The 144,179-nt window shown below is 38.3% G+C and overlaps 2 protein-coding genes and 2 pseudogenes across 2 annotated transcripts; 1 reads left to right on the top strand and 3 right to left on the bottom strand.

Annotated features, from left to right (window-relative positions):
• Positions 1–1,818: 1,818 nt before the first annotated feature.
• LOC128869832 (kelch domain-containing protein 10 homolog) lies at positions 1,819–3,097 on the bottom strand (annotated as a pseudogene).
• Positions 3,098–44,488: 41,391 nt separating this feature from the next.
• On the bottom strand, positions 44,489–48,275 carry LOC128869831 (uncharacterized). The gene is made up of 2 exons (XM_054112432.1): positions 44,718–48,275; positions 44,489–44,662 (listed from the first exon to the last, which is right to left on the bottom strand). Exons 1-2 carry the CDS (start codon positions 48,273–48,275, stop codon positions 44,489–44,491), a joined length of 3,732 nt encoding a protein of 1,243 aa, XP_053968407.1.
• Positions 48,276–67,088: 18,813 nt separating this feature from the next.
• LOC128869263 (tigger transposable element-derived protein 2-like) lies at positions 67,089–68,046 on the bottom strand (annotated as a pseudogene).
• Positions 68,047–82,966: 14,920 nt separating this feature from the next.
• LOC128869262 (tau-tubulin kinase homolog Asator-like) lies at positions 82,967–142,700 on the top strand. Its single transcript, XM_054111800.1, has 7 exons — positions 82,967–83,351; positions 83,958–84,161; positions 84,218–84,286; positions 84,404–84,868; positions 87,438–87,729; positions 89,428–89,939; positions 142,647–142,700. Exons 1-7 carry the CDS (start codon positions 83,010–83,012, stop codon positions 142,662–142,664), a joined length of 1,902 nt encoding a protein of 633 aa, XP_053967775.1. The 5' UTR covers positions 82,967–83,009; the 3' UTR covers positions 142,665–142,700.
• The last annotated feature ends 1,479 nt before the right edge of the window (positions 142,701–144,179 follow it).

The following is a 144,179-nucleotide window of genomic DNA, read 5'->3' as shown; positions in this document are numbered from 1 at the left end:
GTTTGTCTGTAAAGTCGGTTTACTGAAGATAGTTTAACGTGACAACGTCATAAGAAAATACTGATGGAATGTTTGCATTTTTAAAAGGAAATTTTAATTTTATTTGTTTGATAGATATTTTGTTTGGATATAGAGAAGGAGGTAAATGGAATCGCAATGGAATTGATCAAGTTACATTTACACAAACGTGAAAAGTGAATGATTTATCAAACTCATGAAAGATATGTTCAATTTCGATTGTACATCAGACGTTTATAAGTCTACAAAACTAAGAGGCAACATCATCGATTTGACTTTTTCAAGACACATTACACTCGAAACACTCCCTTTCACTTCCTACTTTTCTTATCATATTATATCATTATATCGCAGAGAATAGATTCGTACATTTGATATGTCCATATGATTTGTATTCATCTTTACATATAGATTTGTTGTTTTTGTTTGAAAACTGTGCGAAATTGAATATATGCATGTTTATATGTATTGGCATAGGACATATGTACATATATTAGATTATGAAAATTGCACCAAAGTATATGTATGTATGCATGTTTATATACATATAGTAGTATGTTGTATACTACATACTTATAAGGTATGTGGTAAATATTACCATACATTTTTTCTTTCATGTATAATAATAAATTAATGATAAAAACAACTAGTCGTCACTAATTATAAATTCGGTATATACATATGTATCATTATTTATATTTTTATATTTATTTGTACATAAGCATAATAATAACATGTATAAACATCATTATTATATTTATTTTTATATAAACATAACAACAATATATATATATATGCTCGGCCACATGTTGCACAAGTGGTCAAAACATACTTAGAAACGCTCAAATGGGATGTCCTACCCCACCCGCCGTATAGTCCAGACCTTGCGCCATCCGATTACTATCTCTTCCGATCGATGCAACATGGCCTGGCTGACCAGCACTTCCGTAATTACGATGAAGTCAAAAAATGGATCGATTCGTGGATTGCGGCAAAACCGACCGAATTTTTCACAAAGGGAATCCGTGAATTGCCAGAAAGATGGGAAAAAGTAGTAGTAAGCGATGGACAATATTTTGAATATTAAATTTGTAACCATTTTACGTCAATAAAGTTTCAAATTTCGAAAAAAAACCGCACGAACTTATTCATAGTCCTATTATATATACATTTATAAACACATCATTGTTATCTATATAAACATAATAACGCATACACGCACACAAACCAAAATATAATAAAACACAACACAATATAACATAACATAACATAACATAATAGAACATAACATAACGTAACATAACATAACATGCAGTTCAAGCACGGTAACGCCGCATGAGCAAGATAACGACTCATGAGCAAGATAACAACTCATGAGCAAGATAACGACTCATGAGCAAGATAACGACGCATGAGCAAGATATCGACGCATGAGCAAGATAACGACGCATGAGTAATATTACGTTTCCACCAAAAGCAAACACCGTGTTTGCAGAGTAATGGGGACAAGTTTTTCAAAGATAATTTCCGAATGGAAAGATCCTGCTTTGAAAAATTGTGCAGCAAACTTGAAAAAATAGCCAAAAGAAAAACGAACTATCGAAACCCGATTTCACTAAAAAAGCGCGTGGCAATTGCTCTGTATGCAGAAAAAAACTGCAGGCATTCGAGGTCAATCTCTATTTAGCACATTACTGCCGCCTTGATTTAAAAACTTGGTATCTTTTCTTTATTGAAAATAATTTGTTTATATCGTTAATCCATTGACAGTGTATGAACCATATTGTAAAAGAAATCGCCACAACTGCTCGTACACATATGTAGCGTATAAAAATAATTACTCTTATTTTCATATTAATTAGCTTTTTTCATTTTTACTCATTATTAATGTCTTATTTTATTATGTTTATTCTTTTGGTTCCATTTCTTCCATATGAAACTATGTCATTCCTAAATGGTTAGCAAACAATAATTATGCTTTTATGTCTAGAATGAAACATAAAAATTGTCGCTTCTTATTGCTCGTTACATGACATACCATACCATATATCTCTTCATTTATTGTATAATCATTTGGCTTTTGAAGAATGCCACAATCTCTGTGCAAAGCGCAATGGTATGCCCATTTTAAGAAGCTGTGAGTGGCCATTCAATTTGAGATTTGGTCTGTAATGTAACACTGCCTCCCAGCAAATTTCACTTAATAATGGTATGGTCATCCACATTTTATGAAGGTCATTGCACCGTCGTATACGTTTTTCATCATATTCAATACCACCGAATATGTACATACAACCATTTTGACTGTGCGCTGCGGCATGGAAGTACAAAGCTTTTGGTAGAGAGGCTGTTTTTATAAGTGTCCATTGCTTAGTAGTAAAATTTAATCTCCATATATCTGAAAAATATACTTGATCGGCCTGCAAATGGAAAAGGGATATCCAACTTCAAATATAATTTAATAATACTAAATTTAATTATTACGCACCTGCAAGCCTCCCGTAATGAATGCTTCGACCTCACCATTCGATTTCGTGTGCTGTACGCAGGAAAAGCACTTTCGTGGGTTTGGATATCCGGAATTTTGTCGCTCGATTGTTAGATTTGTTTGTGATGTTCGATCGGGTAATGTGACGAAATATTCCCATCGGTTTGTAATTAAATTAAATGCAGGGATGCGTTGTAAATCATACACTAAATTCGATGTACCACCACCCAGCACATATATGTATTGCCCATCGCAGACAACTTCGTGACGATAACGACCCTCTGGATCTTCGCGTATATCTGGACGACAGATATATACGCATTCCCACACTCGTGTGCGCAAATTTAAGCGATGCACATCACAAGAGTAATCATAGCCAGTTGTTCCCCCAACCGTATATAAATAATGTTCGTGTAAAACTATTCCCGGCGGAATTGGCGCATCACCAGTAGCCTCTATTCGCTTAACACTCGGTTTTTTACCTGTTGTTTGATATATATAACAGTCGTTTGAGCAAGATTCACCAAATGGATAGCCGGTGCGGTGCGTCAATCAAATGTCATATTGACAAATTGCAATCATTGTTGCCATGTTTCGATAAGAATGCAATAATAAATGAGGAAAATGAGCAACATTGCCACCACTTAATAATTAAATTAGATGCAAACCCAACAAAACACGCTTTGAAAAGTGGGTTTAGGTATGGAGTTGTGTTTTAATTTTGTATGGGATTTGACAGGTGTTTTGTTTGGTGTTTGCGCTAAGAACACGATAGCGGCAGAGAACCCAAACTCCGGCTGCGGTGGAAACGTAATATAAGATAACGACGCATTTTTTGGTGCGTGCAGCCGGCTACATCGAATTATAAGACGTTACCACGTCAAAAAGATGGTACTATCTCAAAAGCAGATAGCCCTGGGCTAGTTCTAAATCTGCTCGGCTATAGTATATGCTTATACATGCCCACATATGCATTCATGTTTATGTATTTAATTCACGCACACGCACACGCAATTTTCTCGTCAGAACTTAAAAGAGTGAGAGTACAACGATGGAGAATATACATTCGTGGGGTTACCCCAATACACTCTTGTACTTAGATATGTCTACATGCAACGTTCCCAGTAGTTAAAAGCTTAACCAACTTGTAGCATAGTTAGTAACTTCAACAATATCGCATTTCACATTTCGCCACTAAATTTAAAGTTTTACATTAATATTTTAAATACTTACGAATGCACATGTCGTAGTTTTGGAGGAAACCCAACTAGTGGAGGTTTAGCCTCTGTAGGTATAAATTTTCTACTGGCCGTTTTCGAGTTTTGAATACGGGCATGTTTATGTAGACTTATGACATCTTCTTGTATAAACTAGGTGAACGACCGTCGATGTGACCTTCAAAATAATCTGGGCCAAATGGAATTTTGTGTATTTCATGATTGGTTCTTTAGCGCTTTTTTAATGTTGTTTTTCTTACTCCCCATTATATGTAGGCATACAAATGGATGTGGATGATACTTTATTATTTTCTCTCTCTTTGGATCCTACTCTGTAATTATTTGTAGATTCTTCTCCATTGAATATATGTATAAACGGAAGTATTGTACATACGTACATACATACATATAAGATCATCACATGAACAATTTTTCAGTTGCTGATAGGAAGTAGAAAATATAATAGTTTTATTTGTCAATTTAGCAATTTAACTTACTTTGGCTCACAGACAAAATGAAGCAATTAAATTTTTTAACCCGACGAAGAGAAAAAAGGGAAATAAGACGCGTTTTTGGCAAAACTGATGACAGTTTTTAATATCACATATTTGTATCTATAATATAAAGGAAAAAGTGATTTTGAATATTCACGATATATTGTATAAAAACATAAAAAAATTTATAATTGTCGCGAACACTTCTGTTAGGTATTGGGCCGAGCTCTTCCTTCTCCTTATGGGGGCGTGCGTCTTGATGTTGTTCCACAAATGGAGGGACCCATAGTTTTAAGTCGACTCCGAACGAGTTGAAGACTTGCTTGTCTTTGGAAAACTTATAAAAATTTATTTTTATGAACTAAATTTTAGGGTAGTTCTTAACACTATGTTAATACTGGACTGACTGCCAACATATTTGACAGTCGTATTTATACTTATACCTCATCTCACTGTTTCAGGTACACGACTTGTATATTAGTTTCTTTGTTTGATGTTTAGGAAAAACATGTTCATCTCTTGTTTTTCCTACAATATGTTTACCTTTCGGTATTCTTAAAATACATATGTTTGGATTTGTTCAGCCCTGCATGATTAGACTTAGAATTTACTTAACTATTTTTATTTATTATTTGTGAATGAAATCATTCCTTAACTAACGGTCAATTTTTTTTTATGAGGAGATTTTTCATTGCCATTGCCAGCCGAGGGGCGACCGCTATTACACACAATTTTTTCTATCATTTTACTGTTTCATGCACGAAGACTCGAAACTATGCACTCCCGAATGATAGTCACGCACCAACCCATTCGGCTACGGCGGCCGCCTGGCAAAAAAACAAAAAACATAACACAAACTAACAAGGCGAACGCCAAAAACCAGCCAAAATAGCACTGTCCTAAAAACATTACATATTTATAACTACTTTAGTAACGAGGGCAGTGCACCAACTTAAATCCAATAAATTTCCTTCTCCTACAGCTCTGGCTAGATATCTGCCTGCTGGAGGTCTTATAATGATATCAAAACGGCGCTTTAGTGCTACTTGAGGAATGCCAGACCGGCATTCCACCTACCTACCTACCTACATACCTCCACAAACTTCTTAGTATGATACATATATTCAGAAGAAATTTCTTGTCATTCCTCTTTTAACGGCTTTTTAAGGTCAGCTTGATTTCTAATTTAATGTTTTCGAGTCTGTTTACCTGGAATCGATCACAGGTCCTGAATAAAATTCAAATCTTGCGATTGCACTGGTGTTTGGACGATAGGCGGGCAATTCCAAATAACCCAATTTTGTACAATCGCCAGTTTTTGCTTCAAGTCGTTATCCTGATAGAACCGAAGGTGTTAACTAAAGAAAAGAAGTGAGATGATTCCATCTAATCCTCCATAGAGCTGACGCAAAAATGGTTCGAAGTCCAACAGCGTGTGTATCTTGCGAGAAATGTTCTGTAAGGACACCAACAAAATTTGAGAAAGAAGGTTTTGTTGGCTTTAGAAGACCTTTCGAGCGCTTTCCATCCATACGTGGCCGGAAGAATTTCGCGACCTTACAAGTTTGACGTGAAACATACCTTTCCAGTAGCCGGAATTTCGCTGAAAAACTACCACACAGATCCCCTTCCTCCAGTTTCCTGCAATCTCACTATGACCAGGTACACAGATCAGCTTAATATCAAAAAATTTGGATGCGATCAAAAGTGAAGTCAGACATTTCCCGACTAATTTCGAGTCCCAGAACTTGAGCCTGATGGAAAGCTCCTCTCGGAATACTTCTCTGCCAACCCATTCATATAATTTCGAGCCATCCGTGAACTGGTACACCAGGCTTTATCTAAAGTGCTGCACTCCCTGCATTCTTCCCTTTGTGGAAAGTTAGTAGAGAATGTTCTGCTTGGACTTAGAGACACTTTATATTGAGTTGTCGCGACGGGCATGAATCCCAAGCTGATCTTTGATCTCTCACCACCAGACAAAGACCCCACATAACAGAATTGAATTTATCATATTATTATAAACCCAAATAGCACGAGTTCCATCTTGAGAGGTTTTGCCGATAGAACGTAATCTACGGTCCAACTAACAAATGCGTTAAGATAACCATCGTAGAGAATATCGACAAATTTCCCTCTTATAATATATGTCATGTAATCCTCATAAGAAATCACCCTGTAGCGTCTTCTCACCATTTCCTCCAGCAAGTTAGAAAAACAACTTCCTCAGCAGTTTTTGTGGGAATTCGTGTTCGTACCTCTGATGATGCAAGTTTTCCTGCGTCTCACCTCAGTAGGGTCTTCCTTAGCAGCGTCAGAGGTGGATCTACCTTACCCTCTTGTGTCATGTTGGTCGATATCAGCCATAGCTTTTTGGCTGGTCCTTGCAGTTATAATGCGTGCATTACTGTAATTAAGCGAAAAACATTCATTAAGTTTCTTCCGGATGAACATACAAGATTTTTGTTTACCTGTCACGATATGTGTCATGAGTTGGTGAGCCAAGATTGACGTCCTCGCTCTCTAAGACGGGAAGCCTCTTTTTCCTCCAGTCGAAAAGAAGCCCGATGCCATAAGGCGGACTCCGGTAATAAAGGGGCGTCCTCAGCACTGCCAACATCCGCCGTGGCGGATTCCACACCCATGTCCACAAGAGCTTCTTCAACTATGGGCTTACATAGTTGCACCTGCGGATGGCAGAGACTTCCTCTTGGCATCGGTTTGACATCTACCGTCTCGAAACCATAGGTGATGACTCCCTCGTTTAAACTTAGATAGATCTTAACTTTTAAGTTCACTGAATAAATCTTTAATTAATCGGAATTGAGGTAAGTTAATGAGATTTACTGTGTTTCGACACAAAATTGATGTTTTTGTTTAACAACGAAATTACCTCATCTGGAAATCGGAAAAATTGCACTTTATCGTCGGAGAACCAATGCATTCTAAGAGAGTAACAATTTTGTGCGGATTTTGGAGTGTGACATTAATAGCCTGTTATTTATTGGTCAGAAAGGAGACATAAGCTTGGATGATCTTTGGCGCAGGACGGCGCGCCATGTCACACAGCCCCGACCACAATCGATCTTTAGCGCGCCACTATCATTTTTTTTGCAGAGTGTCGTTAAAGACTGCCGTTATGCGAATAATCTATTAACAATTCAGGCCCTTAAAGCGAATACCGAGCAAAAGATTTGTGAGATAAAACCAGAATCCTTCACGAAGGTCTCAGAAAAGTGTATTAACGGGAGAAGCTACTGCGAAACCAACCAAGCTAGCCACACGAATAAAATCGTGTCCTATAAATTAGGGGTATGATAGCTCTTTCGAATAAAACAATAATACACCGAAAATAAAATTTTAGGCCGACAATGAAACATGGCGAGGGATGGAGGCGTGATGATCTGGGCCTGTAAGTCGACTGTTAGTGCCGGTAGGTTGCTGTCTGTTAAAACAACAATACATATATATTAGGTATATAATATATGTATCAGGCCAGTTCATAAGTTCGTGCGTTTTTTAAAGGTGGTTTTAAAATTAATAAAAAAGATGTTTCAAGTATTTATTAATCAATAATATATTTTTTTTCATTATTTACAATGCCTGATAGCTGATGGGAATAATAATCAGCAGTTATCGTCTGGTTTGGTTCCAGAAGTTCATAATAAACAATACCGGCCATATCCCACCAAATAGACAGGAGAATCTTCTTGGGGCGAAGGCCATCTCTAGGGGTCGGTTCTGGTGTTTCATCTTTATCTAACCATTGGCGTTTGTGAACAGGATTATTGTAAAGGACCCATTTTCCATCACCAGTAACGATACATTTCAAAAAACTTTCATTTTCAAGCCGTTGCAGCAGCAGAGAACACACATTCACTCTCTGCTGAAGGTTGGCGACGAAAAGTTTATGCGGAACCCATTTTCCCAGCTTTGAAACCTTTCCCAACTGAACCAGGTGCCTGTGAACTGTTCCATGCGATGAATTTAATCTCTGAGCTATCATATCGACTGTCAAATTTGGCTCAGCTTCCACGAGTTCGAGCAAGGCTTTGGAGTTAAAGACTTCAGGACGACCAGCTTGCGCGGCATCCTCCACGTAGCAATTACCACTTCGGAATTTTGAAAACCACTTTTGCGCAGTCCTTACACTCACGGTATCTTCTCCGTGAACAGTGTTTGTTTCAGCAGCAGTTGTTGCATAAAAAAATACAAAATATGCCCCTTATACGCGTTCGAAGATTCCATTTTATTTTTTAACAACACGTGCTTCTCTCCACGATTAAAATCACTTGTTGAATGCATAATATATCAAAGAAAATATAAATAGTTCCGTTATATTCCGCGAATAATTTTTTGTTTGCAAAAATCGTACAAAAGTGAAATTATGGGTAAAATACGCACGAACTTATAGACTGACTTGATACATATTTCAATTTAGGCTTAAGAAAGGAGACATCTTAACAAAACTCGGTGCATATGTTATTCTTTTAAAAGCTGCTCACGGTATTAAATATGGGCGAAATCGGGTACCAACGCTGCCTTCTTCTCGTATAGGAGTATTTAAAATAAAAAAACATTCTAATAAAATTTAATTTGGGCTGACTGTAAATTTTAGAATCAAGCAAGCTCATAGACATACTTATAGTACCGCCAAGTGGACGGACGGAAATTTAGTCTTAATATATAAAAAGTAGGCGTGGTTTTTATCCGATCCTAATAACAATTATGTTGTATCTAAATGATGTGATAATAGTTTATTTTGACAGTTGCCATCGTGATCTCGAAGTGAGGGTCGTGAATAGTTGTGTTATTCTCTCTTTCATTGGCCTTTTGACATAGTAGCTAGCTTAACGTGTTTCTTTAATCACACCATTTACACATTTTTTCGGATCGATTAAAACACAATTGATAAGGGTTACACCACCAACTATTACATGTTATTAGATCCGAAGTATCCATACTATGTTTATTTGTATTGTTTTTTCTAAACAAACCAGAGTTTCCACACCTTAATCTATTGGAAAAACATTATAAAATTATATTACAATATTATTATTTATACAGTTAGTAACAGAAGTAAGTATACACCGGACACGTTCGCAGTTTATGGTGCAGGGCTAACTTATGTTATAATAATTTTTGTACTTAGCATGTAGCATCATTTGGGAAATAAAGACGACGGCTACGCTTCTCTAATCTCGTGTGTGCTCAATTTATTCAGCTGAGAAACATAATTTATTTACATAATTGGCGCGTACGGCCTTTTTGGGTGTTTGGCCAAGCACCCCCTCTCGACTCCAAACGGCATATATTTTTATATGAGGATCTTTTTCATGGCAGAAATACACTCGGAGGATTGCCAGTGCCTGCCGAGGGGCGACCGCTAGTAGAAAAAACTGTTTCTGTCATTTTGCTGTTTCATGCACGGTAGTCACGCGTACTTATTATTCTTGTTTCTACGTCTACGTTTTAAGTAAGCTTGGTCAGGGCTGGGGCGAAGGGAAATCTACACGGCACTTGCCCAGCGCCGATTTAATTTTGTGTATACAAACAAAGACTCTACAAAAATAACATCCATCGCCTGTACAACTTATTGCGATAATTTGCCTCTTTTCTTTTTACTCTACTCCGCATCCATATAGCCAGTTGCCAAAAATTGAGTGATTCTGACTGTATGCTTGACTTGCCCAATGCCTCATTACTTTGTGATATAAGGCTTTTATTAAGATCGATTTCCGGGCAAGTTTGTAATCTTACCGCAGAGGTAACATGTTCACACTTCTGCTCATTTACTCTTACATACATACATGCCAATTTGAAAGCCAATCTTCAACAAGGTGCACGTGTTGCTCTAACATTCTTAGAGCTTTTATAGGGCACTTATCACGACTTACTATAGTATCATTTGCAAACGCGTGCAAGGTGATCACACAAAATCTTATTGGTGCTTGTCTTACTAATGTCCAAAGATGCCTCAATCTCACGGCATTTTACATAACGATCTTTCTCAATCTTTTCGCGCGCAGTAACGATATTTTCAGGCACAACAATTGATTTTGATGAAGGTCAAATCGGTGAGCGAACAGTAACCACAAGAAACTTCATTGCACCAGTTTTTTAATATGCAAAAGGAAAAAGGCATGACAGCCGGCGACGTACGAGACCTTCAATGCCTGAGCGCCGGCAACGTAGCGGCCACTTAACGCGCCGACGCCGGCCGTATTCGCGAATTTCCGATTAATGAAAAGCCCAAACAAATATTTAAAACATTATATATTTTCGTAAATTAATACATTTTACTTGGATATTCGTCATAAACAAATTAATGGTAATTATAAATTTAAACAAATTCAAAATTTTTAGATTATAACTATAAAAAAAACAGTTTGTTTTTTTCCTAGTAGATTATTACATAATATAATATATAACGTAACCTGAAAACAAAAATTTTAATATTTAACGCAAGTGTGATATATCTAAAAACACTATCCAAGGTGTAAAGGTACTAAGCATTCAGCACACATAAAGCTACTCTCGCTTCTTTTTTTACCAGCAGCACAAACTCTACATGGGCATCGTACGTATCGGTTTTTTGTTCCTGATCCCAAAATTTTGGTAACTTTATGTCTCTTTATATCACCCGAAAGTCTCTGGGTGCAATAAAATTTTGATGTGTGAGGTGTAGGAACATGCACAGAAGCACTTGAAGTATTAGAATGCGAAGTACTAGGAGTATCCATTAAATATGGAGCATTTGCGAATTCCTTCAGGAACGTCCAACAGTATATAAAAACTATTTATATTTTCTAACGTTACCGTTTAATTCAATATATAATCTAAATGCATTAAATATTGCGCTGTTTAAAAGAAACAACACTGTCTTCTTTATCCTCTTCACAGTTTTTCTCATGATGGAATAATATGATAAATATTGATCTGCCAAATCTGCACCCATCATATATTTATTATACTCTATGCCGGAATGCGGTTTCATGATTTCTTGTTTTGTCTTCCAGTGTGTTTTATTTGTTGTTCTCATTTCTGCCGAATGTATCGTGGAAATCATGTATACAACATTCTTATTGGGCTTGTATCACCTGTATCAAAACTTCACCCTTTCTTTTCCATCAATATTCTGCAGTTCTCCATTGGAAAGGCCGTAAAGACTCGGGAACACCCCTATTTTGTCTAATTGTACCACAAAGTCATAAGCAATTCTGCGACTTTAATGCTATTATAATAGTTGTCCTTGTATACGTAGTGTCCCAAACTTATATTTTTATCTAGTAATAACATAACGGCGGCCGCCGTAGTCGAATGGGTTGGTGCGTGACTGCCATTCGGAATTCACAGAGAGAACGTAGGTTCGAGTCTCGGTGAAACACCAAAATAAAAAGAAAAACATTTTTCTAATAGCGGTCGCCCCTCGGCAGGCAATGGCAAACCTCCGAGTGTATTTCTGCCATGAAAGGACTCCTCATAAAAATATCTGCCGTTCGGAGTCGGCTTAAAACTGTAGGTCCCTCCATTTGTGGAACAACATCAAGACGCATACCACAAATAAGAGGAGGAGTTCGGCCAAACACCCAAAAAGGGTGTACGCGCCAATTATATATATAGGTATATATATACCTTCTGCTCAAATATGAACGAGACTTTATCAATAAAACGGTCCGCGGATGACATATGGCAAAAGTAAATTTTTTGTTGGATGGTAGGACTGTTATCAGCTTACATGGCAAATTTCAGCGTGATATGTCACATAGTTTGTTTTCTGTGCTACTGTAAACAAGTCACGCTCCAGTGTGTTTTTCGAATTTAACGATGGAAATTCAAGTTGAACAAAGAATTTGTTTGAAATTTTGTTATTCCAACAAAATTTCGGCTTCAGACGCCTTAAAAATGTTGCAGACAACCTATAGGGACTCTGCTCTATCGTGTGCACCAAGCAACATCAGTAAACGACGAAAACATCGGAAAAGTAAAGGAAATTGTGCTTGAAAATCGCACAAATCGCAAAATCGGTTAACGCTGAATATTATTTAGACGTTTTAAAGCGTTTGCGCGAGAACATTCGTCTTAAAAGGAAGGAATTGTGGGACAACAAGTCATGGTTCTTGCATCACGATAATGCACCAGCTCACACATCACGTCTTGTTCGCGATTATTTGAACTAAAATAATGTTAAAATCGTTCCGCAAGCACCGAATTCGCCTGATATGGCTCCATGTGACTTTTTCCTGTTTCCCAAGCTCAAGTTGCCGCTCCGTGGAAAACATTTTGACACAGTTGAAGTCATAAAAGAGAATTCGAAAAACTCACTCGAGCTTGACTTGTTTACAGTAGCACAGAAAACAAACTATGTGACATATCACGCTGAAATTGGCCATGTAAGATTATAACAGTCCTACCAAAAAACAAAAAAATTATTTTTGCCATATGTCATCCGCGGACCGTTTTATTGATAACGTCTCGTTCATATTTGAGCAGAAGGTATATATATATAATGACATAATTGTCTGGTCCAATTTTTTACCTTCCGCAGAGTATGGGTATATTCAGAAACGCATTATAAATGCGCAGTAATTGCAGCGCTGGCAGCACTGCCAATGTGACAAGTGTTGCAATTGATAGATTGGCAGTATTAAAATTTTTAATGTGCGACGTTTGATACAAAAATGGCGTTTTGGAACGCGATGCATTTGCAGTACTGCCATATTTGCATTTCTGAACGCATTGCCAACACTGCAAAAGTACGTTGCGCATTATAATGCGTTATTGAATATACCCTATATCTCCATGTTGCAAGCATATCCGGTTCTCGCATAGCGTACGGCATAGTATACCGTACTTTATTATCTTTGCCAGATCGTATGTTTTTATAGATAATTTTCCACGCCACAGAATAATGGATTCATCAAGTGAAAGTTCTTTCTTAGGCGTATTCCACTCGTCTCACTCACATTGTCCTTATTTTGCTGGTAATAGATATTGGATTCATTGATCATTAATTCAAACAAATCATTGTCAATAAATAACTCGACGCCTTCTTTGATGCTTTTCTCATCACTCCAAAAAATCTTTGGGCTAGGCTCACCAGTAAAATCTGGTATGTTGGGAATTTCATCAACATCTGACCATAATTCTCTGTAATAATACGATTTTGGGGGTATTTCACAATCATTGGAATCATCGACATTATCGGGATGGCTTGACTCCTGTAGTGGAACAGCTTGATCGTTTTCTATGACCCACATCTATCGCTATCCTCTATGAATAATCCGATAGAGAGTCAGCAATATGCTCAGCAATAACTTCACTCATATCATATTATATGAGTAAAATGTCACAAAAGAAAAACAAAACTTTTTATACTGTTCAACAAGAAACAGAAGCGTACGAAAGATATACTGATTGCAGAATACACTGCTCGGAAGTGATGATCGATGTGTAAGATACTCATACCAGCAAAAAGAAATCCACATATCGAGCAAAAACCTGCTTTACTCCGCGGCGCTCTAGCGTAAGACTCGGAAATCCGCGTTTTCGCGGCACCGGCTGTCAATGTGTTAAAAATCATCTACCGTTCGAAAACATAAAACTGTTGGTCCCTCCATTTGAAAACATCAAGGCGCACAAATTTTAGGAAGACCTCGGCCAAACAACCCATGTGTGACTTTTCACTTGCTTGTAACTCTTCATTCTTTTACTTTGTATGTTAAAGCTAATACAACGAAATCATTATCGGTCTCGTTCTTTTTGGATCGAGCTGTACTAGCGAACACATTTGTTTTCATTTTACAAGGCATACGCAATTTGGTAAATATTCGATAAATTTTTCGAATTACAAAATTAATCAAATGTCTTTAAACGATACCTCATACTTAAATTGCTGTTACTACGCCTATTATAGATGCGGTACCCAGTACTGCATAATACCAGTACACACGCACAAGTTCAAAGAGTATCTCACTGAAAGCCAGCAACGCCAGTTGCACCGCGTGCTTCGTGAAATGCCATTAGACGATAGCAGTCCAAGTGATATTTTCAATGAGATGAAGCGTGCAACCGGCTTTGAGTGAGAGCATTTTGCACAATTTGTGGCTCAACCGCTTGCCTGCATACGCGTAGGCAGCCATTATAGTAACTAATATACCGAGTACCGAAAAATAAAAGATTGCCTATTCCATTCTTGAGTCAATTTAACTACGAGAACGACGAGTTAACGAAGCGTGCCACATACAAAACCACCCAGATCCAGATCTTAGGACCGATACATCTGCACTTACACAGCGTCTCGGTCTCGTTAAAGCTTTAGATAACGGAAAAACCCGTCCCAGTGTCCGTTCTAAAACTCCAACGTGCCACCAAAAATCAGACGGCGATTCTGATGACGTGTGTTGGTATCACACAGAAGAACACGGTTGTTTGTTCACTCCTTGTGAGCTTACTCCTCGGGGTTGAATGACTAAGCTGGGCTATAAGCTACCGTGAGGGTCGGCAGGTTGCGGATAGCCGGAAGGCCTGTGGTAGCAGATTAGTTGCGAAATAAGTTTAAACGAGTAAGCAATCCCCAATAATGAGCGGCCAGGAGCGGAGAATGCGGTCAAATGGCAGCCCAACCGATGACACTTCCGGTGACAGATGCGCAAAGTCAATGCCTTTGAGAAATAGTTGTCTCCCTCATCATACAAGGCCATTGGGAGCAAAACAAAAATCCAGGCGCGGCGGTTTTCATAATGGATGGCTTCCTGGTCAGCGTCTGTTCACCATGTTAAGTGCGGTTGCTAACCGACCGGTATATGCCGTGGCGCACTGGGAGTCTCTCATCACTTTAAGAACCATCTCTGTTGTTGAAGTAAAGGGAATGATGTGAGCGTGCTCTGCCGAGGTGTGAGCCACGGCGTGTATCCGTGACCACCCCTTCGAGCCCTAGTCAGAGAGTGTGTATTGGACGCAAAGGTAGTAGTATGCGTTGCCCCGGGTGATCTCCGGTCCGTCCGTGTTTTCCGGGACCGGTAAAGCGAAGAACAGGCCTCAGGGAACTGGCGTAGGAGCACTGTCCCCAAGGGTATACCCGTTCCTGTTTATTTCGGCCCGTTCCCCTACACACAATGCGCTGGTAAACAAAAAAGAATGGAAAACAAAATTAGAAACATAACAAATAACAGCAGCGACATTTATGGAGCCATTATGGGCAGCGGGACTGAAAACCTGGAAGAGGCTATCTGAAAGGTACCAGGCGCAAATGGATCGAGTAATCTACTAGTGGACCTAACTGAGGAGAACAAGACCCCCAAAGGCCGTATAATCACGGGGGCCGGTCCTCTTAAGCACGCACCAAAGCTGAGACGGAGTCCTACCAAGACGCTCAGTGTAGAAAGGCACGAGAGAGCAAAATCGTCGCCATCTGCGTTGCAAAAAAGCAATGAGATAGCAGCACAATGGGGTAGTGATACCTTAACGCTTCTTGGTGAGACGATTGTGAAGTTGACAGAAGCAATGCGTCTACCGCAACGTTCGATCAGCAACCACATATGGGAACTCCTCGAAACGATCACTAAGCTACACTCGAGAGCTCAGGAAGAAGCGAAAAGCAAGGAAGCCAAGCGAAACGTTCTTGGAAGTGTAATGGCTGAAGGAACACCGAGAAGAGACCACACGACGACAACAGCCGAGCAGAAAAACGCCACCCAAAAAAAGCAAAACCACACACGAGGAAGAGCACAAAGTGTCAGCAAGTGTAGGCAAGAAAGGCAAAGGAGAGAGTAATGCCAAGAGGAAAAACGGGGATAGGGAAAATGGCTGGATGAGTGTCAAGTTCAACCCAGTTAAGAAGAAAGTGGCTGATAAGCCACCCCCGAGGCGTGATGCGATTGTCATTGCACGTGCTGGAAACATGACATACAGTGACATTCTCAGGGAGGTTAGAAAAGATTATGGCCTGCAAGAACTTGGCGAAAACGTTACGCGCATAAGAAAGACGACCAAAGGCGAAATTCTGCTTCAGTTGAAAACCGAGCAGATGGCACATATAGGAGTATACCAGAAGAAGATTGGCAAAGTGCTAGGTGACCAGGCGCAAATCAAGGTCCTAACCCACGAAATGTTGGTGGAGATCCGTGATCTAGATGAAATTACAACCGAAGAGGACAAAGGTGAGGCAATACGAACGCAATTTAACGAGCTTAACCTATTTAGTGAAAGCGCAATAAAAGGCGCGTAAACAGCGGTGATAAGCTTACCAGGACGCAAGGTGACTGCTTGATAAGCAAAATCTCTAAATCGGCTGGGTGGTATGCCGAATAAGAGAAAACTCTGACTTGAGAAGATGCTACAGATGCCTGGAGTATGGACACCTGGCGGGAGCGTGTAAAAATCAAGACGACAGAAGCCAGAACTGTGTCAAATGTGGAGCGAAGTGTCACCAAGCAAAAGTATACGAGAAAAAGCCCTTCTGCGGAGCTTGTACAAGAAATGGAAGAGAAGATATAAGCCACCAGATTAGAAGCAGAAAAATTCCCCTGTATCAGGCGGCGTATTTAAAACGAAAAAGTGAGAATTGAGCAGATCAATCTAAACCATTGCGAGGCTGCACAAGAGCTGCTAAAACAAACGGTATACGAAAATATGGTGGAATGTTGTGGTAGTCAGCGACCAGCATGAAAACCTAAGCATCGGAACGTGGGTCTCGGACAAGAAAAGTAAAGCTGCTACATGGGCCTGCGGAGGAAATACCCTGCAGGACAAACCGGACACCGGCAGTGATTACTATACCCGAGCGAAAATATGTGGCATCGATAGGTGCTACGCGCCACCGAAGTTGACGCAAGCATAGTTCGAAAACCTGCTGGATGAACTTGTGCAAAACACGTGTGTTACCACACCAAACATGATTGCGGGTGATTTCAATGCGTGGGCCTTGGAACGGAGTAGAAGATACACCAATAAAAGGGGAGATGCCTTGATTAAGGCATTCTCACTGCTTGATGCAGTTCTGCTAAACACTGGGGGAAAAACACCTTCGAAGTGAATGGTCGTGCATCAATAATCGACATCACTTACGCAAGCAGGGCTCTAGTACGATCAGCAAGCTGGCAAGTGTGTGATTTTTACACAGGCAGTGACCACCTTGCCATTAAGGTGGACTTCTCGCATGGAAAGGAAGCTATACAGAAAAAACAGAATAAGGGCTGGACGGTGGAGACGCTTGACGAAGAAATGTTCCAAATCATGCTAAAAGAGGACCCGACTAGCACCAATGACGTGGAACTACAGGCAGAGCTGCTAGTAAAACATGTTAGTAGAGCCTGCGATGCTCCTATGTGCAGGAAAAGACAGAGCGCGCCCAGAAAGCCTGTATACTGGTGGAACGAGAAGATCTGCACCATAAGAAGCGAATGCAAAAAAGCAAGGAGCCTTTTCCAAAGGAGTTATGGGCTGGGAGAACACTACAGGCTCCGAGAGAATTATAAAAAGAAGCGGAAAGAATTAAAGAAAGCCATTAAAAGCAGCAAGACCGCCAGCTTTAAATAACTGTGCCAGAGTGTGGAAGAAAATCCTTGGGGTGATGGCTACAGACTCGTTATGGCCAAGGTCAAAGGAGGTAAAGGACAAGCACCAACTTGTCCCATTCTTTTAGAAAAGATTGTACAGACACTCTTTCCAAAGCAAGACATGTAACCAAGCCCGACCCAGTTCCACACAGCAGAAAGTCGTGTAACAATCAGTGAGGCAGAGGTGATTTTGGGAACGGAAAGTTTCGGCTATGCTAAGGCACTAGGACCTGACGGCAAAGCGCTGAAGACTGAAGATCGCTATCAGGCGCAACGCAAAGCCTTTGGCAGAACACTTCACCAAGTGTATAAATGAAGGCATGTTTCTGTCGGAAAGAGTACTTCTGTACAATACAGATGAAGGTCCTAAGAGATATGCAGTGGCGGGCGGAGTACCGCAGGGATCTGTACTGGGCCCGATCCTATGGAATATGCTATATGATGGGGTACTGCAACTCCCAATGCCGAGGGAAGTGCAAATAATAGGATACGCAGACGACATTGCGTTGACCATAGTCGCAAAAACAATCTCTCAGATTCAGAGCATCTACAGCGAGGCAACAACAAAGGTCAAAAAATGGCTAACGGCGGTTAAACTCCAGCTAGCAAGGCTAAAAACAGAAGCAGTCCTCATTACGAGTAGAAAAAAGTTAGAAACGACCACACTAAACATGGATGGGTTTAGCGTCACAACACAAGCAGCACTAAGATATTTGGGTATAATGATCGATGCTCAACTTAGCTTCAAGGAGCACCCTGAAAAAGCATGCGAAAAAGCAGCCATGGTGACGGCGGCACTGTCAAGAGTTATGGCCACCTTTGGTGGTCCCACTCAGAGTATAAGAGCGCTCCTGGCTAAAGTTACCCAGTCTACACTCACGTATGCAGCACCCATATGGGATAAAGGCCTGATACAAAAACATACGCGAAGAGGGCGGAATAGTTTTTAGACTCAGTGCCTTTAGAGTTACCTGAGCTTTCAGGACAGTGTCGTTTGAAGCAGTATGTGTCATATCGGGTATCATGCCATCATATAATGGCCTCTGAACTGGGTAGAGTCTACGACAAAGCCAAAAGCCTAAACAGGCGACAAACGGCGAAAGAGCGTAAGGAAGAAAGACGGGGGAGCATAATTGAGTGGCAAAATCGCTGGGACCTAGCGACAAAAGGGAAATGGACGCATAAACTTATCAGAAGCGTGCAGGCTTGGGTTGAGAGGGGGCATGGTGACACAGATTACTACCTGACACAGTTTCTGACGTGACGTGGATGCTATAGAGGGTATCTTCAAAGACTCGGCCACGAGGACGCAGCAGACTGCTCGTTCTGCGACAACGGTAGTGAGAACGCGGAACATATCTTCTTCTCCTGCCCGTGATACGCATTTGAAAGAATGTCCATTGAGGAAATGATAAAAGAAAGAGTAACCCCAGGCAACGTTGAAATTAACATGCTGCAATCGAAGTTGGTGTGGACCAAGATGAGAGAATGGTCCGCAAATGAGTAACAGGAACTGCGGAAAAAGGAATGGGAACGCAGCAATCAAAGAAGACAAAGTAGTAATAAAGGCTAGACGGAGACAGAAACATAAATGAAGAGCCATACTGGCTAGCTCGGCCCTGCGATGCAATGCTTAAACGGCGGTTAAGTACGTAGGTGTAGTGTTTCGCAAGTCCAGTTTAGTAGTAATACTGACTGTGCGTGGTCCGGAATGAGGTGCACCTTTAGCGATCAGTATGAATCGTGCATGCCATCTATATTGACGGTATCTATGTAAGGTTCCACCTTCGGATAAAAAAAACCATGTAAATTCACTCGCTCACCACCTCCAAATGTTTCACAATAGGGTTGCTCCGACATTGGCTTTTCAGAGTTTGGCAAACGGACTGAAATTCCCTGAAACTTTCGTCTACCTATATTTGATACGTCCACAAAAAACTATTTTTTAATCGACTGAGGTGTAGACGTGTCTACGATACCAAAATGTTCGAAAATTGCTAGAGCAACTCCATGGGATATGGAACTGTTTGCCGCGAACGGTACATCCCTAGATCTGCGAAGAGAGTTTGTGTGGAATTTTGGTGCGGTCTTAATGGAGGATGTTTGCTAAACCGAAATATCTGTTAACCGATGCAAACCTAAACTTTTCAATTTTATTTAAAGAGTTTTCCATATCACTCGACCTCTGCCTGTCGAAACCATTGCAAAGGCTACAGTCGCTCACTGCATTATCACCACGGGTCAACCAGTTTTTTCCCGACCCGGACGTTTCTCTCCAGAGCGACCTGAATTTAAGCTCTTGATGAAACTGGGAATATGTAGACCGTCCAGCAGTAATTGGACAAGCCAACATCCGCAAGACTGACGGGTCCTGGATGCCAAGTCGTGTTTATCACGCCCTAAGTTTAGTTACAGGTACCCTTAGTGCATGACTTTAAACACGATTTGCAGATCGGGACTCATCTAGACGACGTTTGTAAGACAGTCATTACAACACCATTCGGCTTCTCCGAACACACATGACTTTTGGATTGCGCAGCACTACGCAAACTTGACTTCTTAGCGTAAATAACGATGGACAATTGAAATGTTTCTGTTTAAAGAATTATTACAGCAGACCTTCTATCTAACACAGAGTCCATAACAGCGGACCCGGTGAATTACGGTGATCTAGCCGAGGACCAAACCAACGATGAGGAACTTCAATCTTACTTAAATGGTAAAGTAAATCATTTACTTAAATTAATATCCTTTTTTTACCTTCCGGCTCGAAGAGAGTTTATTGTGACAGATCAACTGCCTATTTGTAACAAAAAGATTTAGACAGACAGTACTGCGAGTAACACACAACATCTCACACCAAAGCATGCGAATTACGTCAAAGTTGATGATCAAGTGTTTCGTTGGGCATGGTGTACAACGGGATAGTAGTCAGTTTGCCGACATAGCGTATTCTCGTTCAAACGTCGGGAATCCCTGAATCAACGTTTTTCGCATTTACATATAGACATCGTTGGGCCGTTACCGATATCTGACGGTAAGCGCTACTGTTTCATCGGAATTGATCGGCTCACTTGATGGGGAGATGCGATAATAATACCAGACAACACAGATCCTACAGTAGCAAAAGCCTTGATAACTCGCTTTGGCGTTCCAATTGACATAACTGGACGACAATTCGAAAGTTTTTTATTTCAACAACTTTTACAATGTCTTGCCTTACAGCATCTGCACATAACTGCTTACCACCCGCAAACCCACTCTAAAATCGGCAAATATGTCACAACCTTGAACAATGGACACGTTTTTTATCTCTTATTTAATTAGGATTTCGGTTTTCATTCAAGATTGATATTGGCGCATGAAATAGAAATGGCAACACATAAAAGCAACAATGACACAAAACGCGCAAAAACTACACCGGCACTAAATGCGAAAACCTCCGTTCGAGGTCCTTCAACAACTAAAGCCCTGCAATTAAGTGTCTCAATCCCCGCTGCCAATGTAAAACTCCGACTCAAACAACCCCTGCTATTCTCACCCACACAACCAACGTTACGAGACTTGCCTTTAATAGCACAACTGCAACAATTTTTATTTCTGCTCCGTTAAAATCAACAAGTATATTAGCTAGCCTGCAAACATCAACCAACAAACAGCAGCAACAAACACTAAACGAGAACAACACAAAAAAGCGCACTCGCAACTCTCCCAGTAAATCAGAAGAAGGCGCCAAAGCAAACAAAAAGCATAAAACACAAACAACGAAGCAGACGTCACTTAAATTGTACTGGTTAAGCGATGCAAACAGATATACACCACTCGCTGATATCGAACTTAGCGAACAAGCTGTATCAGTTTGCGACAATGGGACAAATCAAAAGACAGCACAATCAAAAATAAACGAAAAGAATATATCGAAACCACGACCAATATATGTTCAAAACGTCAAAAATGTAAATAACCTGATTGTTACACTTCCAAACAACAAATATGTGCTTAAAGTTTTAAGCAAGAACGAAATAAAAATACAAGCAAAAGAATCGGCTAACTACTCCTCAATCGTAAAGTTACTAAAGGACAAAAGTACGCTATACTTATACCTTCAAACCACAGAAACAAAGAGGTTTCAAAGCCCTTTTACGAAACATGCATCATTCAACAAACGCCGACGAAATCATACAAGAACTTAATTAACTCGACCATGAAGTGACACATATACACAACATATTACAACCAGGTACCAAAAAACCACTACCATTGTTTTCAATAGAGCTAAAACTAAACCAAAATAATAAAGATATATATTCCGTAACATCTTTGCTTCATTGTAAAGTAAATTTTGAACCACCACATAAAATAAAGGATGATACCACAATGCACAAATTGCCAAAAATATGGCCATATAAAAAATTTTGGAACTAAGATGCCAGTCTGTGTTAAATGCGCTGCCGAACACAAAGCAAGTGACTGCAAACTATGTATGGATAATAACAACACTAAATGTGCCCTATGTGGACGAAATCACACCGCAAACTACAAAGGATATATGGTTTACAAAACGCTAAGAATTCAACGCTTTCCAGCGCTACGACCAAAAACGTTAACCACAAACAATATAGAGGACAACATGCAACCATCCACATAATCCACAAAATACAAGCCATCGCAACCATCTGCCGTGACACCTAACTTAACATTCGCCCAAGCAGCAGATTTAACCCTGCAGTAGTCGCGCCCCTGAAACTGACGTAATTGGTCGCGCGGTCTACATATGTAATCCATTTTAAAATTAAAAAAACAGAAAATAAATATTTAATTCTTCCATTTCTTTTGTTTCAAATATTCTTGTTATTGTTTAATTTATTAATATTAATCAAAAATAACATAAATAAACTTTCTGTTCTTACACAAAATAAATAAAAACCAAAACTTCATTTTTTAACGAAAAATTAAGATACTTCACAAAAGTATTAAATATATATAAAATAACCACAAGATAATTGAGATGTTTTAATTGTTTTCGAAACATGACAAACATACAGTCTTGGAATGATCAGGACAAATGCGTTTATTGCAAGCGTTACGCACTTTACGGGTGCTTTTATTACGGGCCCTTCCACAATCGTAGCAACGACCGACGTAGTTATTGTGCGTTGGTCCTTGATGAGTTACAACTTGTGGAAGATCCAGGAAGTCTTTTATTTTAAATGTCAGTGTTCTAGGTAGCGTGGTAAGTGTTAATCTTTGGTGAGCCAGTGGTTTCATCCAAGGCAAGGCTAAGTCTATGAGAAAATCACGCCTTTTGACTGATTCATAGTTACTGTTTGCAGTGTAAATGCATAATGGGTTGAGAGCACTGAGGTTTACAAGATTATAGAACTTAGTCAGCGGCCACCTTCTCCAATTCCTAGATACGTCATAAAGGGAACACATCTTGTCAACCAGATCAACGCCGGCTTGCGTTGATCTCCGGTGTCAGAATCAATCGCTGTATCGTTGTGCATTGTAGACATGGCTATTACCACTTTGTTGGCTTTTGGTACATAAGAAGTCAGAATATGTGGAGAGTGGAATCAAAATTTTGAGGAGCATATTGGATGTCCTCTAGCTATTCTAAATTCCCGGGGAACTTCTCTTTTATCTTTTCGAACGGTAGCAACCATTGTAATTCCATTATCAAATAATTGCTTTGCAATTTTCAGAGAGGAAAACCAATTGTCCATTGTAAGATTGGTATGTCTATTCAAAATTGGTTGCACCATTCTCATCACGATATCAAATCTCTCATTGCTTAAGCGAAATGGACCTTCGGGTTGTTGGCCGGCGTAAATTTCTAAGTTATAGGTGTATGGGTAATGAACATCTACAAGATCAAAAACTTTCAGTCCATACTTAGCAGGTTTATTTGGAATATACTGCCGAAAAGAACAACGCCCTCTGAAGGACAAGAGTTGTTCGTCCAAAGTCATTTCAGCAGAGTAGCATACATATGTAAATATTATCAGAAAAGTTCCACAAAATTGTAAAATCAAAAAGTATGCCAAAAGTCCTCTTTTCTTTACAAAGTATAACTAGCTATTAGCATAAAACCTAATTTAAAATACTTACGTAATCGGTCGCGCGGCATACATACGTAGACCATGAATTTCACGAACCTCTAGCGACACAACTGCACGCGACAATTAACTGCGGAACGATGAGAGTGACTCTCTATTTGTTAGTTACAAGTAGCAAAAATCTCCGATGAAATTGATGCACGATTTTCAAGAAATTTAAAATGCAGGGTTAAACTCCACACCAGACACTACCTGAACTCACAACAACAAATAACGAAATCCACGGAATTAAAGATATGATGAAACAACTAATAGCACAAATGTCGAACATGATGTCCATAATCACACTCTTTGTTACAAAAATAAATGAACAGACAAAATAAATTAAAAACCGCACTATGGAATGCAAACGGCATATGGTATAGAGCATATTCAAGAACTCAAATCCTTCCTACTTGACTACGAAATAGATATCCTACTAGTGGCCGAAACTCACTTGACAAGTAAAATCTACGTTAAAATTCCTGACTATAATTTATTTCACACCAATCATCCAGGCAATAAAGCACATGGTGAAACTGCCGTAATTATACGACGCCTACAAAAGAGACAACATTCAAGCTACGACGATTCAAATTGAAGATCAATCTGGCTTCTTGAAAATATCCAGCACCTACTGGTCGCCGAAGTACAACAACACGTCTACCCAATATCCTGACTACCTGAGAACTCTTATAAGCTGTTTATTGCCGGAGGCGAGCATGTAGATCAAGGCTGACAAATAAAAAAGGCAACGAATTACTCGACGCGATTAACGCACTGGTGAGCCCACCTACTGACATGAAAAAGAAGTCAGACCTGATTGACTTCTATATCTATAAAAACGTAAACCGATACTACGTGACAATAGAATCAAACTATGATCTATCATCCGACATCCCGCCAATATTTCTTACATTTCTCACCACACCTGACATCGAAATAAACAACGGAAAACCATATAATAAAAACACCGACTGGAATGCTTTCCGCGAAATAATACGGCATGCTCTTAACCACAATGTTTCACTTAAATCTGAAAAGCAGATTGATAGTGCCATTGCGCACTTTGCGGTCTCAATTATGGATGTGGTATCTAAGTCGACGACATTAATCAAGACTAAAAATAAGAAAATAACAACCCAAACTCCATAAAACAGGCAATAAAATCGAAGAGAAGACTAAAAAAAGAGTGGCAAACAACAAGACATCCCGCAGATAAAGCACAACTTAACAAGATGACAAAGGGCATTAAAGAAATGCTTAAGGACTTCGAGGACAAAAACATGCAGAACTTTTTGTCCAACCTATAACCTGTCTGCTACATCTGATACAGCCAACAAACTAATCAAAAGAGTAAAATCAAGGCCATACACAACAAAAAATCTGCTAGATATGACAAAATCAATTTACAAATATTAAAAGAGCTGCATGACGATGGAATAATATACTTAAGAAACACCTTTAACTCATCCATTCGACTAAAATATTTTCTCCTTCCATGGAAAGTTTCAGAAATAATAGCATTGCCGAAACCAAATAAAAACGCCAGTTAACCACCATCATATAGACCTATAAGCCTCTAACCAATTCTTTTAAAACTATTTGAAAACTTGATCCATGATCGTCTTCACCCCATCATACAAGCGAAGAACACAATTCTCTCCGACCATTCAACAAGTGCACCAAGGAACTAACAAAATCATAAATGGAATTGACTAGAAAAACTACTGTTTCGCAACTTATCTCAACGTTGCAAAGGCGTATGGCGCCCATGACTACTATATAAGTTAAAACAAATATTCCCACGTGACTCCTATCTATTGTATTACTGCGAAGTTACCCAAGCGACCGGTACTTCTATGTTAAACATTAGGACGAATGCTCGAAGGTACTAAAAATGGATGTCGGATTACCACCAGGCAACGTATTGAGACCATTGTTGTATATAATTACATATGACATTCCCTATCCAAATGACGACAGTATGATTGCTACTTTCGCCGACGACACAGTATTAAATACGTCTGATAGGAATATAAATGTCGCTTCATCGAAGTTACAAAATCTAACTGACGCAATGTTGACTTGGTTCGCAAAATGGGAAATCCAAGTAAATGCAGACAAAAGGGTCCAAGTATATATACCAATCTCAAACATGACCATCGTACGCTAACATCTAATAACAGTCATCACTCAAAATGCAAAAGCTAAATGCCTAGGTATGATTATTGGCGCAAAACTGACCTGGAAGGAAGTGAAAAACAGATTCAGACAACTGTATTGGCTACTCAACAAGGACTCAAAACTGTCAGTATACAACAAACTACTAATAAATAAGACCATGATAATACTCATCTGGAGATTAGGGTGGGCCGAAAAATTTTTGTTTTTAGGATCGAATTCTAATAGTGCGGAAAAGTTGCACTGTTAGACTAATAAAGTGTGTGCCAAATTTCAGCCCAATCGAACGATATCTTCTGTCGCCAGCAGAGGCCTCGAATATTGAAATTTCAGTTGACATTCCGGAGTACATTTCATACCAAATATAAGGAGTATAAACTAATTAGACATAAATTTATCCAAGATTAAGCACCTGTACACTATAAAATAATAACAAATAGTTTTCTCATCTCATCTCATCGCGGCGTCGTTGTCTTTCTATAAGTTTTTTTGCTTCAGGTATGTCCACTATTCCGATACGGCTTATACGAGCACCTCTTTGGTTTGACAGAAAATCTTGCTCTTTTTGACACTTACAAACTGAAATATCAAAAAGTCGGGAAGCATTCGCTGCTAAGTCATCAGCACGTTTTTTCAAAGCAGGAGTTCTCTGTGCAGAATACAAACGCTTTTTAATTTCCCTGCACTTTTTATGATACTCATTTATCATGTATATTACGCGTGAATGTGAAACTGTGAGAATATAAGCCTTGTTATAAATACAAATGATTTTCTTCGCAACTTGTCTGGCTATGATCGAAAAGGCCGGTTCTCTGTTTCCTCCTGACTCTACTCCCAGTTCCCGTCTTTGAAAAAAAACAACATCTCATTACATTTTCATAACTTGGTAGTTGATGAATGGGGAATTAAACGTTTGTCTTAGGGAAAATTTGATTAATGCCATTGTCGTCATATAAACTTTTAATAAAAGATTATAATTAAATGCTTTTATACGAAACAATATCTTTCGAATAAGGAGGAAGAAAAAATAGACAAAGTAATTGCTGTAACTTCAATTCAACTCGCAGTACAAGGACGAGCTACTGGGAGCTCCATAAACGTATTGCTTGATCAAACAAACAGAGTGGAGTGTAGTGAAATAAATTGTTTCGGTGGGCCTTCTCATATAAAATTTGTATTTAATATATACCGGTATGATAACAAATAGTATTTTCAAAAAAGCTAAAATTGTTCAGAATTAAAAATGAAATTTAAAAATTTGAGGCCCTTGCTGGCTTGTAAGTAAAGAATTCAGGAACTTTGAGATCGAGCTGGGCGGCAATCATTTTATATGCTTTTGGAGAAAAAGCCTGAATTTTCACATGTTCATTATTTACAAGTTTTCGGTCGAAGTTTTATTAACAATTAAATAAGGGGAGAGATATTTGTAACCCTATCAACTAATATTGGCGGCTTAGGAATTTTTGGGATAGTTTTTTTGCTTTCCAAGGCAGATGTGCGTTTTGTACTTCCTAGACAGTATTATTCAATTTTGGCTTGCTTTTGAGAATTTTTCCGCTTGTCTGAGCTTTCTCTTGACCTCTTCTTCGACTCGACCGTTTTCTATTCCTTACCTTTGGGTTTAGTTGAAGGAGTTCGGGGGAAAATATTACCATTTTGTTGAATATATATGTTTCAGCTGTTGTTGCAACTGCTCGATTTGATGCTGTATATTTTGTTGCTGGGCATCTTTCTGCTGATTCCCAAGGCTATCCAAATTGTTGGGTGAATTTGCATTAGGTGAGATGCATTGAGAACTCCAGGGAGAAGTTAAGGATTTTTGTTGTAATTGCAGTAGTTGTTATTGCTGCTGTTCTTGTTTTTGTAACTGTTGTGGTGGTTGGTTGTGCTGCTGCAAATCTCGCTGTTGTTGCTATAGTTGTTGTTGTTGCGGCTGATGTTGTTGTAACTGTGGTTGACCACCCCTGGTAGGTGGGGAGTGGTCAATACCAGTGGCTAGGGACACGATATCGAATGTAAAGTATCGATCATGTACTCATGCGTAGTATCAGAAGAAAAGCATCGTACTAAGTATCGATGTTGCAAGGTATCGAGTATTTATTTATTTGCGCCAAATCTATTTTTTTACATTATTTTTAAATATCCCACTCCTCCTCCGTACAATCGCCTAGGAACAGCAGCTTGTCAAGCCTTTTCGGTGAAAGTCGGTTGCGAGTTTTTGTCACAGTACTCCCAGCTTTAGAGAACAAACGTTCAGAGGGCACAGATGTCGCAGGAATTCCCAAATACTTCTTTGCCATGTTGTATAGTTTTGGATATACCACTTTCATGTCATCCCATTGTTTTAAAGGGTCGATAGAGAGCGGCGAAACCTGGGCAGAAAGGTACCGACTTAATTCGTCATTATTTGTAACGTTCATTGCAGAACATGATTTTTTATGCCGCTTCTCTGTGTGCGCCAACTTCTTATAGTGACTCCAAAAATCGTATGCTGATTCTATGGAAGAATCACTTTCATTTTCACTCGAGTGAACACTTGCACCGGATGTTATATATTGTCTTAGTAACTTAATTGATTTCGCACAAGCTAATTTGTCTTTAAAAGGGATATTTCTGAATCTCGGATCCAGTAAACAAGAAATTGAAATTAAGTAGTTTTCTTCAATGCATCCGAATCGGCGTTCTATTTGTTTAATCATTTCTTTTTTTACCGCACGTAGTACTGTCATATCATCGTAGTCCTCACCTACAGGCACATATACATCATTAATCTGCGCCTTTAGGCAATTCACAATCGGTATAATTTTGCTTATAGTCACATATCGTTCACCCCACAGCTCTTTGGTAACATATTCTAGTGGTTTCAAAATACTCATCAATGTTTTAATATTTTGAATTTCTAAAGCTGAGAGTGTGGGCGGTGCTTTAACATTCAACATTAAGACTTGATATACTATAGGCGTTAGCTTAATAAATCTCTGGAGCATATAATAAACGGAACTCCACCGTGTCTTTACTGCTCTTGAAGTATTTTACAATGTCACGCACTTTGCTTATTAATAAATTTAAGTCATTAACTGACATTGCAGATTCAGCGACGAGATTTAGTGTATGGGCAAAGCAAGGCAAGTGATGGTTTTTCCCAAGAAAAATTGTTATAGCTGCTGTTATGTTCGCGCCGTTGTCTGTCACTATTGCAGATATTTTTTCTGTATTGATATGCATGCTTGTACAAATTTCATTCAATTTTGCAGCTATGTATTCACCAGTATGCCTTTCATCTAGAGCAACGGTGGCTATGCAACGAGACATAAGACTATCATTATGCAAAAAATGAGCAGTAACTCCTAAATAACTGGTAACAGTCATCATCTCGGTCCAAACATCACATGTTAGTGCCACGTGAGCTACATTTTCAAATGTGCTTTGAATTTTAGAATGCATTATAGTATAAAAATCATCCAATTGAGCTTTTAGCGTATCAACGCTTGGAATTTTAAATGATGATTGCTCTTCATCAATTTGTTAAATTCAAGCCCTTTTTACGATATCAAATGGTCTTTTGTCGGCACAAATAAAGTAAAGCAACAACTTGCAGAGTTTTGAATGATCTTTTCCGCCATCCGAATACGAAAATTTGCGTTCCATTGATTGTGTAATGGACAGTTGCCTCTTTTTTTTAGGTAACTCACATATATTTTCCGGATAGATGTCATTTTCGGCATCAAGTGGTGTATGAGCTTATAAATTTTTCCAAAGCAGATTTTTTGATAAAATTGTTGATGGTTGCGGCTCAGTTTCATGTCTTGATGGACTCAGCAGATCAAGATCTCTTGTAAAAGTGGTTTGTTGTTTTCCAGTTACTGTTGCACTAAAAAAATATAAAACATAACATAATTTGTTTTGTGCACATATGTACCATGAGGCAACAATATACATGCATCGCATCGGGGTGGCTCTTTATATGCTTATGCATGTTTGAGGTGTTTCCTGATGATTTGATAGTTTTGAAGCAAGTCTTGCACCTCACCTCAAAATATCCCCAAACATTGCTTCGGCTTGGCATTATTCTTCTAACGACACAAATTTCAATAAAGTGCACATAATAATAGCTTTAATACTTACTTTAACTTTAAATCAAGTTTACTTAAATGATAATTCACTTTTTTCCTGTCGTTTATGAAGTGGCGTCGCAAATTGAGTGGCGTGGTTCACGTAGTCCCGCGTAATTTTTTTACTCGATACCGCTCCAGAGATACTTGTTAACTACAAATATCGAAACAAAAGTATCAAGTATAAAATATCGGTATCAATAACGAATATACTCGATACCAATAAGTATCGATAAACTTTTCGTGTCCCTGCCAGTGGCGTAGCGAGGGCGAGGCGAGTGAGGCGGCCGCCTCAGGCGCCAGACCAAAAGGGCGCCGAAATCGTACGGATATAATATAGTAATATATATAGTAATAATGGCGTCATATTTTGAAAGTTATTTTAAACGTCATATTATTCTGCGCAAAAAATAACCTACCACTGCGAGGTTCAAGTATCTCATCACCAACTAAGCAATGCAGTGAAGCAGGAATATTTCTTAACCTTATCGAGCTTATTAGTCAATATGACAACATCATAAAACAACATATAATATATTCGATCACAAAAAAGGAGCTGTCCATTATCTTTCACCAACTATGCAAAATGAGTTCATTAACTTACTAGGGCATTCGAAAAGAAATTTTTTCAAGAATCAAAAAGTCTAAATACTATGCTTTCATGTTTGATTGTACACCTGACGTATCTCTCATGAACAGATGGCTCAAATTATACGTTATGTGAATATTGAAAACGGGAAAGTGAGTATTGAAGAGAGCTTTATAGATTTTATAAGTACTGAGGAAAAAACTGGAGCAGGTATAGCTGATGAAATACTTGCGAAGTTAAAAGTAGAATCAAAAAATAATAATAAATAAAATAATAAAAAGGAATCGATATTAAAAATGCGAGAGGGCAATCTTACGACAATGGCGCCAATATGGCTGGGGAATACAATGGTGTTCAGGCTCGGATTTTAACAGGAATGAGCAAGCCTTTTTTATTCCATGCGCAGCGCATTGCTTAAACCTTGCTGGGTACCATGCTGCTTCTACCAATTCTGTAATGTCAAAATATTTCGGTACAGTACAGAAAATTTATAACTTTTTCGTACACTCTACTAAAAGATGGTCACTATTGATGAAGACTCTTAAAGTTTCACTTAAGGCACATTCAGATACGAGGTGGGCTTCTAAAGCCAAAGCTGTAAATGCCTTGAACTCACAAATTAAAGGTGTTCAAAAAGTATTAAATGAGATCAGTTCTTCATCACTTAACTCTGAGACAAAAACAAATGCAAAGACTTTGCTCGCTTGTATTGATTACGAGTTTTTATGTTTTTGGAGGTTTGGGATCAGATATTAAGTAAAATCAATCGAGTTAATCAAGCGCTGCAATCGAAAACTTTGTCATTAGAGAAAGCGACTAAACTCATTGATGGGCTGATCAATTCGATCAATGAACTTCGGGACTCTGATTTGGAAGATGCTTTCGATTGTGCCAGAGAGACGGCTGTAAAAATGGGTATCCCTGGGAACGTGAAAGAATCAAGAACAAGAAAGAAAAGACGATTAGAACTCGACGAGGCCGAGGATGATGGTCCAAATTTAACAAAGATTCAAAGACTTCGAACACCGATTTTCGAATCTATTGATGTCCTTCTCTCACAACTCACTTGGCCATACAAAGAATTTAGGCGCATTTCTGACGATTTCGGATTTCTCTCTGGTGATCGTCTTAGTACCATGGAACCTGAAGATCTGAAAAAAATGCTGCAGATTTAGCTCTCAAATATTATATAAAGACGATCTCAATACTCTTGAACTCTGCAGTGAAATAGTCGATTTTAAACAAACTACATTGAAAATTGTAGAAGATCTAGAAAATGCATCCCTGCTGGATGTACTTCAAATGATTTATGATTTCGAACTTCAAGAATCATATCCTACTATAGCTTTAGCTATTCGTATTTTTTTAACTCTACCAGTTTCAATTGCTTCATGTGAGCGAAGTTTTAGCAAACTGAAACTCATCAAAAACTACCTTCGCTCGACGATGAGTCAAGAACGATTATCTAATATGGCGATACTTTCCATCGAAAAAGGACTTACAAGCATGTTAAATTTTGATGACGTTATTGACGAATTTGCCGCTATCAAAGCAAGAAAAATAACTTTTTGAGATAATAATCTACGCAAAATATCATTTCATTTTATGTATCTATGTATTGAGTATTGAGGATTTCATGTATTTTGTAATTTTCCGAGAGTAGTGTGTGAATAATGTCCTTTTGTGGGAATATAAATACACATGAAATCTTTACTATGTGCTTAAATTCAACATCTTGCTACTGTTCATGATAAAAAACAAGTTATCGATATTATTCTATTTTTCAAAAAATAATGTAATAAAATACCATGAAAAATTCGAGTTTTATGAAGTGCAGAGATTTTTTATTCACCTTATACTATGTCATGTATTGAGCCCTCTTAGGGGTTTACGCTACTTGAGATATACAAAAGGCGCTAAATTGTCACCTTGCCTCAGGCGCTGAAAAAGCTCGCTACGCCTCTGGTCAATACCCATATTATATTTATTTGAAGAAGTTAGTTTCTACTATAATATTTTACTTTGATATTTTTATCCGGCCACTCTAATAAGCTCCTGCAAAAGCTAACAAAACACTTGCATATCTTTAGGCCGAGCTTATTAAGCTGGCTGAATTTTAGAAAGTAACTGCGTTTGGTGACTCAGCTGCTTTCTTCTTTGTTGATTTTATTATTTTGTTGTTGTTCTATCTGCTAATCTTTGAGCGCCAAATGATTCAAACAGCAAAAAAATGCTTGTTTATTCGCTATTCCGCTTCCACACACCACCGAATGTGATTTTTTTCAAAAACTTTGTGAAATTTTCACTTAAAAATATTTAATTATTTGCTTAAATGTTCACTTCCTCGAGGTTTTTTTATAATAAGTTACAATAATTTTAACGCGTTGTTCTATCTACTTGACAAAGGTCGAAGATGATATAAAAAGTTTAAACGAATAAGCAACCCCCGAAAATTGAGCGATCAGGAGCAGAGGATGCGGTATAAAAGCCAGCATAAATCTGATGAAGTTCTTGTTACAGTGGCGAGAAGACACCGCCATAGGTGTCCCCCTAATCATGTGTAGGCATGATGAGTAATAAAAAAACCAGGCGCGACGGCTCCATAATGGACGGATTCGTGGTCAGCGTCTGTTCACCATGTTAGGTGCGGCTGTCAAACCATCAACAACAACATTAAGACTGAGCCCAGTAAGGTCTTAATTATGGCATACTGGATAATGAGTGGACATAACACCTCGAGCTGACGACTGCGCTATTCTGTTTCCTTAGTATCCGGAGTGGTATCCAGCACAAGCGGCATTCAGGCTAATGGTGCAGATGCCCCGCCCCGTAAAAATGATGGCAAATCTCTAGGAACGCTCCATATTTCGTCGCCAGTAAGTGTCGGCGTAGGTCTAGATGTTAACACTGATTCGGCTCTGAACTTAAGCTCCCATAAGGATCCTTTGTCAACCCTAGCATAGCCTCCCAGCTTGCAAAGATAACCATGGGATCGTCATTGGTGACTACGCATGGAATATGGATAACGACTTAGAAGGTGGGGCACATACAACATGAATATATATATATAATTGGCGCGTACATCCTTTTGGGTGTTTGGCCGAGCTCCTCCTCCTATTTGTGGTGTGCGTCTTGATGTTGTTCCACAAATAAAGGGACCTGCAGCTTTAAGCCGACTCCGAACGGCAGATATTTTTATGAGGAGCTTTTTCATGGCAGAAATACACTCGAAGGTTCGCCATTGTCTGCCGAGGGGCGCCCGCTATTAGAAAAATGTTTTTCTTAATTTTGGTGTTTCACCGAGATTCGAACCAACGTTCTCGCTGTGAATTCCGAAGGGTAATCCCGCACCAACCCATTCGGCTACGGCGGCCGCCGTGAATACGAGTAACAAAAGCAACTCAAAACAAAAAACTACGGAAGAGGCTGAAGTAACAGCAAAAACGGCATCACAAGTGCACGAGTTAATATTCCCAACAGCTATTGCAGATGGTAATAATGGCTGCGGGGAACTCCTTAAAAAACCCTTTCCAAAGCAGCTCAAGGTTGGCACACTGGCTGAAGAAATCTACCAAACAATCGGCGATAAAGTTAACGCTTGCCGTATATGATGGAGCCTCTGAAGCGAAATATCAATTAACCAATGAGAGATTTAATCGCTAACATAACGGACCTCCATAAAAAGCCAGGTAGATCTGTCCTTACCCCGAGGAACCAGGCCCCAAGAGCGACGAATGAAGCAATTTCTGCTATTCGAGACAAAAGTACCCAAACATCACCTCAGAGCAAGCGTGCACCGCATTGCACGCCAAAGAGGGCATTTGATAACGCTGCAGCAAGCTCAGCCAAAAGAAGTAAAACGAACCGCGTTGAAGTCTTGAGGAATACACCGGTTAAAACGAACGAACGTTAACAAGCAGAAACAGAAAAGTGGGACGTGGTTAAAGCTAAGAAGAACCAAAAGAGTTCTACGCAGAATACTCTCAAGCGAGACGGTAAGAAAGTAGAAAATAACGACGTTAAAAGCAATCGAAGTCGGAGAAGACCAGTACGTAAAGACGCTATCGTAGTCAAAAGCGCTGGTAGCATCTCATATGCCGAAATTTTGAAGCGCGTTAAGACAGAGCCAAGTCTTAAGGAGCTTAGTATTAACATACAAGGAGTCAAAATAACTGCCAAAGAAGAGTTACTGCTTCTGCTGGAAAAATCATCCGACCCAAATACCTCGAATTTCATGAAGCTGTTAAGGCGGTCCTAGGAGAAACTGTAGATGTCAGAGCACTTACGGAGCTGAGGCAGGTGAAAGTTCATGACCTCGATGAAATCACGACAAAGGAAGGAGTCCACGAGGGGGTAGCAAGATTCAAAGATTACGGAGGAACGCAAACGGCGACGCTAAAAGTAATACCGGGAATCGCTACCAAGCTGGCGGAAGTTAATAAAATCCCCATAGGTCTCGTAATTTGTCGCATACGGGAGAAGATCGAGCCAAGAAGATGCTTTAAATGCATGAAATATGGGCATCTGGCGGTAAGCTGTAAAAGCTCAGCTGACCTTAGTAACACCTGCTTCAAATGTGGTAATAAGGATCACCAGACCAAAAACTGCACACAAACAGCAAGCTGTATAATGTGCAAGAAGAAAAAGGAAAGCGATACGGCGCATGCGATGACCAGCAGCAAGTGCCCTCAATATCTGAGAGCTCTTAAAGAAATTCGGCAGCAATGAAGATCTTGTAACTAAATTTTAACCACTGTGAAAGCGCCCAGGACCTACTCGACCAGACTATACGGGAACAGAAAATAGATGTTGCTTTACTTAGTGAGCCCTATAAACACAAAAAAGGTAATGGCTGGGCTTCTGACACAACGGCAAGTCAACGATTTGGAACTGTGAAGCAAATAGATCCCAACTGATGGGCGTGAGTGCAGCCCGCGGATTTTTATGTGATCGCGTTGAAGGCACATTCATTTACAGCTGCTATCTACCACCCAGCTTAACTGTGCTGGAAGCAACAGGCATTCTGGAGAACCTCGCCCAGGACGTAAAGGAGCATAGACCTGTCATCGTAGCCGGTGATTTCAACGCTTGGGCTGTTAACTGGGGATGCCCACGGACAAACCCTAGAGGTCAAGCCCTTCTAGAAGCCATGCTAGATATAGACTTAATGAATACAGGAAATCAACAGACGTATCAAAAGGCGGGAACGGGATCTATAATCGACCTTACCTTCGTAAGTTCTAGTCTTGTTAGCGACACGAAATGGTTCGCCAGCCAGCATTACACTCGGAGCGATCACCTCGCAATAATTTGTGAAATAAGGAAGCACGGCGAAGAAAGGTTCCCAAATAACTACGACACGCGGTACAAAGTTAAAACAATGGAGGCTGAAATTATTGAAATCATGCTGACAGATGTAACTCTCGTAAGCGATGCATCTGAGAAAACAACACAAACCATGAGACACCTAACAGAAGCTTGCGACGCAGCCATGTCCAAAACGAGCCCCAACAAGCGCAACAGCGAACCTTTCTACTGGTGGGCAGCAGACATTGCAGAACTCCGTAGTGAATGTATAAGAGCAAAGCGAATCTACCAACGATCTAGGGGTACGGACAGTTTCCAAGAAAACCAGCTCCAATATAAGCAAAGAAGGAAGGCCCTCAAAAAGGCAATTAGAAACAGTTAACGCCGGTGTTTCTTCCAGCTAGGCGACGATACCGATAATGAACCTTGGGGCCTCGGTTACAGGCTTGTTATGAAAAAACTCAAAGTCTTTAAGCCACTCCCAACAACATATCCAGCTACACTGAGTAATGTAGTAGAAACTCTGTTCCCCGTGCAAGACACTATACGAGACCACGAATTGGTAGGATTCTGTGAAGGCGACCAAAATTTGCAGCTAACAAACAAAGAAGAACTCCTGTTGATTATAAAACGGATCAAAAATAATAAAGGTTCAGGACCGGATGGAATCCCCAACGAGGCCTTAAAAGTTGCTATTCAAAGACTTACCAACATTTTTGTAGATCTCTACAATATATGTCTAAAGGAAGGTATATTTCCAACCCAGTGGAAGTTGCAGAAACTGGTTTTAATACCAAAAGGATCCAAGCCTGTGGAAGATTCTACAGGCTACCGCCCCCTGTGCATGCTGGACATTGCAGGAAAAATCCTGAAGCGACTGATTGCAGTGCGTCTGGAGGCTGCTATAGAGGATGTAAACAGTCTATCACCCCGACAATTTGGATTCCGCAAAGCCCGTTCAACAACAGATTCTGTGTTTGCATTCAAGACCATTGCGCAGAAGGCAATTGAAGGTACTCGATGGCTATACGGTAGCAAGGAGTATTGCCTAATTGCGACATTGGACGTCAAGAACGCCTTCAATACGGCGAATTGGAGCAAAAAAACAAAGGTTCATTCACAGGATTGTTGCCAGTTACCTTTCCGATAGAACCCTGCGCTATAAAACCGATGCTGGGGTAAAAGAGTACAAAATAACCGGTGGAGTTCCACCCTGGCTCGGTCCTGGGACCCTTACTTTGGAACGTCATGTACGATGGAATCTTGCGCCTCAGTCTGCCTCTAGGGTTGCAAATCATAGGATTTGCTGACGACATAGCTGTTGTGGTCGTGGCTAAAACACTTCTAGGAGCCGAAGAAACATGCAACCAGGCTGTCGGCATAGTTGTCGTTGTGCAACAGTGGCCTAACTCTTGCGGACCATAAAACTGAAGTAGTATTAATTAGCAGCAGGAAGATTGGGCAGTCAGCTACTATAATGGTGGGAGACCATGGTATGGAATCAAAGCCATTCATTAAGTACCTGGGCGCATTAATTGACCACAGACTCAATTTCAAAGAGCACTTGGTGTGCGCGAGCCGCAGGGCAGCAGAAGCAGTAATTGCGCTAACATGACTAATGATGAATATTAGAGGCCCTAGGCAAAACAGCATTCGACTTTTTAATACTGTGGTCTCATCGATTTTGCTGTACGCAGCTCCAGCATGGGCGGAAACCACAAACTACAGCTCATATGTTAAGTGTAGGAAATCGGTGTACCGATTGAGTGCCCTCAGAGTGTGTCCGAAGACGGCATTATGGTTGTAGCAGGACTACTCCCAATCATCATAATAGCAACAGAGTATGCTGAAATCTACAAAAAAAAATGATACTTCAGAACGGGTGACAATACGCAAGATAGCAAGAGAGCGTAGCCTGCGTTCATGTCAGGAAAAATGGAGCTCGTCCCCCAACGGACGCTGGACGTACCGTTTGACTCCCATAATTTCCAAATGGGTTAAGCGTGAACATGGACAGTTAGATTACTATCTGACCCAAATACTGACGGGACATGGATGCTTTAAATCCTTCTTATATAGGGTTAAGCACGAAGACGACCCGTACTGTTCTCATTGTGCACCAACTGCAGAAGACGCAGAACATGTTTTGTTATTCTGTCCGCGATTTGCGTTAGAAAGCGAAGAACTATGCACTAGGGTGGGGAAGCCAATTACGGCTGATAACCTAGTCGATATTATGATGGAGTCCGAAGAATATTGGTCCGCTGTATGTAATATGGCAAAAATAATAATCTCCAAACTGCGTCGCGCTGAGCAACAGCGCAGATCTTCATGAAGAGGCAATAGGCCGCTCCCCCCTCCGTGAAGTACTACTTAACGGTTGTCCCGCGGGAGGGAAACGGAGCTGAGGTGGGTTTTTAGTAGGTGAGCCGAAAGGCAAGTCTCACACTTTTTGGCTTTCAATGCTTTGTGCCACCTCCATAAAAAAAAGCAACCCGCACGCTCATACATATATATGGGCACGAGCAAAGCAGTCTTTTCTGATCCACAGTCATCATAGGCGCAAAAGCAGCGTTGGCCATTATACCGCAAATATTCTAAAAAACAACAAAAACTATTTCGCAGGGCACTCACTTCATGCCTCAACATGCGTATCTCATCCAAATCTAAAATTTTAAGCCTAGCGACAACGAAAATCAAATACATTCATAAAATCAGTCGCAGCGACAATAATTATTTTAGTCTAAAATATTACATAGAATAGCAAAAACAAATCCATTCATAAGTTCGAGCTCATATTTGTAGGAGCAAAGAATTTGCTTTCATTGTTAAAACGAAGGCACTGCATCTCCCTCCACGCATCTGAAACGCCCATATGCCAATTTTTCACGACGAAGACAAAAATTCGACTGAATTCATCGTAAAATGGGCATCGAGAAATAATTTTAGATACTCCTCGTCGTTCACCGCTCGACATTCTAATTCATCTCTTAATTAGCCTAAGGGCGTAGAACTCGGCAAGACAATTAGTCTGAAACTCGCAAATTCATTGCAGTTCTCCACGTTTTCACAGAAGCTTCTCCAGGAGTCCCTCTTAACTTTACAAATTTCAGGCTTATAGATTCGTAGCCCTGTTTCATACATGATTCGTAGCCCTATTTCCATCATGAGGGAGAGTTAATTTGTCTAGCCCTATTAAATAGGGGATGCCCTAACTGAAAATGAAAGATATATAATAACACATCTCTTGCGTTTATAAAATATCAAAACTTCCCCAGATGGTGGGAGATCGCATCCATCTCCATTATAACGCCGGCTTTCCAGAGTCTCGCTTCAGCCAGGGTTTCCCTTAGCGGCGTAGGAGAAGCCTCCTCTTTTAGCTTTCTGGTAGGGTCTACCAGGTTCTCAGTCAAAATGTCTTCCTTGCTGAAATAAGGCAAAATAAACCCATTAAGCTCCTTCCTGATGGGCATATACAATCTCGGATTACCTGTCCCGATTTGCGTCATGAATTTAAGGGTTTTTGTCCTGAGCCGAGAATTACCGCTACTGCTTGGCCACGACTCCTAGGTCAGGACTATATCAGCTCCACCGTGCTCAAGGGGGAGTAGTAAATTGTGCCTTTCTTTTCTTCTTCTTCTTCTTCCTCTTCTTCTTAATTTGAGCGATAACCGCTTACGCGATTTGGCCGAGTTTAACAAAGTCAACCCCAGTTCTTCTTCACCTGATCTTTCCAACACAGAGGAGGCCTTCACCTTCCTCTCTACCCTCAGCTGGTACCGCATCGAAAACTTTCAGAGCGGGAGCGTTTGTATCCATTAAAACGACATAACCGAGCCAACGTGACCGCTGTATCTTTATTCGCTGCGCTATATCTACTCGTATGTCATCGTAAAGCTCATACAGCTCATCGTTCCATCTTCTGCGATATTCGCCGTTGCCAACGTGCAAAGGTCCAAAAATCTTGCGCAGTGAAAGCTCAAACACTCCAAGCGTCGCTTAATCGGATGTTGTCATCGTCCACGTACGTGCGCCATACATTAGGACGGGAATGACGAGATTCGTAGAGTGTTAGTTTTGTTCGTTGAGAGAGGACTTTACTACTCATTTGCCTACTTAGTCCAAAGTAGCAGTTGTTGGCAAGAGAGACTCTACGTTGGATTTCTTGGCTGACATTGTTATCGATGTTAATGCTGGTTTCTAAATATAAGAAGTCTTTTACAACCTCGAAATTAAAACTGTCAATAGTGAGTTGGGTGCCGATACGCGAGTGCGCCCACTTTTTGTTTGAAGACCGGAGGAACTTCGTTTTGTCCTCGTACACCCCTAGACGGACCCGCTTTGCCTCTTAATTCAGTTTGGAGAAGGCAGAACTAACAGCGCGGTTGTTAAGGCCGATGATGTCAATATCATCGGCATACGCCAACAATTGTACGCTCTTATAAAAAAAAATTGTGCCGAGCGATTAAGTTCTGCGCATAGCCGTATTATTTTTGCGGGGATACCAAATTCAGACATCGCGGCATACAGGTAACTCCTTTTCGTACTGTCGAATGCAGCTTTAAAATCGACGAAAAGATGGTGTGTGTCGATTCTCCTTTCATGGGTCTTTTCCAAGATTTGGCGTATTGTGAATATTTGGTCGATGGTAGACTTTCCAGGTCAAAAGTCACACTGGTAAGGTCCAATCAGCTGGTTGATGGTGGGCTTCAGCCTTTCACACAGTACGCTCGCTAGATCCTTATAGGCGATATTTAGAAGACTAGTCCCCCTGTAATTCGCACAGATTGCAGGATTACCCTTCTTATGGATTGGGCAGAGCACATTTCAATTCCAATCGGCAGGCATGTTTTCATCCGACCATGTTTCGGTCCATTACCAGCACCTCGCCGGCATGTTTGAATAGCTCAGCCAGCAGTCCGTCGGCGCCCTCGGCTTTGTTGTTATTTAGCCGCATTATAGCCATTCTCGCCTCGACAAGGTCGGGTAGCGGAGTGACAGTCAACGATTGGGGTATCGAGATCTTCACTTTTTCTCTGTAACATCCGCAGCTATCACTATTTAACAGGTTCGAGAAATGTTCCCTCCATAATTTAAGATTGCTCTGGATGTCAGTCACTAGATCGCCGTCTTTGTTCTTACAGGAAAACGCCCCGGTCTTGAAACCTTCTGTAAGCCTTCTGTTTTTTAGGGCTCGCTGGAATCCAAACTTATCTTCGGTACGTGTTGCTCCATTGCTCGTGCATGCCGGTTTGTTGGGCAGTACGCTCTGAGAACAGGAGTGAGAGTCGAGTGGCGCATCTTTTGGCTGTCTGTTGTGATTGCAGCTTTTCGATGTTGAACATTCTTTGCGTAGGTAGATGCACGTTTTTTGCTGCACAGAGACGTGTGAGCAGTTTGGCTGCAACAAGGTAATGAATCGAGTCGATGTTGGGTGCTCGGATCGTACATAGTACATCTAATACACTAGAAGCTGATGTTTCGTTGTCCAGGCTGAATTTTCCGACTGTGGGACCAAAAATTCCCTCGTTGCCCACCCTGGCGTTGAAGTCGCCAAGCATTATTTTTATGTCGGGAACGTTCCTGGCGCCCATAAAAGAAATCTTTGGATGCATCGTCCTTCTCTTCCGTCGGGGCGTGAGCGCAAATGAGCGAGATGTTAAAAAATCGTGCTTTTATGCGTATTATTGCGAGGCGCTCGTCCACCGGAGTGAACGACAGTAGATGGCGACGAAGTCTCTCTCCCACGACAAATCCGACACCGTCCATCGCATCTCTTGAATAGCAGTGATGTCAGCCTTTACTCTGATGAGGACATCAACCAGCCGGACAGAGGCACCTTCCCCATTAAGGGACCGGACATTCCAGGTGCATGCCCTGAAATCGTGGTCTTTATTTCGTTTGCAGGGGTCGTCATCAGTATAGGAAGTTCTCATTCGAGGCTTTTTTAATATTTTCATTTGGGAGGACTTTTAAGTGCGGGTCCCAAACCTAGCGCACAACCAGCTATCCTGGAATGCTTCGCCCTCTCACGTTAGCTCGCTCTCGAACGGGTGTTCGGAAGCTACCCAGAGGATACTTGGGCTAATCCCGGAAGTTGTAAGCTGCTTCAACCATATGCAGAAGAATCATCCTGTCTACTCCCAAGTGAATGGCGATCATTTAAAAATTTTCGGATTGTTTTTAATCGTCAAACACTTCTGTTTAAAAAGCGGACGTGATTTAATTTTTAAAGTAATTGTGTTTCATGTATAACATACTCGTTGGATGATGACTGGCCAACCCAGTTAACTTAAATTTTCTCCGCAAATTGAAACACGAAATTAGATCGAAAAAACAATTCTTTATTTTATAAAAACGTACAATATTTATACCCGAGGCAAAAAAAGGGCGATGAAGATTTATGCTTAATTAATTACCGATACCGGGGGAGCTGTGATGGCAAACGAAAACGAAACTGTATCAAAAGGTGCGTAGGCTGATCCTTTTATAATGGTTTTGGGCACCGCTATCCCTTTATCGATGCTAGGTGAAGGGGAGATCATGCGAAGACGATGCGACGTGGGCTTTATGTATTTTTTCGGCATACATATGTATCGATGTGCATGTATGTTGTTGGCAATGCAGATGTACTAAATTCTGCACAAAGAAATGATGAGTTAGTGATAACAACAAAGTGTAAAGCAGCGAAGAGCGAAATGAACGATGAAATGATGAGTAAGTGATAACAACAATGTGTAAAGCAGCGAAGAGCGAAGTGAACGATGAAATGAAATGTGAGCGATAGAGAAGTGAAAGGAATAGGGTGAGCCCAAATTGTGGGTGATGCGAAAATAAAGTTAGGGTGAGCCCAAATTGTGGGTGATGCGAAAATAAACCTTAAACCCTTAACATCCTCCCCCGGTTGGAGTTAGCTACTCCAAAATAATCAGCAAATTATACTGGTAATTTGCAAATCTTTGATATTGCTCGTGTTTGTAGACCATTTCTGGTTTTTACTACCACTACACGAACACGACCATCGTCGCCAAGCTTGACTTCAGTGATGCGACCTGTTGTCCACTTAAGTGGAGGTGTATTTTCCTCCTTTATTAAGACCATGCCATTCGTTTGTAAATTTTGAGATTCCGTTTTCCATTTTGTTCGCTGTTGTAAATTTTTAAGATACTCGCAGTGCCATCTTTCCCAAAAATTTTGGTGTATTTGCTGGACTATTTGGTAGCGCTTCAGTAAGTTATCATTACGGCCCAAAAAGTTCGAGTCTGGAATTGTTGTCAGAGGCCGTCCTATTAAAAAATGAGCCGGTGTTAATGGGCGCATGTCATTAGCATCTGTCGACATCGGCTGTTGATTATTGCCTCGGATTGACAACAAACAGTTTGAAGCTCATCCAACGTTAGGGTGGTGGTTCCGATAGCACGACGAAGAAAGTACTTTGCTAATTTAACTGCACTCTCCCAGAGTCCACCAAAGTGTGGAGACCTGGGAGGTATGAACTGCCACTCGATTCCATTCTCCAGGCATGTACGTTGAACCTCTTCTATATGTTCCTTGGTAACGAAAGCGGACAAAAGCTGGCGTAGTTCTCGATTGGCACCCACAAAATTGGTGGCATTGTCGGACACTATTTTGCGACTTTTCCCCCGTCGAGCAATAAATCTCTTTAAGGTACCTATAAATGCTTGTGTGGACAAATTGGGTACAACTTCTAAGTGTACTGCCTTAGTTACAAAACAAATAAATACTGCAATATAAGACTTAATTGGTGAACGGCCGCGAATCCGTTGAGTTATAAGGACAGGTCCACAATAATCCACTCCTGTCACTTCGAACGGGTAAGTTTGCTGGACTCGATCGGCTGGAAGATGCCCCATAATTTGCTCAGCAATAATTGGGTTACTGCGGTAGCATAATACGCAATCGTGAATTACCCTTCTTATAACATGGCGTGCGTTTGTTATCCAGAACTTGTCTCTCAAAATGTTTTGAAGCGTTTGGACTCCGGCGTGCAAGTGATGATGATGAAAATGTCGAATTAATGTATTTACAAATGCGTGTGATGATGGAAGTAGAATTGGATGTTTACTGTTAAAAGGCAATAATGAATTTTTAAGTCGCCCTCCAACTCTGAGTAAGTTCTTATGCAAGAATGGCGACAATGAAATTAGCTTTGAGTTGCGATGTTGTTCTCCAATCTCAATGGCGTGGATGTCTTCTGAAAATGAAATATATTGAATGTGTCTGCATATCAATTCTAATGCTTCATCCATTTCAGGTGCCGATATGTTGATGCAATCATTAACTGATGACTGCTTTCGACATCCACGAATAAATCGACTTACATAAGCAAAAATTCTCAGCAATTTCATGTAGCTATTAACATACTTGTGTTTACTAATGAAGTCAGAAGTTGGAATAGCAATTAATGCAGTTCTTTGAAGCCGCTGTTCTGGTAATTCGTTTTGTGATACATGCACTGCTGAAGGCCAATAATCACAGCTCTGTTGGATAAATTCTGGTCCGTGCCACCAAAGTGTATTTCGTAAAAGTTCGCTGGCACATGCTCCACGTGATACAATATCAGCGGGATTCTGGTCTGTTGGTACGTGATTCCAGGAAAAGGTTTTCGTTAATTGCTGTATTTTTGCTACCCTGTTGGCCACGAAAACGTTCCATCTCGACTGTTCACCTGCTATCCAAGCAAGCGCAATTGTGCTATCTGACCAGCAGTATACATTTGCGCTAGGAAGATTGAGTATGTTGTTAACTGCTGACATCAGTTCTGCGGCCATTAGGGCTGCACAAAGTTCTAGCCTAGGTAATGTAATCTCTTTCGTTGGTGCCACTCGAGATTTAGCACAGAGTAGTGACGAATGCTCACCATATGCATCACTCCATGCTGCATACACACATGCTCCATATGCCTTAGTGCTTGCATCTGCAAATGCGTGAAGTTTAGTATCGATATCAATATTAGCATACCTGGGTATTTTTAATGTTTGTAAAAGCGGTAATTGTTTATTGAATAGCTCCCAATGAACCTTGATCCCGGGTGGGACCTCATCATCCCATGGCGACTTCAGCTTCCACAGTTGTTGCATCAAAATTTTGCATGTTACTATCAAAGGATTGAGGAGACCTATCGGATCAAAAAAACTTGCCAATTTTGATAGAATTGAACGCTTTGTAGTTTTAACGCTATTATCCGCTACCAAATGAAATAGAAAGCAATCCTCAACAGGTGACCATTTTAACCCTAACGTTTTTACAAACTCAGTGTCGTGGAAACGAATTGTCTCTTCTTTGTCTTCTGGTAAAATATCGGCAACAATTTCGGATGCGTTCGATGCAAATTTTCGTAAAGGAAACCCCGCGCAATTCAGTAAGTTTATGGTTTGATTTTTGATTTCGATGACCTCGCCGATACTAGCTGCGCCACTTATTAAATTGTCTACATAGAAGTCGCTTAGTGTTACCTTTGATCCGATTGGGTAAGTTTTCGCTTCATCAATTGCCAGCTGTTGTAGACATTTTACAGCAAGGTACGGTGCGCAACTAGTACCATAAGTAACTGTTTGTAGCTGATATGTGGTAAGTGGTTGTTCAGAGGTTGGGCGCCAGAAAATGCATTGCCATTGGGTATCTCGTTCGTCGACCCAGATTTGCCTATACATTTTGGCAATGTCAGCCATAATGACATATTTGTGTCTTCTGAATCGGGTCAAAATTGTGAATATCGTATCTTGTAGCTGGGGACCAACTCTCAACATATCGTTTAGGCAATATCCATTTGAGGTTTTGCAGGAGGCGTCAAAGACTACCCGCAGCTTAGTAGTCGAGCTATCAAGTTTTGTGACCCCGTGGTGGGGAATATAGTTTAGGCGATTTCTTGGTGAATATTCTAAATTAACTGGAATCATATGCTTCATATTGATATATTCTTCCATGAATTCATTGTAATCTCTGCGAAGATTTGAGTTTTGATTCAGTTTGGATTCTAACGAAAACATTCTTTTGCCTGCGGTTTCTTCTGAAGCACCCAGGTGATGAGGTTCTTCACGAAATGGAAGGCGAACAATGAACTTATTGGTAACGGGACACCTGTGAGTAGTAGAGCTGAAATAGGATTCACATTCGAGCTCATCCGATGATAGAGTCGACGATGACGATGCTGAAATGTCTTCGATTGCCCAAAACCTTTCCAGGAGCTTATCTAAAATGGACTCTGATGTGACTGATGTGAATGCTTTGTATGGAGGTGATGGATCAGCTGCTGATGTTACGTGCGCAGGAATGGCACCTGCAACCACCCAACCAAATTTGGTATTTTGTATTACTGGACCGTTGAGACGTATTTGGCCCTTACTAAGTATCTCAAAAAATAATCCTGCTCCAATGAGTATGTCAATCTGTCCTGGTATGTTGAATGTCGGATCAGCGATGGAAATGGTATCTGGAATCGAAATGGTTGACTGATCGATGCGACGACTAGGTTGACATGACGTAATGGATGGTATGATTAGTGCATCAATGGTAGCACTATAATCTTCGGTTAGAGATTTAATCGCTATGCAACATAAATGTTGCGCCTTTGCTCTCCTTTGACCTATTCCACTGACGTCGATATCTACGCCCTTTCGAGTTACTCTTAAATGTTGTGCCAATTTCTCCGTGATGAAATGCAGTTGAGATCCGGAATCTAGCAGAGCGCGAGCTCGGATGCTCACTCCCCGAGAATTAAAAACATGAATAATTGCTGTTCCAAGAATAACTTCTGATTGATCGAGACTCACCTTAAGAGCAAATGATGAGAGCAAACCTGCTCTTGGTGATATGTTGGTAATGGCTGAATCATTTCGATGTAATAGTGTATGATGTTTTACATTGCAGTGTTTACAGAGATGGACTGAAGGACAATCATTCGACTTATGACCTGATCCAAGGCAATTCAAGCACAAGTTCAGTCTTTTCACACAGTTATATCTTGCAAGTGGATCCATGGCACGGAACGTGTCGCATTTGAAGGCATTATGATGGGGAACCGCATTGCAAAATTCACACTTTGCTTGTTTGGTAGTCACCATAGCCCATTTTTCGTCACGTTTGTTGTGCCTATGTGTTGTTAGCTGAGTTCTTGGTATGAGTGTTTTAGGCTGCCCGGCTTCCAAAATATCTGCAATTTGACAACGACGTTCTAAGAATTTTGCTAAGTCCTCCCAAGTGGGCAGATGAAAACTCATGGCAGTTGATCGCTGATCAAACAAGTGGGTAACCTCTTCCTCCCACTTGGCTTTCGTGTCTGTATTGAGCTTTGAGGATACCAGATGCAAGAGTATGCCATCTGATACTTGCTGATTTGAAGCTAGTGATTGCACAGCTCGTAAGTTGGTATTGACGACGTCTATGAACGCCCTCATCGATGATGCATTCGGCCTTGTTTCTCCCTGTACTTCGAAAATATGTTGAATATGAGCTTGGAAAATTAGCCGCTTGTTTCCATATCTAGACCGTACCAGATCCAACGCCTTGATATAATTTTCATCGGTCACCTCAAACGATTGTATGAGGCTAGCTGCTGAGTCGACGAGACATGATCGGAGGTACTGAAACTTCTCGATGTTTGCTAATTGGTTGTTGTTGTGAACGAGCGCTAAAAACATGTTGTAAAAATCCATCCAATTTCGATGATGACCATTGAATTTCGTGAGTTGAAGTTTCGGAAGGTTGACCCGATGTGACGGAGATGCAATCGCTGTGCTGTTGAATATAGTTTCTCGGCGTGCGGGGTTAAGCACATTTATGCGCTGCACTATTATTGCCTTCGCTGCACAAAAGGATTCATCGAATGTATCCCGATGTGGTTGATTGAGTTCTTCATCGTTCATTAGCTCCAATTCTGATTGTAGATGGTGAAATGATTCGTACTGACGTTCCAGTACCGATAATTTTGCCTCGAGCTCGTGCACGGAAATACTGCTAAGATGCGGAAGTATGCGTTCGATGTTGATTCTATCCAGAATTTGTTGACGCTGTTTGACCTTGATGCGGTACTCATTTTGCGTTTTCAAATGAGCAGACGCATCATTAGCCTGAGACCACACGGATTGGGAAGTTCGTGGTGTTCCCGCCTCATGATGCACCGAATCGCTTTCTCTAAAGGGGGTTGTTGATGGTGGTGACGTATCCGCAGGTATATTGTGAGGCTCCATTTCCAATACTTGTATGTGATGATTAAAACTTAAGTCAATTGGTTGACAACGATGGCGATGGCCAGCTCCTCAAATCCGGCTCGAAGGACCAAGCTATGGATGATGACTGGCCAACCCAGTTAACTTAAATTCTCTCCGCAAATTGAAACACGAAATTAGATCGAAAAAACAATTCTTTATTTTATAAAAACGTATAATATTTAGACCCGAGGCAAAAAAGGGCGATGAAGATTTATGCTTAATTAATTACCGATACCGGGGGAGCTGTGATGGCAAACGAAAACGAAACTGTATCAAAAGGTGCGTAGGCTGATCCTTTTATAATGGTTTTGGGCACCGCTATCCCTTTATCGATGCTAGGTGAAGGGGAGATCATGCGAAGACGATGCGACGTGGGCTTTATGTATTTTTTCGGCATACATATGTATCGATGTGCATGTATGTTGTTGGCAATGCAGATGTACTAAATTCTGCACAAAGAAATGATGAGTTAGTGATAACAACAAAGTGTAAAGCAGCGAAGAGCGAAATGAACGATGAAATGATGAGTAAGTGATAACAACAATGTGTAAAGCAGCGAAGAGCGAAGTGAACGATGAAATGAAATGTGAGCGATAGAGAAGTGAAAGGAATAGGGTGAGCCCAAATTGTGGGTGATGCGAAAATAAACCTTAAACCCTTAACACTCGTAGATATCACGCTCTTCTCCTATTTTAAAAATTACCTTTATATTTTGGGTTTGTGCGGTTGTACACCAATGTCGCCCTACAAAGAGTAATACGCGTATCAAGTTGCATTGAAGTACTTTAATTTTTGCTCGAGATGTTTTGCGCACAGACGGACGAACCGACGTGGTTATATCGACTCGTCTCATCATTTTGGGTCTTATGGGCATTTTGGGTCTTTTATGCTGCTACATATAACCGTTAAGTGAACAGAATTATAATACCCTTGCGCACATGTGCTAAAATAATAATAGTAATAGAAATAAAAATAAAAATCAATTAAAAAAAGATTAGTATACTCCTTTCGATAAATGTATTAAAAAGTAGAAGATATTTTTTCCTAGATTAGTCTTGATTAGTTTTCATATTAAAATTTTAACAATAATCATTTATGAGATTTAAAGGGATTAATGTGGCGCGCTTGTAATAAACTTAGTTCAAAACTGATCTTAGGTCTAAAAAGATGATATAAAGTTTCAGTTCTATTGTATCCTACTTTTTTCATTTTAAGTATAATGAATTGTTTACAATGACTATGGTTAAAACTTTAGGACAAAATCTTTTCAAGACTAATGCTATGAGTCTAAGAAAAAAAATCTTCTGCGTTTTAATCTATTTATAGAAATATGGTATATTAGATTATTTTAATTTGCTTTGAAGAATAGAATATTGTGATTCTGTATTTTATGAAACTGAGTTTTTATTTATGGTCTCTTTCAATTCACATAAATATAATATATGTACATATACTTATATACATATATTGAGTACAGCGTCATCCAAAGGTTTATGATTAATGAAGAAATTGCACACAATAGCCGCCCTGTGCTCTGCCACTGACAAAACTCATCCCATATTATAAAATTTATCATCAATTTTTTTATTAAGTTAAAAAAAATGATTGAAATCTTTATTTTGACCGTTACGCGCATTGGTCGTCCGAACTCTGAAATTTAACGAAAAACTTGGTTCTGAACAGCTATTGGATGAGAAATGTTTTCTCCGTTGTACTTGTAGTTATTTCGCAAAGTTTATTTTTTATTTTGCCTGATAACAGTTTTTGTTCACCGTTTATTAATTCCATTACCAATTTGATTTAGCTCCCAAGGTTAATTTTTTCTGTTGCTTGATATCTGTTATACCATATAAGAATATTTTTGCGTTATTAATAAGGTGTGTCTAAATAATACCATATCTTTTGATGCAGGGAAACAAACACCTTTATATGTGTTTTATTTTTGCAATAAATTATAAATAATTTAGTTTCAAATGCTGATAAAGACCACAAATCTTACGTTCCCACGACAGTCGGTTCTACGTTATCGGAACGACCCGGATTTATATCCGGCCATGGACGGTCACTCTGGCAGCATTCCCCGTACATGTATATGGAATGTTTATGCTACTACAACCATAGCAACAACCACAAATCTTAAGAAACTTTGCTCCTAAAATAGTAAAGATAAAGTTTAAAATTTGATAATGTTCTTAAGTGTGGTGACGGACTGTCGATAAATGTCAAAATGGTTAGCGCTTTAGTTTTTTCAACAAACATTGTAACAGGGAAACAAACAATATTCTTTTAAATTTCTCACGCGTTTTAAGTAAAAAAACAACACTGTTTAATGCTATCTAATAGATAATTTTTCAAACAAACCTACTCTCGTGCAGTTGGGCAAGGCAAACATATAATTGCTCCCATTCCCAGGGCATCCGAGCTGGAACCAAACTTTTAAATCTCTTTCGTAAGAAATTAACCACAGAATGTAACCTTAAAATCATAGTAGCCGTTAAAAAATCCCCTGTATAATTCCCGAAGGTATTTTTTGTGAATGTCATTGCAGGGTCCGGCACTCGAAGTGTAACCAACTTCAGACCACTCTATTAGTTTGCTAAATGATAGTCAAGAGTATTGTTTACAAGCCCGCGGAAGCATTTTGCCAAGAGTAAACGCGAAAAAAGAATACTAGTAATGGAATTCAAATGTAATAGTGTGATTGCATTATATTTGGCTGGAAAATCACAATCAGCGATGGTTCGTGAGGTCGTACACCTTAAAGTAAGGAAGGTTTTTTTTTTATCGCACCATTACTCGTTACAATGATACTGGTAGCATCGCGAAACGTCATGGACTGCAGCATCACGTGAAATGGTTCAAAAAGTGAAGAAGCGACTTGAGCGAAATTCCCGAGGAAAGGCCAAACAAATGGCGAACGAACTGAAAATATCTGACCGTAGCATCCGCCGCATATTGAAAAATGATCTCAAAGCAAACCTTACCAGATCCAAGAGGCGCATGATCTCACTCCAAAGTAGCAACAAATCAGACTTGAGCTAGCGAAAGGGTTGATTCGCTTGGCCGCAAGCGGTCAAATTCCGAACATTGTGTTTTCTGACGAGAAATTTTTTCAAATTGAGCAATTCGTAAAGTCCCAAAACGATAGAGTCTATTTGACCGACCGTTCATACGAGAATTTGAGTCATCGATTGGCCACCAGGAGGCAGCACCCGCCACAGGTAATGTTTTGGGCCGCCGAACAGCAGATGGGCGCTCTCCAATCGTTTTCACCGAACCTTCCGTCAAGGTAAATGCGAAATATTATCGGGAAAGTAGTCTGGAGGTTGCTTTGAAGCTGTGGGATTTGTCTACCCCACCCCCATTTCAATGGCAGACTATGGACGGACAGACAGGACTCGGCACCTTGTTACAAAGCCCGAGTGAACCATGATTGGCTAAAAACAACGTTCCGAACTTCTTAACGTCTACACAATGGCTCTCAAACTCACCAGACGCGAATCCAATGGAATATTCGCTTTTGGCCATTTTGGAGAGCAAGGTCCAAACTAAACTGGGCACATAAACTTTAAGTTAGGTGTTAGTGAGCATAATTACGATAAACTGCTTAAGCCTGAAATTTGGCCTGTTAATGTATCTATTCGTCCGTTTAATATTTTAAGCAAGCAAGTAAATCAACCGCCGCAGAATTAGCTGCCTGTGCCAGGCTTAATAATCGAATTAAAATATATTATGAAAATGCGTCCGGACTAAGAAGTAACATAAGTCAGAAGAAGTGCGATGGCTTAGTTCTTGTTGTGAGTATGATGTTGTGGTTATAACTGAGACTTGGCTCAACTCAAACTTTTTTGATGCTGAATTTTTCGATCCAAAGCTTTACGTTCTTTTTCGTAAAGACAGAGATGCTGTTAAAACAGGATGTAGGGCTATGTTCAGAAACGCATTATAATGCGCAGTACTTGCAGCGCTGGCAGCACTGTCAATGTGACAATTCATGCAACTGATAGATTTGTTGAAAAATTGCAAATAGATTTGTTGCATTTATGAACGCGCTGTGCAGTAAAATGGAATTGTTACTAAGTCTGGTCATGGACGAGGTATGTGAGGAAAAAACCGATAGTCTTTTATTAAATTTAAGAAAAAAAAAAACCGTGTAAAGCTTAAAAGAAGGACAGATCTTGTCAAAAGTTTAATATTAGTCGGACTCTGAGCAGTAATTTTATCTCCGATGTACTAAAGTAATCACTAAAACCAAGAAAAGTGTAATAAAATAAAGTTTAAATATCGTTTTTTTCATCAATTTTTGTATTAAAAGCTAAAATAAATAATTAAATACCCACTTTTCATCAGACATTGTACTAGCGTATTTATTGGCAGCGTGAAAATTTTTGCTGCAAATAATGCACGACTTTTGATATCCGATGTACTAAAGTAATCACTAAAACCAAGAAAAGTATAATAAAATAAAGTTTAAATATCGTATTTTTCATCAATTTTTGTATTAAAAGCTAAAATAAATAGTTAAATACACACTTTTCATCAGACATTGTACTAGCGTATTTATTGGCAGTGTGAAAATTTTTGCTGCAAATAATGCACGACTTTTGATACAAAAATGACGTTTAAGAACGCGTTGCATTTGCAGTACTGCTATATTTGCATTTTTGAACGCACTGCTCACTCTGAAATGGTATGTTGCGCATTATAATGCATTGTTGAACATACCCTAGCAGAGGAGGCGGAGTCATGATTGCAGTTCGCAATAATCGTCACGCATCGCTCATTCAATTACTTGAGACTGATACTGTATTAGACCAGCTATGCGTGCGAATACGTGGGGCGCTTAGTTTTCTTTATATTTGTGTGTCATATATTCCACCCTTAAGTAATGAGTGCTTGTATAAGTCGCATGTGAACAACGTGTTAGCCAATTTATCATCCTTCCTTTAATTTTGCTGGGTGTGATTTCCAAACTCTTGATAATGCCTTATGTGAAATTGCTTAGGAAGTATCTCTAGGCAATATTCAAGTTGCTGATTGCTTTAAGATATTTAAAACTTTAATCCTAGATATATGTTCTCAACATGTTCCAATTTTTAAGCGTGTAAATTATAAGTTTCCGTGGTGCACGAAAGAACTTAAACACCATAAAAATTTGAGAAATAAGTTTTTTAAGGAATAAATTTCGTACTTTAATTAAATCTTTGTATAAGGAATACATTCACAAATTTGAGCTTAATATAAAAAGTAATCCGAAAAATTGTTGGCGATATATTAAATCGATTAAAAAGGCCTGTTATATTCCTAATTCTGTTTTTTATAGGGACGTAACTGCCTCCTCTGTCAGTGAGATGCCGATTTCTTTTCATCAATCTTTGTGTCTGAAGAAGATATTCAGGAAGTACATTTGGCAGCCATTCGCCATAATTTCTTGGGGAAAGTGTCTTCTTCAGTTGACGTCGGTATACTTGTTGTATCAGATGATGATGTCATCGAGGGATTGTTAAAGATTAAAAACTCTGCTAATTCAGATGTAGATGGGCTTTTTGGTAACTTTGCTTAAAAAATGTCGCTCTTTGGTGCAACCTCTTAAGCTAATTTTTAACAAATCTTTGGCTGAAGGAATATTTATTAATGATTGGGAGCTGACTTCAGTCACTCCTGTTTTCAAGAGCTTTAATAAAAGCGATATTGCAAATTATAGACCAATTTCCAAATTATCTGCTGTATCTAAACTTTTTGAATGCATTGTTAAAGACAAGTTATATTTTAGCGTTAAACATCTAATTAGTCCTCGGCAGCATGGTTTTGTTGCTGCAAGATCTACGTTATCTAACTTATCCGTGTTTACTGATGATTGCCACACAGGCTTCCAGAATGGTTTCCAAACTGACGCGATATAAACGGATTTCTCTAAAGCATTTGATAAAATCTCCCATACGATTTTAGTAACTAAATTGGCTTGTCTCGGTTTTCATTCTACGTTCCTTGATTGGATTCGATCCTATTTAATAAAGAGATGCTGTACTGTAGTTATCGATGGAGTTTCTTCGAAACAGTACACTGCCACCTCTGGTGTACCTCAGGGTAGTATTTTAGGACCTTTGTTATTTGTTTTGTTTATTAATGATATTTGTTCGTGCTTTTCCTTCGCTAATTTTCTTCTCTATGCTGATATCCTAAAAGTGTACGCTGAAATAGGAAATTCTAGTGATTCAGCCGCCCTACAGTCCGAGTTGAATAATCTATTTTCCTGGTGCCTTATGAATGGTCTATTTCTTAATATTGAAAAATGTCATAAAATCTCATTTTCTAAGCTTTTTAATGTTCCTTGCAGGAACGCAAAACTTTTCATAAGGAATCAGCTGGCTGCTGTTTGCAGATACAAGTGTTCACAAACCCTATCTGTTTTCGTTAAATGATATTGGCGCCAAATTCTAAACTTTAAGCTGAAAACTGCACATAGTTAACGAATAGAGAGATTAAAGACGAGGTTAAGCTATTTGCTTTAAGCTCTCTATGCTTACAGAACTTTCAATACGAAAGCTTTCCTTGCACTGAAAAAGCTTGGGACGAGAAGAGCTTTTATTGTCTTCAGAAAGCTCGTATCCTAGTAAAAAAAAAAAATTATACTCAGCAATACAAAATTGCGGTGTAATGTAAGAGCGAAGATGGCGAATACTGTGGATGGTGGGAAAGATCCACCTGATATATATTTAAAGTGTCACCCCGAACAAAAAGTCTCAATTGTGACATGTATTTTATGTGATAATGTGTTTCACAAAAGTGACTTCAAAAGAATTTAAAAAACATCTAAATTTATAACAAGTGCCTTAGTAATATGTCACGAACATGATGATATCGACCTAACCTCAATTGATGAAAAGCAAGAAATAGATAATGCCGAACTACAGAATAGTGATTTGATAGTTATAATCGCAATATTAAGAGAAAAATTAATGTCATACAAGAAAAATTATAACAAAATAAAATTACTACACGAAGGAGAAAAGAAAAAAAATAATGACTCGGTAAATGTACAAGAAAATGAAAGCCAAAAAAATCTCTGAAAACAGAAAATAAGTTGCTTAGAGAATTAAACGAAGAAATCAAAGGTAAAAATCAATTAACCCTCTACTGCATGGAAATGTTTAAAATAATGAAAATAAATAAAACACCGTAAATTTATGTTGATTGAGGGTAATTTATTGCGTATTTTACAAAAATTAAAAAATTCACTTGGCGGTTTGGAAGAAAAAAAATGAAGCCATATATGGCCTTATATGCGTTTAGGGTTATTTTTGGGAAAAAAATTTATTGGGTGTGGAAACTTGTAAAACAGTTCCTTTTGTTGTTGTAGCACAAGAACACGTTGCACTTTTCGCAAAAGGTGTATGAGCGAAAAGAGCAATCATTTTGACAAAGTTGTCGGTTTTTCTTCCATTTCGGGAAATGGCCTATTCCGTCCGTCCGCACAGAACTCAGGGGAAATCCTGTCGCTTTCTTCTTTCACTGCTGGTAGGTATATTTTCTCTACTTGCCGATGGAGAGTTTGAGGGTGTGGATATAGGTCGTCCTCGTTTTTTCAATTTACCAACGTTGCAAAGATGTTCAGCTATTGCAAGCTTGAAGTCAAACAATGGCATATATTCTTTTGACTTTCGACGCTACAAAATCCAAGCATTGACAACGCACATATCAATCATATGAAAAAAAATCTTTTTATACCACTTTTTTGTCCTCAGTTGTATTCTATAAAGGCCTAGTAAAGAATCCAGTAAATCAACGCCGCCCATATAATAATTATATACATCAACTGCCCTAGGAGAATTGATTTCAATATACTTCTTCTCTCTTTTACAGTACCGTTTTTTCGTTGACATAGGGTGACATCCGACATAGGTTGAAAGAATATTTACCACTTTGTTGTCAAACCAAGTGACGGGACCAAGTTCAACTCCATCAATATCTGCTACTTTTTCAACCATACTTCCACGGCCTAACTTTTTCATTTCTTTTTCGGTTGGCATCTTACAGTTTATTACACGATTTAACCTTACTGTGCCTAAAGGTAATATACCATTTTTCATTAGATACACCTGAAGCTTCGGACTGTTAAACCAATTATCAAAAAATAGTTGATAGTTTTTTCCTTTTGGTATTGTACCTGCTAGTCTCGTTACAACATTTCCACTTTCTCCTATATTTGGTGCTCCTTCCGGGAATGTATCGCTTTGAGCTCCGGCAAATATATCAAAATCGTAACTGAAACCTGAAACTCCCCCCCATTGGATGTGGATTGCTGGATTGTACTGTTTGAGGTGATGGCGGCACTTTGTGGGAATTATTTGTTCATCAACCACTAAATGTTCTTCTGTGGGTACAAGCAACAATCGAGCACAAATTTTATCTAACAATGGTCGAATCTTAAAAAGCTTATCAAACCCGAGTTCACCTGGTGATCTTATATTTTCATTATTATTGAAGTGTAAAAATCGTTTGATGTTTTCCCATCTGATACATGTCATTGCATTGCAATGTCATTGCAATAATGTCCGGATGATGGTAGTTTTATCAAAGACATGTATATTGCTATGCCTGAAATAATTTTTAGAAGTAATTTTTTTAACTTTTTTACTTGAACTCACCTATAAACTGATCAATCTCGTTCCGAGTAATATTGGCAGGTTTATTTATATCCATTTGTAATGCAATTAAATTCGGTTGCTCTACAATAAAGTTCATCAAATCGTCATTGAAAATAAAATTAAACATATCTGCTGGTGTTTCCAGTTCCTCAATAAATTCAGGAAGGTTTGAATCTCCTTGAAATGGAAAATTTTCACTGGAATAAGGAGGCAAATAAATTTCTTTTCCAATTGGAGGTCTAGGCTTTTTAGCAAATTTTGCATTTGATGTAGAAGGCTTGTTATAGTCATCTGAGTCATCGGTATCATCAGACTCTGGTACATAAATAGGTATACTCCTGTTCTGGCGCTTTACTTATAAAGTCTTCTTCGTCGGTATCAGATATGTAGTCATCATCACTTTGATCACCTCTATTAACTTCATAAACATACTTTAAGTTACCATAAAATGATCGTACATTCATTTCTAGGAAATTCCATTGCGATTTATCAAAAAACAAAACAGAAATATGTATACACATATGTTAGTTCATTATTTACCTTAGTGCATGAAACGCCATATATGGCTTCGTCAGTTTTTACAAAAAATCAAACACAAGATACTTACTTTTCATATAAATTATATTTTTATTCAAAAAATAACTTCACTTTCTATACAAATATATATTTTTTGCTGTAGTCTTGCTTTTATTTTTTATGCAATAGTGCACATAAATCACTTCAAAATTTGCTTTTGTTCTCACACTTGAAGCACTCAAAAAAAGATAACGGAAAAAGTAGCTAAAACACTTGTTGACAATATTTAGTTTTGCGTATGAGAAGAAAACAAAGCATAGAATGTGATAATTATTATTCTCTTTTGATTAAGTCCCGTTTTTATAAAAATACAACACAATCAAAGGTAAAAGCCATATTTGGCGTTATATGCGGTAGAGGGTTAATGCAAGCGGTATGTGATCGAAAGCTTAATGCTGCAAATACATGATATTCTACTATTACGCAAACACCTAAAAATAAAGAAAAAGATCAAAGCGTAATCGTAAAACAAATAAACTCAGATTTAGAAACAACTATTAATAATATTAAATACAATCTACAACATAAAACCAGCATACCAGTAAAAAAAATAATAAGAAAAAATGATAAAATTATAATTAAATCAGATATTTCAAATGCAGCCAAACTGCAAGAAGCTCTTCAAATAAATTCAAATGACAAATATACAATCAGTTTGGAAGAAAAGAAAAATCCAAGGTTGAAAATTGTTGGAATCGAAGACATGTGGGATGATGAAAACTGCTTTATTAACGATATAAAAAAAAGAAATAATTTAATGGAAGGCAGTACTGTAAATATAATACACACTTACACAACTAAAAAGAAAAATACAATACTACAACAGCAATAATACAAGTTGAGCCTCATACATACGAAAACGTAATTTTTTTTTTTTTTTTTGAAACGTTATAAATATTTAACTACATTTCATTCTATTACGCAACTATCAAGTAATATTATTTTATTAAATTCAACAGTATTTACAGGAAATACGTACATATATAACTGGAAGACAGCTGACAGAAATTTACATATATTTGTCAGTCATCAAAATTTCTGGAACAAGAAAACGTAATGAAAAATAAACAAATTTATGTGGGACATGAAAGGTGTCATGTTTACGACGACTAGAATATAAACAGATGTAAGAAATGCGCCGGCTATAATCACAGTGAAAAAAAATGCAAGAATACTGAAAAATGCTATTTATGTGCTGGCAATCATCTTGCTAGTAACTGCAATAACAAGGATGAAAAAAAATGCGTCAATTGCGTCTATGCAAATGAAAAATTTAATCTAAAAGTGAAATGAAATGAGAAACATAGTGCTGATGATCCTGCATGCGAATCACACATAAGATTAAGGAAAAAAGTTATTGACAAAACTAATTATCCTTGTAACCCTTTAAATAAATAAAAATGTACTGCAATGAGTTTGAAATTAACAATTTCGAAAAGCTGTTAGAATGTACTAAAAATGAAGATTTTCTACTGTTGCATTTAAACATACAAAGCCTAAATAGTAAATATGAGAAATTATGTGTTTTCCTTGAACAATTGACATTTAAACCACACGTTATCATATGTAGTGAAACGTGGAGATTAGAGGCGCCTGATCTATATAAAATTGATGGATATAAATAAAATGTATTATAGTAGCGGTGAAACCAGTCCAGCAGATGGGGTTGTTATATACATTCAAGAAAATATAGAAGAATCTACTGTAATAGTTAATATAGGTAAAATAAGTGCATTGTATACGGAAATTACATGTGAAAATAATATAAAAATCGCATTTACTTCTATATATAGATCTCCGAGCACTGATAAAAAAGAGTTTATAAATGATTTAGATAACTATCTTTTAAAAAATAAAAAATTAAAAAATCATTTTATTATTGGGGACATAAATATTGATATTAGCCAAAAAAATTTATTACTAAGCAATAAAGACAATTTAGAACCCCTCGATTTATATATAAATTCTATGTACGCTAATGAATTTAAGCCATATATTAACGGTATAACAAGAGCAAACAAGAACGGGGGCACTTGCATAGATCATATTTTCGGCAAAATCAGTAAAAAAGTAAATGATATCTCAACCATCATATATAAAAACAATATTTCAGATCATTATTGCACTTTTCTTACTATTGGTTTAAAAATAAAAAATATTTCTGTTAATAAAGTAATCACAAACGTTTTAAATTATGAAAACCTTTATAAAATAGCTAAAAAAATTGATTGGAATCTATTTGATTATATGAATGATGCAAATGAAATGACACACAACCAGAGCACAGAGCAACCAATGTTAAAAAAAAAAAAAATAATACTAATAATAATATTAAAAGAAGTAAATGGATAGCGCAAGGTCTAGTTATTTCATGCAATACAAAAGAAATGCTCTACAATCTTTGGAGAAAAAACCCTAATGATGAAAAAAGTCATACATTATACGTAAAATATAATAAATTATTAAATAAACTACTAAAAATTGCAAAATATAATTATGAAAGAAATTGCTTAAACAATCTAAAATCTAATAAGCAATTTTGGAATTATATAAATAATAAAATAAACTCTAATAAAAAGAAAAATAAAAAAAGCTCAATTGATTACTGCAATTTTATGTGTTGAAAAGACAGAAGAAAAAGCTGCAAGGAACCTTCAAACTGCAATCGACTCTATGGTATCATGGACGAGAAAATGGGGAATCAAACTCAATAACAGTAAATCCATTCACGTGAATTTTACAAATAAAATTACAAAATACCAACCAATAATGATTTCTAATGAAAAAGTCCCATTCGCTAATACTGCAAAATACCTAGGTATTACCCTAGATGCGAAGTTGCGATGGAAAGAGCATATAAAAATAAAACGAAATGAGCTTAACATCAGGCTAAACAAAATGAACTGGCTAATTGGATGGAAATCGCATTTATCCATATATAACAAATTATTGCTCTATAAACAAACATTAAAACCATTATGGGCCTATGGTGCACAGCTTTGGGGTTGCGCCAGTGAAGAAAATATCAATGTAATACAACGCTTTCAAAACAAAGTGCTGAGAATCATCGTTAAAGCACCCTGGTACGTCAGAAATGCTGATATTCATCGGGACCTTAAAGTTAACACTGTAACTGAAGAAATTAAGAAAATAGCAGAAGCGCACCAAATTCGACTTCAAGGGCATGTAAACGAAGAAGCTAGGAGCATCCTTAGTAACCCGTGCCCAGTTCGAAGATTAAAGAGGAAAAAACCACATGAACTTGCTGGCTATTAACAGAAAATAAGAAATATTGTTTGTAATTTCTTTTTATCAATTGTAATTTATTTTCGAATCAAACTGCTCGTTAGTTTCTGAACTAGTTGTAGTGTAATTAAACATTGTAATTTACTTTTTATGTTTGAAATAAAAAAAAAAAAAAAAAAAAAATTGATTACTTACTCATAAGAAATGAAAAAGTAATATAACAGAAAAAAAAGATATAGCTGATAAGTTTAATACTTACTTCAATAGTGTAGGCACAGAAATGGCAAATAAAATCAAATATACAGGTGAAAAATGTGGAAAAAAGGGTCTTGATTAAAAATTCAATATTTTTATTTCCTACTCATCCAGATGAAATAAAAAAAATAATAAAATTATTAAAAAATGATACAGCAGCCGGAATAGATGAAATTCCAACAAGCGTATTAAAAAAACTAAGCAATTTCATTATAAAACCTCTAGCTAACATTATCAATATATGCTTGGAAACAGGAGTTTGTCCTGATCATTGTAAAAAAGCAATTATAATACCAGTTCAAAAAGCTAAAGAAAAGTATTTTGAATTTAACTATAGGCCAATATCATTAATTTCTAATGTATCAAAAATATTTGAAAAAGTAGTGCATAAAAGATTACTTTCCTTTCTTAACAAATATAACGTGTTAATAGGACTATGAATAAGTTCGTGCGGTTTTTTTTTCGAAATTTGAAACTTTATTGACGTAAAATGGTTACAAATTTAATATTCAAAATATTGTCCATCGCTTACTACTACTTTTTCCCATCTTTCTGGCAATTCACGGATTCCCTTTGTGAAAAATTCGGTCGGTTTTGCCGCAATCCACGAATCGATCCATTTTTTGACTTCATCGTAATTACGGAAGTGCTGGTCAGCCAGGCCATGTTGCATCGATCGGAAGAGATAGTAATCGGATGGCGCAAGGTCTGGACTATACGGCGGGTGGGGTAGGACATCCCATTTGAGCGTTTCTAAGTATGTTTTGACCACTTGTGCAACATGTGGCCGAGCATTGTCATGTTGCAAAATAACTTTGTCGTGTCTATCGGCGTATTGCGGCCGTTTTTCTCGCAGTGCTCGGCTCAAACGCATCAATTGTCGTCGGTAGACATCCCCCGTAATCGTTTCATTCGGTTTCAGTAGCTCATAATACACAACACCCAGCTGGTCCCACCAGATACACAGCATAACCTTCAGGCCATGAATATTCTGCGCCGACGTCGATGTTGAAGCATGGCCAGGGTATCCATACGTTGCCCGACGTTTTGGATTGTCGTAATGGACCCACTTTTCATCGCCAGTCACAATTCGATGCAAAAAACCCTTTCTTTTGTGCCGTTGAAGCAGTTGTTCGCATGCCATAAAACGGCGTTCAACGTCTCTTGGCTTCAATTCATACGGCACCCAATGGCCTACCTTTCGGATCATTCCCATGGCTTTTAAACGTTTGGAAATGGTTGATTGATCAACTCCCAAAGTTTTTGCAACCTCTTCTTGCGTTTGAGCCGGATCTTGATCGAGCAATTCCTCCAATTCGGTATCCATGAACTTTGGCGGCGCACCCTCGCGTTCTTCGTCTTCCAAGCCAAAATCACCACTTTTAAAGCGTGCAAACCACTTCTGGCACGTTCGCTCAGATAGAGCATGCTCACCATAAACTTCCACCAAGATACGATGACTTTCGGCTGCTTTTTTCTTCATATTAAAATAATGAAGAAGAATTCCCCGCAAAAACACATTATTATGCACGAAATTCGACATTTTCAAGTGTGGTAAAAATATTGTTGTTTACGCTTCAAATAAAAAACTTATACTGACGTTTGTGCCTTACGACAGTAGCTCTCCAATGAATGTTTGGAAATGTGGATCGATGGAATAATAATCAAGTTACGCCATCTGTTGTAAAACCGCACGAACTTATAAATAGACCTATTAAATAAAAATCAATATGGCTTTCGCCAAGGAAAATCAACAAAAGATGCATTAGCTCATTTTGCTGAATATATATATACAAATCTTGATAATAGTAAACCAATTATTGCAATATTTTTAGATTTAGCAAAGGCTTTTGACACGGTTGACCACAAAATTCTAATACAAAAATTAAGCGATATTGGTATCCGTGGAATCGCCTCGAATCTTATAAAGAATTATCTTACTGGGAGAACACAATGTGTAAAGGTAGATGGTATTGTTAGTAGTGAAACGATTGTGGATATTGGAGTCCCTCAGGGGACAGTATTAGGACCTTTATTATTTTTGATATACATAAATGAAATACATAGTGCTGTACAATTTAGCCAAAAAAACCCTCACAATATAATATCGTATGCTGACGATGCAACCATTCTTATAAGTGGCGATACTTGGGAGGATGCTGAATTAAATGCAAATTTAATTGCAAATAAAATATTTACATGGATGTGTCAAAACAAATTATCTGTGAATATTAATAAAACGGTATTTCTAACTTATGGAGTTTATAAAGATTCTGTACCTGGAAATATTAATATATTTATGCATAATCATGATTCTAACAGTAAATGTAACTGTATTCCAATAACACGGGTTGAAAGCACTAAATATCTTGGCATTTTAATCGATTATAAGTTAAAATGGGATTTTCAAATTAATTATTTAATAAAGCGAAATAGATATTTAATCTTTGTTTTTGCCAAATTAAAATATATATTAAACAAAGAACAATTATTAACTATTTATTATGCCCTATTTGAGTCAGTCACCTCTTACGGTATCGTAGCTTGGGGAGGTGCGTACAAATCTGAACTAAATAGGATTGAATTAGTACAAAATAAAATATTAAAAATAATATTTAGGAGTAAACAAAACTCAATAACAGATAATTCCTTAAAGATTAACAACATTCTTTCGATAAAAAAGTTGTTCTACTTTACAGCTTTAATACAAAATTACAATAACTTAAAGAATTCTTTTCTATCAAGGATAATAAATACTAGAAATAGACAAATTGAGCACATAAAATGTAAATTACGTATTGGTTCAAAATGTTACATAAACCATAGCATTAAAATATTTAATCAGCTTCCAAAGAGGTTAAAAGCCTATCATGTAATTAACGACAAAAATAAAAAAGATATAAAAATCTGGTTAACAAAAACTAATTTACACCTATGATATTTGTTAATATCGCGCTATTTCATTGTAAAATAAAAAAAAATAAAAATAAAAAAAGAAAATTATTTTATGTTCTTCATAGAACCGCTAGATATAAGTAAGTTTGTTGTTAGTTAGTTAGTAAGTCAAATGTATGTTACGTATGTTACATACAAAACTTATTTTGTTAAATGTTATATTTAGTTTGTAAGATTGTCATTATAAATGCTACTAGCCTACGAACAGACTTTTAATAGTCTCTGTAGGACTTACAGTTTATTGTAAATTATAATGTATTGTTATACTAGTAATAAATAAATTCAAATTCAAATTCAAATTCTCGCCGTTGCAAAATTTTTCATGTTGGCTTTAGTAGGACATTATAACAGGTGGCGCTAAAGTAATCCTCCTATCAGAAAATGCTATAAATTTTGCGATTGGCCCCTAATGTCAGTTCTGTTTTGACACTGGTGTAGTAAACACATGCGAAATACACGTTAATAAACAATGCTACGCTACACTGCTCCAGAACGCGGAATATTGCTGACTATTTATTTGACCAATAATCGGTCGGTGACTTTTGCACAACGTGAATTTCGTCGCAGATTTCCTCGCCGTCCAACGCCTACTGGTGAAACACTGCGACGTTTAGCCGCTCGCCTCGAAGAGACTGGCACAACACGAGATGCTGCCAGGCGTGGCAGACCCCGGAGTAGCCGTTCTGCAGAGAATATTGCTGCTGTAGCCGAGGATGCCATGGAAGTGCCGTCGACATCGACCAGACGACGTGCCACGCAAATGGGTATCAGTCGACGGTCTTTACAACGAATTTTGGTACAAGATTTGAAGATGTTTCCGTACAAAGTCCAGACGGTCCATGAGCTGTTAGCTGCTGACCGCCAATCGCGTCTAACATACGCTCAAGCCATCCTTAATCACCACCAAGAGGAAGATGATTTTTCATCAAAAATAATCATAAGTGATGAGGCCCATTTCCATCTTAGCGGGTACGTAAATAAGCAAAACTTACGCTTCTGGGGCACTGAAAATCCGCGTGTAACCCACGAAGAGCTATTACACCCGCTCAAAGTCACTGTATGGTGTGCTGCTTTCGCTGGAGGAGTCATCGGACCTTTTTTCTTCGAAGACGTCGCGGGCCAAACGGTTACTGTGAATGGTGAGCGCTACAGAGTAATGATCAACGAGTTCTTTTTGCCGCAACTTGATGAATTGGGATTGGAAAACATGTGGTTCCAACAGAACGGTGCAATGGCATACACTGTACGTGCCACAACCGATATGCTGAAGGATGTATTTCCCGGGTGCCTAATCTCCCGTTTTGGGGATTTGCACTGAGCAGCAAGATCGCCTGATTTGACCGCTCCAGACTTCTTTTTGTGGGGCTTTTTGAAGTCGCGGGTTTATGTCAACAAACCTCAGACTCTTGCAGCTCTTAAAGACAATATCCGTCAAGAATGTGAGGACCTATCGCCGGAAGTTTTGGCGAAAGTGATGGAAAATGCCATAAAAAGGCTCAAATGGCAATCAACTGTGGCGGCGGCCATTTACATGACATCATATTCTCGACTTGATGTAAAACAAATTAAAAGACCAAATAAAAATAATAATAAAAATTACAGCCAAAAAACATCGCAAGGTTACTTTTGCGCCTCCTTGTATAGTGCCAATGCGCCTCTCGTTAGAACGCTGTCTGACATTAACTATCTCGCCTCCGTTTTGGATTTAGACTTTTTGTAAGAAATCTAATTAATTACCTTATGTATTTGTATTTAGTTTCCTAAGCTTAAATTTTGTTAATTACTTCTATATAAATACTCTTAGTTCTATGTAGTCTGTAAGAAACTTTGTATTTCCTGACTTACTAAAATGAATAAATAAATACACATTTATATTCTCATGAAAAAAGATTCACCAGTCGCAAGGCGTTTAAAAGATCCATTGTCCGTGAGTGGCCCAGAATACCTGCAAGTCACATTCGGACAGCTTGGGACTCATTTCTGGAGCGTCTCAAGGCCACAGTCAAGGCAAAAGGTGGGCATATCGAGCAAAAGTAAATTTTTTCTTAATTTTATATTATTTTCACACATTTTTTACTTTGAATAATTTTCCAAATTCAATTTATGGCCGGACCCTGTACATCTGCACTGTTCGTTCGATTTTCAAAAATATACATCTTGCGTCTGAAGCCCATATTGTTATTTATATTTCAGTTACTTTATCCCCTTAATTGAGGTCATATTTGGTATTTTAAGCAGACGGAATCCTCCCGCGTGTTGCTTAGAAATAATACCAACTTTGCAGTAACTCCTTTAACCTATTAAATATTTCAATTTAATTTTGAATCAGGTGGTAGCCCTCTTATAAAAAACGCCTTATTGCAAATATACATGCTTATAGGTCCGACAGCAAAATAGATTATTTGTATTTGAGTTGAAGGCGCCATATACGCGCTGAACGCTTTGGCGGAATGCACAAAAACTAGCAAATTTGTACTTTTGTCGTACGGCAAGTGCGGCGATAAATACAACTGGAAGGAAGAACAGTTTTGTGTCCCGCAAATGTTTATCAATGGTGTTCTTTATTTTAGCAAATGAAATGCAGAAAGTAAATGGAATTTAAATTAATTGAGTAAATTCAAATACTCTCTTTTCGCTTAACCACGTTGTCCTGGAAAATGAATGTGCCGTCTACAACTACCATAAATACTATTTAAACCCTCTTCTGCATCAATAAGCAATAATTTTGCAATATATTTCACAACCAACAAAAACCTGTTTACACACAACGAAATACAATATTTGCTTTCACGACAAGAATATCTGTTTTTTATTTGCGGCAATACTTTTATTGCGAGGAACGCAACGGGCCCATTATAACAGCCGTATTAGTATTTTAATTTGAGACATCATTATACCACCCTAATCCTACACCAATTACAAACTTCATCGCGTTTCAAGTGATTTAACTATAGCTGTATTGATTTAATTTTAACTATAACTGAAACTGAAATCGTCTATGTACATCTATATATATATACAATATATAATATATAAAAATTAAATGATGTTCGTTTGTACGCATTTTTTTGGGCCGATACGAGGCCAATTTTATTCGTTCTTTTTTCATATTACAGTGCGCTCGGGAAAACGTCAACTAATTAAAACCACGAGTGTTGACGTTTAACAAATTGTTGACGTTTATGAATGTAGAAACTTTTAATAAAAAAACATATTGATAGTGTGCTTTAAACGTTTTTATTGACTATAAACTTAAACTAAACATAAACAAATACAAAAAAAGAACAAAAAAGGCTTTCAGCCTAACTAAAACTAAAGGAACGCATTTCAAAAGAGATCACATTTCACATACATACTTATGCATCTAAAAAAAATCGGTTATTTTTTTCTGTTGTTTTTTCCTTTCTAATACTTGAAGGAGAGCTTTCTCTCGTAAACGTCTTAATACATTTAGGTCATTTTGCTCAACATTCTCGCACTGAGCCCAATCCAAAGCCCGGTTAAATATTTCGACAGCTTCGTTTGGTTTTATTGTCTGTACATTTGTACTCGTATCTAAATCGTTGTCATCATCATCGGTCACTTCTAACTCCTCAGCTTCACACGAATTAGAAACATTACCCAGTAGAAAATCTTCATTCCACTTTTGAATGGATGATACTGTATAGTCAACCTTAAAAAATGTATAAAGTTACTGGTCGTGTCGTTAAAATAATTTTATAAAGCGACAAACCTGAGGGTTTATTTCATAAAGCAGATCAACTGCGAGCTCCATTTGTTGTTGCAGTTCCGAGTTTAGGAATATCTTCCTCCGGATCTGTCTCATTTTCCGTGAAACGCAAAACATTTTGCCAGCATTTTGGCATTGTATCTTTGCTAACTTTATTCCATGCGGCTTCTAAAAGCATAACACAATCCCTTAATGTAACAGCTTTCATAGAATCTACTAGATCTGATTTTTTTGCTGTTACCATGGCTAAAAGACTGTTTCTATAATACAGCTTCGTTATTTTAATTGCGTTTTGATCCATTGGTTGGATAAGTGGGGTTACATTCGGAGGAAAGAACATTGCAACTATGTTTCCATCTTCTGTTTTAAACTCTAATTCATGAGATGGAGCATTGTCTATCAGAAGGAGCGCTTTAACTGGCAAGTCCTTTTTTAAAAGAAAATCTGTTACCTAAAATTAGAAAATCTTAGCTATTAAAAGCGATATTTTTTCTGTAGCAGAACAAATATTAACCTGTGGCACAAAGGATTTGTGGAACCAATCGTAGAAAATAGCTGATGTCATCCATGAGGACTTGGAACTCTTGTACTCAGTTGGGCAGTTAAAGTTTTTTAAAATGCGTGGATTTTTTTGCCTTCCCAATCACCAACAAATCAAGCTTATGATTTCCGGAAGCATTAGCACAACATAAAAAAGTAACGCGTTGTTTTTCTGTCTTTACGCCCGGAGCAGTTTTTTCGGCACTTGATACGTAAGACTTTTCTGGCAAAATTTTCCAAAATAAGCCAGACTTATCAGCATTGTACAATTGATCATGGCAAAGACCCATTTCTTCAATTTTTTGTTTAAGTTTGATTTTAAATGGTTCGACCAGCAAAGGCTGTGAAGATAGCTTTTCTCCAGTTATTTTAAGCAGGCGAACTCTATATCTTTTTTTAAAACCTTGCAACCATCCATCACTTGCGTTAAAAGAACATTCCTTTTCTTTTATTTTTAGATGAATCTCTTTAGACTTTTGTTTGAGCGCTAATGCATTAACCGGATAATGCTTTTCTCTCTGCTTTACAAACCATTGATACAGGCGCTTTTCCATTTTCGGCAACTCTAATGCTCTTAATGTCTTTCTTTTTCCCGGGCCGGAAACCGTATTATTGACGCAGTCCAAAACTTTATTTTTTTTCATTTTTATCTTGCTAATTGTTGATTTTGAGATACCATATTGTTTCGCTAAAGCTACCGCACTTGCACCCTTTTCTAATAAATCCAAAATATTTGCCTTTTCTTGTAATTTAAGCACTTTCGGTTGTTTTGAACATATTTTGGTAATGTGGCACTTACGAGAACAAAAAACCAACTGAATATAAAAAAGACAACACATTGAGATGGAATTTTTTTTCTATTCTACATACATAAATATGTATGTACTTAAATATAAGGGGAATACCCGAATTCTGAACTAATTTCATGAGATAAATGTGTGTGTGTGATCAAAACTGTGTATTTTAACTGTTGCTTAATTCAAAATTTTGATTTATTTAAAGTTGACGTTTTAGAGCTTTGTGGTTTGGTTGACGTTTTAGAGTAGACAATGTAAAAAATTAAGGGTTGACGTTTTGGGATGTTGACGTAAACTAGTGTTGACGTTTTCCCGAGTGCACTGTATAGGGATCCACTAGGGGAAGGTTTTTAGCAAAAAAAATTTTTTTTAATATTTTCTTCATATAAAAAAAAGAAAAAATCAAAATATTGTACAAATTGTGTTTTTAGTGAAAATTCATTTTCTGTGTACAACTTTTTTTGAATAAATATACGAATTTTTCGTTATTGTGAAACGATTTGTGTCGTGTTGCTAAGTTGCAAATTTTTTTCGACGAAGAGTAAACATAAACACAGAGGTTTGTACGCTCTTTATGAAGAGAAATGCTTCAGTACACATACACGAACGCCGAACTACTGATTTGTGTTTTGTGTGCAGTTCATTTGTGAGAGCAACAAGTGTGTTGACCAAGGATAATAGATTTACCAAGGTTTTCCAGACAAGAAACAGTTATTCTGCTTTCAGAGAATTTGACAGAAGTTGTTTTTGGGTTTACGTCAAACGAGGCAAGGATGATAGATTTATCAAGGTTTGCCAGACAAGAAAACAGTTATTCGCCTCTCAGAGATTGGACAGAAGTTGTTTTTGGGTTTACGTCAAACGAGATATACATTTTGTAGGAACAAAGGAAATGTTCAAACGGTTTGTTTACGAATACCGCACACCAGACCACACCACTTTATACCTTTCCCCATGTGATGTGGCAGAAAAAATTTGCTTATTCAGTTTTCTTTGGGTATTCACATCGATAAGATTACAATAGAATACATTGTTCCCGGATTGATACGAATTGAAATAAATAAGATTACATTTTCGGAATGGCAGATTTAAATAAAGTTGTGGATTTATTTACCGAAGAGGATGAACACATGAATACACAAAATTCAGATAACTCCAACGATATGAGCGTGTTTGAAGACATGGGAATTCAGATTGATGAGGACAATGTGATTGCTGTTTCAGACGAAAATTCAATGAACAACGAGTCAAAGACGGAAATTGTTCATCACGAAACGAAAACACAACCGAAGTTCTCAATCGAGAACTGGAGCGTGAATACTATTATGATTGTAATGAACTTAACACATTTGTAACATCAAATTTAACGAAATTGAATGACCAACAGCAACATGTTTATGATACAATCATGAATAATGTTAGCCATGGAACTGGTGGATTGTTTTTCTTGGATGCTCCTGGGGGAACAAGAAAGATCTATTTGATTACATTGATATTAGAAAGCATTCGATCAGATAATAACGTTGCTTTGGCACTCGCTTCTTCCGGAATTGCGGCTACATTACTGGAAGGCGGTCGCACAGCACATTCTGAATTAAAGTTGCCTTTGAATATGCAGGTAAATGAAACACCAACATGTAATATTTCGATAACATCTGGAATGGCAAAAGTTCTTAAAGTATGTAAGCTCATCGTATGGGACGAGTGTACTATGGCACACAAGAAACCATTGGAAGCACTTGATAGAACTTTGAAAGATATACGAGGAAGCCAAACAGTCTTTGGAGGTGCCATGATTTTATTGGCTGGAGACTTCAGGCAAACATTACATGTGATCCCAAAATCTACGGCTGCAGATGAAATCAATGCATGCTTAAAATCATCGTATTTATGGAGACATGTAAACACGCTTACACTTGCTACAAACGTACGTGTTCAACTACAGAACGATCCGTCAGCAGCTGAATTTTCACACCAATTACTGAAAATCGGAAATGGCCAAATGTCTGTCGACCCAACAGGAATGATTACATTGCCTTACAATTTCTGCACTTTTGCACAGTCTAAAGAGGCATTGATACAGAGTGTATTTCCAAACATAGTTCAACATTACAAAAACCATGATTGGCTCAGCGAAAGAGCAATTTTAGCTGGGAAAAATAAGGACGTCAATGATATAAATAAAGCTATTTTGGATCAAATACCTGGTAACATAGTTGCATATAAGTAAGTCAATGGACACTATTACTGATCAAGATGATGTCGTAAATTATCCAACTGAATTCTTAAACTCACTCGATTTGCCAGGTCTACCACCTCATAATTTACGATTAAAAATTGGAGCACTGATTATTATGCTGCGCAACATTAATGTGCCACGACTTTGCAACGGTACCAGACTCGCTGTGAAGAAGCTAATGGGTAACGTTATCGAAGCAACAATTTTGAAAGGGAAGTACAAAGAAGAAGACGTTTTGATACCCAGAATTCCACTGATTTCCACGGATTTACCATTCGATTTCAAACGTTTACAGTTCCCTATTCGCCCTGCCTTCGCTATGACAATTAATAGGGCGCAAGGACAGTCTCTACAAATGTGCGTTATTAATTTAGAATACCCAATTTTTTCTCATGGACAATTGTATGTAGCTTGCTCACGAGTAGGCAAACCATCGTCATTATTCATTTACGCGAAAGATGAAAAAACCAAAAACGTTGTCTACCGCCTAGCGAAGCGGGCGAGGGTACGCTAGTCTTTTATAAAACTCGATAAACGAATTGTAGCCGCGGTTTGAGCTATATTTATGTTTTAACTATATATCTAGCGCATGTGTCAGTTGCTTAAAAATCGGCTTCAAAGTGTTTCCTGAAGTCCCAGATAAACCAGAAAGCGACAGGCGTGCGACGCTAAATGATCGACATTTTTTTGTATTGACTGTACAATAAGTTTTGAGCTCCGATAAGAAAAACACAATTTTAGGGCTTGAAATACCGGTAATGAAAGAGAGTTTTTTTTCAAACTGGGTATTTTTCCACGAAATTTTTCTTCAAGGGTTTCAATAATATTCAAAACTCATTGTTTTATCAGTTTGCAAGTATACCACAAACAAAATTCCTTTCGCATCCCAAAAAACTAATGTTAAACCTCCTTGGACTTATCTCTCATGGTCTCTCTCAAGTTTCATCCATTGTGAGGAATCGATACACAAAATCATTTTTATCCTTTCGAAAACACTCTAGATGTTCCTGAGAAAGTCACATTCGAATGTGTTTTTTTGTTCATTGTTAGCGAATGCGGCACCCATTGCACACACAGGTTTGTGAAACCCAATACTTCAGTCATAATATTGCCTGCACTACCCAATGAGAAACCTAGGGCTTCTACTAAATCTCTTTCAGTTACTCAACGATTTTCCAATGCGATATCCTGTATTTTTTCTACGATTTATGGTATTGTTGCTGTGTTTGGACGTCCTTGACGTGGATCATCTTCAGGGTTTGTACGACCACGTTTAAATTCAGCAACCCATAATTCTACTTAACGAATTGATGGCGAAGAGTCCTTATATATTTCCATCATTCGGTCAAAAATTGCCTTTGCTTTTAAACCAAAAATAAAAATTCGATCACTGCTTGATACTTAATTTTTTTCATTGTAGAAAATACTGTGACACGTCGATGCTAAATGGCTTGTAAACAAATAATGAATTGACAGATTGATTACGTTCTTATGAAGAGTGTACCAACATAACAAAAAAAAAATTTAGGCTAGTAGCAATGTCCTCTCCTATCGAACCACAAAACATATTGAAAAAAGAGGTTGTATGTAAAGTCGGTTTACTGACGATAGTTCCACGTGACAACGTCATAAGAAAATATTGGTGGAATGGTTGCATTTTTCAAAAGAAAATTTTAATTTTATTTGTTTGATAGATATTTTGTATGGATATATAGAAGGAGGTAAATAGAATCGTAATGGAATTGAACAATTACGAAACATTGATCAAATTCATGAAAGATATGTTCGATTTATATTGTGCATCAGACGTTAAGGGGTTATACGCAGTTATGACTTTCAAAAAAATCGATTTTTTTTATTGCATTTTTGTAATGTACATATATTCAAAAGTATACGCACGAAATTTGAAGTAGATCTAAGCAATACTTTCGGAGTTATACCTAAATATGTAGAGATGCCTCGGCACGTTTTAAGGTAGGTATTGAAACTTTAAACGTGTTTTTTTCAAAACGGCATTTTTCAAGTCGGTGTACACGATATCTCGAAAACGGCTTGTTTGATCGGTCAACCGTTTTAACTCAATCTTTAAAGATACATTTTCTAGTAATATAATTAATCGTTCCTTTTGTAAATCTGATACTTATTTTCCATTTTATAATCAATTTACGGCCAAATTTTGTGAAAATTCACTATTTTGATTAGCCGAACGATTAATTACTAGATAATCTAACATATTAACAAAATTTGTTTGGTTTTTTGATTTCAGATAATCCAATCCTGAGTTACGATGTACACCGTAAATCGTCTTTTTTTAAAGGAGGTTCCAGAAATCGCTTGCAGCGCGCTCTATAATCAACATTTTCATAAATAAAAATATTTGTTACGTTCTTGAAGGATGCTTTTATAACCGCCAAAAATTTTCAAATTAAAATATTCTGAAGTTTCTTCAGGATAAATCCTTGACAACCCGTCTTTTATTTGCTTCATAACTGCGTATAACCCCTTAATAAGTCAACAACACCAAGAGGCAACATCATCGATTTGCTTTTTTCAAGACACATTACACTCGAAACACCCCCTTTCGTTTCCTACTTTTCCTATCATCTTCCTATTCTCAACAAAGAAATGATTCATTACCATGCACACAGGAAGAAGGCATATGCAAATACAAATATGTGAATTTATATATGTACATATGCGCATATACATACATATATATGCTCACTCAAGTAGGAGAGAGCCAGATGTCGAACGTTGCCGAATGCGGGGGCCGATTGTGCTCTTTGTCGTTCATTCCGCGCTTTCGCTTGCAGTTCAAGCAAGGTAACGGCGATTGAGCAAGGTAACGGCGATTGAGCAAGATAACGACGATTGAGCAAGATAACGACACATTTTTTCGTGCGTGCAGCCGGCTAAATCGAATTATAAGACGTTATCACGCCAAAACCATAGCGTACTAGCGTTGAACGTAAACGGACGTGTTTTTCCGACCTCCCGCGTTAACTAAGTTTATTGGTAATATACCTAATCGTTCGTGCGACAGTGACTCGATTTAACCTATTGTTTTACTTGGACACTTTTTTATCCACAATGCCCCATGCATATGCGGTCAAAAGGTTGATCGTGGGCAGCCAAACAAAATAATTCAGTGTGTTAAGTGCAGTGAATTTTACCATCTTACTTGTGAAAATTTATTGCCTGCTGACATTGAGTACCTGCTGAAAATAAATAAGCAGTATTGTTGTAAACAATGCACAAAAGCGCGCCGTAATTCAATCCTACTGTCGCCTCGCTCAGTTTCTCCGCCAATAGATGCAGACAACAACAAAGAAAATATTTCTGGGACCACCAATATTTCATCGCTTCCAGCTACTTCGGTACCCGTAAGACCGAATCCATCAGCGGAGTGTAGCAAGCAAGAAATCAACCTGCAAGCTGTGGCGAAATTGATAGCTGTAATTAGCTCCTTGCAAACCGACAAGAGAAATCTAGTTAAAAAGGTACAAGAACTACAATTTGAGGTAAAAGCCGTTCGTCACAAACTTTGCGATCTCGATGTCGCTGCTACTATTCCCGCTTTGGCTAATGATACAAAAGCCCTTCAGAACAATTTACATGTACTACACAACAATAATTCTGCAAAAACAAAAAACAAGGATCGAGTACTTGTTTCTAAATCAACACCACCATCTTTCTCTTCTGCTCCATCTACCTCTAATCCTGCCGCTGCTGCAGCCGCTGCCGACTCTCCAGTCAATACCGTACGAAATGCTAAGGTTTGCAATAAGCTCTTTCTCGCTGCTCCGCCTAATGCCAAACAATCTAAAACAGTAGAAACACAAAAACATGCTACGCACTCTCCAGCGCTGCTTACGTCGCACAGTGGTTTCTGGGCGGAAAAAATTCCAAATGATGAAAATTAACAAAAATATTTTAAAAAATTTTTTCTGAATAGCTAATTTAATGAGGTTTCTGAAAAAAAGAAATTCATTTATTTATATGATATGTGCTGCGCAGGAAAAATCGCCAAAGTTGTACTATTGCTGGCAGCAGGTTTTTCTGAATATTTTTCATAAAAGGTTGATTAATAAGTTCCTTAGCTGGATGAACAATATTTAAAATCTTTTATGATTTTTATATTAGGTATGGATAGTACCTTAGATAGAATATATAATATCGTTCCTCCAGTTATCATGGTCTTAGTAGAACATAAATCAGTTAATCGAAAGAAAATATGTAAAAGAGTATGCGATTAGGAGGTCTATAAAAAAAGCTCCACTCTTCTCCAAGCTGAGTACTATATTTTAGTATTAAGTACATTCTGCGCAATCAGATAGATGTAAAATCAGCTGCCACCAGCTGCCACCTTGGCCGTTTGAGGTCTTTAAATGTTCGTATTAGCTCAAAATCTTGATGAAATCAATTGTGTTATGTACTGTGTAAAAGCACTTGTTGATGAAATATAAAAACTGGTCGAAGTAGCATTTGGAATAATAAAAAAATGTTTTTGAAAATAAAGTCAAGGAGTTGAAATAAATGTCATTAAAAAGTGTAGCCACCGGCGAATCGCAGCGTTATCTTGGAGAGTTCGACAAATATAATTTAGCTGCCTTTATTCGAAATTAGCAAGAAAACATTCTTCTAATTGCATTTTGCTTAATTTCATATTTCATTTAAATAATTTGTTTTACAAGTATATTGTGTACTGGTTAATGAATAAATATTTTCTATCTTATCAAAGTTTCAACCCTGACATTAATTTTTTGCTTTTTAGACAACATTTTGTAATGGGTTCAGTCTCTGATTAATGCAGTTGGATTTACTTTGATGCCATCTTTTTTTGTGTAAGTTCATTGACATACTGCACTTACTAGGAAAATACTCGCTCCTTCTTACAAACCAAACATTCCGTAGATTCTATACGAGTATACTTATTTAAATAATTAGAATTTATTGAATTACTTTATTGAAATGGAAAATTTTTCGATTTCCTATAAAATTTTGTATAAAAAGATCATTGATAATAATCGCGATCTTGATAAATTACAGTTATTCTTTAAAAATACTTACCCTAACGTCAGCGATTCTCAAATTCAAAAAGTTTTATTTCAAATAAAACAGCGATGTATGTACAATATGGGTATCAAATGAAAGCTGTTGATAAGTGCTTTGATACGGGGTAATTTTCATACCTATTGATGACTAGGGTCTCGAAATATATGCCAAAACGTGGACCCGTCGTGTCTTTAAACCGAATTAAACCAAACTTACACACATTGTTAAGGAGGTATTGAAGATGGTTTCCGTATAGTTTGGATACCTATTGGTAGATACGGTCTCGAGATATAGGTCAAAACGTGGACCCGGGTAACCTGGGGATGTGTATGTACAATATGGGTATCAAATGGAAGCTGTTGGTGAATGCTTTAGTTCAGAGTATTTCCATCCGCTCCGTGACTAGGGTATCGAGATAGAGACCAAAACGTAGACCCTAGAATATGTTTGTACAATATGGATATCAAATGAAAGGTGTGGTTAAGTGCTTTAATACGGGTTAATTTTCATACCTATTGATGACTAGGGTCTCGAAATATATGCCAAAACGTGGACCCGCCGTGTCTTTAAACCGAATTAAACCGAACTTACACACATTGTTAAGTAGGTATTGAAGATGGTTTCCGTATAGTTTGAATACCTATTGGTAGATAGGGTCTCGAGATATAGGTCAAAACGTGGACCCGGGTAACCTTCGGACGTGTATGTACAATATGGGTAGCAAATGGAAGCTGTTGATGATTTCTATAGTATAGAGTATTTTTAATACCGTTCCGTGACTAGGGTCTCGGGATATAGGCCAAAACGTGGACCCGGGTAACCCTAGGATATGTTTGTACAATATGGATATCAAATGGAAGCTGTTGGTGAATGCTTTAGTACAGAGTATTTTTCATGTCGCTCCGTGACTGGGGTCTCGAGATATAGCTCAAAACGTGGACCCGGGTAATCTTTGGTTGTGTATGTACAATATGGGTATCAAATGAAAGCTGTTGATAAGTACTTTAATACGGGGTCATTTTCATACCTATTGATCACTAAGGTCTCGAAATATATGCCAAAACGTGGACCCGACGTGTCTTTGCACCGAATTAAACCAAACTTACACACATTGTTAAATAAGTATTGAAAATGGGTTTCGTAAAGTTTGGTTGTAATTCGGAACACCGGCAACGCGTACAGCGTTCTTTGAACCAGCCATAATGTCGTTTACTTTTTTAACGCTTGAGGCGGAACTAAACTGTCAAATTGACAGTGTGAGTTACAATGTGTCAATATTTCTTTCAGATTTGGACGCCATAAGGAGAAGACGTAAGTGCAAAGTGTAAACATTTTTTGTGAATTTTTTTGGAGTGGATTTTGGAACAGTGAGTAATTTCTTACGAAATTTGAGAGTTTAATGTGAAATCCGAATGTTCAAATGAAATTATGTTTTGTGGATTTATTTTTTCGGTTCATTTGCGATAAGCTACGATACACCATGAGTGAAAAAAAGGTAAAAAAAAATGAAAAAACAAAAGAAATTGTTAAAGGATGCAAGAGAAGAGCACGAAAAAAGCGTAACTTTGATGAAAAAATCAATAGTCTTATCATGCAAATTGTCACCAATTTTCAGAAGCAAAGAGATGATTTAAGAAAATCACAACAAAATAAAATAATCCTGACCATGTGGACTTGGGCTTTTAAACACATATGCATCGAAAATATAATCCACAAAATTGAAAAAAAACATGTTTTAAAATCTCAAAATACCATAATTACAATCATGTTTATTACAGTACAAATGCCAAGACAATCACGTAATCATATTGGTCGTTCGACAAATAATAATAGGCGCATGAGAAATGCCCGGAATAACGCGACATCAGAAGAACGTCAAGAACAAAATGAAGTAGTCAAACGATTGATGAATAATGCTATCCAAGCAACTATTTTAATTGGCAAATTCAAGAATGAAGACGTTCTAATACCCAGAATTCCTATGATTCCACCTGAATTGCCATTTGAATTCAAGCGTTTGCAACTGCCCATTCGTTTAGCATTTGCAATAACTATCAATAAATCACAAGGGTGAACTTTAGAAATATGCGGGATGAGTTTACAAGAACCAGTATTCACTCATGGTCAACTATACGTTGGCTGTTCACGTGTTGGGAAGCCAACAACATTATATATTTACTCAAAAGCAAATAGAAAAACAAAAAATATTGTTTATGCCAAAGCGCTTGAATAAAGAATAAAGAAATAAACAATATGAAAACCATATCTTTTCTGTTCTAAACCATATCTATTTTATTTTAGTGTGCCCAGCGAAGCGGGCCGGGTTTGCTAGTTATCTTTATAAAAAAATCTTTTTAAAATAAAACACAAAAACAAAAAAATATTAGTAGTGCTAATTAACGCCATATTTACTAAAACCATTTGAAATTAAACTTAATTTTTGAAATTATGATTTTCTTTAAACTTTTCTACTGCGACTAGATTTAGTACATAAGTTAAAACATAAAAAACAATAATGCAATTGAGTTTTATTTATTTTTAGCAATTAAACGACCTTTGGGTCACTTCAACCCTGACAAATAAGCAGTTAGAAGGGTTAACAATTTATTTTTACGAGTTTGAAATCCGTTTTTATTCTTATTCATAATAGAAAAAGGACAAGTTTTTGTAAAATATTATTTTGAATTTCGTAGTTTTTCAAAACTATTTAGAATTTCCAAAATTTTTTCTAGTTTTAGCTTAGACATTTTATGAATTTTCAGTGTACCAATTTTCAGCTCATTCGGACTATCCGTTTGCAAGATATTGAATTGTTTCCGCTTTTCGTCGATTTAGAACCACTGTGCGTCGTTGCTATCACAAAGCAATCAAGCAGTGCCGTCGGATAACCCTTCTCTTGCTGATTCGCAGCAGCAGTCGGTTAATGATGAAATGTTTACAACTATTGGTGCTAAGAACAAAAATCCAAAACGTAAACCGAAAAACACTGTTGTTGGCTGCAATGCAAACCGTGAACTGGATGTAATTGTAGCTATGAAGTGGGTACATTTGTCATATTTCAACCCCACAGTGACCGCTGAAAGCATAATCGAATATGTACACAACCACGCAGCGATCGATAAGAGCGACCTTTCTTGTTATATGCTAGTAAAGAAAGACGTCGAACTTAAAGGACTAAAGAGAGTATCATTTAAGCTTGGTGTCTGAAAAAAATTATAACAAGATTTTCGACGCTTCTCTTTGGCAAGAGAATATAAAAGTGCGTCCGTTTAAAAATTTTCAAAGAGAGGAGACGAAACCGCCGCACACCAAGCGTGTACCGACGTTAATAAGTTATCAAATACGGCAGACTTTCTAATATACTGTATTATCAGAATGCTGGCGGCATAAGAACTAAAATGCTACCATTGTTTTTTTTTCTCCTCTTCATCTGTCTATGATATCATAGTTTTAACAGAGACTTGGCTTTCTGAATGCCATTATACAGCAGAAATATTTGACTGTCAACTGCATAATGTATTTCGTAAAGACAGATGCTCCCGCACTACTGGTCTCTCTAAAGGTGGTGGCGTACTTGTTGCTGTAAGTTCGAGGCTACCCAGTACACAAATCACTTTGTCACCAAGTATGAGTTCCGACAACGGATATTTTGATGTTGATCAAATAATAATTAAAATTAATTTAGGAAAATCGAATGAATTATACATTAGTGTAAGTTATATACCGCCTTCAAGCCCAATTGAATTATATAAAAAGCATGTAATTAATTGTTGTACAATACTGGATAGTCTAACTGGCGGTCAACACATAATTATTTTGGGTGACTTCAAGTTACCCAATGTTAATTGGTGTTTCGACGATGATGCTAAGAAATTAGTACCATATGAAGTATCAAGCGAGAGTGAATGTGAGGTGCTTGACACTTTTGCCGAATATAACCTCTGCCAGATTAACAGAGTACACAATGATATGAATCGCTTACTTGATTTAGTATTCATAAGCAATGATCTAAAGTCCGATGTCGAGTACCTCTCTTCACCCCCTCTTCCTAACTCCATACACCATAAAGCGTTATGTGTACGTTTTAAACATATAAGCTATATCAAATCAGTTATTAATAATTGCATAAATTATAACTTCTATAAAGCCAATTTCAACCAGATATCGCGGTCATTGGATTTGGTAGATTGGGAAACTGTCTTAAACAAACCCGTGCTATCACAGATGTATGATGATTTCGTAGGAAGACTAGAAAGGGCAATTCATATGTTTGTTCCAATAGTGTCTGCAAAAAATGAGTCCAAACCGGCCTGGTACAATTCTAGGCTCATTAATCTTAACAATAAAAAAACCAAAGCATACAAATTATACCGCAAATCTAAAAGTAACGCAAAACTTTATGAAGCGAACAATCGTTTGCAAAAAGAATTCGATGTTTTGAACAAATTTTTATATCAGAACTAAATCTCTAAAGTAGAGAGTGGTATCAAAGAAAATTGTAAATCTTTTTGGCAGTTCATTAACGGTAAAAAGAAAACCACTGGAATTCCAGAAAAAATGCATTATTTGGGGAAACGTTGTCGGACATTCAAAAAATTGGTAATCTTTTTGCAGATTTTTTTCGATCTGTTTATGTTCGTCAATCCGACACCGGAATAGAAGATACCTCTTTTAACAGCTTACGAACAAATAAAGGTTTCCAGCTCTCATCTAATGATGTACTCAGGAGCCTATCGGCCTTGGAAAATGACCCATCTCCTGGAGAAGATGGCTTCCCTCCTATATTACTAAAAAACTGTGCAATTATCTTCAATAAATCACTAGCTTCTGGTGAGTTTTTACATAATTGGAAAAAATCATTTATCATACCTAAACTCTTTGAAAAGCTAGTTTATGATTTGATTTTCTTCCAAATTTCAAATCTCATATCGCCTAATCAGCACGGCTTTGTTAAAAGTAGATCTACTGTTACGAATTTAGGGTTATTTACAAATTATGTCTTAAACCAATTTGAAACAGGCCAACAATGCGATGTCATATTCACCGATTTTTCGAAAGCGTTTGATCGAGCCAGCGTTTTGATCGAGCCAGTATCCTACTTAAAAAGCTGGGTTCATTTGGTCTTCATCCTAGCTTACTCAAGTTGCTTGCATCTTATCTAACAGATAGAACTCAATTCGTTCGTATAAATAACATAAAATCTGATGCCATCAAAGTTACCTCAGGCGTACCTCAAGGTAGCCATCTTGGGCCACTATTGTTCTTAATGTTTGTTAATGACATTCCAGACGTTTTCGAGACATCACGTTGTCTGATGTATGCAGATGACCTGAAAATTTACAGTCAGGTAGAGAACGTAACTGACTGCATAAGACTTCAGGAAGACTTAGCCAGATTGGAAGCTTGGTGTGATGATAACTCCTTACCTCTTAATGCTGGTAAATGCCAGCACATGTCATTCAGTAGACGAAAAGTTACGATTGATTTCTATTACAAGTTGGGCACTACCACCCTCACAAAAATTTACGAAAAGAAAGACTTGGGGGTCATATTTACATCGAAAATGTCGTTTTCCAAACATATAGACTTTATGATTGCCAAGTCTAGATCTATGCTTGGATTTGTAATAAGGAATTCAAGGGAGTTCCAGGATATCTCTACGCTGAAAAATTTGTATTTTTCTCTTGTGAGATCAAACTTCGAATATTGCAGCATCATTTGGGATCCATTCTATATGGGTTCATCTTTAAGAATTGAGAAGGTTCAAAAACGTTTCACTCGATTTGCTATTCATTCACTTCGTTGGCCTTGCAGTTTGCCTGCATATAAAAGTAGATGTCTTTTGTTAGCATTGCCAACTTTAGAAATGCGGAGAAAAACTTCATCGGTAATGTTTATAAGAGACATAGTTACGAATCATATCAAATGTCACTTCTTGCTGGAGCTAATACTCTTTAATTGTCCCACTCGTAACCTAAGACTCAACAATATGTTATATTTACCTTATCACAAGACCAATTTTAGTCGAAATGAACCGCTTGCACGTTGTATAAGACAGTCTAACCAATTATGCAAACATTTGGATATATTCTCTAACTCACGAGAGACTTTCAAATCAAGACTTAATGTGGAGATACACTTTTTGAATTGTGACTAATGTATCTCACAGTATTGTTTACCATATATTATATTTAAGCTTTAATATAATATTAGTAATCTATTTAAGTTATACTTCAATTGATGAAATAAATAAATAAATAAATAAATAAAACCTAGTATTTCTGCCATGCAAAAGCTCCTTATAAAAAAACTTCTGTCGTGCGGAGGCGGCATAAAACTATAAGTCCCTCCATTTATGGAAAAACATAAAGACGCACATCACAAATTCTTCTGCTCCCAACAATGGTGTAAGCGCCAAATATATACATATACAGGCATATATGTATGTGTAATAAATGGTTAGCTAAAATAATAGCTTTGATGTGAATATCTGCATATGAAAATTTTCGTCTTGAATCGTAATACTTGATATATGTAGGCGTTTAAATAGAAATACGTATATTTTTTATTATTGATTTTAAATTTACCCAAATCTTTATTTCCAATTTTCACCAACTTTTTCAGAGCAACTTTTCAATTGGACGCTTGCCATATAATTGTCGTAGGGTTTATATGTTAGATTTTGGTCTTGCACGGCAGTATACCACAGGAACAGGTGAGGTACGTTGCCCCCGTGCCGCAGCTGGATTCCGAGGTACTGTTCGATACGCATCGATAAACGCTCATCGCAATCGTGAAATGGGCCGCCATGATGACTTGTGGTCTCTATTTTATATGTTGGTCGAATTCGTGAATGGTCAGTTGCCGTGGCGCAAAATTAAAGATAAAGAGCAAGTAGGATTAACAAAAGAAAAATACGATCACAGAATTTTACTCAAGCACCTGCCATCTGATTTAAAGCAATTTTTGGAACATATACAATCGCTTACTTATGCCGATCGGCCAGACTATGCTGTAAGTATATCTTTACATTAAATTTATAAACGTTTCCTTAAAATTTCTGGTACGTTCGTATCATTATTACATGAGGAATTAGACTATTTTACCCTTAAAAATATGAGGTTAAGTGTTGTCGGGTTTAAGAATAGTTGAGAAACCAAAAGGAACTCGTCTTTGGGACTTATCTTCTTAATGGTTAGTTAGTTGGTTAGTTTCGTAGATGTAACATTTCTACCATTTTTAGTTATTTCCTGATTAAGCCTGTTTTAAATAGGAACCTATCTTATGTCTAAAGTAGAATATTAGTGGGATATCTACAGTTTTATTTGAGTTGTGGATGGGCTGACTGAAGAATAGTTGCAGGGGTTTCCAATAGGGACATAAAATAACTTTTACAGAAACCAATTTAAAAAACTCAATTAGATATAGTATGAGCAGGCCTTTGCGTAAAGTTATTTCCGAAATATCGGCTGTGGGTTTATCGACGTTGCACACGGACATTGAATAGTGAATAAGTCATCTTAAATTTATCCAATAATGTCCAATGCATTGATTGTTTGATTTGGCGATTATTATGACCAACTGAAAATTTCAAATAATTTTTGTAATTTTCGTATATAGATGTTGATCGGATTATTTGAGCGCTGTATGAAACGGCGAGGTGTCAAGGAGTCTGATCCATATGATTGGGAAAAAATCGATGCAGTTAATGCAACTACGAGTCAAAATACCAATACTGTGCAAATGCAGGTTAAAAACGAGTTCATACACGGGAATATCACACAGATGACAATTGCTGCATCCAACGCTAGTGGGACTGAATATGTAAGTTTGTTTTTATTTAATAAGACCATTACACAAATTTTCACTCATGATTTCAGATACGGCGCCGTAACGACATTGATACAGCACTAATGGTCTCAACAGAACCGGTAAATATTAAGGAAAAGGTATGAGAATTAATCTTTGGAATATATATTTTTAAATGATTTGACTTCTTAGAATAGAAATGAAAACCGTTCAAAATTGCCTTTGAAGCACAGTGTGTTATTTTTATTTAATGTTAGGTCGATAAAAACTGCAACGCAACTCCTCCTCATGTAGATGGTCTTTTGCACAATATGAGCTCATGCAATCAAAACAGCGCTCATAAGGCAAACCCTGTAAACCCAACAGCAATTACAGCTTCCGGTAATGCTCGCGCTGTCAAAATAATCGAACAGCCGCCAGATCTGAAAAACCAAACAAAGTTGCCGTCTCAGCACCTAGTTATTTCCCAATCACCTTCAATCCCCTCGACTGCACAAAGTGTTGCTTTTGCCACAGGTGCAATGAAAACATCATCAGCCGTAACACCCTCTAATCGCGGCGATGTCTCGGTAGTGAGCTCTACACCACAGATGCAGACACTTAAACAGCATCAACACCAAAAGCAGTACAATCAGCATATTCAAGGCAATTTGCACGCTCAACATGTACCTAAAGCTTCATTCACATCAGCGGAAAATCAAAATTATTCTTCGCCTATTCACGTATGTACAAAATCATTCATTCCTAATACTTAGTACACTTGCAACAGAGTATGAAATTCAAAGGTAAAATAGAGTAGAGTAGAGTAAAATACCCAACTACACAATTCTATGGTAGTACAAAACAATGCGAAATTGTATGTAAACTGGTAAAAATCAGCAACGAAATTAACATAGCCAAATACTACAGTTTCTTGTACTGCGTTAACACTGAAAAATATACAAACTCTTCTTTCACGTTTTTGTCGTATATAATTTTACAAAACCTTAGTTCTATCGGTTATGTTTTTAATTAGTATCGACGATGCCATCTAATGGTTCGGTCTGGCATCGCAGCATGTTTCAGCTGTAGTTTGTGTGGGTATGTGAAGAGGTTGTTATTGCCTTGCGGTGTTTTTTCAAACGAATGAACATGACTGTCAGTCGATGTTGATTCTAGATCAGTGCTGTCCATCCCATAGATCAATTTATCACACGTATTCTTACTCTCCATCGTTCAGTCGTTACCAAACCAGTAACGAATAAACACCAAGTTTGTCCGCGACGCTTAGTGTATGCAATACAATGCCCTGTGACTTGCAATGCCTTTTATGTAACAAGTCGTTCAAAGGAGGCTATAGATGTAATATCAAAAGGCATTTTGATTCCTCCCACAAAAATATACAAATTTTAGAAAAAAAGCTAGTCAGGGATTATATGACGAAAAAAAGTTTGACTTTTTGGAAAAATTCAAAGGGTGGTTGGCTAAAGTAGAAAACGAGGAAGTTGTTAAGCAATCAAATATAAAAATGAAAGCTGAGCTATCTTCCATGATCAGCTTATATATTGCTAAACAAGGCCGGCCTTTTATAGATGGTGTTTTTGTTAAAAACATTTGTTTAAAAATTTTTCAAAACATGAATCTTGATACAGAGCTAGTTAAAAATATACCCATATCCCGCCAAACAGTAGCCCGACGGATTGATGAACTGGGAATACACATTCAATCTGCAGTGAAGGAAAAAATTAATGATTGCCAATTTTTTTCTCTGTGCTTGGACGAAACCACCGATATTAATGATTTATGTCTACTGGCAATATGTGTTCGGACAGTTAACGTAAATTATGAAATAACTGAAACAATGTTTTCTCTTGAAACATTCTGTGGGAATGTTACAGGAAAGATCTTGTTCGACGTAGTAAACGAAAAAGTTTTTTCAGTTTTCGATGCAAACAAATTTGTAGGAGTATGCACGGATGGGGCAAACGTCTCCTTGGCTGATGTCTCCTTTTTTTTTAGCAAACTCCATTTAAAGCTTTAAGGAAAAGAAACAGGAATAAACGATGCTGTGAAAAATGTGCATCAATTCCAAACAGAACTATTTTTGCTTTTAAGGGAACTTGGCGATTATGCCCATTTTCCGAAAACTTCGCTTATTATTACGAAACATGAGGGTGTTAAGCCGAGTGATCATATTGCGATTCTCGAACAATTGTTTAACAATTTTGAAGAGAGATTTCAGGATTTTGTTTGTTTTCAACCATTTCTTGACATCTTTGAAAACCCCTTCAAATGCGATATAAGTAAGTATGAATTTGCAATTCAGTCCGAGCTAATCATCTTGCAAAGCGAAAACGTTCCACCACACGGAGATAATATTGAATTCTGGAAAAATTTAGAAGAATCATTATATCCAATACAACATATTTTTGTGAGAAAAATTTTTCGGACTTAAAGTTCATTTGCTCCAAGCAGCGTCACAGTTTAACATCAAGTTATTTATCGAATGTACTTTTATTAAGAAGCTGCCACGAAAGTATTCATATTAAAGATTTTATTATAATATAGATTTACAAACCCAAATATATATAAGAGGTTACATAACGTTCCAAATTTTCTACTCCAATCCAATATTTATTTATTTTGGTTTAAATTTCCTACTGGGCTGCTCCCATTCTCTCGTTCTCACTTATACACTCACATTTTTCGTTCTGGACAGCACTGTTCTAGATAGAAAATAATTTAATCAACTAAAATATCCAGTTAATAATGGCTCTCGTCATATACGAGTGGGCTTGCTTGAGTCCGAAGTCCATTACTAATGTGAATCATCAAATTATATAAACAGTTTTTTCTAAGAGCGATAGCCCCCGATAATAGCAAAATGGCATTCGTGACAAAGCATCCGTACAGTCGTGTGGATTCGTTCTGAAGAAGCAAAATGGACTAATTCAGATTGCTGTCACACTTGTGATTGATTCCACTCTCTGTCTCTGGCAGTTAATTCAACACCAACCAAGCGATTGCCCTTTATGAAGTGAACAGTCAGTGTTAATTCATATGTCATATTGGTTTGTCTTATAAATAACACGCCCAGTTTATCTTCGATACTTTTACAGCCGTATGGTTCAGCGGGATATAGCATTTGACGAGTACTGTGATTGCTTTTGTGCAGTTGATCAGTTGCAAGAAACTGCCGAAAAGAATACTCATGTCATTGTAAATCGTTCTAGCTATAATTTTGTGTACATATTATATATTTATTGGTGTGGAAATAACTAATTAACGATATTAATTTAATTTCGCTCAAAGGCTGAAATTGTTGGTTGTGAAGAAGAGGTTGGAGCGAATTCAACGTCGTTAAAAGCGTGTTTGTACAAAGATGATGTACATCTGGTTCTTTCTACAACTGTAGCAGATGAGCAGCATAATTATCAGATGACTACTGACATTGAAGCCGGTTTAAAATGTGGTGTTAAAGATTCATCAAGAGGATGTAGCTCACCAAAAAAACTTCAAACTGCGTCAAGTCTAGAAGGGGCCAAAAGCGAAGAAATATCTAACTTAAATAAGAATATGAATGCAACTGAACCACTCATCAAAGGTATGCGTTATATGCTCGTTTTAGTTTTTTTTTCTTTTTGATTGCATTGATATATAAAATATTTTGCGGAAGAAAACATATTCTCACCAATGTTAGAACTAGCCGAGCATGATACCTTGTTTGTATAATTATTCGCTTTTAAGTAAAATGATAGAATACAAGATTGCACCATTCCAATGCCGGGGCGTCAGTACAGAAATAAAATAAAACCCAAATAAGAATAACAACAAAAACAAGTGCAAAGCAAGGAAAAATACATTTCGTGGCTTTGTTATCATTCGTGTTTTCAGAATTTGAAACGCGACACTTCATTTTTATTATTTTATTTAATGTAGAAATCGCCATGTTCACTAATTGATTCACAAACAAGTAACTTACCACACAAATGTTTGTTTATTCTCTGCGCTGATGACACTTCTTCTTTCAAATTCGCCAAGAACAAAGAAGCAGTTTGCGGATGGCTTCATCTTTGTACTCTCTACGGAGGTTAGTGTCAAGATATTGCTTTCAATTTCTTGAAAGGAATTTGGATTGTTTTGTTAATAAAGGGTTTTCAAATAACAGGTGTTAGGTATTAAACAGGAGAGATGATTAACGATTTTTTATGGCCGAATTGGTTGGTATTGATCTGGACAACGTTTATTTTCAACAAGACGGCGCTACGTGCCACACAAGCAACGAAACCATTGATCTTTAACGGAAAAGTTTCAGGACCATGTAATCTCTCGAAGAGGTGATCACAAGTGGCCACCGAGATCTTGTGATTTAACACCTTGTGACTTTTTTTTGAGGCCAAGTGAAAGAGAAGGTCTACGAAAAAAACCCAGTGTCAATTGAAGACCTCAAAGATGGAATTCGTGAGGTGATCCAGGACGTAGGGCAGCCACTGTGCAATTCGGTTATGGAAAATTTCATGAAAAGGATATTGTCCTGTAAGCGTGGTCATGGTGGGCATACCTTCCTCTTTATAATGAAATAAACATTCGATCATTTACATTAAAAAATAGCATTTTTCTTTGAATATCAAAATAACACCTCTTATTTAAAAACCCTTGAGTTATTACAAGTTTACTGCTGATTTATAGTATGTAAATTTAATATTAATACACATATTTTAGTTTTTCCTTAATAGATTGGATAAATATTCCATCGCATCTCACGGCATAAAATTCTAAAAACTAAACATTTTAACATTGCGGGTTAAGCGAACTCGGCTTACACAAAGGTTAAGTTAGCTGTTTCGGCATGCTAGAGTAAAACAGTGTGAAACTTAGTAAAATGTACACACTGATTTAGGAAGGGGAAGTGAATGTGGGAAGCCGCAGAACCTCATGCCGAGCTAAATTATTATAGTTATAAATATGTGTCGAATTTAAGTTTGACAAGTTTTGGCCAGTTTTTACTTCTGAGCAGCAATGTTTTTGTGAGAAGCATATGCAGATATACTTGAAGGTTTGCCTATAACTTGAGTAGCTTGGTATGACGAATTCCAGAAATGAAAATGTATTTATAACATGCAAAATCTTAATACAACTGATAATTGTAACTGTTTCTTGTCTTCAAATGTAAATATTTCATATCTCCGCAATTATTTTTATATCAATACGGCCAACGGAAAAATTCCAATAGAGGTCATTCTATATTGAATTTTGTCGTTTTATGTTTTGCCTTTTCTATATATCTTATTTTATTTTAAAGTACCCCCTATAGCAACAGCAAGTGTGTACGATCTTGTCATTGGTAGCGGAGGTCTTATATTAACAGAAATGGGTTCTCCACAGGACCATGATGCAACACCTTTTTCTTTCCACGCAACTACAGGTGCGTCCAAAGGCGGTGTCGCGGACATGCAACAGCATATTCTTGGCAGTCCGCGTATGCTTCATTTGGGATCAACTGGCGCATTACCACAACAGCAAACTATAAGTGTCCCACCTTCAAATCGGCGATCAGTAACCTCAACGAATTTGCGACCTTCTTTTGGCTCAGGTGGATCAACTCATCGATTCAGTAGTGGTGGAACGACACGAGGTAATAATGGATTTGGCGACCATTCTATGACTCAATTCGCATTGATAGACGACGAGAATGTCTCGGCGTTGCAACAAGTTACTAAAGGCGGAGGAGCACTCACATTGGCATCTCAGTGGAAAAGTCAGTTTGATGATTCCGAGGAAACCACAGATAATGAATGGAAACAAGAACCACAGGTAATACTTATCAATAGATCTTTATAATAACTTAAGATTCTTTTGATACTCTGGAATAAAATTTTAAGGTTTTAATCAGAGGTGTGCGTGTTTGGTTTATCAATGAAAAAATATATTTGCACACTTATATTGGCTAGAGTCCAGCACGAGTAAGCAGTAATTTAACATGTTATTAAACTCTGTGAAGAAAATAATGTGGTACGTGTTTGGCAAACTGGATAATCATTAACTTAGGAAACGAAAATTTTTATTCTGATTTAGTTTTGTCTTTTGATATTCAAAATCAATAATATAAAAACGGAAACTAAACCAAGATATGGTCTATATTCAGTAACGAAATTTGTTCGTCCAGTAATGAATTGTATGGAATTTGTTGCAAACTGGACTATGTATAAAAAAAAAAAAACAGTAGCCAAAACTGGCTAAGTAGTTGATTACGGGTGCATGTTTGTGAAAGAACTCTAAATGAAAGCTCAGCAATACCTTTAATTCATACGATGTAGTGAAGTCAAAAAGAGCTTTTTCATGGCAGAAATACACTCGGAGGTTTGCCATTGCCAAGAAATCGGAGCATTCACCCCGTACTTGGTTCTCGAGAAGCCAATTTTAAAGGTTTAAAAAGACACTTCGACAGTATTCTTATTAGGAATATAAAATTGAATTTTACTTAAAAGGGAAGAACAATCAATAAATCCAATAATGATACGAATAATAAATAAGTACGACAAAATAGATCGTCTGCTGTCAAGTGTTTTTAAGTCAATCAATAAACATCGAGAGCGGTACGATGGTTAAGGTTAAAAAAAGTTTAAGGATCGGATCGCAGAAAGCTGTCTGAACTCTCTCTTAAAACTGTAGGTTAGAGAGACCTATTTCGGTCACCAAATAACAGCGGCATACTCTAATCTCGGTCATAATATTGTACAATGTTTTTAGAGTGTGTGGGGTAGTAAACTCAGAAAAATTTCGGTGTACGAATGCTAGCATCGAATATGACCGTTATTGTTATTGTAGCAGCAAAAACATTTCCCATACATGTACTGGGAGTACTGCTGGAGTGACAGTCGTTCCGGTAACGTAGAACCGACTGTCGGAGGAACGAACCGTCTTAAGGCGTGGTTAACGTGGCTAATTAGGTTCAACTAAGAATCGAAAATAACGTCTAAGCCTTTAATTTCTTCAACGGATTGCAGAGGTGACCCAGCAATACTAGAGGAAGAATGCAAGGTTAGGTAAGGTTAACCCGGCTGTCATTAAGCCATGCATAGACCTTTTGGCCCCTAGCGATACCAGATGGAGACTGACCTTTATTCAGATGTAAAGTAGATGTCAAGCAAACCTAAGCAGCGCAGGAGGATTTTTTGAGAGTGTCCTCTATATCTCTCTGTGCTTCCTGCATTTGTCGTTGCTAGCAACCCCTAACTTGTACGCATGTACAGCCAATCGATTATGACCTGTCAGCATACCTATGATAGTTCTGCAGTCTATTCGTGAAAGTACGAATGGAGTCAGTTTTTTGTCATTAGTTCTACACATATTTTTTGCAGTTTTGCATGTGGAAAGATTAGTCCACCTAACATCCGCTTGCTTTTGCCTGCAGTCGTCCATTTCGATATATATTATCATATATTTAGTGGTTTTGTATGTCGTTCTCTTATTCAAAAGGTACAGCACTTACGATGCCTTTTGTGACCTCGTACCCAATAGATGTGCAGTCTTCTGTGTGCGACTAGCCTTTCTATGGGTTTTCTGCTCGGTGGAACATTTTTGGACTTAATACAATATAAGTTTATTGCTTTTATCGCTCTTTGACTATGACTATTAAGTAAATTCTAATTATTGAGTTATTTTGAGTTTTTGTGTAAGCTGGCTCCTCGGCTTTTCAAACAACAAAAACTTTCGCTGCCTAATCCCTAGTTTTCAATAGTAAGTACCCACTTCCACTCCGTTTAGAATTTCTGTGTAAATATGAAAAGTCCTACGGCCAGGCTTCATGCCTTTGTGCCATCCTTCCCCTTCAATTGTAGTATGAAACCTTCTCTCCCAATTAAAGTGCGGAGTCATGTAGTTTGTGAAATCTGTACTCCTATTTCCTATTGAGCTATGTCCGAAGGTTCTGTAAGTAAATATTCCAGCAGTCCCTAACCCTACCGCGGATTTTGCTCCAACATTTTCCGTCATAAGGTCAATAGGTGGTGTGCTAAGTATCATTTCTAGTACCACCGTAGGAGTGGTTTTCATTGCTTCTGTTATGCAGGGAGTCTCTGAATCCTTTCCAATGGCATTAAATATGTCAATTTTCTTGTTGCAGTCCACCATACCAGGGCTCCATACAGCACGATCTGGCTATTGTCGTGTAGCACCAATGCATCAGTGAGGGCGATAGACACCTTTTTCGCCATTTCTTCAACATTGTGCTTCCACATCAACTTACTGTCCAGTATTACTCCAAGGTACTTCGCATAAACTTTGAGATGTATTTCGTTGTTGCCTATCGGAATGTTCCACGACGGAATCTTATACTTCCTAGAGAAAAGTATCATGTCCGTCTTTCCGCGTTTATCCCTTTTTTATACATTATAACAGAAGTGGTTACTAAGGAAAATAACTGACGTTTTAATTCGCAGTAAGTAACAAGGGATGTTAAATTCTGAGAAAGCACCCATTATTTGTGCCCAGTTCGCTGAGTTAAACGCATTTTTTTTATCTAGTGTTAAGATTGCGCAGCAAACACGTCAGATCTCATTTTGGCTGCTGTTTTGAGGGCAATGTTTGGTATCCCATCCAATCCCGAGGCTTTATTGTCCTGAATGCGTCTCACTGTGCTTACTACGTCTTCCGTGATTGAGAGTATTCTCACACACCAGTTCCTCTTGAGCAGGGAATGGTGTATTGAGTACAGCTTTCATGAGCATAGGTCATGTTATTTGTAGTGCCCAGGGTCCTTTGACCGTCTTCATCACTGTCCTGTATGGTTTAATCAGGGGTCCTCCTCCGCGCTATCGCGTAGGTTTTTGAAGCATTTTCGTTTGCTTTCCTTTACCGCTGTTCTCTATACCTTTCCCCGCAATTTCAGACATTTGACTCTAGCTGCCGCTTTGTCTTTATTCCACCAATATGCAGGCTCCTTCTTGGTTCTGCAGTATCTTCTGGGCATTAATGCATCATTCGCCATTATCAACTCAGCGATCATTTAGACTGCCATAAGTTTAGCTGTAGTTTGAGCAATCTTTGCTTCGTCCCATACCATACTAAAACGGATTCATCAAACTTCTGTTTCCTCCATCCCCGTTGTTGGGCCTTCTGAAACGTCTCTGATCGGGGCCAATTCTGGTCGTCAATGCTTAGGAGGATGGCGTGATGGCCACTATACCTATATACATCGCTTAGAGACCACTTTGTCGTGCGATTTCCCTATAGGCAAAGCTAACAACAATGATTCATCTGCCTTTGTCCTTTTCGTATGTACATACCTCTGCCGCCATCAGGCGCTCAAACTCGGTTACGCTCAGGCTAGGAGGAGCATAGCAGCTGGATATTATCCAAGTGAATCCTTGTTAAGCTCGGGCCACCTTTTTCTGAGTCATGTTTTCACTTCATTTTATTAGCGCAGATCGCAGCCATGTGACCAGCTTCCCCACACTTTCTACAAAGTGCATCATGTGGCCATATGACCGTATCCTCAGAGATTTCACGCTGACGACAGGAAACACACCCGATCTTAGTTCTCTGCACACCCAGTGCCTTTTTAGCATCCTCCGCTGACGAATGCTGTGTGGGGGCATTGTAGGCCGCCCTCATACTGCGAATCGCAGATTGCTCCGGCCTGCTTAAACCACACTGTGTATGCAGCGCGTTGCCTATCTCAGCTTTGGTGGTTACCTCGTCAAGATCTTTGCATTGAACGGTTACCATATGCGTTTTTGCTACCACAGTCGCTGTTTCTCTCAGCACTCCTGCCACTGCTGTCTAAAATACACAAGTGCTGTTCCCCGTTTGCCTTTTCAACTCAAGTAGTAGCTCGCCCGTGCCTGTTCTGCGGATCTTTTTTACCGGCTTCCTCAACAACTTCAGCGCTTCCCTGGACTTAATGGATCGCAAGATTTCTGCGTACGATTTGCCCTTTTCGTTTCCGGTAATGACAATCGCGTCTGCCTTGGGACGTATGGTCGTCTTTCGCTTGCCTTTTTTGCTCTCGACAAGTATCCACTCCGCTCGTCTGTTAGGGTTCTTTTGGGGAAGGACACCTTTTCTTGGGTTCTGGTAGACTTAGGGCCGAATATTGCCTCTTCTTGTCAATACGCGCCCTTGGTCTTTCCGCCGACTGGGGAGTGGTCCCTTTGCTGCCTACCGTGTTCTTGGCCTGCCTTGTCCGGGGAGGTGTGCCCTTTGGTAATTTCACTGCCTCATTACTGATGGTCTGGGTAGCCTTGTGTTCGCTTACAACCGACCCGCTGCCATTTTGCTCCAGTATTATAATCGCCTTCGTATTTTTAATTGCGTGATCTGTCCTTCCAGAACTCCAAGAGTGTGTCAATCTCGACACCCAGGGAGCTTGCTAGCGCTGCTGCTTTATTCGCTCCGTGCTGGGTTGCTGTGGTGCTAGTGGCATAGATGGCTTTTGGCGTTTTGTCGGGTGATCGAGGGAGCGCGTTCCCTGCGAATTGATTGTAGATAACCCTCTCAGGTTATTTTTCTTGTTGTCGCTCCTGTTAATGTTGGTGTTGTTGTTGTCGTCATCATATTTGTATTCTTTTGGTCCCCCTTCCGGACCGCTATCTTCCTCCGTAATGTGCAGTCACCTAATAAGCACCGTGGTTATCTGTACAAAGCAGGGAGGATACGCAAGGGTTGATGCGGCACCTTGTAGTGGCGATTGATGTCGAACGTATCCTGAGGCTTTGCCAAAGGATTTGAAGCATTAGCCGATTTTTAATCTCGGCGAGATATCACTCTCGCTTACTGAAGTAGCCGAATACTTCAGTTGTCAGCCTGTGATCATGATCTTTGCCGTCATCGTAGTATGTTAACATGGAAACAGCCGCCCTTACATGGGGAGCAGACGCTGACCAGAAAGCCGTCCACTATGAATACGTTGCGCCTGGATTTTTGTCTGTTTCACCAAGCCCATGCATGTGCGCTCATTCTGGACCAACAACCGCTTACTATAAGACAGTCGCTGATGGAAACTAGGTGCTTACATTCGTTTATCTCTAGACCTGCGCGAGATGTCCACTGCTAGATCGTTTGGTAAGACTTGTATCGTTCCATTCTGCTCTTATCTTCCTGCAGGCTAGTAACTGATTTATCCATATACAAATAGCGGGTTGAACATTAAGTGACTCTATATTGTCTAAAATAGCATCTTTCGTCACATTGTTAAAAGCTTCCGAAATATCTAGAAAATACCCCTAGAGTATACTCTGTATATTCTAATACCTGTTTTATATTCTGTACGAGCGAGTGAAGTGCAGTCTCAGTAGATCTGTCTTTTGTGTAAGCGTGTTGGGCCTTGGATAATTTGCTCGGCGCAATTGTGTCTCTAGTGTAAGCGTGTACAATTTTCTCTAAGGTTTTCAGGGGAAATGAAGTTAAACTAATGGGTAGTATTATTCCGAGTATAGAGGGGTATTTTCTCGTGCATTCGGAATAAACACAACCCTCTCTTCTCACCTCAAAACAGCAACATAGTTAAACTCCAAACATCCTATGAATATCGTTCTTAACCATAGTACCACAAGATGGCTTACCTTTTGGAGTATTGCTGGGAAAATTCCATCTAGCCCTGAAGATTTAAATGGGTCAAAACATTGTGTTGCCCATTCTATTTTGTTGGTCGTAATTAAATTTGCAGGGATGTCATACATAATACCTCTTATTGGTTCGAGATCTATAGTGTCAGTACACCCTGTGTACTGATTAGGTCTTTTAGAGGATTCCTACCACTGTCAGACCACTCCTCGATGCTATCCGTGGTTCCTGGACTAGAGCCACATCGTAGCCGACTCCCTCTATGTTGATAAGGAGCTCGGCCGAAGCGTTTTTCCTTCTGTAGAGGTTTATTTCAAGGACCTTCAACATTTAGTTCCGGTACCTTCGCGGGGTCGGATACTTTCTCCAGCTCAACCGAGATCCTTTTCCAACGCATCCTCCGGCTTTACCACGCGCGGGATAAGCACCTTTGCTTTTGGTACTGAAGGAATGCAGCTGCGGTCAGCAATGTTAAGCGATGCCCCCTCCTGCAGGCCATGAAGCATTTTTACTATTTCCTTGATTCATATGAGCGCTAAACCACCCTACTCCATCAAATGCTGACATGGGTGCATTAGGCTCTGCGCCCATTTTTGCGAACAGGGTTTCCAGTAGCTTCATCTCCACCACCTTCCATCGTTCCTGCGACATACGCACGAGCATGTTACTGCAGTCAATGAGTGCCACTATCAAGTATTTGTTGGCATTTTCACTGGCTGCTGCCGCTGCTTTTGACCTTGTCTGTTTTTCTCTATCGAGATTTTTCGGCTTTGCCATCTCGTCTTTATACTTCAGCTTTATCGAAGATACTGAGGCTTCGCTTTATGCAGAGCGCTGTCTTTTCATTGCTAGTTCTTCCTCGATCCGGTTCGCATACTTCGGATCGGAGGCAGCAAATTGTGGTTTTGTTGCGTAGAATGCCCGGCCATTTTTGATTTCCTCTAGCACAAGCCAACCGTTTCTCCTCCTGCTTCGTCAGGTTGGAATTGCTGCCAAATCGGTCCCAAACTTTAACTGCAGCTTTATATCCCGTTTTGACCTTAAATTTCTCCTTATCTGGCTTGATCATCGGCCTGCTCTTGCGAGACAGCTTCTTTGGACCCTGCCGTAGAGCGTAGAAGAGCTTGTTCTTCAGCAGTGTTAACGCTCCCAACGCTTTCGTAGTCCGAGTCGTCTTGGATGACACCTCCACGATGAAGAGCGGTTTTTGTATGTTTGGCAGTAGCACTGCGACCACTGTAATCTGCTCCCGTTACTGTAGAAGTTTGGCCGCTGGCGACAGGGTTTTAGCCTCACCTCCCACCGACGTTTGGGCTGAAATCCCAGCCTGAGTGGTTTCCTTCTGGACGAAATATGCCAAGTATTGGTTGATTTAGCAAATTGTACATTCAAAGATGAGAAACCGTTGACCTTTTTTGACTTTAAAGGTCCGAAAAAATACTAAAAAATGTTATTCCCAAATTATCTTCGTTCACACGATAACGATATCACTTCAACGTCATTTAAATTTTATTGTATCAAAATCGGTTTTGTAAAACCGGCTATATCTGTGTCGCCAGCTCGAAAAACGTGTACCGTATAACGTCACTAACAAACTAAAATTGCGCGTTCTTTCTTGAACGATTGAGACCTCACAAATACACCTTCAAATCACCAGTATATTACTGGAGCGAACACAAAAATAATATCAGCAGCGACACCTCTTTTACGAGGGCGGAAATTTATTCCCAAACCCAATATTTTATAACTAATAAAAATGACTCTTTCAGTAAAATTAGTTTTTCTGTGGCAGCCACGCGCCGGTTAATAGCTAGTTTTAAATAGAAACAAACAAATGTCAATGCTTCATTTGAGACGAATAGCAATCGTGGCGTTAGTGAATTACGAACTTGCGCTTTCGAATATAGTTAAAGTTTGTTTAGGTCTGATGGAAACGAATTAATATTTTATTCTTATAATTAATTGTGCGGAATAATAGAAAAATAAATTTATGGTTGCAAGGTTTTATGTGCCGTTCGCTATTTGTGCGCAAAATCTATTAACCGTAAGTATGATAGTTTATCAAAGAAAATACCCAAAACGAAGGAGAATGGACTGGCTTTTATTGAGAGAGCAATCAAAGGAAAGTGGTTCAGTTTACACCACCGAATCATTCATTAGAATAATTTGATCTGAAACGAAAACCTGCAATACGGTGCTCTCTAATTGGTATTTTATTAATTATTTCTTATAGTAAATAATACAAGTTGGCTCTATCAGTGGCCGGTTGTCACGCAAAAAATCTTATGAAATTTTGAAAAAAATAAAAATAAGAAAAGGAAACTCACACCTAGCTGAACGCACAGAAATTTAAAAAAAATGTTGCATACTTTTATGCTGAAAATTATTTGGTTAGGGTTGCCAAAGGATAGTTTACAGCTCAAAAAAAAAATGCCGATTGGCCCCTCCCTCCTGATTGGGCCGGTGTAAACCAAAAACAACAATAATTTCAGAACCTATTACAACAACAAAAAATAAGCACCCCCCTAAAAATACTCATTTGCAACAAATATTACAACAACAACAAATTTCACAATAGAAGCAACAATGGGCGAGCTCAACACCTCTCCCAAAAACATGGATCATCCCAAATTCTGAAATAGCCCAAAATAATGTAAAACCAAGCGTATAGGAGCAAATTCAGCAGCTACAGCAAGAACTGTATTTGCTTTATAAGCAACAGGACCTCTCCCCTCAACCATCGACCAGCAAGAATCCACCGGGTAACGATTGGAAAATCGTCGAACTAAAAAAAGACTTCGCGAAAGCCCTTTAGCTTAAAGCCTCCCATAAAAGCAAGCCAATACTGGCTCGGTAACGCTGAACCCTCCGAAAACAGATTTTCTCCTTTGGAAGTTCCTGAAGAAGAGCTTAACTTCCCGAAAACACCCCCAAGCCCCTATCAATATTTATTGACAAAGTTAACAATATTTCACCGCTGATGAAGCTCTTAGCAGAAACTGCTCTTGGCTCCTACGATCTAAAATTTATTAACAGCCCCCATCAATATTTATTGACAAAGTTAACAATATTTCACCGTTGATGAAGCTGTTAGCAAAAACTGCTCCTGGCTCCTACCATCTAAAATTTATAAACAGTGAGCAAATAAAACTACAAGCTTCTACTGCCGAATCCTATAAGAACATGGTAGGCTTGCTTCTGATGATGCTCTGCCACTGCGCCATGTGCACTCGCTTGTGTCCCTGACCTTCAGTATGTGGGTTCGAAAACGCAGCATCAGAACCAAGTATCGCCTCACAAGATAAACTAAATAAATTGCACACGTAGAAAATTAAAAACTGCCCAACATACATAATTTCCACCTACAGTCCTAAAAAGCCTAGGAATCCTTAAGCCTGGCAGCGCATGCGTATGTCGGGTGGCTGCTCTATACCTACCCTACCTTGACTTTGTAGATGTAAATAAAGCCCCATTAGATCGTCTACATTTCTTCCAAAAGCAGACCAAATCTAGTGAATCATTTTCATTACAATATTTATTAACACTAACAGAGCATAACAATTCACGTATTCAAAACTAGAATATAAGTATATTTAAAACAATGGTGTACTAACATTATTTTGTGGGTGCGTATTAACTAACTAAAACTGGCCTACCTCAACATTTTCTATAATCTATATATCTATATATATAAAAATGAAATGATGTTCGTTTGTACGCATTTTTTTGGGCCGATACGAGGCCAATTTTATTCGTTCTTTTTTCATATTATAGGGATCCACTAGGGGAAGGTTTTTAGCAAAAAAAAATTTCTTTTAAATATTTTCTTCATATAAAAAAAAGAAAAAATCAAAATATTGTACAAAACAAAACTTGCTCGATTCTTAGATTATAGTAAGTTTCGAATCGACATTCATTTTATGTGTACAAAAATATATTAGAAAAAAAATATTATAGTTTTTCAAAACATTTCATTTTCAACTATTAACAAAGAAGACATTTCATTTAGGTTGAATTGAATTCACGTTGAACAAAAATTTATTAGTGTGTGCATCGACAACAATACATACATATTTGCTGTGAATTATCTTCGCTGTTGCTTTGTGAGATTACATTAATGGACTATTCAATATTTTCGTATTATAGTATTTATTGATGCTTTTTAGTGTTGCTTATTGCGAACAGGTGAACATTTTGAAAGTGTGGTTTTCGACGATTTTTAAAAATGCCGAAACGATCTGATCTTGGCCGTAAATCGCGCAATACACGTAATCATGCTGCAAGGAGAAATGAAGAGACTGCAGAGCAACGAAGTCAGCATAATGAGCAAAGTAGACAACGTATGGACAGATCACGTTCAGCTCATTCGAATGAAAAACGGGAAACACGTAATAATAATGATCGTGAAAGAATGAGAAGAAATCGTGCAGTGCAAGGTCAACAAAATACGAACATGAATCAGCGTATTAGGAGACAGAGGTCAATTGTACAAAATCTCAACAGAGCAGCGTTTGCATATAATCATTTGTATGACTATAGTTTGCACAATTCTGTTGTAATTGGAACCATGACTAATGTTTGCAAACATTGTAAGGCACTGAAATTTCAAAATGAAACCGATGGTCTTTGTTGTTCCGGTGGAAAAATTAAACTACCGGAATTAAAACTTCCCCCTGAACCATTACGTTCATTTGTATCGGGAACAACGCCATTATCAAGGCATTTTTTGGACAAAATTCAAACGTATAATTCCTGTTTTCAAATGACATCGTTTGGTGCTCCGAAAATAATCACAGATAATTTCATGCCAACATTCAAGGTAATTTGTCTTTATAATACGGAAGTTTGTGAAATTTACAATTTTGCAAATTCTTCCACACAGATTCAAGGACAAATTTTCCATCAAGTCGGATCTTTATTACCATTCGCGGATGCCAATTATGAGTTTTTACAAATTTATTTTATTGGTAATACCGAAGATGAAATTGATCGACGCTGTACAATTGCCACTAATGCTCGACGAGCAATAGTTGGAGAACTGACAGAATTTTTCCATGCACATAATTTATTGGTTCGATTGTTCAAAACAGCGATGGATCGAATGCCATCAGACAACCATAAAATTGTGATTCGTCTAGACAAAGTACCTGTAGGCGAGCACTCTAGACGATTCAATGCTCCCACTATCGACGATGTTGCAATTGTAATTGTTGGCCAAGATTTTCAAAAGCGTGATATTGTGCTTCATCGTAGAACAAACGAGCTAACACGTGTGTCTGAAACGCATCGCTGCTACGATGCTTTACAATATCCAATATTATTTTGGGAAGGCGAAGATGGCTATCATTTCAATATAAAAATGATAAACCCAGCTACAGGTAACTGAAAAAAAAATTCACATATGATAATAATAATCTCACAAAGGTGATTTGTTTTTAATTCAGGCGCAGAAACGAATAAAAAAGTTAGCGCTATGAATTATTATTCATATCGATTAATGATTCGTGAAAATGAAGAATCTCACATTCTGAAATGCAGAAGATTGTTCCACCAATTTGTCGTGGATATGTATGCAAAAATTGAGACCGAGCGCTTAAACTATATCAAATTCAACCAGACTAAGTTACGGTCCGAGGAATACATTCACTTACGGGATGCAGTGAATAACGATGGAAATGTGAATGACATCGGTAGAATGATCATATTACCAGCAACATATACTGGTAGCCCGCGACACATGCATGAATATGCGCAGGATGCCATGGCGTATGTTCGCGCTTATGGACGGCCGGATCTGTTTATTACTTTTACATGCAATCCGCAATGGAGTGAAATCAAAGACCATTTATTTCCTGGCCAATCCCCAATTGATCGACACGACCTAACTGCACGTATTTTCAAACAAAAACTAAAATCACTTATGGACTTTATTGTCAAACATAGAGTGTTTGGAGAGGTGCGTTGTTATATGTATTCCGTTGAATGGCAAAAGCGGGGATTACCGCACGCACACATTTTGATTTGGTTGGTTGATAAAATTACACCGGATCAAATTGATAGTGTGATATCAGCTGAAATACCGGATCAAATGATTGATCCAGATTTGTTCGAAGTCGTCACAAAAAATATGATACAATCTGCGTGCATGATTGATGGAAAATGTTCGAAGCGATACCCACGAGCATTAATTTCGGATACGGTCACAGGTGACGATGGATATCCGGCATATCGTCGTCGATCAACTGATGCCAATGGTAAATCAACGATAATTAAGATGAGAAATCAAAATGTTGAAGTTGACAATCGTTGGATTGTTCCATATTGTCCATTGTTGTCCAAAACATTCAAAGCGCATATTAACGTGGAATACTGTAATTCCGTTAAATCAATTAAATACATTTGCAAATATGTAAATAAAGGAAGCGATATGGCTGTATTCGGTGCAGTCCAAAATGACAACGACGAGATTAAAAAATATCAAATGGGGCGTTATATAAGCAGTAACGAAGCGATATGGCGAATTTTTTCATTCCCAATCCACGAAAGACATCCAACAGTCGTTCATTTAGCGGTTCACCTTGAAAATGGCCAACGCGTTTATTTTACTCCTGAAAATGCAGCGCTTAGAGCAACAAGTGCACCGATTACAACTTTGACTGCCTTTTTTCATTTATGTCAATCGGACAATTTTGCAAGAACATTGCTATATGCAGAAGTGCCACAATATTTCACATGGGATAAATCCAGGATAACATTTCAAAGGCGAAAACAAGGTAAACCAGTTCAAGGTCATCCTAATGTGTTCTCAACAGATGCATTAGGACGCATTTATACAGTTCATCCAAATAATGCTGAGTGTTTTTACTTGCGATTGTTGTTAGTTAATGTTCGTGGCCCAACATCATTCCAAGCTTTAAGAACAATTAATGGTGAATTGTGCGCTACATATCGTGAAGCATGTCAACAATTAAATTTGTTGGAGGATGATAAGCATTGGGAAGATACGCTTGCCGTTTCAGCTGTAATAGCCAGTCCACATCAAATACGAACATTATTTTCGATAATAATTGCAATGTGCTCCCCATCTAATCCATTGGAATTATGGAATAATTTCAAAGATTATATGGCAGACGATATTTTAAACCAAATGCGTCGAGCTACTGCAAATTATGAGTTGGAATTCACTTTGGAAATTTACAATGAAGCATTGATAAGGATTAACGACATTTGTTTGTCGATGTCAAACAAATCGTTAGTACAATTGGGCATGCCAGCAGCAAATCGTCCAGTGCATGATATGTTCAATCAAGAACTGGAGTGAATACCATTATGATTGTAATGAACTAAACACATTTGTAACATCATATTTAACGAAATTGAATGACCAACAGCAACATGTTTATGATACAATCATGAATAATGTTAGCCATGGAACTGGTGGATTGTTTTTCTTGAATGCTCCTGGGGGAACAGGAAAGACCTTTTTGATTTCATTACTATTAGCAACAATTCGATCAGATAATAACGTTGCATTCGCACTCGCTTCTTCCGGAATTGCGGCTACATTACTGGAAGGCGGTCGCACAGCACATTCTGCATTAAGGTTGCCTTTGAATATGCAGGTAAATGAAACACCAACATGTAATATTTCGATAACATCTGGAATGGCAAAAGTTCTTAAAGTATGTAAGCTCATCGTATGGGACGAGTGTACTATGGCACACAAGAAACCATTGGAAGCACTTGATAGAACTTTGAAAGATATACGAGGAAGCCAAACAGTCTTTGGAGGTGCCATGATTTTATTGGCTGGAGACTTCAGGCAAACATTACATGTGATCCCAAAATCTACGGCTGCAGATGAAATCAATGCATGCTTAAAATCATCGTATTTATGGAGACATGTAAACACGCTTACACTTGCTACAAACGTACGTGTTCAACTACAGAACGATCCGTCAGCAGCTGAATTTTCACACCAATTACTGAAAATCGGAAATGGCCAAATGTCTGTCGATCCAACAGGAATGATAACATTGCCTAACAATTTTTGCACTTTTGCACAGTCGAAAGAGGCATTGACACAGAGTGTATTTCCAAACATAGTTCAACATTACAAAAACCATGATTGGCTCAGCGAAAGAGCAATTTTAGCTGGGAAAAATAAGGACGTCAATGATATAAATTCAGCTATTTTAGATCAAATACCTGGTGACATAGTTGCGTATAAGTCAATGGACACTATTACTGATCAAGATGATGTCGTAAATTATCCAACTGAATTCTTAAACTCACTCGATTTGCCAGGTCTACCACCTCATAATTTACGATTAAAAATTGGAGCACCGATTATTATGCTGCGCAACATTAATGTGCCACGACTTTGCAACGGTACCAGACTCGCTGTGAAGAAGCTAATGGGTAACGTTATCGAAGCAACAATTTTGAAAGGGAAGTACCAAGGAGAAGACGTTTTGATACCCAGAATTCCACTGATTCCGACGGATTTACCATTCGATTTCAAACGATTGCAGTTCCCTATTCGCCTTGCCTTCGCTATGACAATTAATAAAGCGCAAGGACAGTCTCTACAAATGTGCGGTATTAATTTAGAATACTCAATTTTTTCTCATGAAAAAAAAATTTGTTATAAAAAAAATCTTTTTTTTTCTTTTAACTCGATTCCGATTTCATTTAAGAAAAAAAAATTATAATTATAAAATATTTATAAAGATGTGAAGAAAAACACGAAAATAAAGAATTATGTTGAGGGAGGTTAATGCTAGCATACATATGCATAAAAAAATTAACAAACAAAAATTATTTAACTATTTGATAATTTTACACAAAACCCATAAAAATTCATTAACTATTCACTAACTGCAGTATTAGGTTAGGTTAGGTTGAAGCGGTTGTCCTGTGGGACACACTCAGGCTCATAGCCCATTGTGATGCCGCGTGGGGAGCTTGTCCCTATCTCTCCTAAAACCAGTTTGTCTTTTTCAAAAATTTTAAAATATCTCTGATTTCTATAGTACTGAGGTCTTCTAGCTCATTAAAAAATTGTCTACCCAGAATAGTAAACCTGCGTCTGGATAGAGCAGGGCAGTGGCACAGTAGGTGCGAGATTGTCTCTTCCTCGTCCTCATCTAGACAACTTCTATAGAAGTCATGTGTTTGCACACCCATCCTTTGGGCGTGTCTGCCTATTAGGCAGTGCCCCGTTATGACTGAGATCAATGTTTATCATGTGCTCGTCAGACAATTTAGTGCCGAGTCTTGCTAGTTCATCGGCTCTACAGTTACCCTCAATGTCACGATGGCCAGGAACCCATGTCACCTTTAGGTGAAATGACTCAGCCATCTCGTTAAGAGATGTGCGACATTTCATGGCTACCTTGGAGGTTGTTGACTGTTTTGTGAGGGATTTTATCGCCGCTTGGCTATCAGTGAAAATGTAGATATCATTTCCCGATATCGCATCACACTGTATCAGTGTCGCGGCTTTTATTATTGCCATCAGTTCAGCCTGAAAGACACTACAGTAGTCGGGGAGCCGAAAACTGAAGGAGATCCCCAGATGTTCAGAATATACACCTCCGCCCACCCTGCCCTCGAGCTTTGAGCCATCTGTGTAAACATGTAAACGATGTAATGGCAAGTATAGGCGGGAGTGCATAGTCCTCCAGCCTGGGAATCCCCAAAGTGCCAGCCAGGATTTTACCGTGGCCATAATCCGTGTTTGACCACTTGTTTAGAGTGCTCAGCCTTATTGCCGCACTGCGTGCGTTATATATTGCCTGCAGATCTACCGGAAGGAAGTTTAGTGTCGCATATAATGCTTTCGATGGTGTGGTTGACATGGCACCGGTTATCAGAACAGATGCTAATCTTTGCACCTTGTCAAGCTTCTTGATGTTCACACCCTTCTGAAGGGCATCCCACCATATTACTATACCGTAGTAGAGAATTGGCCTAACCACTGCTGTGTAGAGCCAATGTATCATTCTGGGTTCCAATCCCCATTTCTTCCCAATAAGCCTTCCGCAGGAGTACATTGCGGTCATAGCTTTTCGTGCTCTATCTGCGACTGTAAGCCCCCAATTTAGCTTCCTATCTAGTATAAGTCCTAGATATTTTGTCCTTTCTATTACTCTAAGTGGTTTCCCTCCTAGGAATATTTGTTGAAGAGTAGGTGTTTTGTGTTTCCCACTAAAAAGTATCAGATCCGTTTTTTCCGGATTTACCTCTAGTCCTCGACTTTTACACCAAAGTGATAGTCTGTTGAGAGATCTTTGTTGGAGGTCACATAATGTTGGAAGGTGTTTCCCCGAGATTGCTATTACAATATCATCGGCATATGATATTATTTTACCTCTAATTTTTTCCAGTTCTTGTAGAAGATTGTTGACAGTTAGGTTCCACAGAAGTGGAGAAATTACCCCACCTTGGGGTATACCCCTGATCGGAAATTTTTTAACAAATGTGTCACCCAAATTTGCGTTTATCGTTCGCCCAGTTAGCATTCGTTCTATAAATGAGACTATTGCATTGCTTACTCCCATTTCCGTTAGCGAAGTGGTAATTGTTTCCGGATATATGTTATTGAAAGCACCCTCGATGTCTGAATTCTTTGTAGTTAAGTGATTTCTCGACTGTGTGAACTAGCTCATGGAGCGCTGTTTCCACTGATTTGCCTTTGCTGTATGCATGTTGGGAAGGTGATAGTTTGTCGCTAATCCTTCCTTTGATATGCACATCTAACAACCGCTCTAAAGATTTTAACAAAAAGGATGATAGGCTAATTGGCCTGAAGTCCTTCGGTTTCGTATGTGTGGTTTTCCCTCCTTTAGGAATGAATACCACTTTTACTTCTGCCCATTTCTTGGGGATATAGTTAAGACGTCTCGCTGCCTCAAAAATTAAGGCGAGTATAGGTGCAATCATATCTTTTGTGTGTTGCAAATCAGCGGGAATGATTCCATCAGGTCCCGGTGATTTGTAAGGTTTGAAGCTGCCAATGGCAAATTTTATGTTGTCCTCCGTTATGAAATCTGTTGGGGGATTCTCGTAGTGAACTATAGGGTGGGTTCTACTGTCTTCGTTGCAGAGACAACCTGGAAAGTGCGTCTGCATTAGTAATTCTAGTGTTTCTTCACTGCTGGTTGTCCAGTTGCCATTCTCTTTTATGAGGTAGCTAGGGTTACTGGGACTTGTTGATACTACTTTCCGGAGTCTACTGGTCTCCGAAACGCTTTCTATCTTTTGACAGAAGTCTCTCCAAGACGTCGTTTTTGCTGCCCTTATGGCATACTTAAATCTACGCTGGCATTCTTTGTATCTGTCCCACGAGTTCGTTCTCCTCGCTTCGTTATACATAGTTCTGCATTCCCTTCTGAGGTTTGCTATATCAGTGGACCACCATGGAGGTTTCGGTTTTCCTCTTCTTGTTCTCTGAGGACATGCTGCTTTCGCAGCTTGTTGAAATGCTGAAGTCAGCTCATCAACCACTGAGTCGAGCTGTGGCTCGGAGTTAATTGTGTATGTCGCTGCAGGGAGATTGGTGGATAACGTGGTTTCAAACATCCCCCAGTTTGTGCGTCTCCGGTTTATAACCGGCTTCAACTGTTTAGTTGGCAATGAAATGGTGTACGTTAAGTACCTATGATCTGAGAAGGAGTTGTCTGTAGACACTCTCCAATCCTTTAAAATTTGGGACCCTCGTTCATTGACACACGTGATGTCTAGAACTTCACTTCACGTAGTTGTTACAAAAGTAGGGGTATCACCTATGTTACCAATATAAAGATTGTTACACATAATGAATTCAAAGATGTACTCACCACGTGCGTTTGTGTCTGAACTGCCCCAGACATGATGATGTGCATTAGCATCTGCTCCCAATATGAATGGGGTGCCACATCTCGATGCTTAGTGAACTGCGTCTCTTTTGAGTTGTGATGGAGGTGGTTGCTCCGCGTCGTGTGCCATATAAGATGAGGCAAGCCATATCGTCCTTCCGCAGGACTCCACTGCCGTGATTACGTTATCCGCATCGCTAAATTGTATTAGTCAATATACATTAATACATTTCTTTGCTAGTATGCACGACCTGGGTTTACCTTTGTCAGTGACATAAACCAATTTGTACTCTCTGCTGCTCAAACCGCAAACCCGATCTTTTACGACCCATGGTTCTTGGATGAGCACGATATCCTCTTCTCTTTCTGCGAGACGGAGGATGAGTGCGGCTGAGGCCGCCTTACTGTGGTGAAGATTGATTTGTACAATCTTTACCATCGCTATTGTAGGTGATTGAAGGGCAGCCAACCACGGTTTGGTCTGCGTTCTCTTCATCGGATATAGGGGGGAGAGACTCCTCATCCTCCATAGCAGAGAGATCGGAGTATTCCCCCTCCATGTCCTCTAAGGTAACCCTTTCGAAGAGTTCGCCTACCATGCCGGAGTTGGAAGCCATCTCATCGTTGTCTGTGACAACCTCGTTCGCTTCCGCAGATGAAGTTATATTTTCTGCGGAGGTGCTCTTGCTAGCTACGTCCTGTCTGTAGACATGGAGAGTCAGCGTTTGGAAGCCGTAATTGATCTTCCATTTCCTGTTGGCAAGCGGGTCCAAAGATTCCTCATTGAGGATTATAACGGCCAGTCTCCTCTTGCCGTCCACTTCGCCAATCTTTGCTACCTTCCAGTCGCTGGTAGGTAGTTCGGGGTTGCCTAGCTTTATTAGATCCAGGACTTCCTCTGGATCAGAATGGAAGTCTGGTATCCAGGCTCTAGATCTTGGCCGGTTGGGAATGTCTTCTCGGCGGACCACATCAAGGCGGGCCCCCGGCCAAGGTTTCCCTATGCGATTAATCGCTAGGGTGTATAGGGCCACGGAACGTTGTTCAGCGCACCTTATTAATTTGACGCGGGATTGAAACCATCCCGCATCCGAGCAGCTGGGTGGAGGTCCTGGATTTTCTTTCAGGATGTCCCTATACACCTTCCAGAGGCTCCTATTGATTAAGTCCCAGTTTGCTTGAGAGATCGCACCATCATGGGAACTGCGATCAATCACTGCCCGTACATGGCTTCCTTTCGCTACTTCCGCGAAAGACCTCTTCGGCGTGACTTTAGTCATTTGAGTGGCGGACACCTTGGTTCGTTTGGCTTCAGCCGATGTCCCTTCACTCGATCTCTTCCGCTTGCCTTGTGCGGAGTCCATTTTGGCCTTCTCCCGGTGTTCGGTAATGAAGGCTTCAGCCCACGCCTTGGAGTCTGACTGTTCCTCCGTCAGATCCTCTTCTCTAGTGTACTTCAGTCTCTCCAGGATTCTGAAGGCCGATCGCCTGGTACGATAGTACCTTTCTGACGCACTTATTTGCTTCCGGGGGTGGGTACTACCCGGGGCAGTGATAGTGCCAGAAGGGCAGACATCGGAAGCCATTGGCTTAGCCATGTGGTCCGATGCTGCCGACGTTGATGGGGGTGATTCTCCTTTCGGAGTTCCCGTGCCACCTGGAGTGACAGGGACAGCAAGGTCTGCTTGTCTTTTGACAGGGCAGCTCTTGCTTCCCAAGGATTTTGTTGCGAGGGGGGGTCTATTGCTGGCACCAGGCGTCGATGGAGTGTCATCCTCAACTTGTCTTAGGACAGGGCTGGGATTGTTGCCAGTGAGAGGTCTCGCTGCCGTAGAGGCAGTCCCTGAAGGGACGGAGCGGGAGTTAGGCCCTGGCTTGGCCACAGGCTTCACTCCGCTTACATTAGTGGTCTTCCTTATTGAAAGACCTGACCTTCCTGAGGGATTTGGTCTTGATTTGTGGGTGCCTTGGTTGTCCGAGGCTAGGTTTTTTTTTGTGTTCATTTTTCATTTCATAATCGTCCGCACTGCCCGACGTGGCGAGCGTAGCGGACTAGGATTTTTTAGGGGGGAGAGGGGAGATGTCGACCATGGCAGTCCCCTCTACCATGGCAAGGTCATTCTACCTCCTGAGGTGACCCAGTTTCAGAAGGGCGCCGTTAAAATACAGCCGGATACCCCTGGCTGCAAACCATCCATTGGGCACGCTGACGCGTAGCACCCTGGATTAGGGGGTACAGGAGAGGAGATGATAGGATACCAGGTTAGGGATATCAGTGGGGAGATCGTCGGTATGGTACTCTCCGCATGGTGATTGACTGGCCTCCGCCGTTTTCCGGATGGTTGGCCAGCCAATACCCATGTGGAGCTTCCCTCTTAGTTCGTGGTGGGTTAACCCTCATGATATGGGGGCTAAACCAGCACTTAAGCCTCATCCCCGCGGCAAGGAGACCAACTTGATGAGGAACTGCAGTATTAATTTAATTTAAAAAAATTTTTTGTATTATTTTTTGTTTAAACTGTTGCTGTTAACAGTTAACAACTGTTAAGTATTATATATATGTATATACATACATATATATATATATATTTTAACTTTTGTACACTCGAAGAACCACAAGAACCGGCGTTAGCAGTAACCCGCAATGGTCATATATTTTCGCAAAAACTGATTTTCGAAAAAAAATTTTTTTTTTAACTTTTTGAACTTTTTGAAAACTTTTATAATCGCATGATAGTTTATAGACGCATGATGGTGTGGATGAATCCGATGTGGCAGTGTATAGTGACGGCCGACATCCGTGAATAAATTCCAAAATTAATAATAATCCCTTAATTAATAATAATCCCTTATGTACTGTATGATGAACTCAAACCTTCTAGATGTTTATTGATTAGCGTATGCTAATTTTTAGACTTGTGCACGCCTCGATGGTTTTGTAGTGAATCAAATAAACGTCGGCTGGGCTTAAACTATATTAGATAGCCAAAAAGGGAAACTTTCAGTACTTTCGTTATTGTAATCATGATCGCTGTGTTTAATTTGTACATAAAATACAAACCTGTGTTTCGTTTGTGTGTATGAAAATAAGGCGGATGGAAAATAGAAGAAACTAAAAATGTGCACATGTACCACGGTACAAACTTGGTCACACAGCGTTAAATATCTTGAATATCAAGCACAGAAATACAAAAAAACCTCTCCCAATGTTTATTATTAAGCTGGAACCATGCCCGAACATTCATAAAAGGTATGACTTCAAATATTCATTCAACACAAACATTGTTTTTGAGCCCTCTCGTCCGAAACGGGAAATTCCTGAATGCGCTAACTGTCAGCAGTACTTCCATACATTCCGTCTGCATTAAATGCGCTGGAGTCCACTTATCCGCAAATTGCTTGCGCACAACGAGAACAGACGACGTCAAATGCGCCATATGCGAAGGAAATCATCCAGCGAATTACAAAGGCTGATATATTTTATAAAAACCTTCAAAAACTGAAATATCCCCCATTGAGGATAAAGGATGAAAACACCCATCGCTCTGCATCAAAACTCAACCAGTTCGATCACTGTCACCCAACCCCCCAGACAGGCCCTAAACTCACTCTCATACTCACGAGTTGTAAAATAATACGAATGCTCCTAGAGTCCCTCCGCCCAAGGAAACAACATCCGAGTCCTCAACTGAAATGCGAGAAATGATAGCGGTTCTTAAGCAAGTCTTGCAACTCTTACTCTCACGAATCAAACATGCTACCAAAACAGAGGAGTATGAAAAAGTCTTTAAAACCCTTGGAAACAGGTTTCTAGCTGTAGGAGACTATAACCCCAAACACAATCATTGCGTATCCTATCTCGCTACCGCAAAAGGGCGCCAACTATTTTGAGCCATCACGAAATTGAATCTCACCACAGTCTCCTCAGGCTCTTCAACGTATTAGCCCACTGACAAAAATAAAATACAATATATCATCGACTTTTGTGTAGTGAAAGGTGTTCCAGCTAGTGGAATAACCTGCAGCTTGTGTCACGAATTGTCCTCCGGTAACTCTCCCGTATTTGTCACATTAGAGCTGAATCCCTTGCCCATTGTTGTCTCCACAACAGTAAAACCGGCTGGACGTGTTTCCGAACCCTTATTACTTCAACCATTAACTTAAAATACCCACTCAAGAGCAATTAAGACATTATAAATGCTGTCGAGCATTTCAATAAATTGGTCATGGAAGTCAACACCCTGTCTCACCAAGCAACATCACCTAAAAAATCTCTTAACTTAAAAGAAAAATTTAAAGGAAAACGTCAACCAAGAAAAACATGGCAAAGAAGCAGACACCCTGGGGACAAAAAGACACTTAACTCACTTACTCAAGAACTCAAAGAACTCCTTAAAAAAGAACACATCTGGAGCTGAGAGATCTATCTTAGTAAACTTGATGTAACCTCTGCCACTGACCACTCTTTATGGAAAGCAACAAAAAATTTAAAAAGACCAACCCTAGCACAATCCTCCATTAAATTGGAAACTAAAAAATGGACTAAAACATATCCCGAAATGCAACACATTTGCTCCTCACTTAATCCGAGTGTTCTGCCCCCTCGAAATCGAGCCCTCTCCATGTACTGCTCAAAAAGTAAAAGATACCCTAGAACACTCATACCAGATGGACTCACCCATAAAAATTCTTGAAAAATGAAGTTAAAGCAGTGATAAAAAACTTTAAAAAATAAGGCCCTTACATATGACCTCATAACACAAAAAGTACTGAAACAACTCCCAAAAGAAGGACTCACTTTCCTTATGTGCGTATATAATTCTACTATATTATCTGGTTTTGTTCCTCCTCAATGGAAAGTAGCTCAAGTAAAAATGATCCTTAAACCAGGAAAATATATATGACTTCATAACAGGAAAAGTATTGAAACAACTCCCAAAAGAAGGACTCACTTTCCTTACGTACGTATATAATTCTATTATATTATCTGTTTTGAGTTATAGAAAAGAAACTAAAAGGTTCGACCCGAATTGGGGGACATCAGAATTCGTTTTAGAGGTATGGTTCCTTCGGCAAAGTTTCTTATTTTGATCCCTAGAATATGATTTTCACAGAGCAATGGGCGATTTTTTTGCCTCCCCACAAAAGAAACTAAAAGTTCGACCCAAATTGGGGCACATCAGAATTCGTTTTACAGGTATGGTTCCTTCGGCAAAGTTTCTTATTTTGATCCCTAGAATATGATTTTCACAGAGCAATGGGCGATTTTTTTGCCTCCCCACAAATCGACCTGGCCTAATATATATATATATATATATTATATAATTGGCGCGTACACCCTTTTTGGGTGTTTGGCCGAGTTCCTCCTCCTATTTGTGGTGTGCGTCTTGATGTTGTTCCACAAATGGAGGGACCTACAGTTTCAAGCCGAATCCGAACGGCAGATACTTTTATGAGGAGCTTTTTCATGGCAGAAATACACTCGGAGATTTGCCATTGTCTGCCGAGGGGCGACCGCTATTAGAAAAATGTTTTTTTTTTTATTAATTTTGCTTTCACCGAGATTCAACATACGTAAATAATTCTATTATATTATCTGGTTTTGTTCCACCACAATGTAAAGTAGCTTAAGTAAAAATGATCCTCAAACCAGGAAAAAGCTCTGAACAAGTCGTATCATATTGGCTCCCCAGCTTTCTTACCACGCGGAAGACTCTAGGAATAAAACTCAGAAGTCTATATTGGTTACTACATCGAAATTCTCATGTTTCTCTCGAAAGTAAGCTCTCACTTTACTCAACTATCTTGAAACCGATATGGACATATGACATCCAACTTTGGGGCACTGCAGCTAATTCAAACATCAAAATACTTCAAAGATTATAGTCGAAAACCCTCAGAACGATCTCAAACGCCCCTTATTATAACACAAATGCACAAATTCATCGAGATTTCAAATTATCCACAATAATTGAAGAAATGAGGATGTATGCTACAAGACACAACTTTCGGCTCCAATATCACTCAAACCGCCTTGTCACAGAAATAATTGCAAATCCCATAACCCTTACCAGACTCAAAAGAAGGTCTACAACATACCTCATATCATAATAAATTGGTCTATATTATTATTTATCATAAAATTAGTAAATGGTTGGATCACTGGAAGCATTCCATAAATGTCTTTTAAATTAATTAAATAGCTGTAAGTAACAATATTGCTTAATGTTTAAAAAACAGATCGGATTAAAGGAATGGATTAAAAAAAACCATCTATCACGATTTTGTGCAGTTCTCCGAATATAAGACCTGCTACCAATTTGTTGACATTCAGCATGTACTGTTCTTATCCATGTACTTCTGGGTCGTCTTCTCCTCCATGAACCTTGGTGATTCCATTTGGGCCCATTTTATTTTCCTTTCGCAAAGTGTGCCTGTCAGCCATTGTACTCATATAAAATTATAATTCTGAAAATTACCCAAAAAAATAAAAATAATAATCCTAATGTTGATGTTCAACTGATGTTCATATAAGTTAACACATGATTCCCACGAGTGACACATGAATACCATGTGCAGATTTAGCTACTTTGCATTAGCGTGGGAAAGCTAAACTTTTCATGGTCCCACAAATTAAATTCAAACAACTGCAGCGGTAGGGATCATATTCATACTTACCGACAAGTGCAGACTACAACAACAACTCCATATTCATCTACCTATGCAAACTACAACAACAACATTGGAATTCCACGCTTTTCAGACCAACCACAACAATAGAGTATTTGCCAGAAAAATAATTGTGCCAACAATAGGACAAGTTAGATTTTGATTTCTAGTATAAGTTAAGTCCAGTTCCGTTTTGACTTGTAATAAAGAAGAGCGCATCGCGCTAAAAACAAAAAACCTCCGGTTTTCTTTTTAATAAGACATAGTGCTTTAAGGACAGCTTTCTCTTTAATAAGCATATAGTGCTCTAACAATAATTTATATCTTGGTGCATGTTCTTATTATTGTATGGAAATTAAAAAAAAAAGGAAGGATACGTAAAGGACCTAAAATATTTCTTTGAATATAACGTTGATAATTTTTGCTGGGGTATGTGTAAAATATGTTATTTTTTTTGTTTAAGTGCTATACGTGAGAGGGCGGCATACTATTCAGTTTAAGTTTGATGAAGTTTAAGTTTCCGTATGAAATTATGCTCACGGCTACAACAAGATAATAATAAGAGTCTTTGTTGGGCCTTCGGAAACGTGTCTTTCATCTATCGCAATATGATCGATTTTGTTTCGTGTTTTCTAATCAAAAGATATCCACGAAACTTGATAGATCCTTTTATGCTCTGTTTAATTTGGATTGTGGCGAGACGAGCGTCCACAACTGAGCTCGTTTTTTTGCGTGGGTTATATTTTGCAGAAATGGGCCTCATCACTCAAGATGATTTTTCGATGGAATTTCGGATAATTTTCATATATTTCAACGACCCAGTCAGCAAAGACACGCCTTAAGACCCAAATCTTTATGCAAAATACGGTGTAATGACGTTTGTGGAATGTATAATTCCAAAGAACGGCGAGGAATGGGCAAACCTGGGTTTTCTTCAACACTTTCCACTACAACAGCAATATTTTCGGCTGTTCTTGAGCGACGTGCACGGGTTTTATTCTTCACATAACTAACTTGTCCCAACAGCTCGAATTTTTTCAACAATTTCTGTATTGCGGTCCGACAAGGAGCTTCACGATGACCCAAAAATGTTCGAGTTTTACGAACCGTCTCTGCCAAATTTTCACCATTTTTATAGTGAATTTTAATAATTTCAATGCGTTGTATACGCGTGTATCGTTCCATTTTTATTAATGGCGTAGTTTCTACTTGTCAAATATCAGCAAGCGGACTATTCAAAATAACACCTGTTATTGGAAAACCCTTTATTTAGTTTTGATATATTTTACGTAACCACAATGTATAATTCATTGATTTTGGTGATACTAAACATGGGGTGTTTTCTTAGGCACGTATTTGTGTAATGCACTTTGCACTTTATAGGTTAATTTTTTTGTCTTCTGTGTTAGATAGGATCACCATTATTTTTTTTTTATTGTGAGATACCATATTTTTATAAAGTTCTTAAAAATTGACTGCAGATGACTGTAGCTCATAATAATATGGATATTTTAAGGATACATTTTTTTCAAAAAAATTTACTTTCTTATATGTTAAATAATCATTGGCCTTCCTCGGAACATCTAGTACATCAGGCGTGAACATTTCACCCGCAGATATTTTTACGGAATAATGAAAGGCCGAAATTAACCGAGCTTCGAAGCAGGTATAGATTCTTTAGAAAGCTTCTTGTTATTAAATGACAAAAATAAAGGTTTCGCTATTTAAATCAACTTTGAAAGAAAAATGAACAAAATGCCTCTGAAAGGAAGAAGCTTTGTTATAGTGTTACTCCTTTAACAATGTGCTTTGAGGCTGACCTAGACGTCAGTACGAAAATGTCCTAACAACCTAAAAAGGCTTTTATTGGTACATATTATTGTCTATTATTACAAGCAAATCAAGAATGTTTACGATCTATAGGTACCAGAGCGAAAAGAATCTTACAAAACTTATTGACAAGTTATACAAGTAAAACGAACACAATTTTCTTTTTATTAAACATTAGCAAACCCGGCCCGCTTCGCTGGGCACACTAAAATAGAATAGATATGGTTTAGAACAGAAAAGATATGGTTTTCATATTATATATTTCTTTATTCTTTATTCAAGCGCTTTGGCATAAACAATATTTTTTGTTTTTCTATTTGTTTTTGAGTAAATATATAATGTTGTTGGCTTCCCAACACGTGAACAGCCAACATATAGTTGACCATGGGTGAATACTGGTTCTTCTAAATTCATCCCGCATATTTCTAAAGTTTGCCCTTGTGATTTATTGATAGTTATTGCAAATGCTAAACGAATGGGCAGTTGCAAACGCTTGAATTCAAATGGCAATTCAGGTGGAATCATTGGAATTCTGGGTATTATAACGTCTTCATTCTTGAATTTGCCAATTAAAATAGTTGCTTGGATAACATTATTCATCAATCGTTTGACTACTTCATTTTGTTCTTGACGTTCTTCTGATGTCGCTTTATTCCGGGCATTTCTCATGCGCCTATTATTATTTGTCGAACGACCAATATGATTACGTGATTGTCTTGGCATTTGTACTGTAATAAACATGATTGTAATTATGGTATTCTGAGATTTTAAAACAAGTTTTTTTCAATTTTGTGGATTATATTTTCGATACATATGTGTTTAAAAGCCCAAGTCCACATGGTCAGGATTATTTTTTTTTTTGTTGAGATTTTCTTAAATCATCTCTTTTCGTCTGAAAATTGTTGACAATTTGCATGATAAGACTATTAATTTGTTCATCAAAGTTACGCATTTTTCGGGCTCTTCTCTTGCATCCTTTAACAATTTCTCTGGTTTTTTCATTTTTTTTTACCATTTTTTTCACTCATGGTATATCGTAGCTTATCGCATAGGAACCGAAAAAATAAATCCACAAAACATAATTTCATTTGAACATTCGGATTTCACATTTAATTCTCACATTTCGTAAGAAATTATTCACTGTTCCAAAATCCACTCCAAAAAAATTCACAAAAAATTTTTACACTTTGCTCCTTATGGCGTCCAAATCAGAAAGAAATATTGACACATTGTAACTCACACTGTCAATTTGACAGTTCAGTTCCGCCCCAAGCGTTAAAAAAGTAAACGACATTATGGCTGGTTCAAAACAACGCTGTACGCGTTGCCGGTGTTCCGAATTACAACCAAACTTAACGAAACCCATTTTCAATACTTACTTAACAATGTGTGTAAGTTTGGTTTAATTCGGTGCAAAGACACGTCGGGTCCACGTTTTAGCATATATTTTGAGACCCTAGTCATCAATAGGTATGAAAATTACCCCGTATTAAGGCACTTATCAACAGCTTTCATTTGATACCCATATTGTACATACACAACCAAAGGTTACCCGGGTCCACGTTTTGACATTTATCTCGAGACCCCAGTCACGGAGCGGCATGAAAAATACTCTGTACTAAAACGTTCACCAACAGCTTCAATTTGATATCCATATTGTACTAACACATTCTAGGGCTACCCGGGTCCACGTTTTGGCCTATATCTCGAGACCCTAGTCACGGAACGGTATGAAAAATACTCTATACTATAGAAATCATCAACAGCTTCCATTTGCTACCCATATTGTACAAACACATCCTAGGGCTACCCGGGTCCACGTTTTGGCCTATTTCTCGAGACCCTGGTATCCGATTCTTAAAATTTCAAAACACAAACCTTCTCCACATGTGTCTCTTCAATGTGGCAAAGTTTGGTTAAAATCGGTTCAGCCATTCTCCGTAAAGTTCATCACAACTCGAAAAACGGCTGAATTTTTATATACCTACTAGCGAAAACCCGCCCGTTCCGCTGGTCGTCTTTAAATAAACCTAGATTAACCCTGCTACTGTGTTAGAAAAAAAATACACATGTTATGTTCGGGTCTTATTTTGACCCCACATTTTGTTATTAAGAAAATTCAAATTTGTACAGTTCAAAAATATTTTTAAGACTTGTGATCCATGCAATATGTCGTCGTTAGAGTGGTTGTGTGTCGGTGTGACGGACAAACAGGTTTTTTGCAAGTTATGCACTCAGTAAAGGTCTTTTTTTCCTTTTTCGACGGGCAAAATTTGCACCTTTTCCGTTCACTAGCGCATTTTCGTTTTGGAGAAGGCGAATTCGTAGATGGTGATGCACTGTCTTCTTCTCGAATTCTTCGTACCAATGATGCAGAGGCTTCTGCGCGAGGAAGCCGACTACGCCTCTTGATATGTTCTTGAGCTAAAACTTCACCGAGTTGCTAAAAAAATAGGCGCCTTTTGTGCAATTTTTTTTTTGCCATTCAGGATATATTTCGGTCCATATTATAAAAGCGTTTAGAGAAGAAATATCTAATAAATTAGAAAACAGGGCAACTCGCCACCGATTGGTTTTCCTTTTGCACGAATATGTACAAACCATTTGGTCCAATGTGTCGACCCCACCTTTTGTCGAGTTGTAGTATTCAATTATTTCCGGAATTTTTTTTGGATGATCTTCCAAAATGTTGCTATTATGGTGAAGGGTGCTAAGCAAATAAATCATTCTGTATTTTTTAGGCACATACAAAACTACTGTTTCTTTTTCATGAAAAAAAAATTTACTTGAGTGTATTGGAAGCTTACGCAATTCTTGTGATGTTGCATGAACCGGCAGAAAACGTTTGTTGTTCCCTACTGTGCCAACAATAGTAATTTTCTGCTTTAGCAGTTCTAATGCAAGGTTATGACTCGTAAAAAAATTATCGGTAGTCACATTTCGTCCACGGTATGAAGACACTAAGTCTAGAACACCCCGTTCGCCTTGATTCCTTTCAGCATTGTCTTCTACTTTGCCCATGTATATTTGGAACTGTAAGCAAAATACGGTGTCAGAATCCGCCGCTATCCACGCTTTCATGCCATATTTCCCTGGTTTACTTGGAATGTTTACTTTGAAAGGACATCTACCTCGGAACGGAATAAGCTGTTCGTCAATCGTTATGTTAGCACTTGGAACGTAAAGCAGCTGCAAGTTTTGAGTCCATTGCTCATAAAATGTGCGAATAGGAGCAAGTCTATCTCCTCTTTGTTCTGATCTTTTTCTTTGCCTATCGTCAAATGCTAGTACATGAGAAATATTGCTAAATCGCTCCAAAGACATGATTGCTCTCAAAAACGGAGGTCCATGAATCTCGTCCCGCAGGGAGTTAAGACTTTCACCGTATGACCGGTAGACTCCTAAAAGAATAATATGTCCGTTATACAATTGTAATAGGAAAAATATATTGTAAATAAATACCAATAAGTATAAGAAGTCCCAGGTAAGCATCGAACTCAGTAGCATCTATAGCTTGAAAATTTTCTAAAACAGCACTTCCTTGCAAATTGCTGTAGTGAAGTATATCTCTTTTCATAGCTTCTGTAAGGCATACATCAAAAGTATCACGAATTTTTGAAATACGATGAATAACATAAGAAGTCACTCCAGGTTTTCCGTGAAGAATATTTTCACTTGCTGCACGACTTAGACATTGCAAAGGAGGTATTGTTGTCCACTTTATCATCCGATCTTTATCAAAAACTTCTGTGTTATTAGTTACGGTCAATGAAGTGAAGGCTTCTGTGCCACTGGAAATGAATTCTAGATAAACATTCGTCTTGCTCAAGTACAAAATTAGCATCACAATCATCACTTGCATCCTCTTCAAGGTCACTCAAGAATGCACCAATGTCATGCTCAGTCATTTGTCCACGCGGACATTATGGCTAAGTAAATACAACAAAGAATTTTACCGTATAAATACTAGTATGAATTTAGAAAAAAAATGTAGATTATACATACTTACAGTATGTCTAGATTCCATGTTTTATCAAAATCTATCGTCTATAAACTTAGATTTACAATAGCAACTGATCACTACAATATTTAGCACAGAACTGAAAGTATTTGGTTTCGTTGTTATTGAATACAAAAATTATAACTATAAACGCATTCCAGCATTCACAACAGAGAGGTGTTCCAGACGATGACTCTGCAACAGGGGATATTACATTATATATTTACTATTCGTTTTACAAATATGATAGGGGTCATAAAATGACCCGAACATGATATGCGTAAGCACTTGCAATAAACAATTTTCTAAGCCTAAAATGGTGATAAAACTAATTGAATTCAATATATTTCAACAATTGATGCACTGAGTAGTAAGAACTTTCAAATATATTCCACCAGTTAGAAATACGGTGATGTTATATGCAATTTGGGTCATCAAAAGACCCTAACGTAGTAGCAGGGTTAATTAATTAAATTCTTCTCTTCTTCTTAATTGGCGCTATAACCGCTTACGCGATTTTGGCCGAGTTTAACAAAGCGCGCCAGTCGTTTCTTTCTCGTGCTAACCGGCGCCAGTTGGACACACCAAGTGAAGCCAAGTCCTTCTCCACCTGATCTTTCCAACGCAGAGGAGGCCGCCCTCTTCCTCTGCTACCACCAGCTGGTACCGCATCGAATACTTTCAAAGCCGGAGCGTTTGTATCCATTCGGACGACATGACCCAGCCAACGTAGCCGCTGGATCTTTATTCGCTGCGCTATGTCTATGTCGTCGTAAAGCTCATACAGCTCATCGTTCCATCGTCTGCGCTATTCGCTGTTGCCAACGTGCAAAGGTCCAAAAATCTTACGCAGAATCTTTCTCTCGAACACTCCAAGCGTCGCTTCATCGGATGTTGTCATCGTCCAAGCTTCTGCGCCATACGTTAGGACGGGCATGATGAGAGTCTTGTAGAGTGTTAGTTTTGTTCGTCGAGAGAGGACTTTACTACTCAATTGCCTACTTAGTCCAAAGTAGCACTTGTTGGCAAGAGAGATTCTACGTTGGATTTCAAGGCTGACATTGTTATCGGTGTTAATGCTGGTTCCTAAATAGACGAAGTCTTTTACAACCTCAAAATTATAACTGTCAACAGTGACGTGGGTGCCGATACGCGAGTGCGCCGACTGTTTGTTTGAAGACAGGAGGTACTTCGTTTTGTCCTCGTTCACCACCAGACCCATTCGCTTTGCCTCTTTCTCCAGTTTGGAGAAGGCAGAACTAACAGCGCGGTTGTTAAGGCCGATGATGTCAATATCATCGGCATACGCCAACAATTGTACGCTCTTATAAAAAAATTGTGCCTGAGCGATTAAGTTCTGCGGCTCGCACGATGCTCTCCAACATCAGGTTAAAGAAGTCACACGACAGGGAGTCACCCTGTCTGAAACCTCGTTTGGTATCAAACGGCTCGGAGAGGTCCTTTCCAATTCTGACGGCGCTGTTGGTGTTGAGCAACGTCATCTTACATAGCCGTATTAGTTTTGCGGGGATACCAAATTCAGACATCGCGGCATACAGGTAACTCCTTTCCGTACTGTCGAATGCAGCTTTGAAGTCGACGAAAAGATGGTGTGTGTAGATTCTCCTTTCATGGGTCTTTTCCAAGATTTGGCGTATTGAGAATATTTGGTCGATGGTAGACTTTCCAGGTCTGAAGCCACACTGATAAGGTCCAATCAGTTGGTTGACGGTGGGCTTCAGCCTTTCACACAATACGCTCGCTAGAACCTTATAGGCGATATTTAGAAGACTAATCCCGCGGTAATTGGCACCAATTGCAGGATCGCCCTTCTTATGGATTGGGCAGAGCACACTTAAATTCCAATCGGCAGGCATGCTTTCATCCGACCATATTTTGCATAGGAGCTGATGCATGCACCTTACCAGCTCCTCGCCGCCATGTTTGAATAGCTCAGCCGGCAGTCCGTCGGCGCCCGCGGCTTTGTTGTTCTTTAGCCGCGTTATCGCTATTCTCACCTCGTCATGATCGGGTAGCGGAACGACAATTCCGTCGTCAACGATTGGGGTATCGGGATCTTCACTTTCTCGGTGACATGCGCAGCTGTCACTGTTTAATAGGTTCGAGAAGTGTTCCCTCCATAATTTAAGATTGCTCTGTACGTCGGTCACCAGTTCGCCGTCTTTGTTCTTACAGGAAAACGCCCCGGTCTTAAAACCTTCTGTAAGCCGCCGAACTTTCTGGTAGAATTTTCGGGCGTTGTTCCTGTTGGCCAGCATCTCAAGCTCTTCGCACTCACGTATTTCGGCCTCTCGTTTCTTCTGTCGGATAATACGTCTCTCTTCCTTTTTCAGCTCTCTGTAGCGATCCCACATGGCTCGCGTTGCGCCCGATCGCAGCGTGGCTCTATAGGCGGCATCCTTTCTTTCTGCGGCAGCATGACATTCCTCGTCGTACCAATTGTTTTTTCGGGCTCGCCGGAATCCGATTTCTTCTTCGGTGGCGGTACGTAGAGAACGAGAAATGTTGCTCCATTGTTCGTGGATGCCGGTTTGTTGGGCAGTACTCTCTGAGAGCAGGAGTGAGAGTCGAGTGGCGAATCTTCTGGCTGTCTGTTGTGATTGCAGCTTTTCGAGGTCGAACATTCTTTGCGTAGGTAGATGCACGTTTTTTGCTGCACAGAGGCGCGTGCGCAGTTTGGCTGCAACAAGGTAGTGATCCGAGTCAATGTTGGGTCCTCGGATCGTACGTACATCTAATACACTAGAAGCGTGTCTTCCATCTATCACAACATGATCGATCTGGTTTCGCGTTTTTCGATCAGGGGACAGCCAGGTAGCTTGGTGTATCTTTTTATGCTGGAATCTGGTGCTGCAGACTACCATGTTTTGGGCCCTGGCGAAGTCGATCAGCCTCTGTCCGTTACCGGATGTTTCGTTGTGTAGGCTGAATTTTCCGACTGTGGGACCAAAAATTCCCTCCTTGCCCACCCTGGCGTTGAAGTCGCCAAGCACGATTTTTATGTCGTGGCGGGGGCAGCGCTCATAGGAACGTTCCAGGCGCTCATAGAAAGAATCTTTGGTCGCATCGTCCTTCTCTTCCGTCGGGGCGTGGGCGCAAATTAGCGATATGTTAAAAAAACGGGCTTTGATGCGGATTGTTGCGAGACGCTCGTCCACCGGAGTGAACGACAGTACTTGGCGACGAAGTCTCTCTCCCACAACAAATCCGACACCGAATTTGCGCTCCTTTACATGGCAGCTGTAGTAGACGTCGCAAGGTCCTATGGTTTTCTTTCCTTGCCCCGTCCATCGCATCTCTTGGATGGCAGTGATGTCAGCCTTTGCTCTCACGAGGACATCAACCAGCCGGGCAGAGGCACCCTCCCCATTAAGGGACCGGACATTCCAGGTGCATGCCCTCAAATCATAGTCCTTAGTTCGTTTGCAGGGGTCGTCATCAGTATAGGGAGGTCTCATCCGAGGCTTTTTTAAAGTTTTCATTGGGGGCGATTTTTAAGTGGCGGGTCCCAAACCCAACGCACAACCAGCTATCCTGGAATGTTTCGCCTTCTCACTTTAGCTCACTCCCGAACGGGTGTTCGGAAGCTACCCAGAGGATACGTGGGCTAATCCCGGCCGTTGTGAGCTGCTTGAACCATATGTAGAAGAATCGTCCTGGCCACTCCCAAGTGAATGGCGATCAGTAACTTTCCCCACTTGCGTGGACTTCTACACATGGAATAATCCTCCTAAATTAAATTAAGCCGAAACATACTGTGTGTTTTTTATAAAAACTCTCGCGCATGAAAAATAATGAAAGAAGTTTTGAATAGTAGTAGCAATTAAAAAACGTTTGATGTGATTTACTTTATTACTTTTTTTTATTGTAATGCTCTTTGGTATACAATATTCTTCGTTTTTCCATGCGTTGTTGAATAAATGAACAATACCGATGGCTTACCAACTCTTGAGCATGAAACATAAAGTTGGCCATGAGAAAAACATGGGTATTCTAAATCAATACCACAAATTGATAAAGTTTGGCCTTGTGACTTATTAATAGTAATCGCGAATGCAAAGCGAACAGGAAATTAATACCGCGAATACCAATGATACCATTTACAATATCATCTTGATTTGTAACAGTGTGAACGGATCGATATGTTTGTTCTGGACTTGGTATGTTAGCCAAAATAGCCGCATTCACTTCATTCACATCTTTATTTTTGCCAGCCATGATGGCTCGTTCACTAAGCCAATCATGATTTTTGTAATTTTGAGGCAAATTTGGGAAAATACTTTGAATTAACTGTTCTTTCGTTTGACTTATGTGACAAAAGTTTGGTTGTAAAGTTATTAAACCAGTTAAATTATCGACAGGAACTTTGCCATTTCCAATATCCAATGATTGCTGTGAAAACTCAGCAGCTGATGGATCATTTTGTATTAGAACACGTACATTTGTAGTTAGTTTGAGTGTTTGAACATGGCTCCACAAATATGATGATTTCAAACATGCAGCCAATTCATCTGCTACAGTTGCTCGAGGAATAACAGCCAGTGTTTTTCTAAGATCACCTGCCAGCAGCACTAAGGCACGACCAAACATTTCATTTTTACTACGTAAATCTCGTAATGTCCTATCAAGCGCTTCCAGTGACTTTTTATGTGCCATCGTGCACTCATCCCATACAATTACATGTGCGAAAAAGCGGAGAAGGAGAAGAGAACTGTTCTATTCCCCCCTGCTTTAACCCAGCTATGTGTTGAGGTGCAAATGACTTTTTTGCGTGAAGTCTGATATAAAAGAAGTTCTATTTACTCTTCTTAAATTTATATAAACTTTTCCAGGCGAAGTAAAAAAACTGACATATAACTATTTGCTTCAACCGTGTATTTGTGAGTACACAGGTAATACGTAAATATATGAATGATATAGGTAATACCTATCTCATATTACCATAACCTTTCTGCAAATAAAAAATAGTTTAAAAAAACTAAAAAACACGCTTTTATTGCTAATCGAACTAAAAAGTAGAAAATAAATTTTAATGACAAAGATACCTATAATGAAGTAATAGCAAATCGAACGATCAGTCATAGTCAACTACCTCAGAACAGAATTATAACAAAAATTAAGATACAAATAGAGTAATTCAAATTAGAGTTAAAAGCGTGGGATGCTTGATATAGTAAATATTACAATCATTCTATTGGCAACTACCTATGTACAGAGGGTTATGAAAGTGAAGCAAAATGCATCCCACGCTTTTAACTCTAATTTGAATTACTCTATTTGTATCTTAATTTTTGTTATAATTCTGTTCTGAGGTAGTTGACTATGACTGATCGTTCGATTTGCTATTACTTCATTATAGGTATCTTTGTCATTAAAATTTATTTTCTACTTTTTAGTTCGATTAGCAATAAAAGCGTGTTTTTTAGTTTTTTTAAACTATTTTTTATTTTATACTTTTTAGTTCGATTAGCAAAAAAGCGTGTTTTTTAGTTTCTTTAAACTATTTTTTGTTTATTATGAATGAAAATTATTGTTATCATTGCAGTCCGTGAATAAATGATTCGATATATTCGTGTTATATTTAATTCCTTTCTTATCGACTGTGCGTCTAAAGCTATGCAGTTATCGGCCGTGATAAAGAAGTAATCGGGATGAAGAACTTATTTCGTGGAGGGAGCCTGAGAAACTGATTTACAAGAATAAAAAAAGATTTTTTCATTTTACAACAAAATTCACCTTACTTTTTGCCCACAGGTAAAAAAAGAAAATATTAACCCTGGCAATCCTAATAAGGATAATGGAAAACTTTTATCAAATTATTGCATTGTCATCGGTCCTTGATAGGTGTGCAAAATTTCAAGTCGATCAGATTTTTAGAAGCCAGTGAAAATTAAGCTCAAAGATTCCGTTACATGCATACATACATACATACATACATACAACCCGACCTAATAAAAGTGTGTTAAAAAAAAGATTCAAAGATTCAAATTCACCTTACTTTTTGCCCACAGGTAAAAACAGAAAATATTAATCCTGGCAATCCCAATAAGGATAATGGAAAACTTTTATGAAATTATTGCATTGTCATCGGTCCTTGATAGGTGTGCAAAATTTCAAGTCGATCCGATGTTTAGAAGCCAGTGAAAATTAAGCTCAAAGATTCCGTTACATACATACATACATACATACATACATATAACCCGACCTAATAAAAGTGTGTTAAAAAAAGATTCAAAGATTCAAATTCACCTTACTTTTTGCCCACAGGTAAAAACAGAAAATATTAATCCTGGCAATCCCAATAAGGATAATGGAAAACTTTTATCAAATTATTGCATTGTCATCGGTCCTTGATAGGTGTGCAAAATTTCAAGTCGATCAGATGTTTAGAAGCCAGTGAAAATTAAGCTCAAAGATTCCGTTACATACATACATACATACATACATACATACATACATACAACCCGACCTAATAAAAGTGTGTTAAAAAGATTCAAAGATTCAAATTCACCTTACTTTTTGCCCACAGGTAAAAACAGAAAATATTAATCCTGGCAATCCCAATAAGGATAATGGAAAACTTTTATCAAATTATTGCATTGTCATCGGTCCTTGATAGGTGTGCAAAATTTCAAGTCGATCAGATGTTTAGAAGCCAGTGAAAATTAAGCTCAAAGATTCCGTTACATACATACATACATACATACATACATACAACCCGACCTAATAAAAGTGTGTTAAAAATTAAGGAAACGATCACCAATCACGCCGGCAATGATACAATGAATTTTTCACTATAACTGACTTCAGATTAACGTTTATATAATAAGCGTATATGTAACATTTTAAAATTTTTTTATAATTTTTTTTTTAATTTTTAATAATAAGTGTTCTTCCTCTTCCTGTAGCTATTCCTTTTCCTCTTCAATCTCCAGCTCCATCTCCTTTCTTTATCCCGGAAACAGGCAGTAAAAATTACTTCACTTAAAAGCTTTCATCAACAGCTTCCATCTGATACCCATATTGTACAAACACATCCAAGGGTACCTTGGTCCACCCCTTCGGCTATATCTCGAGACCCTGGTAACTCAGAGATCTAAAAAATACTCTGTATTAAAGCACTCATCAGTAGCTTTGATTTGATACCCACATTGTAAAAACACATCCTAGGGTTACCCGGGTCCTCGTTTTGGCCTTCGGCAGCGCCACCTGGTGGCGAGTGGAATCAATAAGCATATTATACTAACCTTCACCGTGGAAAAATATTTATAAATACCAAATTTCATAATAATCGGCCCAGACATACACGACCAAAATGTATTCAATTCTAATGAATGCTATGTGCGGTACAAAAAATACGTGCGGCAAATAGTAAAAACACACTCACTTAACCAAACTTCACAGAAACCTTTGCCAAAGAAACACCAACAATGTGTGAAACTTTCATTGTTTTCCTTACACGCGTTGCTGAGATTACCGGAGACAAATGCACACTTTTTTCGGCTTAATTTTTATATATATAGATATATAGATAGATTATTTCCCTTGCAATGCTAGAGCAGCTGTTAATGCTGAGTGAGTTAACACAACTGATTGGATCGGTGATTGCACCTGAATAACTGACTCCATAACTGCCAACACCTCACTCTGACTGCCGTGGGACTCTATTTAGCTGGATCATCGATTCCCCCGATTTTGGACTGCTTACACGGGTTTACGTTGTCGTTTATGCTACGTTTATGTTATTTGGTTTAGGTTGTCTTTGCTGCCTACTACTGTGGTATGTTAACTTACATTTACGCGGTTATCAATTTTCTTGGAAGAAATTGACTATCGCTCTAGGAAAAATAAGAAATTCTTTAAATATAACCTGTAAATGGGAATGCGTTGACTTTCAGCAAGTTAAAAACAAACACAAATTCGATTATGATAATCAATCAGAGTAGTATGTGGAAAGGATAATAAAAAGGTCATATTGCAAAACCTCACACCCTCGTCCCAACGTTTCGCCGTCAAATAGGGTTCCGAGTTTCGAAATAATCAAATAATGTGGCAGAAGAAGAAAAAACTACGTCGAAGCGTCTGCGAAAGCGCTGAAAGCAGCTGAAGTAAATTTGAATAAAATCAAATTCTCTTGTAAGCATTTTTTTCAGGTTCCTTCGGTAATCGGAAAAATATGTAATGCTGCAGCCGGAACAGAGTCTATTAGTCAGTGCTATATTTGTGGTGCATCATCGAAAGGCTTTAACAGCATTGATAAACAAGAAACATTAAGTGTAATTGATTTTAAATTTTGACTCCCTATTTTACACGCCAGATTGTTTGAAAGTGTTTTACATTACCTCCCTTTACAAAATATGGTCCGAAAAAGAAAATCAACCAGACGCACGAATAAACGACTTATGTCTACAAAAAATGTTTCTCGTACACAAACTTTTTGTAGGCTAATAAAATTTAATTAAAAATTAAACATCCTCTAACATGATATTATCATTGTTTACATCTTTAACGTTTACCCCGTTATTATTTAAATTTATAATTTAATGGATTACATAAACTAAAATAAACGGTATGCAGAACAAAACTTATTTTATTACTTTTACTCAGAGTTTTGAGGTGGAGAAGGACTTGGCTTCACTTGGTGTGTCCAATTGGCACCGGTTAGCACGAGAAAGAAACGGCTGGCGCGCTTTGTTAAACTCGGCCAAAATCGCGTAAGCGGTTATCGCGCCAATTAAGAAGAAGAGAGAATCTTCAAATAAGGTTCTTTTCAATCGTCAAACATTTATAGCTTACTCCAGACTAGGTACTCTGGATAAATAGTGAATCTATGCCCCAAGTGGGCGATAATTTTGTTTAACTTTTTTCCTATAATTGTTTTTACTGCATTTATTGAGGCATATATATAACGCATTTCGATTATTAGCTGGTTTAAAAATAAATGTATTAAATAAACAATATATAACCATACCCTCTAGTTCGGTGTATTTACTACTTGGCTTGGGAATTATTATCTCTTTTATCGCAGGTGTTAGTTCCTCATCTATCCCCAAGCAATGCATCCTTACTCCTTTCTTATATTACGATATCATGTCAAAAGACGTCCTGTCAGACATTACAGAGTTTGGTCCTGAAAATAGGCATTTCCCTTTGTATGTATGCCTATCCTGGAAATAGGCATTCCATCTTATATATATATGTATATCTGTAATTGGCGCGTACACACTTTTCGGGTGTTTTGCCGAGCTCCTCCTATTTGTAGCGGGCGTCTTGATGTGGTTCCATAAATGGAGGGACCTACAGTTTTAAGCCGACTCCGAACGGGAAATGGTTTTATGAGGAGCTTTTTCATGGCAGAAATACACTCGGAGGTTTTCCATTGCCTGCTGAGGGACAATCGCTATGGGAAAAAACTCTACTATTTTGGTGCTTCATGCACGGAATGATAGTCACGCACCAACCAGTGTTAGAATTAAGTTAGTTATATCTATATCATAAATATATTTCTATATCATATTTCATGATTTTGTTTGCGTTTTTAACTTGCTATTTTATGCATTTCAAAATCTCATCATGGTACTATCTGACATAAATATTCAAAACATGAAAGGATAATAGAAGCAAGATTGCGTTAATCAGAGAGAGCGGCAGTATTGCCAACCCTTTGCTGTTCGCAATAAATTTAATGCTTTTTTATACCCGAAATACGAACATTTTTGAGTTTGGTGTTTATTCCTTTTTTTTATTTGAAGCTACCAAAATTGTAAGATAATAAAACAAATTTACATTTAAAAGAGGCTAAAAAAAGCACACTCTGAGAAGATTTCAGTACTATTAAAAATTTGTTGATTTTTATGAAATGTGATGTTTTGTAAGTGCAAATCTCATTATTTGCTCCTTATGAGGTTATGCAAGAATATTGCATCTACATCTTTCAACTCTTCTTAACATTTAATACCTTTTACAAATTTGAAAAATCCTTTGAATTTACTGAATCCGAAATAAAATCATAGAGGTGTATTCATAGTAAAAATAAACAAAAAAATTGCAGCAACGACCTTTTTGAAAAAGAAGTACCTTGTTCTTCCTTTTTTTAAGAAATTGTGTTAACATATATTTTAAATACAAGGATGGATTTTTAAAACTCTGTTTTTTTCACTATAGAAATAATCATAACGCATTTTTGTTTTTGAAACGCACATTTTAAAGACAATTTGTCACGTACACAGAGTTCTTTCAGTGACGGTGCAATAATTGCCAAATTGAAGGTTTCAGGGAATACTTGGGTTATGGAGGAATCACTTCGCACAACTGCTTAACGGTGGCAGTAGCTGCGTGGTCAACGAAGTTGAGACCGATACCCCAGTGGTGGACGACGGAATGGTCGTAATACCACCCGATCTTAAAGAGGTTCGAATGGCGATATCGCAGCTAAAAAACAACAAATCCGCAGGAGCCGACGGACTACCGGTAGAGCAATTCTCAGCTGGAGGCGAAGAGCTAGCACACCGCATGCACCAGCTGCTCTGCAAAATATGGTCGGATGAATGCAAGCCGAAGGACTGGAACTTAAGGGTACTCTGTCCAATCCTCAAGAAATGTGATCCTACAAACTGCGAATATTATCGTGGGATTACCCTTATTAACGTCGTATACAAGGTCTTATCGCGCATATTATCTGAGAGACTGAAGCCCATCGTCAAAGTACTGATTGGACTTATCAGTGCGGCTTAAGACCTGGTAAGTCTACTATTGACCAGATCTTCACGATAAGCCAAATATTGGAGAAAACCTGCGAACGACAAATCGACACACACCAATCCTTCGTCGAGTTCAAAGCTGCTATGTCTGACTTTGGTATTCCCGCAAAACTTATACGGCTGTGTAAAATGACGTTGAGAGCTACGGTAAGCTCCGTCGTGATCGGGAAGAACCTCTCCGAGCCGTTCGATACCAAACGAGGTGTCAGATAAGGCAATTTCCTTTCGTGTAATTTTTTCAATCTCCTACTGAAATCATACGTGCTGCTGAGGTAAACCGCTTTGGCACTATTTACTACAAAAGGGTCATGCTAGTGGGGTATGTTGACTATATTGATATTGTCGGCCTGAACAACCGCGCCACATGTTCAGCGTACACCAGCCTGGAGAAGGAAACAGATAAAGTGGGTCTTACGGGAACGAGAGTAAAACAAAGTACAAAGAATCCTCGCCTCTCGGACAACACGTCCCCGTTGGCAACCGCGAATTTGAAGGTTCGTTTATTTAGGAACCAGTGTAAACAACCAGAACGACGTCAGCTTAGGGATTAAACGAAGGATAACTCTTGCCAAAAGGTGTTACTTTGGGCTCAGTAGGCAATTGAGAAGTAGAGCTCTCTCTTCAAAAACGAAAACAACGCTGTACAAAAGCCTATCATCCCCGTTCTTGTATGTGTCGCAGAAGCTTGGACGATGACGACAACTGATGAGGAAGTACTGGGAGCGTTCGAGAAAAAAATTCTCCGAAAAATCATTGGACATTGGCGGAAATGAGTTCCGTATCCGATGGAACAGCGAGCATGAGCTATACCAAGATGTGGGCATAGTGGAACGTATTAAAATACAGCGGCTGCGCTGGCTTGGCAATGTCTGGAGGATGAACGAAAGTTCTCCGGCACGACAGTCCTTCCAGAGGGAACCCAGTGGTGGACGACGAGAAAGAGGAAGACCCAATCTCCGTTGGGAGATCAAGTGAGGAATAACCTAGCAGCACTCGGTATCACCAACTGGCGCCAACAAGCAGTGAACAAAGCTAGAATGCGCAATATTTTAGTTTCGGCAAAAACCGACATACGGTTGTAGTGCCATTTAAGTAACTAAGTAAGTAATAACAAAACCAAATTCTTTGATAAGTTTGAGCTCATAGTTCTATGAGCAAAGTACTTTCATTCATAAAACGAGCCGCCCATATGCCAATTTTCAACGATGACGAAAAATTATATCAAAGATTCAAGAAATCAAATCAATAGAATATTTCCTACAGAAATATTTGCCAATATTTGGTGAATCGTGAACTTATGTTATGTCGAATGATCGCGGCTCCGTATATATGTTTGCACCCATATATGTATGCAAATATGTCTTCTAAATGCTCAACAGCCACAGCTGTTGTGCGTTAAGTGCGCTCATGAGGGTACAGTAAGATGCAAAAGACAGCAACAAGTAGCTTATAAAAGAGTTCTCCCCCGAACATTTCCATAGGAGGAGAAAATTTCGAAAGAATTAGTTTATGTTGTCTGATAATAGGTAAATAATAAGTTGATGGCCTAGTCGCTAATGCTTTTTAATTTCATTGTGATTGTAATTCATTACTTTTCCAATTTTCAAATAAAAAAAAAAAAATAATAATTAGTTACTTGTTACTTTACTTATGTAGTTCTCCAATTGACAAAAAGTGCAGAAAAACATATGTATATAGCTGCAAAGTTAGAAACTTACTCTGAAATCAGTGTGCGGCTTATTTGGAGGTTACTGTACATACATTCAATCTTCAGATGAAGCCCAAAATGCCAAATATTTAAAATTGAAGCTTCTGTGCAGCGCTGTTCATAACAACAGGGACTAAAGCCGCAAATTGTTGAACTAATATTTTTCAGTCTTGAACATACTACATCATGGAAAAGACCTAAAAAGTTGTTTAAGTAAATTATGAAGCAATTTGGTTAAAGCTTGATAATTCATAATTTTTGGCACAATCATGTGCTTATGAATGTGCCCTGGATTTTTTGAGAAGTTTTGGGGAATCGTATTGTAATATTTTTGCTTCGGCAAGTGAACGCAGTCGCATATATGCATACACTCACACACATATACAAATTCACATATTTGAATTAGCATATGCCATCTTCCTGTGCCTGGTAATGAGGCAATTCTTTATAAATGATTTTGATTTTGTATTCAACAAAGTTTTAACAGAAGATGCCTTATATATATAATTGGCGCGTACACCCTTTTTGGGTGTTTGGCCAAGCTCCTCCTCCTATTTGTGCTGTGCGTGTTGATGTTGTTCCACAAATGGAGGGACTTACAGTTTCAAGTCGACTCCGAACGGCAGATATTTTTATGAGGAGCTTTTTCCTGGCAGAAATACACTCGGAGGTTTGCCATTGCCTGCCGAGGGACGACCGCTATTAGAAAAATGTTGTTATTTATTTTGGTTTCACCGACATTCGAACCAACTTTCTCTCTGTGAATTCCGAATGGTAATCACGCACCAATCCATTCGGCTACGGCGGCCGCATGTATATATAATTTTGGATGATTTGGAAAAAATTCAGCCTACAGCGTTAACATTATTTGTTTCTAATCACCAACAAATTCTAATCTACTGCTGCTAAACTTACATAATTCAGTCCCTTGCTGTTATTTTGTGGTGAAAATTGTGTATGTGGTGATTAATCTTCGTAGGACGAGAACCCTTCAAAATTCCATATGTTCCTGTCATTGAAACTTCTCTATACATTAACGTTCGCTCATGCGAACAAGCAGCTGCGGTTGTCGAGCATTTAGAAGAGATATTTACATACATATATTGATGCATACATGTGTACGGAGCCGCGGCCACTCGACTCGACAAAAATTCAAGACCCACCAAATATTGGCAAATATTTCTGTAAGAAATATTCATGTATTGACTATTTTGATTTGATTTCTTTAATCTTAGAATTAAAATTTTGTCATCGTTGAGAAAAACAGGCACAGGGGCGGCTCGTTTCATGAATGAAAGTACTTTGCTCATAGAAATATGAGCTCGAACTTATCAATGAGCTGGTTTTTGTTATTCTGTACAACATTTGAAACTGTTCAGCGTCATGGCAACTAGAATCATGCCCGCTACCGTTCCACCTATTAATGCATTTTGTTCTTGTAGTCGCTAGGCATAAAATTTTAGCTTTGAACGACATACACATTTAGAGGAATAAAGTGAGTGTCCTGTGTGGGCGGTTATATGTACATTCATATTTTTATACTAATAAGCATTGTTTTGCTGGAAGTTCAGAATACAAATATGTACGTACATAGGCTAAGGCATCAAGTGTACATACGCACATATAAATATGTATGTACATGCATATGCAAAATAGTTCATTCGGATATTTACTCCCTAATTATTGCATGAAATGTGATACGGCGATTCTCGTGAGGTAGGTCATGGCTGCTTCAGTACATACAAATGAGTACGTACATTTATTAAATATGCAATTGAACTTAGTTGTCCCATATGTATATGCAAATAGGTTTCTTTGAACTTTTTTTTTATTTATTTTAAATTTGAAAGTTTTATATTATCTAGAAAATACATATACATATAAGGTTTGATTGAAAAATAATGAGCCTTCCCGAGCGGAGCGTCTGCCAAGCGATCAACCGAATTGGCTGGTGGGGGACAAGGATCATTGGACCTTCCCCTTCCACTAGAAACCGGCCCCAGTTCGCTGGCATCAGCGGTGCAGTCAACATCGCTCCGCGCGTGAAAGCTGTTTTGAAAGTGTGTTAGGATTTCGCAGTGGCGAAAATGCAGCGATCGTTGGAGAAACGTTACTCGATCAAATTTTGCGTAAAGCTAAACAAAACGAGTACCGAAACCATTGGGCTACTCAAGGAGGCTTACGGGGACCAATCTCTGTCCAGTGCCCACGTAAAACGGTGGCAAAAGTCGTTCAAGGAAGCCCGGGAGGACGTCGAAGACGAACAGCGATCTGGAAGGCCTTCGACGACGCAAACAGACGAAGATGTGAACCGGGTTCGTGAACTTTTTGGCGATCCAAAAAACTGTGGCAGACGAATTGAACGCGATTCCGGCGGATGAGTTTAAAAAATGTTTCCTGCAGTGGTGTTTTGACGCTCAAGGGTCCTATTTCGAAGAATTTTAGTTGTATAAGCCAAAAAGGTTTAATAAAACTGCTTACAAAAAGTAAGGTTCATTACTTTTCAATCAAACCCTGTATATAGTATTCCCTGTAATAAAGTGTAAATTGAAAAAAAATTCGTTTGCCGAAGGAACAAATAAATGCATATTCAAATGCTGTCGGCAATTTGATTTCATACAGAAGCCAAAAACTGAGCAGAGCCAATGTAGTTATACATAATTCATTACAATCAGCTCTGTTAAGAACTTCCCCGCTGTCGAGTCGGGCGAGATGAAAAAGTATTTGCGGTATCACTTCATGTTTGACAATTCACACTATTCGTAGCCCTTCATACTTCTGTATACATTAACATTCTCTGGTATTTGTGCGTGAAAAGAAGGGGGGAAAAGACGTTCAATTTGTATGCAGGTTTAAAAGTCGATATAAGTTTTTGCATTTCAAATAATTTTTTTTTACGCTTTCTATATTTCAAAAGAAATTTCGCATTTCGCACATGAGTGGACAAATATAAACATTAATAAAATATGTATTGAAGAACTGAAAGGTTTGTTCCAAAGTCAGCAATCATTGTGGAAAAATAAGAGCGATAAATATAAGGACAGAAAAGTGAAATTAAAATCGTGGCAAATTATATTAGAAAATATAAGGAAGTAGACAAAAGCCCTAATATACAGGGTGAACGATATGAAGTGTTACCTATTCAAAACACTATAACTTTTTTGTGTCAAATTAGTTTTTATTGATTTCAAACACAAAATTGTTCAAAAATGATTACAATTTTAACATATATTCACTTTAGCTCGATATGACCACCTTTTGCCTTGACCATAGCCTTCAAACGGTCAAAAAATGAGTTTCATCTTGCACGAATGTGATCTTGAGGTATTTTGGCCCATTCTCGTATAATCGCTTTTTTAGCGCATCCATACTGGCATATTTTTTAGTCCTCACCTTGCTCTCCAAAATGGACCAGATGGAATAGTCCATCGGATTTGCGTCTGGCGAATTCGAAAGTCATTGTGTGGACAAAATGAAGTGTGGAACATGATTTTTTAACCATTCTTGGTTCACACGAGCTTTATGAGATGGTGCCGAGTCCTGTTGGAATGTCCATGGTCTACGACCGAAATGTTTGCGTGTCCACGGCTCTAAAGCAGCTTCTAAAACATTTTCCCGATAATAAGTCGTATTCACTTTGACACCAGGCTCGATAAAAACGATTCGAGAGCGTCCATCAGCGGTCACTGCGGCCCAAACCATTACTTGCAATGGGAAATTGCTTCGAGTGGCCATACGTAGGCTCAAACTCTCGTATGAGCGTTCGGCCAAGTAAACACGATCGTTTTAAGTGATTATGAACTGCTCAATTGGGACATTTTTTTCATCAGAAAACACAATGTTAGGAAATTCGCCACGTTCGTGCAAGCGCAACGACTCCTTTGCTCTTTCGCACTGAACTTTTTTTGCTGGGGTGAAAGATCGTGTGCTTTTTGGAACTTGTAAGCCTTGACTTTGGAGCTTTTTGAGGAGGAAAAAAGGCTCCTCACAAAAATATCTGCTGTTCGGAGTCGGCTTAAAACTGTAGGTCCCTCCATTTGTGGAACAACATCAAGACGCACACTACAAGTAGGAGGAGGAGCTCGGCCAAACACCCAAAAAGGGTGTACGCGCCAACTATATATATATATATAAACCTTGACCTTGAGCTCATTTTTCAATATGTGTCGAGTGCTGTCTTGCGAAATTTTCAGTTCTTTGGCCATTTTTCTTCCACTTCGACGTGGATTTCGTTCAAGTCGAGCCTTCACTTTCTGAACCATTTCTGGCGTTGTTGCGATTTTTTGGGTCAACCTCCATAGCGGTTTGCAATGCCACCAGTATCATTGTAACGTTTTATAGTGCGATATGCAAACATTTTATTCACTTTGAGGTGACTGAGCTTACTAACAATGGTTGGTTGTGATTTTCCAGCCAAATATATTGCAATCACACTATTACGTTTGAATACCATGACAGAAAAACAAAATTCAACAAAACTGAGACGCAAATGCTTTTGATGGCTTATAAACATTATATTGAACTGTCATTAGAACAATTTTGACGTTGATGTCATGAGCTGTTTTACAGATACAAGCAGTGTGAAGTTGGTAACACTTCATATCGTTCACCCTGTAGAAAGAGTGAAAAAAAAATTAATTGAAATCTGAAAACTCATTAATCGCAATGGTTGATAGTGTGACTAGATAAAAGATAAGTGAGTGAATTATTGAACTAATTAAAAAAAAATATATATTTTACACATTTAAAAACATCACATTTTAATCAGAAGAGGCTAGAAGAAAGAACCAAGACTCCAAGTTGCGAAAATGGTAATCTGGTCACAATTATCACCAATTGGGCTAGTGTAACGTCGCGAAAATCAACTGATAATTTCAAATTCGCTGCGAGCAAAGTAACGGGATCACCATAGGCGGCACCTCATTCTCTCCATCGTTCAAAAAATGTTGTCTTCAAAGGCGTTGCCATGGCAATAACACCTTTTTGTTATATAACGTTTCCACAGCAGTTTACTTTTGAGTTTGCTGCCGCTAGCGTGTTTAAGCGCAAACATCAGAGAAACATTTCCCAAATCCCATACAAATATCATAACAGAAACCCATTTTAAACCCCTCTTTCGGAGAGTAGTTGTGTTAAGTTTTCTGTATTTTGATAAAAAATTTTGGCAATAGTGATCATTTACTTGGATTTTTCTTATTTGCAGCTGGTCAGTATCATAATAATTCGGAAAAACTGAGTCCGAGTACACTTAAGTGGAATTAGAAAAAAAAGCTTCACTATTTCCAATATTAGTGGTACTTGAAATTCACCATAGATGGGCACTTTACAGTAGCAGTAAAAATACCACAAACATAATTTTTTACTGATTATTGGAAAAAAATTGTATTACCAGTAAACTTTTTTTGATTACTGAAATAAATATTTTTTTACAATAAAAATAATTGTTTACTGATTACTGGAAAAAATTACAGTACAGTTATTTTTTACTGAATTAATTGCAAATTAAGTTTAAGTATCAGTAAAATTTTACTAATGCAGTATGCCCATCTATGCTCTACGCCCATATCGATACCAAATGTGTAGACATAAGCTTTCTTGTGTATTCACTCTATCCCATATAAGTTTTTTGTCTTCGATAACTCCCAGTAAAATTGTCTGCCTAAAATTTCTGTGAAACCAATTAAACTTCTGTCGCGGACAATTTCCGAGAGAGGCACATTTGCTGATTGCCGTGTGGAATTTATTTTGTTCATTAACACGTCAACAAATTCTGGAGTGGCAATCAAATTTGTCCTGGTTGTTATGCCAAACAGTGTTTAATTAAGTTTCAATTTGAAATAATGAATTGAACAAATAACACAATATTATCCTTCCCTTGTTGTTGTAGTTGTTGTAACAGTACCTTTGCCCAGTCAGTGTAGCGTAATCACCGGTCGTCTTCATCTACCTCAGCTAACGGCAGGTCCAGGAAACTAGCTGTTTCGACGGGCTGGGTCCAGAGAGAGAGGGGTTAGATGAGTGGGTTTAGGGGGGCATGTGAAAAGGTGGTTAGTGCCGTGCGGTGTGCCTTCACATGCTGGACATATGTTCAGTACGTCGGGGTCGATTCTGGATAAGTAGGAGCTTAACCTGCTACAATATCCAGAAGGTAATTGTGCCAAGGTTACGCGGGACTCTCGGGGAAGTTGGAGCTCTTCGCGTGCGGTTGGTGGTGGTTGGATTCCGATAACGGCATTCGGGGGTCGGGAGCTTAAGACGGTGGTAAGAGTCTCCCAATGAATGTCGTTTATGGCCTGTCTGTACACTGTCCGATCCAGTAGCTGTCTGTTGGTTTTGTCTGAGATCTCGTCCGCGTAGTTGAGGAGATGACTCCTGATGTGCCTGGGAGGTGGCTTAGGCTCGAGCAGGTGTCTGCATGGGTGAGGCTGGCGGTAACACCCTAGCAGAAACTGCTTACTGAGCAATTTGTTATGCTTCTTAATAGGCAGCATTAGGGCCTCATCATGTAGATTTTGTATAGATGACATCAAAAGACATCCTGTCGCGGTCCTTAATGCAGTGTTGTGGCAGGTCTGAAGCTTCGTCCACTGCGAATCACTGGTTCCAGGCGACCAGACAGGCGCAGCATAGTTTAGAACCAGTCGGCCTATTGCTTTAAAAGTCGACAGTAACATTTCCTTGTCTTTGCCCCAAGTGCTGCCGGCGAGCGACTTGAGATCCTTGTTGCGATTCTGTACTTTAGTTGCAATAGCGGTTGTATATATGTACATATATCACAGAACATAAAATAATGGCTGGAGTTTAGAACAGTGCCGATCTTGGAATTTCTGGCAAACTATAATGTTTTTTTTAATGAAACTTGGTGGAGATGTTAGTGAGGTGTTAAGGAACACTCTTTATAACTTTAAATTAATCGGGAAATAATAATTTTTTAATTATTTACATTCAAAATGCCCTTGGGAACATCAGTATAATTTGCCACATTACACTCTATATTTTTTAACATTTCACTATAAATCACCAAATATACACTCACACGCGTGTTTTTACCGATTTTTATGCTAATATTTTAATTATATCTATTAAAATTAAATGCAAATACATTTGCCTATGCAATCACATTCCAATTTTAAGCGCGAATAAGAAGAAGATTGGAATGCCAACAGTATGGTGTTGCCGGATGCCTGCAAATGAAAACAAAAAATAAGTTCTTAAGTTTAGTCTTAATCATGGGGGTCGGGGTTATTGTGCCTCCTTATTACATACACGCATATGACGTTTTAATTTTGGGTTCAATGGTTTTAACACAGAAAGGAGTTTTACGCAAAAATACTGTGGATTGCGTAGCCGGAGTTGGACTGATGAGGGTTATTTTTTTGAAGCGCGGCCGAAGGCCGCCCACGCAAAAAGGAGTTCTACGCAAAAATACTGTGGATTGCGTAGCCGGAGTTGGACTGATGAGGGTTATTTTTTTGAAGCGCGGCCGAAGGCCGCCCACGCGAAAGGGAGTTCTACGCAAAAATACTGTGGATTGCGTAGCCGGAGTTGGACTGATGAGGGTTATTTTTTTGAAGCGCGGCCGAAGGCCGCCCACGCGAAAAGGAGTTCTACGCAAAAATACTGTGGATTGCGTAGCCGGAGTTGGACTGATGAGGGTTATTTTTTTGAAGCGCGGCCGAAGGCCGCCCACGCGAAAAGGAGTTCTACGCAAAAATACTGTGGATTGCGTAGCCGGAGTTGGACTGATGAGGGTTATTTTTTTGAAGTGCGGCCGAAGGCCGCCCACGCGAAAAGGAGTTCTACGCAAAAATACTGTGGATTGCGTAGCCGGAGTTGGACTGATGAGGGTTATTTTTTTGAAGCGCGGCCGAAGGCCGCCTACGCGATAAAGAGTTCCACGCAAAAATACTGTGTTAATCAATTTAATTACTTTATTATTTTTTGTGATACGCTTAATATCATTGTTTTTAAGTTTAAATGAGTTGTATGTTTTTATTTTCAAATTCATTTCTCAACTTTAAATTACAGCAAAAAATACTGCAGTTTTACAATGAACCTTCCACTGAACATCCCTGCGTGCGAACTTCGTTTTCATTTCAGGTGTATGGCAACACCAACTTTTCGCTAAATTATAGAACTTTAACATTAAATTACTTAAAAACTATAAGCCTCCGGCAGGTTCTGTTTTCAGTTTTAAGATGAGGATACACCCCTCTATCACCCCCTTTTTACCGTTTTTTCCAAAGCGATCGGCACTATACTAAATTCTAGCCAAAATAATTGTTTCAAAATTTTCTCCTACTATCGAAATATCCGGGAGATAACTCTTTTATAAGCTACTTGTTGCTGTCTTCTGCAGCTTACTGTACGCTCATGAGCGCACTTGACGAACAGCAGTTGCGGCTGTTGAGCATTTAGAAGACATATTTACATAAATAAATGGGTGCCAACACATATACGGAGCCGCGACCATTCGATATGACAAAAATTCACGTTTCACCAAATATTGGCAAATATTTCTGTAAGAAATATTCCAGCATTGACTATTTTGATTTAATTTCTTCAATCTTAGACGTAAAGATTGGTCACCGTTGAGAAAAATTGGCATATGGGCGGCTCGTTTTATGAATGAAAGTATTTTGCTCAGAAATATAAGCAACTAATCTGTTAATTGGTTTTTATTGCGCTGTACAATATTTGAACTTGTTCAGCGCCATGGCATCGAGAAACGTGGCCGCTACGGCTGCGCCTATAAATGTAGTTTGTTCTTGTAGTCGCTAGGCATAGCATTTTAGCTTTGGGCAACATACACATTTAGAGGAATAAAGTGAGTGCCCTGTGCGTGCGATTATATGTATGTACATGCATATGTGTATATTAATAAGCATTGTTTTGCTGGAAGTTCAGAATACAAATATGTACTTACATAGGCTAGGGCATCAAGTGTACATACGCACATACAAATATGTAAATATATGCATATGCAAAAGAGAATTGTTTTAGCATTTGTTAGGCAGGAATTCGATCATTCGGGTATTTACTCCCTAATTAATATATGTAAGTATAAGGACGCACACCAAAAATAGGAGGAGGGGCTCGGCCAAACACCCAAAAAAGGGTGTACGCGCCGATTATATGCATATATATATAGAAGTATAATAAGGCGATGCCTCGTGATGTAGGTCATAGTTGCTTCAGTGCATACAAATGTGTACATACATTTATTAAAGATGCAGTTGAACCTAGTTTTCCCATATATCTAATCTATATATATAAAAATGAAATGATGTTCGTTTGTACGCATTTTTTTGGGCCGATACGAGGCCAATTTTATTCGTTCTTTTTTCATATTATAGGGATCCACTAGGGGAAGGTTTTTAGCAAAAAAAAATTTCTTTTAAATATTTTCTTCATATAAAAAAAAGAAAAAATCAAAATATTGTACAAAACAAAACTTGCTCGATTCTTAGATTAAAGTAAGTTTCGAATCGACATTCATTTTATGTGTACAACTTTTTTTGAATTTTTCGTTATTGTATACAGAAATTTCAAATGATTCGAATGAAAATTTTTTTTTTTTTTATTTCTTCCATAAAATATTACACCTGTCGTTAGACAATAAGTAATTTGATTTACAAAAAGATGGAATGAGAGTGATATTGAAGGGCCAATGCCCCCAAGCTCATTTAGAAGAAATATATACATATTATTTAAAAACAAGTGGTTAACAAACAATGACATATACGATTAGTTGACAATTGATTACAAGGATTTTGCAAGATCTGTTGGTGTTTGATGGTTAAGCCGACTTTGGGTAGATTTTTCTTTATTTGGTAGTCATCATAGGATTTGTATGCGTTAATAGTCTATTTATGTGTCTTCTGCTAGCGCTTTGTATTGTTTCATCAATAGTATCGATGGTAAGGTCGCGATGAATATCTGCGTTAGGTATGTCCCAAGGTGCATTAGTTAAGGTCCTAAGTATTTATGAAAATAATGTTTCAATTCAATTGAGCAATGCTTTCTTTGACCAATTCTATATGGAAATGAATGCGTTTGCAAACGATGTTTTCGGCTATGAACAAATGTTGGAATCGAATGAAAAAGGAAAGAAACGCGAAATGATAAAAAAAATTCTTGGAAAATTTAAAATGAATGGTGCTTCATTGGAAAAATTCAAAGGTAATAAGAACATACACAAGATAAAGTTAGAATTCGAATTTTTAGATTTATTTTGTTTATTTCTCATTTTTTCAGAAGTACACCACACAACAACTCATTCCAACTCTGATTTTGAAATCCTGTTGGAATTGGTGATCGATAATTTTGTCACTATAATGGTCAATGGAAATTTGCGTGTATCAGACCCTGCATATTATTTACCATATCAACTTTTTATGGAACATATGGACCAAATGAACACAAAAAAATAATTTAGTTTTGTTTTGATTTTTTGCAACATTTTGGTTTTCAGTTAATACAATAAAAACAATACTGTTTTTTCGTGAACACAAAATTCTAAATTTATTACGTTGTTTGTTTAGAATTTTTTTAGAAAAAAAGTAAATTTTTTGGTTTTGAGGAAATTTGTTTATTGTTGCTATTTGTGAAAGCGTAGATATTTGTAAGTATTTGACTATAATCCTAAAAGTTAATGGAATACCACTATGACACATAGAAAACATTTTTTCAAAGGGGTGTTTTTCGAAAATTATAAAAAAAATTGTTTTCAAAAATTTTGAAGAAATAAAGTAAAATAAAAAAATTTCGAAAGCATGAAATTTTTTCAAAACCAAATTTTCCTCAAAAAGATAAAAGAAATTTCTTCGAAGAGGTGTTTTTCTAAAATTACAAAAAAAAAAAAATTTCAAAAATTTTAAACAAATAAAATAAAATAAAACTTTTTCAAGGGTATGAAATTTTTTCAAAACAAAATTTTCTGAAAACCAAACAAAATTAAAAAGAAATGGTGTTTTCAAAGCATTTCATATTCCACTATTAATAGAGAATACATTTTTTCGAGGGGGTGTTTTTCAAAGCGGAAAAAAATCTTTTTTAACAAATCAATTTAAACTTTTACAAAAGTATGAAATTTTTTCAAGAACAAAATTTTCTCAAAAACGTTAAATTAAAAAAAAATAGTTTTTTCTGGTCAAAGGACGTCAATGATATAAATTCAGCTATTTTAGATCAAATACCTGGTGACATAGTTGCGTATAAGTCAATGGACACTATTACTGATCAAGATGAGGTCGTAAATTATCCAACTGAATTCTTAAACTCACTCGATTTGCCAGGCTTACCACCTCATAATTTACGATTAAAAATTGGAGCACCGATTATTATGCTGTGCAATAGTAATGTGCCCCAACTTTGCAACGGTACCAGACTCGCTGTGAAGAAGCTAATGGGTAACGTTATCGAAGCAACAATTTTGAAAGGGAAGTACAAAGGAGAAGACATTTTGATACCCTGAATTCCACTGATTCCGGCGGATTTACCATTCGATTTCAAACGTTTGCAGTTCCCTATTCGCCTTGCCTTCGCTATGAGAATTAATAAGGCGCAAGGACAGTCTCTACAAATGTGCGGTATTAATTTAGAATACCCAATTTTTTCTCATGGACAATTGTATGTAGC

The sequence above is a fragment of the Anastrepha ludens genome, chromosome X, assembly GCF_028408465.1.
Source record: "Anastrepha ludens isolate Willacy chromosome X, idAnaLude1.1, whole genome shotgun sequence".
Lineage (NCBI taxonomy): Eukaryota > Metazoa > Arthropoda > Insecta > Diptera > Tephritidae > Anastrepha > Anastrepha ludens.
This window is presented reverse-complemented; position numbering and strand designations above follow the sequence as displayed.

Coding starts and splice junctions, on each gene's coding strand:
- LOC128869831 (XM_054112432.1), bottom strand. CDS start 48,275: ATGGAGCCTCACAATATACCTGCGGATACGTCACCACCATCAACAACC. Junction 44,663..44,717: donor ACGTTTTCGTGGCCAACAGG/GTAGCAAAAATA, acceptor ACGTACCAACAG/ACCAGAATCCCGCTGATATT.
- LOC128869262 (XM_054111800.1), top strand. CDS start 83,010: ATGTTAGATTTTGGTCTTGCACGGCAGTATACCACAGGAACAGGTGAG. Junction 84,869..87,437: donor ATTATTCTTCGCCTATTCAC/GTATGTACAAAA, acceptor TTTCGCTCAAAG/GCTGAAATTGTTGGTTGTGA. Junction 87,730..89,427: donor AACTGAACCACTCATCAAAG/GTATGCGTTATA, acceptor TTTATTTTAAAG/TACCCCCTATAGCAACAGCA.